Here is a 130,465-nt window from a genome sequence, read left to right as displayed (position 1 = left end):
AATGAGACGGTATGGGTTAGCATGACAGGCAGTGCTCTCAGCACACCAAGAGCCTAACCCTTGTCAATTGTTTTGTAGGCATCACATCGGAGGAGCGATTAGAAGGCAGATAATGAATGTAGCGTATGTTTGATGCAATAAAGAGGCAGCCAGTGGAGGGATTCAAAGAGAAGGGGGACACGGTCAGTGGCACAGGATAGGAAAACGATCCTTGTAGCATCAAACCGAATGGAGCTGAGCAGGGCGAGACTGTCAAGGCCACAAGAGTGTGTTGCAATAAGATGATGAAAGCCTGGATGACAGTTTTGGCTGGGGGGATGGATAGGAAAGGCCGTCCCTTAGAGACGTTGTGCAGAAGGATTCTGCAAGACTTCAATGCAGCCTGGAGGTGAGGACACGGTATAGAACAGGTTCTCCTCTGGCCTCTCGCAAGCTGTGAGATTCTTTACATGTGGCTGATTGCTCTCAACAGTGTGACATTCTGCCTAGTTTTTGAAAACAAAGAAAATCAAAGAACTCACTTCCCGTGAGTAGTATAGGCAAGGGGCAAACGACCCCTGTAAGCAGTGAGCCTTGAAACCAGCTTCCATTTGATACTGATCTGTTCACACGGTTCAAAAATATATGCAGACACTTCTCTGACTTCTGTTTGATGGCTGAATGTGAGAAAGCCAAGCTCTGAGGAATCCATAGGCTTGTGGACAGGGCTTGGGTCACTCTACAGACAGGACAAGTAATGGCCCGGAGAATGCAGCAGCCACTTACGTGTATGGCTCTGGGAAAGGAAGGAATTTTCCCAACATGTTTTGGGCAGTAAATACCCTAAACCGTGTACAGTGAAAACAGGCTGGGGCAAGGAATGCTTGGACTGGCTGAAATGTCTGCATTTCCCCACATAGCCACAGAGTGCCTCTCAGTCCTTGGTGAGCCTTGACGTGCTGGGTCCACGATCCCAGAGTGAGGCGCTTGAAGCGCTGGCCAAACTCGCATAGGGAGTTTTTTCGTTTTCCATGGCCCCAGCCTCTGTCTGGCACGTTCCTTTGTAATGCCAGGGAAACTTGCCGGTCCTGTTCAAACAGGATCACCCCAGTAGGCAGCTGCTGGTGCAGACTAACAAAGTCCGGTTAGGATTTTGTAACATATTGACTCAAGTACAGTGCACTCCATAGTCCCCTCAGGCTGGCGTGAAGCAGAGCTGTATGTTCGTGTAAGAGGTCCTGTTGCATAAAATTGTTAGTAACTCACCTTTGTACAGCACCTTCCACCCCAAAGGATCTCAAAGGCCTGCACTAATTGAAACTCTGAGTATAAACAGACAGATGACCACACCCACCACTGAGATGCAGCCACCTCCGGGGGTTGAACACAAGCCAGTTAATTATGTACAGCAACATTATACAAGTTTTGGACGGGAGGTAAATACTCCAATAAACAGCTGAAAATGCAGGTGGTTTGTGAGGGAGTAGCATGTAATTACCTTAACTGGAAGTTGACCAGGACACTTGTTAAAAACAGGTGTGTTAACTGAGTCACATGCAGACTGCATGCCAATGATCCAGAAGAGAATTTGGGAATTGGGACAGGGCGTGACTTACTTTAGGTAAATTTCTGAACCGACTTGCTTTTGCTGCTGTGCCCTCTCTGAACAGCTCATTTATAATTCTCGATACCAAGGTTACTCAAAATTCTCTCCAAAGTATCAGTTACTACACATTGTCAGATTTAGCATGGAAAATCCTACGTTAAGGAGATTAGCCCAGTTAGGACCTAAATAGCTTTGTTGATAAGGGCCCTAGACCAGGTCTACACCTACAAATTAGATTGTCCGACCTGCATTGCGCAGGGCTGTGAAAACTTTTGCGCCCTGTGCAATAGTTAGGTCATCCTAAGCCCAAGTGTAGAGGCAAGCAGGTCGATGGAAGACTTAGCTACTACCTTTCGGGGAGGTGGATTACCTCCACGGACAAGAAAAAATTGGCCGTGGTTGTAGCAAGCGTCTGCATGACACTGCTACAGCAGCCCAGCTGTGCTGCCGCAGTCTGGCCATACCCTTAGTGCCTCAAATGGGGCTTTAGGGGCAGAGACAGTTGTTGCCAACATGCCAGAGATCAATCCAAAACTAAAACCTAACAGGGCTGTAGCTTTGCTAGGGTTGTTGGGCCATGGAACCTGTGTCAGTCTTGCCCACTAGGTGGTGGTAGAGTGCTACAGGTTCTCCCACTGATCTCCTCACCACTGGCCCTAGTCAAGAGCAGCAGCCTAACCCCCAGCCAAGTTCTACAACTTTACTCCACCCTGGCTTTTGGCTTCCCCTGCCCACCTCCATCCCTCCAGGCTCAAAGGTACAGAACGTTTCCTCAGCTGGTTTGGTGGTGGTTTTTTTTTTTTTTTTGGGGGGGGGGAGGGAAGGGGGGAGAAGGACTGCAGAGGCAGGGAAGGGTTTTGTGTTTTTTGTTGTAGTGAGTACACCAAAAAGCACCTGGAGACTAGCTCTGACCACAGCAGACAAGCCACAGATCCTAGTAGCTCCGTTGCCTAAGCTCTCCATTCAGACGGTACCAGGCCCTTTTCCATGTTATGTGAGGCAAAGGGATCCCGGCTCAGTCTCACTCCACGCCACACACAGATCTGGAACAGGGAGCTTGCCAAGTCGGCTGCTTTCTGCCAACCCAGCAGGAGTCGTTACTTCTGCCCAGGCACCAGGCTCAGCTCATGAATCTGGCAGACTGGGGCTGTCTGCACATGAGCATTGCACAAGCCGTTGCGTAAATCCCAGTGGCAAAGAGTTTGGCGTGGGAAAGATTGACGGGAACAACTGCCAGCAGCTCTATGGGATGGGGAATCTGTAAGCCAAAGAAACGGCTTCCATGCTGCGATTTGCACTAGGAGGAACGGTCATTGAGCCAGGGCTGGGCTGGCTTTGAGAGAACTCCCTACAGGACTTCAGAGCGAAGATCTGAGTAGCGGAGTCTGTGGCTTCCATGGAAGTTTCACCTGAATAAAGATTACAGTATCAGACCTGTTGTAACCCACACATCCCCAGAGCACCATCACAAACTTCCCTCCCCAGGGAATTCAAGCACCTCAGTCTCAACAGATTGGAGGGAAATCAGACAAGGAACTAATTCTGCTGCAGGCAGAGCAAAAGTCTTTCCCATGCCAGGCAGACGATTATTATGGGGCTTTGGAGAAGGCCAGGTACGGTGCCCCTTTACAGTCAATGCTTCAGAGAGAGGGGATGGTGCAGTGGAAAAGGGAGTTTGTCTTTCATCTGTTTTTCCCAGTGTCTTGAACAAGCGCGTCTGTTCCTTGGAATATAACTGGCCCGTTAGCCCAGGCACTATTATTAACATTACATTAGTGCCTTGAGGCCCCTATGCTTGGCCCTGCGCACAGGCTGAGACACAAACTGAATGGACAGGACAGAGAAATGGTGGGAAGAGAAACAGAAAGGTGAAGAGAGAATTCAGGTCTCCTGACTCTCAGTCCAATGCCCTGTCTGCTAGACACCACACTAATGCTCTGCCATGCTTAAGGGACAGCTGGACTCAGTCACTGGTTTCCAGCAACTGGAATGCTAAAGAGGCAGCATGTTGAGTCCTTGGGGAAAGAGAAGGGCCCCCATGTCCTTCCCACTGACCCCTTGAGCTGTTAAAGCATCAGCGGCTGCCGATTATTGGGACGTGGATTTAGAAAGCATCCAGCATCTCTCGAGATCTGTGTAGCCCTCCTGGGGTGGCAGGCTGATTAGACAGACGTGTGATACAAGGAGAATGGGGGAATCCTTGAATCCGAACATGACAAGAACACATGCTGGCTTTTTGAGGGCTCGCCCATGGTAGTTTCTCACTGCTAGCAGCTTGGGGAATAATCTGTTTTTTACTCAGTCTCCAAGACACGAGGCAGAAGGGGTGTTTGTGGACAGGTAATTGAACTCCAGAGGAATCGTAAGGCAGGCAGTACTGGGGTGCCACTAGTCCCCAGTGATATAATTACGGCATCAGGTGACAGGTTTTATTGAGCAACTGAACTTAAGAGAAGCCCTCTTCCCCACCAGACTTTGTTCTGGCGTCTTCTCCCCTTGGACCAATTAGCAAGACCGTCATCTTCCATGCCCATAAATTACAGGCATGCACAGGGTTTGGAGAACAAACCTGTCTGTGTTGTTCTCTCTCCCCTTCCCAGATGCTGCTCGAGAGGGCTTGGCAAAGGAGCGGATGGCTCAGGAGTGTGGGAGCAGGGTACAGAGTCTTCTCCCATTGGCTCTCATCACACCATTAGCTTGGAGGGAGGTGGAGTTCTGAGCATCGTCTCTGCCACTGTTTGGGCGTACATCTCCTACACCTTCCATAGACAGAGACCGTTTGGCCTTTTCCGGGAGGAAGGAGAAAAGCAAGGAGAAAAAGAGCTCAAGTGCTGATGAGCTGGGAGGAAGGGAGCTGCAACCAATAGCAGTTGGAAGCAAAGGAACAAAGCACAATTGCAGCGAGCCGTGTCTCAGACTTAGGAGAGCCATAATAAGCAACGCATCCTGGGAAAGGCTCTTAGCAAAGGGTTAAGCCAAAACCACAGTCCAGCAATGGGCAGGAAGTCAATAAGCAGAGAAAGGGCAGGGATCTGCCTGAAAGACAGACCACATCTAGCACTGTGATGTAAATATGCAGATCCCTCTGGGGCATCAGTGTCTTCCTTTGCTTTAGGCTACATCATAACAGAACAAACATGAAATTTGTTTACAGTGGGAAATATTCAAGAGACAAGCACCGCCTGGGTGTAGGGCGTCCAGATGTCCCGATTTTATAGGGACAGTCCTGATTTTTGGGTCTTTTTCTTATATAGGCTCCTATTACCCCCCACCCCCGTCCCGATTTTTCACATTTGCTGTCTGGTCACCCTACCTGGGTGAGACACAAATACATTCTCACGGTCTGCTTGCAATTATTTCAACTATTCCCTCCGTGCAGTGACCCTCCACGAAGAAAAGGATTCTGTTCCCAAGGGGCTGGGCCAAGGCCAGCTGCATTGTATAGCGTTTTTTACAGCTTTTCCATTGTATTCCTACTATTCTTTTGAAAAGGGAGGTTTGCCTCCTTTCAAGTCCTCTTGCTGGAGGCAACACTTTATTTGCAGCTGCCTAAACACAGAGCAGTAGTAGTTTCTAATGGAACTTTTCCCTTTGCCGGGATGAAGTGGGTGGCAGTTGGATGTCAGCTCTGTACACATCACGTTTCTCCCCACAGCTCCAATTGCTTACCAGGCCTGGACTTGAACTTTGGCCCTTGCAAATACTCTGCTAGTTCACTGGCATTTTCTCACTCCGCATCATTGCCATGCTGCATGGGAGAAGAGCAGGAGGCTTTTCAGAGTGAAAAAGGAGGGTAAACAGTTTTTCTGTGGATTTTTATTCCAGCCTGCTGCCCCAGAGTGAAACAAATACAATAAAGGAAGCCTCCTCACTGGGGCTTGTGTTTGTGTTTGTGTTTGGCTGGTGAATTCGCTACCAGCAGGTTCAGTTTTGCCACAGACATTCACTGGTTATTTCTGTGGATAAACTTTTTGGGCCCAGCCACATTCTATAACCACTTCCCCATTCCCATAGTTTATCATGCTCATAGGAGATGCATTTCATTGTAGTTCCACGCTACTATATGCACTAGCTTCTGTCTATAGCTTTCTACTTATGGTGTTTAAAAACCGAGGTTTGACATGATCTGTCAGAGAATATTGTTGATAGCTGGTACTGGATGGATACAATGAACTCTGCTGGGATGGCTTAAAAACTACACTTGACTTGTGTCCAGCAACCCCCAAGGCTAAGCTGGAGTCACTCGACTGCCAGCTACTGCCTCCCTGGTATCACGTGATGTGAAGTGATAATTCCTTGGATCCATCAAGCATGTTCTTCCAGATACCTGTGGTGCCAAAACTTATCCAGAAGGGGCCAATATTTCCTTTCAGAGGCAGGACCTCACCCTGGAGTTCCACGCTGCTTTTGTCAGCAGCAGACAGGATTCACTCGTCATTGGGGCAAGAGCCGAAGATCACCCAACTTCCAGATTTCTCATATATTTTAACAAAACTCACTAGAAACGACACGGCGCAGATGCGGGAATGACACTCACCCCAGAATATAGTCGCACCCTGTTAAGCAGAGGTCTGATGACTGTATACACTGTCTCTTTAAATAAAAGCTCAGTGTTGTAAATGATGGTTTTGTTTCTGATATTTATATGGCAAGGATTTGTAAAGCTGTCAATACTTAGTAAATAAATAGTATAAGAAAGTTCTTATCCTGGTACAGGGTTAGTTCTGGGTCATCTACTTACGTCAGCCCTCCTTGGGCCCGGGGCCTGGTATGGCAAAGCTGAAAGTTTACAGGCCTCAGCCTTGCATTACAGCCTTACTTTGCCAATATACATTCATTATTCAAAGGCTCGTCAATCTTACACTCCTATCCTACATAAACCTATCCATCACATATTACTTTATTATACTTAGCTACAACAATAAGTCCTCTATTAAATGAAAACATTTGGTTACATATGGATCTTGTTACACTTATGCACCATGATCTGCACTGGCTTCCTACATATTTCTGGATGCAATCCAAGATGTTGATTTCAACCTACAAAACCTTACAGGGATTGGGTCCCAGCTACCCTAGTGAGCCTCTCTTCCTGGATGATCTCAATTGCTGTGAAATTGCATCAGCTATAGAATATGTCCAATTTTGGTTCACCAAATGTGTTCAATTTGAGATCACGGGGCAAATCCAATCTGCGTTCACAGCCTTTTCCTTGGGTTGGGGAGAGTGGGGGAGAGAACATGCTTTGGTTTTGGAGGGGTTTGGCAGGACCCTAGACAGTGATCCTCAATTTGTGTTTTTTATAAGTAGGGCCCTGCCAAATTAACGGCCATGAAAAACGCATCACTAACCATGAAATCTGGTCTCCCCCCCATGAAGTCTGGTCTTTTGTGTGCTTTTACCCTATACTGCATAGATTTAATGAGGGAGACCAGTGTTTCTCAAACCGGGGGTCCTGAGCCAAAAGGGGTTTGGACAAGGTTATTTTTTCGGGGGGGGGGGGGGGGGGGGGGTGTCACAGTATCGCCACCCTTACTACTGTGCTGTTTTCAGAGCTGGGTGGCTGGAGAACACTGACTGTTCGCCAGGGGCCCCACTCTGAAGGCAGAGCCTCACCAGCAGCAGTGCAGAAGGGTGGCAATACTATACCATGCCACCCTTACTTCTGCACTGCTGCCATCAGAGTTGGGTGGCCGGAGAGTGGTGGCTGCTGACCAAGGGCCAAGCTCTGCAGGCAGCAGCACAGAAGTAAGGGTGGCAGTACCATACCATTCCATCCTTACTTCTGCACTGCTGCTGGCAGCACCTCAGCCTTCAGAGCTGGGCTCCCGACAAGCAGCCACTGCTCTCCAGCCACCCAGCTCTGAAGGCATCACCACCAGCAGTAAGGGTAGCAGTACTGCAACCCCCCCCAATAACCTTGTGACCCCCCCACCCCACAACTCCTTTTTGAGTCAGGAACCCTACAATTACAATACCATGAAATTTCAGATTTAAATAGCTGAAATCATGAAATTGACGATTTTTAAAATCCCATGATCGTGAAATTGACCAAAATGGACCATGAATTTGGTAGGGCCCTATTTATAAGGGTGCATCCACAGTGCAAGAACTACACGTTGGCTGCCTGCTCAAGCTAACTTGTATCTAGCTAGCGTGAGCAAGAATAGGAGTGAAGACTGGGGAACCAAGTATGTACCCAGGTCTGTGCTGGGCTAGTGTGGAAGCCTGTGCTGTCTTCACTATCCTTGTTACCCATGCAGCTGGATTCAAGCTACCTTGGGTTGACTAGCCTGTGCCTAGCTTTTGCTGCACAGACCTACCCTTGGCATCCATTGTGTCTATAGACTTGTCTGGGTGCATTAAAAACAAGTCACAAAACCAGGCCAGAGAGGCACAAGATGGAAGAGATGTAGATACAGAAGGTACAAATCCAGGAAACTGGCCAGCATACACATGGAGATAAAGGAGAGTCAGAAATAGCTTCTGAAATTACTGTTAAAAAGAAAAAGGCTTTAAAGAGCCTAAATGAATAAAAGCCGCTCAGTTCATTTTATGGTGTCACTTGTTTTGAGGGCAGTGGCTGACCTCATGTTTGTGAGAGCAACATACAGTCGTACAAAGCAACGATCTATAGGCTGCATTGTAGACATAGCTGGAGCGATGGAAAATGTGAAAGCAAGCAAACAAAAGAAAAGCAATTGGCGCAAAGACTTGAACAAGACTCAGCAGCGACATTTGCATTCAATTAGCTTTCAGCTGAAGACGGGGAGGGTCTGCTGCCTACAAAAGGCAGTGCCAATGTTTAGCTAGACTGGGCTCCTACTGAATAAGAGATGTTCGTAAAGGGGATACTCAGATATGCCTCGCTGCTCTAGGGTGCGGAGTCGCTAAGCATATGCCCTCTGCATTTATTAGGTCAAGTAAAGGCCGAGGCATTAAAGAGGATGTTGTTTAGGATAAAAGGAGACTTGAAAACAGCCAAGGAAATTTTGGCCATTTGAGAAGATAGCGTCAAGCAGATTTCAGAGGAGAGGAAATTAAGAGTGAAGGAGGGAAAAGTGGAGATCAGGCTACAGAGGAATGAGGTCTCATGGCAGCTTGGCTGTCCGATGCTCAAAGCATCAACAGGCTCTGAAAACAGCAGCATCCAACTTTCCTTGTACTAGGGGAGGAGAAAAGCTGTCCCCCATTTTCTGTCCTGCTGGGCAAATGGAGTCTTGTCTTTACTCTTCCTCAATCTCCCCTCCTCTCTGAAATGCAAGTCAAAGAACTGGAAGATACTTTTCAAAATATCAATTGACTCAATAATTAGTGCCTCAGAGTTGACCTAACTTAAAATGGAGTACAGGAGGGGAAATATTCATAGAAAAGAGAATATTTTGAGATCTCACTGGTGGGTTAAAAGAATGTTTTGATGTGATCTACACAACGAATTTAACCAGAATTCATTGTCTGCACCAGAGGAAAAGAAGGGAATTCAGCTTTCCCACTGTAAAAAAAATAGCAAAGTCAGAATGTAAACGGGTTTTCAAGATGCTCAGTGGACATTATGCACTATAGAGAGGAGAAAAAAAAATGTAGGTACTACTAAACATGATCCTCTTAAGAGAAGATAAAATCCACTGCATCCGAATTAGAAATACAGTACTGAAGGGGTGAAATGTTTCCCCTTGATTTCTGTTTTTTTAAAAAGGGTAAGAAAACTTCTGGTAGAATCAGACACTTGCTGTTCAGTGGAGAGAGCTGGAGCTAGGAGACAACTTCAGAATCTGTGTTGAAAGTTTACACAGAAAGTCAGGCCATGTTCAACATTGGTAGTCTCCTCCTCCTGAAAACCAGCAAACAAGAATGGCCTTTTCTTCTCCCTCCTGTTTGTGCAGCTGTAGACTGTTGGCAGGAGCAGAGCGGGAGAGAGAGAGAGAGCGCCTGAATTCTGTGAAAGACAACGAGTTCTTGGGAAAAGCCCCCCGTTTCCCAGACCTTTGTATTAGGGCCAGATGCATGTTCAGCTATTCCAGCAGCACACCGTGCTCCTCCCTTTCCATTTTCTTTTATAATTAGGGTCCAGTTCTGAGCAGCTTTTTTCTTTTTCTGGCAAATGTTGGAAAATCTTGATGGTCTAGCAAAGAAAAAACAGCCCTTTCCCAGCTACTCTATCACACTCCACTGGGGAAGCAGCTTCAGCAGCACAATGGAAAGGATTAATTTTTGCGACTTTTAGCAGGCAGAAATGTCATTTAGAACCAGCCCGTCTATCAGGTGTATGTCATTACACGTGTTTCTAGCAGCTCGAACGCTGAGCCTCTTTGCTCAAGGCAATTAACAGGCATTTCACTGAAAGATTTCCAGCTCTTATCCAAAAATCTGTTTAGCATCTTGGTTTTCAAATCCATGACATTTAAAAAAAAAAATCAGGGTTAACAGGTTTTGCTTTAAGGAAAGACAACTTCAGTACATGTCGTGCTGGCGACCATTCTGTCACCCAAGAGGTTGAGCGCAAGCAGCAATGCAGCTCCATCACGCTGCTCTGCCAACATGCCTCAGCTGATTGCTGCCAGACACACCTCTTGGCCTGTGAAGCAAGTTTAATCTCCAGGGCCTGTTCAGTCCTTGATTTAAACACTAGCCAATACTGCAGTGTTTTTTTAATATAAGGGCCCCTAATCACAGTGCAAGATACAAACTAAGGTTGTACCATAGAAACACGTCTGGTGTCAGTCTTTATTTTACCTGAATATACATTTATACAGGCCATAATAAAAAGGCTATTATGCAACAGTTCAGTGAGTTATTACCTAGTTTCAAGAATAATGCATGCAGTTACAAAGGAGAGGTAGAAACACTGTATTAAAGACCTAAAAATACAAACATTATATAAATAAACACTTTCAAATTAACTGTTGGAATTTCATACAGATAAATAAGGGTAAAAGTACATTACTTTGTCAAAGTAAAGGAAACACATGGTTATCAGTACACTAAAACAATATTGATGTATGAGAACTGTACAACTTTGTAAAATAGTTCAGACCACGGTATCTAAAAGAGGATTAAAATGATTTTGTCCTGGACAATGGTTTATTCAAGTATTCAAGCAGTTGAGTAACCCCCCCCCCCCCCCCCAAAAAAAAAAAAAAAAACCCTTCCAAAAGTAAAATATAGGAACCATTTCCAGAGAAGATGATCTGCCTAAATACTTTGTGAATTGCTGTTCTGATGATCTGAAGGGATGCTTGAAATGATAAGTGCCTATGAGGCTATGGGAAGCTTCCCACCTCTCCCTAAAAATGCATACACAAGTACCCTGATTTTTCACGCACTATATGTAGAAATCCCACATCACTAAATCAGCATCCCGATTCCAAACCTTATTTCTAGTCTCACATGGCTCCTAACAGAGCCTCTCAGTTTACAGTATTTGTTTTAATACTGTCCAAGATACAGGATACAGAGAGCTGTTATACTTACAGAGACTGCAGGCAATAATGCACATACTGCATGCACAACAAAAGATGCAACCAAACCTATATAGAAAGCAAACAACCAGCAACTCAAAACATTTCCATTACTGAGAAAGTCTGTAGCAGTAGTTACTCAAGTATTAGATAAATAGGTATAAAATGGAAAGGTTCACATGAATACAAGTTTTTACAGGTTGTCTGAAAGTCTTCTAGAAGCTACATTTGAAATTCTGAAAAGGATTTTATATACACTGAAATAAAACTTTTTCAGCTAAGTCCATTGTGCCTTTCTCTTGTTTTTTTTTTAAATTAATAGTTCTTCAAAAATGAATGTACAGTTGCTTTAGTAAATTAGTGCAATACAAACTGTCTTGGAAGAAGAGCATCTAGTTGTATCCATATCAGCTGATAAAATTGTTTGAGTATTTTGAAGAGATGGAGCAAAATTTCTTCCAGTGACCTCTTCCTCCCCTTCTTTAAAAGGTACTTACTTCCCACCCTTCCTCTATTCACTGATGAACTGTATTTACAAGATGTAAGCTCGGATCCAGACAAGCTTAGCCACAAAAGCTTCAAACTGCAGGTTTATACATTTGGAATTTCATACCTTCATTCAACAGTCTGATACTGGCAATTAAAAAACAATCTTCCACAAACCTTTGAGTGGAATTTCCCTATGGAAACACAGCTTTGTATACTTTGTGAAGAAGGATCCATTCTGAATAGTCCTTAATAAGGAAAATAAAATTGATTGTTGTAGTTAAAAGTACATGTACAAAGTTCAGTTAGAAACGTGAAGACCTATTTCTTTTAAATTCTGCTGCTAGGAGGAAAAAGGGACGAGTGACTGTATCAGTAAGGCAGATTTTCTATAAATGTTGTACTTTTGGATTTTTTCCTCTTTGAATTTACTGCTGTTTCTTTGGTAGTCACCACAGAACTTTAAAAACTGTCTTCCACAGGGCAGTGGGACAATGACAACAATTAAGCTGTAGCAAAAAAAAGTACGTCACTGAGTGGTCCCTTCTGTTCACACCGCCTGGTCCTTGGGGTACTGCTACTGTTCATATACAGCCACTGTGCTATAGCAAAGTGCAGAGAGCCGTCGCTCAATACTAGATTTATCTGGAAAAAAAAAAAACCACAAATGTTAAAGTACCGTCAAGTTCTGAACACATCAAGTGCAAATTCATTTCAATGCAGAAAGAATAAAAGCATTGCATCCAAACGGACATGGCTCTTCAGGTTATATAGCAGCATCAGCTAAGGACGAGCACTTGAAAACCATCCAAACTGGCTGCTCCTCTCGTGCTTGCTGCTTTTATAGGCTATGCCTAATCACGAAATTACACATTTACATATATTTATAATAGATAATGCTCATCTTATACTCCAGGTGCCTCCCCCAGGAGTTAAATATACAAGGCAGGTAATAAATATCAGCCAAAGGAAGTTCATCTGCATTCAGAGGATTTTATTAAAAAGGTTAAACACAAAGCTCGGCACAGTGATTTTTGCGCACTGTTTGTGTTTAGTCTGGTTTCAGAAGTCCAGCATTTATCCTTTGGATTTACTTGTTAAATTGAATTTATTACAAATCTACTTTTGCCCTTCATTTGTCCAGTTTTCCACTTTTGGAACACAGATTTGTTCCTCTGAGTTCTTACATTTTAAAAACTCTTGTGTTAGTCATCAGGAATAGCTTCCGCTACAAGTGCAATACTGCGAAAGGCTTTGTACCCTGAGATGTAGCAGCATTTGCCTTGTGAAGAGGCTTGGTGTGGACTGCCATGGATCGACAAACAATACTAGAGGTGAAATCCTGGCTCTCCTGAAGTCAATGGCAAAACTCCCATTGACTTCAACTGGGCCAGGATTTCACCCAAAATATTAGACCCATTTATTCTGTTCTCCGCAGCCAGATGTTGCTATTTTTATAATAAAGAAACACTTTATGCATTTTGAAGAGAAGTAGAGGATCAAGTTTTTTACGCTCTCTGAAATTTTCAGTTACTACCAGGGTACACAAAATACACTCTCCAAAATAACTCACATTTGTGAACGTTTTCTATATCTGCAGGGTCCTGCAGTATCTTAGTCAGTCCTTCCAGCAGCATGGCTGCTTTGTGGTATCGATACGTAATATCTTCTGTCTGCTGAAACATCTCGTCTAGTGCTGCTGACTGAACCTGGAAGCATTCATTAGCATCAGCTATATGAATTGTTCTAAGCAAATACTATTAAAAAATGTATCTCAGAGAACTGACTGATAAATGAGTATCACTCTGTGGATGCTAATTAACAGTGCTTCTGTACCGTAAATATGCTGGTCTGGTTTTATAATTTTTAATATCATCTTATGGAGAAGTTACAGGCAAGTAAGTGTTCACCTAATGGCACACAGAAAGAGTCCTGCATGTAGAGACTGTGAAATGCTTTATGATCCTTTACTATTAAGCATGGTACAGTATATACTTACATTTCAAATTGTAACTACTCACATATACACACCTGTTATCAAGCTAATTTTATTTGTGAGAGAAACTAATTTGTATGTGGCTACCGAGTCATGGAGGTTAAATACAGTGGATACTTGCCAAGATCTTATGTCTAACACCACTATTTATCCAATTCCATTTCACCAGAACTTTCCCTTATCTGAAAGGTAAGTAAATCTCCTAATGTGATACAGTTGCTGTACCTTGTTCCCGGGTTTATCCAAACAGCTGTGTACTCAAAACTTGTCAGATACACAGATACCTTTTCCCCATGTTTCTTTATTAACATTTTTATTTTCTATAGACCTGCTGACACACTTCTTCAACCTAGGAGTCCCCCAACTCTAAACAACTCCCTAAACTAAAACCAGCTGATTGGGAAGCTGTGTGTGTTCTGTTTCTAGACTTCAGTAAGCTTTATTGTGTGATACTCCAGCGCACAGAAGCCCATCATGGACTGTATAGCTTAGCAGTGCATTTTGTAGTGTCTATATACAAAACCTGCTGATGTGTGGGAAAACCTCAGAGCAACTGTATCAGCCCTGGCACGAACAGGATTAAGGCCAAACATGCAGTGCTATCTGATTAGATTAGAGAGATGTGTGAGAGGAGGTCGTGCCCATCACAAGTGTTACTACTTTTACTGATCTCAATACCCTAAATGCAAGTGAAAGGAATGATTTACCATTTCCACAGCACAGTTGTAGATGAGTTTCTCTGCGGTCACACTGTTGATTTCGTCTACAAATCTTTGCTTGTCAGAGAAAAAACGATTCAGCTTTTCTGTCAGCTTCTTACACATGGTGATGCAGAATTTATATCGTTCATTCAGAGTTTTGACAACTGGAGAAAGTCAGTGTTAAGAAGAGGTTAAAACATTTCAATTCAACTTAACAGGATAGCTTTCTAATCAAGTGAGTGTTTCTCTTTGTAGTTTTATTTTACCATCTACTGTGTCATTTTTGCTGTCGGGAAAGTATATCAAATAATTTTCACTTCATATTAATAATTACCCATTCCCTAACCACTAACGTCGTCTTTTTGTCATAGTAATTAAGCAATTCTGTGTCTGCAGTTCTCTCTCTCCAGAAGTACAAGTAAGCATGGTCAGTTCTGGAAAGCGCTAAGATACCTCTTTGCCCAGCTGATTTAGTCGAAGTTTCCTTAGGGACTAGTACAGCTGCAGGCAGGAAAGGGAGTATGGTGTCTGGCCACAGTGAGATCCTGAATGTTTCAACTTAATTCTTTTCAGTGATGGGCCAAATAAAGGTCAATAATTCACAAGCAAAGGAAATGAAAAGATCAGTGTCCTAAAGCAATGGCTGCGTATACCTTGTTTAACAGCAGTGGATGGGTTCAGTTTTCCCGATTTGATCTGTGCTTTGGCCAGATGCAGAGAAGATGCTAGTAGCTGCGCTGCTTTCATATACAACACCAGCTGCTCTACTTGTCTGGAAAAAAATAATTTCAGCATTTCTGATTTTTAAAGATTTTCTTCTTTTTCAAATAGAGATATTCAACCCACAGCCAGATGCTCAGATATTAACCAGACACCCTCCCAATGGCTCTGCTCCCCACACTATGTGCTGGCAGGAAATAACTGTCGGGGAGTGAGGAAACAGGTGTCCAAAAATGACAAAGCACCCCGGCCCTCTGTGCAGCACTGGTTGGGAGAGAACCCGTCTCTCTGGCCGGGAGAGAGTGCACATATAACCTTTGCTTTCATGTACAAAATAGAACCCAATTTGTTGTTTGTAGGTTAATTACATGAGGCCAATGTCCTTCCAGAAAGCCCCTGCTTGCACTTTTCTCTTGAGTGTCCTTACAACCATCCCTCCCCCACCACCTAGGGGTTACTTGCAGAATTCCAACATTTGGGACCATCACACACGTTAGTTCTTTTTTTTGCAGGAAGGGAGAAATGACTGAGATTTCCACTCCCATCACCAGCATGTTCACCTTATTTCTCCTCCCTTCTAAAGGTTTCACATCAGGACTGAGCTGCTTCTCTGACAGAGGCTTAGATGTGACTCCCTTTGGAACTAGGTATTGCTGCTCCTGGTCAGCCAGAGATGGTTACTGACGGAGTCATGCAAAGAGCTCCCTTTTCCCCATACCTGGGGGTGTGAAGACTGGAGCTCAGATTCCCAGGCATGACAAAGCGTAACACTGCTTCAGGCAGCAGCCGCCAACCTTGCCCTCCACTCATCTGACAGTTCAGAGAAAAAGAACCCCCCTCCCCACCAAACACTTTCCCTCTCCCAGAATTCCTTGTTATTCATCTGCCAGCTCATTTCAGTCTTTCCTCTGCCACTCTATGGGCCTCTTTGCTTTTCAGTTGTTAAAGAACGTTCATACTACCACCAAACGTTCCCTAAAGCAGAAAGGTCACTTCTGACAAAGTCAAAACGAGGACTGTCATGCGCAGACATATAAATTCATCTGAAATTCACTAATTCTATAACAACTACTTAGCCAAATACCTACCCCCATTCTTTGCTTAGCTGGCTTATCTGATCAACAACCACACTCTCCTGAATCTGATACAATGACACTGCAGAGGTGCACAGTTCTGGGTTTCCTCCCCGTACTGCTGTCAGGTCCAGTACACATTCTATAAATGTCAGCATCATGTTCAGATGACGCAGTGTATCTGTATGTTCTCTCTGTCAGAAGGAAAAGAAGACAATTTAATCACAATAGGCCATGTGGCAAATACATGGCAGCTATCTGGGGAATAGTCAGCATCTCGGCAACACTGTGCAACACACACAGTATTAATACCAATAGCAGGAACTCAAGAACCCACTAGGTCAAAGGGAATCGAGATGAATTATCTTGCTTTTAAAACAAATCTAAACATATTGCAGATGTACGCTAAAACCTTGTAACAAATGCCCAAAGAGTAGGACACTGAGCTCTAAGTTTGTTGAAACCAATCTGTAGAGTGGCTAACGAACTCACAAGTGGCATGTATTATTTATTATTTTAATCAGCAACCACAAGGATGCTAGACACTTGTATAGGAGAAACCAAAAGAAGTGTTCAGCTTTTATTGTATAACATATTTGGTATCTAACAACATAGTTGATCTAAAGCTTCAGTATTTAACGTCTGCTTTACTCCAATTTAAATTCAGATCTACAATCACTAGGTTCATTATGATTAAAGTGCTGGCACAATTCCCTGTTTGCTGGCTTTGGACAAGCAGTAAGCTATGGCAGGGTGTGCACTGTCACTCAGCACACATGTGCATTGATTTGGCACTGAAATAGTGTCCTATCAGTGGAAAGCTTTGTTAAACCAAAGCAGACATGCTCATTTTGTCACCTATGAAAAGACAGGAGATACAAGGAATAACTGTCAGCGAGAAAAGGACAAACAGAGAGGGAACTTTTTTCAAGCTTTACAAAGGGATATTGTCTAGTAAAAAGGAAACTATTAAAAGCACTATTCAGGCAGATCCTCAGCCATATTTCCATCATTTCTAAGTAATCATTTATTGGCATTAAACATGACAAAACATTAATTTTTCTGTACCTCCATTAATGTTTCCTCGGGCAGTTCAGGAGCTTCAAAAGTGATAAAACCCTCTAAGCTGGGAGGTGAAGTACCATAAGACATGTACTTCAGACTTGGAGCTGCCTCTGCTCCAGGAGGAGAAGAACCCATATAAATACCGGGAGGGGAGCCCATATATACACGGCCACTAGTAGAGCAGAGAGACCCTCCAGAACTGTTTGATCCAACTATAGGAAAAATAAAACATGTTCAGTCCAACAGCTTGGTCTAACTGGCAACTCTGGGCTAAAGTTAATATAAAGCAGAAGTCACCACAAATTCACAAGTTTCTCGTTATGCTTTATATCGTCGGTCCAGCACCTAAGCAGCAGTCCTTATTGGACAGTAAAGATTTATAAAATGGGCATTGTGAGAAGAAAAAGTGATTGGCTGACAAGGATTCTGACTGCAGGTATCCGGTCAAATTCGACAGACAGAATCAAGTTCACAAAAACACCCTTATGCAGATATGCTGGACATCCACACTTCAAATGGAAAAAGGCATTTAGCCTGTTGGCTTCTATATTTCAAAGCACATACTAAGGTGTGCTAGAATCCAGTATGCTTGCAAACCTTGTGCATTATTCCTTGCATACTGTGTAACACCAAAGGGCAGAAACAGGTTTAAAAATCTACTTTTTTATATCTTGGAACAAACAACTGTGTATGCCATCTGAACCAACTTTAGATCCCATCACAGACATGGTGTAGACTGTCACAAATGTACACTGTAGAATGTTCAACTAGCAGCTCTACCCCTCTCTTAAGGAGAGAAAAAGTCAGAAGACTTAGACTGACATTCCTCTCTAGTCCTGATTATTGTTTAACACCTGCTACAGCATTGTCCCGAGGCCCTACTGTGCCATGCACCTTACAAACACGGGTGAAGAATCAGGTCCCAGTTCCAAAGAGCTTACAAATTTAGGCATTACATTTGCCAAAGATACATTGTTTGAAAGGGGTGTCTTACCTGAAGTTGTTCTAGTTCTGAGGACCATATGGGTGCAAGTAGGAGGGGTAGCACTGTTTGGAGGGGAACCCACAGTAAACATTACTGCCCTAGAACTTGCTCCAGTTCCCATGGAAGGAGGTGCCATTGCAATTCCACAGGCCCCTGCTGGAGCTGGAATAAAAGGTTTACATGGTATGATGATACAATACACAGCACTCTCTGAAACAGAACCAGACTTTGGACTAGACTGGGGAAAAATGAGGGCATCTTTGAAGTCTGACAGCAAATAATACCATATGCCACAAGTAGTGCTGGGCCACTTGGCTGAACACAAACAGAACTAAGATGCACCCTTAGCTTTCACATCCCCTTCCAAGTTCCACTTGAAACTAAATTTGCTCTTAGCTCTAAACTCTTCTCCTCGTGGAAGAGAACTAGAGATTACTTTTGAAAACCTGGAGACAGTGCTTAGACCCTATGGAAATAGATGCTATAGAAAATAAGATAGGCAGGAAGGAGGCTGAAAAAAGAGTCAGGCCTCCATGGATAGCACCCTGGTTTCAAAAAAACATTGGGAATTCTAGCCATTAGGTTGGTACAGCATTCTCTGTTGACTAGTTTATGGAAGGCACAATCACTAGTCTTAGAAGCCAGCATGATGGAAGACAAGCCAGCATGATGGAAGCTAACCTCCATGAGAAAACAAGCTGGAATAAGAAGATGGAGTTGCAACAGAGGTATTGAAAAAACAACCCCAAATGAGCATACCCAGTTCTGATATTTTTATCATTAGGGCAGTTCTGGGACGCTCCTATTTACAGACAGTGCCCAACTATACATGGTGCTTTATAAAGATATTCAACATACACATGCAGAAATCTTCTGAACAGTTTATGTTTGTGTCCAAGTATTTTCAGAACCAACATGAGTGTTGGTGACACAGCAACCACTTTAACCAGTGAGAATGTCCATAAAAACTCCTAATACTGATGGAATGATAATTGGGCTGTATGCGTTAAACTACAATAATATCTGAATTTACCTGTATCCATTGGTCGCTCAGCATTGAGGCTGTCTGTGCTGCCCTGATATAACTGGCCACCAAGGATAGTCTTCGCTTGCTGATCTGACAACTTCCCAGTACTGACAGATCTACACAGAAAAGCAAATGAAAATGGAAAAAATTCTCAATGTAGCCTCCTCTGCACCTCACAACTGAGGATGGCTTTGTGGTAGATGTTACACATCTGATTTCAAGAATTCTCTGTAGTATCAACACTGGACTTACTGAAATAAAACTGACTACAATCGTGCAAAGACCCCAAAGGTTAAGACAGTATTTCAAGTTTAGCCATATTAAGTTTATCAGAATTCTGAAGTAAAAACTAGAAGGAGGCTAATGGTGGGGACTAGAACTCCAAATTTAGACGATCAAAACAAATAAAAGGGAACTTAACAGCAATACGGTGAAGCAGTCCAGGATGTCAACACTATTTTTTTTACACTGCACGTGAGGTTTCTGTGGTACACACTAACCTCCAATGTCTCCATAGCAAGAAACATCTCAAAACAAACCATAGGCTATAAATTGCACGCAACAGCACTCTGGTTTCAGAACAGCATGGCAATTCTATAGACAAGTTATGCCTACACAATGTCTGCAGTTTGTAAACAGATATGATTTCTACCTGCCAAAGGGAGCCTTGCTGTGCTGTTCTACTGCCTGTTTTTCACTTCCTTGTGTCGTGTGGAAGTGCGTGAAATCCCTTGGGTCAGTCATGTCTTTAGACTGCAATGGGACATCCGCCGAACCCTGACGACTAACCAAGGCCAGCAAGTTTGAGGATGCTTGAGTCTTAGGTATCTTGAAAGGAGCAGTTGCCTAAACAAGCATTGAATCTGGTTAGCATACAAGTGAGTATTCTCAGATACTGAGATAGCTGTAAGTAAGTACTATATCGTAACAATTTTTTTCAGACAGAATTAAGTTTAACAAACCTTAGTGGGAGAGCCAATAATTGTTGGTAATGGAGTTTTAAACAGCCACTCTGAGCTCCTAGGTGATGATCCCATATGTTTTGTAGGTGATGTTCCCAGGCTGACTGGCCTACTTGGCTGTGGAGAGTAGCTATACCCATACCCTGCATATGATGGGCATACAGGGTCTGAATGTTGCTTTCGAAGCTTCTGTTTGTTCTGGTAGATATCTGTTAGAGTCGGGGTACTCTGCAGCCTGGCTCCCATCAAGAGGGACTGTGGTGACTGAGACTGTGGTATTGGAGAACCTGGGAAGAGGCACCAAGAAGAAAGTGTGATTCTGCTAGCAGTGACTTCAAAACAGTCCTACAAAATATGAACCATTAAGCGATTCTGAAGTTAATCTGAAAGGACAGAGTTTTATATTGTTGTGAGATATGTTTGTTCATCAGCTGGCAGGAGGAGTGGATTCAGAATGCCAACTGCCCGAACTAAAGGCTAGACGTACATCGAGGAGTGATACACAACATGGTCAATTGTCCAAAGGGACAGGATTTCAAGGTGACAGCTGTACTGGTTGCTTCAGAACCTCTGGAGAGTTGAGCCATAATTAATGAAATGGTCAGCTCCAACAGGTACAGCACAACACGTGGTTAACTCTCAATTAAACAGCCAAGAGCCCGGATAAAAGAAAGAGTAATGGAATTACACTGTTGTATATAGTATCTGAAGGGAACATTTTTTAGGACAGTATGACTGAGAAGTTACTTTAAACAATGACAGTAATTACTAAAGGAAAGCTTTTCAATCATAACATTACTAAAGGTAAGAACAGGAGTACTTGTGGCACCTTAGAGACTAACAAATTTATTAGAGCATAAGCTTTCGTGGACTACAGCCCACTTCTTCGGATGCATATAGAAGTGGGCTGTAGTCCACGAAAGCTTATGCTCTAATAAATTTGTTAGTCTCTAAGGTGCCACAAGTACTCCTGTTCTTCTTTTTGCGGATACAGACTAACACGGCTGTTACTCTGAAACTTGTCATTACTAAAGGTGGAAATGGGTAAGAAAAAAAGCATAGGAAGTGAGGAAGGGAGGAAGGGAACCCACCCTTCTGACTTTTTCCTATTCTGATAATCTTTTGATAATAAGTCACAAAAGGGATTTAAAGTTTTTTTGTTTTGTTTTTTTAAGTTTAATGAAACAGTCTCCAATCATAAAAGGCAACTCATCTCATGGCTTCTGCAAAGACTGCAGATACTAACAGAACAAGGTAATGCAAGGGGCCATTACTTGGATCATTTGTTTTCTACCCTCCACCAAAGGGAATGTTTCTTCAAAACCCTCTGTGCCCTAAACAAGTCCACTCCTTGTCACAAATGTCAGGTTTTTCTTGTGCAAACCCAGACCAAGGAGCTTTAGGACCCATTTGGTTAAATAATGAGCTTTGAGTAAGGAGTATGCTCTCAAAAGTTGCACCCACAAAGAGGTGCCCTTCCTAAGGGCAGTATTTTCTGTCTGTGCAGCTGAAGTTCCAGGTGGAGCATTAAAATGCGATGCTGTAAATTCCGTGTTCCTAATGGGAATGGAACTAGTTTGTTAATATCAAGCTTCAAACTCAAAATGGCCAGTTATCAATGCCATCAGTTATATAGATTGAAATTTGATGGCACCCTCTTATATTTCAGATGAGGTATTGCACCAAGTGAGGATTGTACAGAATACTGAAGTCTCATGGTCACAGCCTTGCTGATAACACGTACCTCTTCACAATCTTAAACAACTCTGACAGTGAAGTGCTAACAATTTCACTTATCTTTAAGTTAAATTGAAGAACTTTGAAAATACACCACAGTGGTTAATTTCTTTGCTTGTTTTCCATGCTATACTGTATAGTAACATGGCAATATATCTGTTTTTTAAGAGGAAGCCAAATCAACAGTTTTTTGAATTCAGGTTCTGTTTCATAAACCGGTGCTTCCAAAACCACTCATCTTAAACCTTCTTCCAAGTTCATTCAATGAAGTGCCTGTAACTATTTAGCCAAGTCTTTTAATTACCTTATGAGGCCTACATTTACTATAGTTAAAGTGACTGTGACCAACCTCACTTTGATTTGATTCCATTCCATTAAGCAATGACTGTTTTGGAAATAACCTGCTTGCCCACAATTCCAGAGTGCTCATGTCAGATTCTCCCTCTGAATTCTCAGCCAGCAGTTTTGATTGTTTGAAATCCCTTCACTCTTCTGCTGGAGAGTTTAGAAACTCATCATCTGTCACTTCAGAAATCCAAGTCTCAAAGAGACATTGGCTGATGTTTTTGAATTCAAAGTTTTTAGATTCTTTTGTAAATTGCTCTCTCTCCTTTGTTGGCCGAAACAACTACGTACAGGAGAACATTTTCAATTCCTCAGAAATGGTGATGGTATTTCACTATATCTCTGCGCAGCCATGATTTCAATGGGTTTTGAATTTGAATACCCATTTAAATGCTTAAGACAGATAACTGCAGTTTACGGTATTTTACAATTAAAAATACCAGAATCTTTTAATATTAAGAAGTGGTACAAGTCAAATATGAAAAGGACTTAAGCAGTTCATTAATAGGAGGTAAAATAATTTAAACACTCAAGAGGCTATAAAAAGAGAAGAACTGAGTTGTGGCAGGGTACATGTTTAAGTGAATTTGTTGCTGGTGCTAAATTAACAGTCCTATAAACCCCTATTTAAGTCAAGAATAGATACACGTACAACTTAGGAAGTGGCTTAATCATATTCTGGAGGGATCATCTTTTGAAGCAAGAGGATATTTCAGTCTGCAGACCTAGTCACATTCCTTGACCTCTGTGGAGACTGCTAATATGAATACTAACTGTGCCGGTTATTTTTGTGACATGGAACCACCGTGGACACAGAACTCATTTCACACAGGCTGAACAGTTGTCAGATATTAAACATGTTTGGCTACTAGCTACATTTGTCTTAGAAGTGAAAGATTTCTTTACCAGAGGGCAGTTTTGGGAAACAAGTTTCAAGTAAACAAAAAAAATTCAACAGCATATCTTAACATTTAAACATCTTACCTACCGCATAAGAGATTTAGATTAAATCTCAGGAAAAACTTCGTAACTCTAAGAACAGTAGGACAATGCAGCAGACTGCCTAGGGACGCTGTGGATGCTCCTTCACTGGAGGATTTCAAAAAGAGGCTGGATAGCCATCTTTCTTGGATGGTTTAGACACAACAAATCCTGCATATTGGCAGGGGGTTCGACTAGATCAGGGGTTCTCAACTTTTTTCTGAGGCCCACCCCAACATGCTATAAAAACTCCATGGCCCGCCTGTGTCACAACTACTGGTTTTCTGCATATAAAAGCCAGGGCAATTGCCTGGGGCCACAGGGGCCCACACAAAGCTACGTTGCTCAGGCTTCAGCTTCAGCCCCAGGTGGCTGGGCTCCGGGCCACAGGCTTCAGCCTATGCAGTGAGGCTTCGGCTCTCTGCCTCGGGCCCCAGCAAGTCTAACACTGGTCCTGCTTGGCAGACCCTCTGAAACCGGCTTGCGGCCCCTGAGGGGGCCACAGACCCCTGGTTGAGAACCGCTGGACTAGATAACCCTTGGAGTTCCTTCTAATCCTATGGTTCTATTTCAAAATAAGATACTTAACATTTTAGATAGTTCAGACATAAGTGCCCCTTGAGCAGGAGAGAAATGGACCAAGCCTGCTGGCAAAGTCACTATTTAAACCTCAGTTAGAAATGGTGTAGTGTGTCTTCTGAGCAATTCTTCTGTATCCCTTTTGGGTAGTCCTTCCAGTAGGACCCATCTTAAATAGTATCAAATAAAGCAGCATGAATCCCTATCTCCTCCTTCCTCAGTTTGCTGCCTGCATGCCTAGATGGTTTATGATGAACTAAGTTCATTGAATGCCTAGCAACATTAATGTCAGACACTAGTCAGTTCCCTGAGGGAATGAGGATGGGAATGTTGAACACAGACACTAATATTTCTTGCTGTCATTTCTCATGACACGCTGATCTATCACAACCACATTTCAAGAAGTACTTTACTGTTACTGATTATATTCCAAATTCATTTCCATCCTTGGTTAATAACTTGCAGGGGACCAGAATAAAGAGCGGTTCTTTAATATTGTGAACTACAGAGACGAGTCAATTTCTTACGGTCTTGCGGACGGACTACAGGGCTGGAGATTGGTGACGTAGGTCCTTGTTCTAAATACTACCAACTTACCCTGGAACCTTTGGTAAGCCACTTGGGGGTAATGGAGACACAGAAAGGCTGTCTATAAAGTGGGACTAAAACCCAACTTCATCCAGTGCTTTCAGGTGTATAGTGAAATGGAACTTGGCCTAATGCCACTCACCTGAGGCGTTTCTACTCCTTGATTCGTGCCCTTGAGGTTGACCACAGCAACAGTGCCCAAGCTGCTCGGGTATGGTTCCAACTAAGCAAATTAAAAGCAAGAATAGAAGTTTACATTTCTGCCTTTCTGAGGCAGGAAGGACAACAGCATGAGAACAACAGACTGCAGGCTTCCTTTCAACGGGCTTTCTTCAAACAATCACTTAACATGAGCCACTTTTGCAAATGAAATCTAAATGGACAAGATTTGAATTTACCAGATACTCTCATGTCAAAGGTATTATTCCTGAGATACCTCCCCTCGTTATCTACCGATTTGTAAGCTTACCTAAGGGCGAAGGAGAATACGGTCTCGAAGACCCTGTGGACAGCCTGCGTCCAACACCTTGCGCAGAGTCTGCTGGTACTGGTGAACAGGAGCCCATCTTCAGAAAGCCCATGGGGCTGGTATTAGACCGCCTCACCACTGCAGATCTAAAAAGATCAAACCCAAAACAAACTCTTGACGTTTTGGAGAAGCATATGAAATTAAAATCATATTTGGATAAGCATCAATGAGCCTTAAACTGAACCCTCCACACCAAACATAAGCAGCATTTTATATCCTTTGGTCACAAAGTGGAATCACAACTTTTGACGCTGCTGTAATATATGACAAATTAGAAGTCATTTACCACAACCTTTAGACAACTCATTTTACCAGTTCAGACACTAGTTGTAATAGCCTGCGCAATTAAGCCCACAACAGAGCATGGACCCCTGTGAACTCCCATTGCTGCATGCACAATTGAGTGGGAAAGCAGGCAACAGCAACAGACTCCAACACAAATGCTGATCATTAAGGCAGGAAAAGGGAGCTTAGAATATACTCATCAGAAGAGTTTGAAGTACTGGACCTGGTATGCGGATCAGCTGTTGGGAACAAGTTATTAAAAACAAAGTAAGGCCCTTGCCACACTGCAGCAGTATAGCCTCAAAATTAGAAATCATGAAAAATCCAGATAACTGTAAAAAGAAAAACTAGGTTGCAAGTTATCTGTCTCTTGAACCGAATGTTCTGGCTCCAGTGGGTACCGAAATAAGATAAATGGGCTGGGAGGTTGGAGAGCCCATCCTCACATTGCAAATAGTCCTTACGCAGGTGGTGGGGTTAGTCAGCCAACAAGAAGCAGGGCAATCTGTTGTCAGAGGACCAGAAAGGAAGACACTGAGAAGGGAAGGTCTCTGGCAGCATTTACCTTACTCAAAGAAAAGGAGTGTAGTAAACCTTTTGAAAGGGGGGGCAGTTTCTGTCCCACTCCCAAGGCTCTATAGAATACTGTACAGGACAAAGAGTGAAAGTTTGGGAGTGGACCAGGAAACAGCAAGTCTAGTTCGCAAGAAGAGCTTTTTATTATGATGAAGCGCCAATTAACAACTCACATACTATAATCTGTCCCCTGATGTACTAATAAAACAATGCATGCATTCATCCTATCATTAACGTGTGAAATAAGAACAGAAGAACTTATTACTGACATTTCAGTGCATGTCATAATGCTATAGCACATACAAAGAAGAGAGCAAGAACTCATCCTTTTACTTCTTTGGGCAACATTTTAGAGTGGAAAAAACAAGTATATTCTAGGGCTTCTCTACTTCTCTTTTACTGAAAAACTCACTACACTGCCAGCCATCTAACTGCAAATTGTGATGAACTAATACATTGTACTCATTCTAAAGTCTGTTTTGAATTATTCCGTGCAAAACATTTAAACTCTTCGTATAATTCAGCTTACACAAAATGTAACTCTGGCAGTAGTTTACTATGCAAGAAAGCAGGCCATCTTTCAGTGTATAAACACAAAGGAAGGCCATGAGAAAAAGGAATAACTCACCTCGGTGATCCATGGGGGTTTGACACAGGGCTGGCAGTAGATGTGAGATTCTGCTCTATACGCTGATAATTCCGCAACTGAGTGGGAACTGGAATAGGTGCCGTTTCGCTGCGTGGGGACACTGAAGGCTGACATTGTCTGAAGTTGGAAGGTATTGAGAGAGGAAATGACTGCTGGTAAGTGGGTCTCTTGCTAATTTGTACCATTGTCAGTATTTAAAGAAAATCCCAGAAACAGGCAAATAAACTCCAGTTTTGCAGAACATGTAGACAACACAGTCTGCAGTTTATCCAAGTTTGGCTCAATCACTTACAAAGCAAGATCAAGACCAGTTTGCCACTAATGAGCTTTTCTTACACTGGCCTTCTGAGTGCAGAGAACTGCAACACTAACTGGTAGAATCAATCATGCAACACAGTCTGCAGATCAGCAGAACTCCATTCCTCCCAGTCAGACTCCTCTGTTCACTATCTTTCAAAACAAAGTGGTTCTAGGAAAACCCACTGTGTAAAGAACAGGAAGTTCAAGAGCAAAATTGACTGACATGTTTACAAAAGCTACTAAGGCACAATCAGAGATTTCCCAAGAGACATTGTGAATTCATAAAAAGAAAACATGTTACGTAATCAACTCCTACGTGCACAAAGTGACCAAAACACACCTGAACACTAAACCATTTCATCAAGCTGTAGATGAGTTTTATGTACTTCAGTTAATAAGCGTCAGTGACTTATCTCTCAAAGTTAGTTTTGATAAGTGGATCAACTTTCTCCATGATAAGAATTTAACCAGCAATCACCACTTTCAAGTAAAAACATAACAAGCACATTTTCCAATTAACAGATTCCTCCAAGTAAGACAAGGTATTCTATCTGGTCCCTCAAACAAACTACCAACCTCAGAGAGAAAAAAATTATCGGAAGGATTGCAATCAAACCATTTTTACAAGCACTGTGTGATTGATATTTAATTTCAATCATTTTCTAATTTATAATGCATTAGTTTACATTAAAAATCGATTCATAGCTTTTCTTCTATCCAGGACAAAGGTAACTTGTGAATATACAATATAAAACCTGTTCAAGTTTGTTTTGTCTTTTTAAAGTAAGACCCAGTGAGATTTGTCTGTCCTTTTTAAGGTCTTTTTTTCTCTGTCTCAGATGCGGTCTCCCTCCTGTCCCGCATGGCTCTCTCATTCTTCCCCTTGGATAACTAGTGTGTAAAACATGCCAGCCTTTATTAGGTATTCTGCTTCAGCAGACGAAGACAAACTACCTAAATGCACCAAATTTTATGTAGCATCTTGAAGGATGTCCTCCATTCCCAAAAAAACCCAATGCTTTCATGCTGATGAAGGAAGCACTGGTGATTCTAGACTAATGACTCTCACACTTCACTGAATTTTACTAACAGCAAACCAAACAACAGTACAGGAGAAAAGCATAGGGTTATTCAGTTGTTGGGGAAATTGATACATATACGCCAGACATAACAGTATTTTTCTAGAATGTACTTCCTTTGGCTAACCCTATTGCCAAAGCAATACTCCTACTCTTTTCTGATATTGGTTTCTCACCTTTATAAACTGAAATCCCTCAGCAAGTTTTATATACCAAGAAACTGAAAGTCCAGCAGATTACTTCACATACTGGTACTAGTCCTGCGTCCCATACAGCTCATAACATTTCTTTCCAGAAGCCAGCTACAGACGACTGAATGACAAACTCCACACAGATACTGAAGATTGGGAGAAAGGACCACCTCAGTGTAATCGCAAAAAAGCACAGACTATAAGGACCAATTCTTCTAACCTTGGCTTTAACCCCAAGGGTACCTTCATGATGATGTGCCCAAAAATCCGCCTCAGCCTACCTCACCCCTAAAGAGGGGGAAGAGAACCCTTGCTGGTAATCTAGCCTAGGAACTGCGGTGGGAGCAACAGGGGCATAGTTGGGCCCACAAAGGAACTTTAGAGAAGGTAGTGAGAAGGGAAAGAACTCAACAGTGTGAAGCAAAAGGAAGGGGGAAGTAGCAAACAGAGGAACAGAATAGAAGGCAAACTGGAAGGAGGAAAGGACATCCGTGCACTCCTGTGTGGAAGCTAACTCTAATCAGACAGCCAGGGTCCTCCTGAAGTAGTCAATTTCAAAAGAATTTAGAACTATTTTCATCTTCCAGATGAACCTTCTGTTCCCTCCCTCCAGCTAGATTTGAGCTATTCCACCATGCATGTTCTGGTCTAATGAGATTCTCCTTCAAGGAGCTGCAGAAAACCACTGGAAGAAACACTCAGTGATAGAACAGAGGAGCAGCCAGTCAGCATAACAGAAAGCTGAGAGACACAAGCAGGCAGAAGTGCCAAGTCATCTATTATTCAGAAAGAAATTCACTCTCTCAGGGGAAGGAAGCGGCAGACAGAAGTAGACAAAAAGCAACAATTTTTCCTACCCACCTTGCTAAAGCTGAAGGAAATGAGCAGTCACCGCAACCACTGCCTGGCTTTGGTTCTATTGAAATCTGGATTCTTGATATTATTTTGAAACAGCTGCATTCATTACTTTGCCATTCCATTATATGAAATACTGCTTCCTTATACAGCACTGAATTCCCATTCACTAAACCTTTTAAGTTTCAGAGTAACAGCCGTGTTAGTCTGTATCCGCAAAAAGAAGAACAGGAGTACTTGTGGCACCTTAGAGACTAACAAATTTATTAGAGCATAAGCTTATATATGCATCCGAAGAAGTGGGCTGTAGTCCACGAAAGCTTATGCTCTAATAAATTTGTTAGTCTCTAAGGTGCCACAAGTACTCCTGTTCTTCTTTAAACCTTTTAAGGATCTCATGACTTGCTTTACTCAGAGGCTAGATCTACACTGGGGGGAGGGGGAGAAAATCAATTTAAGATACGCAAATTCAGCTTCGCGAATAGCGTAGCTGAATTCAACGTATCCGAGCCGACTTACCCAGCTGTGAGGATGGCGGCAAATCGACCGCCACGGCTCCCCCGTCGACGGGGGAGTACCTGAGCTGGTGGAGTATGTGCGTCGATTCGGGGATCGATTGTCGCGTCCCAACGAGATGCGATAATTCGATCCCCGAGAGATCGATTTCTACCCGCCAATCCAGGCGAGTAGTGAAGACAAGCCCAGTCTAACACAGTGAAGCAAAACAAATGGATAAAACTGTTGTGACAATATCTCCTAATATAACATGATCTACAACTCCCCTGGGGATGGTGCTTCCTTAATGATAGAAAGCAGTGCCTCTTCTTGCCTAGAAACTGTTGTTAATTCAGGAGTCATTGTGAGCACATTTGAGCAGATAATACTCTGTCAACAGTTTTCTGGCAGTCTCATTGGGCTGCAGAACTCCAGCTCATATTTATAGAAGTTTCTCAGCTTTGCAACAATTAAGATATTCTGCACCTCATCTGCCGCAGTGGTGAATCTGCCAAATGACAGTAATGAAACCACAGCTTTAAGGGCCACATGCTGAATGTAAGGGCCTAAAGCTTCCATGCATAGTGGGCAGGCTGTACACAGAATCTATACAAAGGCATCCAGTAGCATGATGGGGGAATGCCAAGAAGCAGATGCCCCACGTCTAAATTCCAAGCGCAGGGGGAGCAGCAGTTACCCTGTTTCCCCGAAAATAAGACAGTGTCTTATATTAATTTTTGCTCCCAAAGATGCGCTAGGTCTTATTTTCAGGGGATGTCTTATTTTTCAGAAATGAAAAATGCCTTATTATCGGTGGATGCCTTATTATCGGGGAGGTCTTATTATCGGGGGGATGCCTTATATTACAACGAGAGGCAAAACTGTAAGTAGGCCTTATTTTCGGAGGATGTCTTATTTTCGGGGAAACAGGGTACTATATCTGTAGCAGTAGCAGGGGGTGGTGGCTATGCAGACACTTCAGGTCATGCTGTTGGGTTGGGTGAAGTTCTCTCCCCACCTGACCTCACTCCCTCTTTGTTATGTGCAAAGCTCATTTACTTGGACTTTGTACAGCAAGTTCATTTCGCCCTAAAAAAAGTGAGCTGACCGTTTTTCATCTCCTGAATATTAACTACTAAGTAATTTAAAGTCAACGTTGTGACCTATTTCCCTGCTCGTTGTTTCATTGAAGAAACATACAGCTATTCTTGGGAGGGCAGTGGAAGCCTACACCCAAAGTCCAACCCTCGGTATGATTCATACAGTTACACAGTTTGGTAAAATTAATTTAACCAGTCAATCAGGAAAAAAAAATCATTTCTCCATAGGACTTAATTATACTTGGTGAAAAATTCGTAATTAACTTTAAACGAATATTTCCCAGCTTGAAAAACAAAATCGCCTTGTAGTTTGAACTGTATAAAACCAGAATATCATAACCATCAGTCATATACACACACTACTTTTTCAACAAACTACATCCAAAGCAGCTCAATATTCTTAACCAGTTTCGCTGTTAGGTCACCTGATACCAGGTCACCTATAGTAACTAGACCTAGTCATTCAAAATTTGATCAAGCAGTAATTAAAAAACCTGTAGTTGGAATACCAAACACCTGTTGCTAGCCAGCACAAATAAGTGGCTCTCTGACATCACCAATGTGGAAATGCACCTAAAATACTTTTCATAATTTCAATTAACATTAACTTTGACTTTAATTTAGAGTATAAAGAGGCTTTTAGAATATACTTACAATATTTTGCATACAAGGCAACTCAGACCTAAAAGTCATTAAAAAAAATCAGCTATTCTGTTTCTCTGCCCTTAATAGATATAAGCTCCACCTTTTATATTTAACAGCCCATATGTTAGCAAATTTTGCAAACTGCTTTGTGATCAGCACAAAGAGATAAACTTCTCTTCTTATGACAAGCATTTCTAACCCCCCCCCCCAAAAATGCAGTATCATCTTCCTGTAACATTAGCATAAGCCAAGGAAACAGTCAATATCTGCAGTCACTATTTGGATAATCATCCACTTTTTCTCTTGTATCAAAAATTGGGTTATGAAATGCATTATTTCATCAAATGACAAATTTAATTCTCCTGTTTAGATACTAATAGAAGCATGGGTACACATGATGTTTTCCAAATGTTACCAAGTTAAAAAAAAAAAATTAATAGCCGTTTGTCAACATCATCATCTGACAAGCTGTACCCAGAACTTTGTCTTCAGTTACAGTCGGAGGGAAGTGTTTTGAACATTTAAGTCAGGTATATTGCAAAGCAGAATTCCACATACAGAAAAAGGGATTGTAAACCATCTTCTCCTTACAGTTAGCTAATCAACACAGATTTCCAAGGTACTGAAGGATGTTGGTGGATCACTAACAATTAAAAACTAATGTACTCTAGTATGTCTGAAAAGCCAATGGCTATCAGCGTACCAGAGACACAAGGTGGATGAGGTAATACCTTTTATTGGACCAACTTCTGTTGGTGAAAGAGACAAGCTTTCAAGCTACAGAGTTCTTCTTCAGGTCTGTGTAGCTCAAAAGCTTGTCCCTTTCACCACCAGAAGTTGGTCCAATAAAATATATTACCTCACCCACCTTGTGTCTCTCATATCCTGGGACCAACACTGCACACATCAGTGTACCAGTTTATCAACATGTAACTGCAACAGCCTCCCTTTTTATAGCTCAATAGCTGCTTTTAATGTCCTGTATCCCTAACTGGAGATGGGTGTGGTTTACTACGTAATGCTAATCAGACACGTAGACCCCTTCTCTGGAGGGCTGTGCCTGGGCACCTACTGCTGCTGGGGACATTCAGAATTAATCAAAAAGCCAAACACAAATTCTCTCTTTCCTCAAGGAACTTAATTGGCTGCATCTGAGCCAGAAGCTAACTGAGCAACCTTCTACCGCTAAAACAGTTAACAGCAAATACTAAAGAAAGATCTTAGATAGTAGCACTATCCTAAATGAGTTTCCAGTAAGCAACAGAAGTAAAAAACAAACAAACTCTACACCAACAGAGAAATTAAAAAGATGGGAGAGCAACTCAATAACATACCTGTTAGCTGAACCAGAAGAACTACTTCGGGTGGAGCTTGAGGATGGTTTCTGTAAAGTTCCTGAGCTTCCAGAAATGGTTAATGGTGACTGCCTGTTAAAACAAGAAGCCACAAACACTGTCACAGAATATGAAGAACTATCTGTAAAAAGAAAAAAAAAAACATTTCTGTAGAACTTGCTGATTTCGAGCTATTTAAATAGTCATACTGTGTTCTACTGGGCATATTCATCTTCCAGTGGAAAGTCCACATTTAGCAATGTAAAATCCAACAACTGTAAAGCTGTGCTACAACATCAGTTTTAGACTATGAAACTTAGTTCGATAAAACCCAGCACATATACCCTCCACACATCATGAAGTCGCTTGAAGCCCGTCTGCCAGCTGCTCCCAATGGCATATCATCTACAGAAAAAGGCAGAGAACAAATTGAAACCAACGTAATTTAGTCAAGGCCTGAAGATGTATCTTCAATATTCTTGCTTATATGAAATCCTTTTAATATCTATTATACTTTACATACATGCAAACTAAGAAACTTTATTGCCATATTAGCAACAAAATAATATGAACTGCTTCACAGATGATTTCACAAAAGATATCCCAAATCTAACCCAAACTTAAGTTATTACACAGAAAGTGGTTCTGTAACAGACTGGTTTTGAAAAGTAATATCAGAAAGATTTTATTCCCAAATTATCCTAATATTTAAGGAAAAGTATAACTAGTTACGGTATAGCATATCAGCACTGCGAAACCTACACCACTGATCTCCAGAAACTCCTTGGAACACAAAACAACTTAACTGACCCAAAGATACTGCACAACATTTTTTAAAAACGGAGACATTTGCAGTGGCATGGGGAAAGCAGGTGATTAAAACAAAAACACTAAACATCCATGGCTTATGTTGCCACTATGCAAGTTTAACAAAAATGAAAACACTGAGTACCATGAAACACAATGTACACTATAAGCCTTGTGTGAAACTGTATGGTTGTGAAGTCTAGTCTTTCGTTGTTTCTTAGCTTGAGACAGTAAGTTGCTGCAGACGGAAGAAAGGCAAGAAACTGAACCTTATAAGCTTGACTGGCAATGTTTAGCTGGTCTATGAGTCACATGCTACAGCATGTCCACCCTCAACTGCTAGGACACTTAATGATTTTATGCATCCCTTATTCACAATGGGCTTTTTTTTTTTTCCAGTGTTAATAAATCAGAATTCTCTGTGAATTAAAGGACCCTTATTTCAACCACATACCATCATTGCCCTTAGGCACTCTGATAAGCAGCACAGAATAAAAGCTAAGATGCTGGGGTATGTACACAGAAACTAACCCTTCTACCTCTGGTGCACACCCAATCCTCACTCTTTCACAAATGATGAAATACATTCTCCAATAAACAGAAGGGTATTCGTTGGAAAGAAAGCACAATAAAATATCAAGATACAAGCTCCCAATATAAATTAAAATAGGTTTGGAGAAAATAAGAGCAACCAACAATAGGATACAAAAATATTTTTAAAAAAAGAGTGTGAAAAGTGTTCTTAAGCATCAAAATAAAGAAGATTCTTACATGAGTGATCTGAAGAGATGTTGTGTGGAACCAGAACAAAATCATCTGTGTCACAAGAAGAGTTCTTGCTACTGGTGCTGGCAGAATCTTTGGATACCTGAAGATAGTTAGGAGGACCCAATGGTGGGGAAGACAAGTTGTCTTCTTGAATATGCTGCATGTCTGGCAAGGACTGAAGAAAAAGTGAGAATCATAAGTCCAAATGGTTCACGATGCAGGATCTCCCTTTAGAGGGCAGGCTCACAATACAATAAGGTGAATGCTACCCTGCTTTAGCTAGCTGGAAAGAATATAGGGAACAAAAGTAAAGGTGAAAAATATATGCATTTAAATTATAAAAATTCTCCAAAGTCTTTTAAAAATACTAATTTTAATTTGAATTGTGAGACCCTTTTCAGATGGCAAGGAACCTTATTAAATATGTATGTAAAGAAAACCTTTTTTGAAAGATATATTGAAGCCAACTTAGGTGTCATTTCAGACGGACAATTTCACATTCAGATAGGTAATGGGTACTGACTCTGAAGTTATTCATTCGATCATCATTCTTCATGGACCTAGTAAGAGCCCAGAAAGAGGCTCTCCAAGGATTACCTGGGAAGCTCATTCACTGTGTTGGCATTCACACCAGCACAACTAATGATCTGGCACAGTCTTTTATAAAAAAGCATGAAGAATGGGAAAGGATTGAAAACCTTTATAAAACTGCTGCACTAAAAGACAGCCATACTGTTTGCTCTGCCTTTTTTTAAGGTAACTGTTTAGATGATCAGAGCTAAAATTAAAAAACAAGTTAGAGGAGATTTGACAATTTCTGCCCGCATATAACAGCAAACGGAGGAATATGTTTTTGACAAGGGTTATTCTTGAAGCAAAACAGAGAACTTACAGGAGGAGAAGCAAAACGACAAGGAGAACTACCACAGGAGCTGCCAGATATTGAGCCTGCATATGTGGGCACTGGCACAGGGCAAGCTGGAGGAAGAAGAGAGGATTGAGATTTTAGATGAATTTTCAAACAATTGAACTGACACAATGCAATGATTTCCTCACTGCTGGTTTTAATTTATAAACACTTCCAGAGCTTCAAGTACACAGCATGTCCTTGGAAAATGCATTCACACAATGCTACTTAAGACCAGCTGAAATGCCTAAGAAATGCATAAATGGCAACTACATTTCAACCAAACATGACACTCAAAGATTTTACAGGTTTTTTTTAAACACTGGAGCATGACTGCTGATCTGTGGAAGATGTTTCAGAAAGAATATGCTACTCAATAGTATAATTTTTTCTAATATGCCTCACTGATGAGAATAAGTGGAAAAATGCAACTACTTACACTTTTTGACTGTTGAAACCTGATCAAGGAAAGGGTGGTTGAAGAACGCTTCTGCAAAACAAAAGGTGAGAACAAATGTGCGTCAACCTACAAACCATATTAGAATCTGCATTATAGCATACAAGGAAATAAGTGGTTACCCTTCCACAGAATCAATACTTCACATCCAGAGGCTGAAGAACTTATAAAAGATTAAAATCTTCCAGGTTATTTGTTGCTATTACACTTGGAAAGGAAATACAGTCAATAGCTTTAAAGAAGTGGCTTGCACGAGAATCAGATTGGATGTTTAAGGGACATTTTATGACTCAATGTTAGGGTCATAAATAGGGTTACCATACGTCCGGATTTTTCTGGACACGTCCGGATTTTTGGTCCTCAAATCCCCGTCCGGAAGGAATTTCCAAAAAGTGGGACATGTCCGGGAAAATAGGGAGGCATGGTAAGGGGACCACCTTCTCTTCGGGCTCCAACTTTCCCGGCTCCCTCCGCTCTCCCCAGCGCAGCAGCAGCTGGAGCCCAGGAGGAGGCGGCTGCGAGCTCGGATGCTGCCGCCAGCCGGCACTGCTCAGCCGGAACCAGAGCCCGAGCCGAGCTGGGTCGAAGCCGCGGGGACCGGGGCTGGGGGTGCTCGGCCGCCGGCCAGGGCCAGGTTGGAGCCGCTCGGCTGGAACCGGAGCCCGAGCCGAGCCAGGCCGGAGCCGCTGGGACTGGGGGATGCTCGTCCGCCGGCCGGCACCGCTCGGCCAGGGCTGGGCCAGAGCCGCTCAGCTGGGGCCGGTGGGGCCGGGGGTGCTTGGCCGCCGGCAGGGCCGGAGCTGCTCGGCTGGAACCGGGGCCCGAGCCAGGCTGGAGCGACCAGGGCTGGGGGTGCTTGGCCGCTGGCTGGCGCCGCTCTGCCAGGACTGGGGCTGGGCCAGAGCCGAGCTGGAGTCGCTAGTGCCGGGGCCGGGGATGCTCGGCCGGGGCCGGGCCGGAGCCACTCAGCTGGAACCGGGGCCAGCGCCCCAGGGCCCGAGCCGAGCCAGGCTGGAGCCACCGGGCCAGAGCCTGATGGCCGGCCGCTGGAGGGGCCGGACTGGGCCGTGCCTCCTCGCGCTCCACCACTCCCCTGCCGCCCCAGCTTACCTGCTGCCTGCCTGCTTCAGGCATCCCGCGAACATTTGATTCGCGGGAAGCAGGGGAGGGGGAGGAACAGGGGGGCGGAGTGTTCAGGGAAGGGGGCGGAGTTGGGGCTGGGACTTTGGGGAAGGGTCGGAGTTGGGGCGGAGTCAGGGCAGGGAAGGGGCGGAGTTGGGGCAGGGCCGGGGCCCCTTGGAGCGTCCTCTTTTTCCAGGACTGCAATATGGTAACCCTAGTCATAAATAACTGATATGTACAAATGGGCAATGTTTGCACAGTCAGTCACTAGCAGATGGCGTTCAGTAACCCTACAATAATTCAGTTCCGTGTTGCTTATCAGAATGGGAAGCTCCCTTACCTTTGGCACCACTAAGTGCTCCCCCTTTTGCAAACCCTCATGTTGTGGCCAGCGACTGAATCAAATTAATTTTGAACTCATCAGTGCTACTGCACAACAGCATGAGGCATTCTCCCTTCCACTCCCCAAGGGGCAGAGCACGCTGCCTCTGTAGCTGGTTTCTTAGTTTAAAGGGGAATTAACTTAATTTTTCTCAACAATTTGTGCAATGAACTTGAGCAATTCATTGGTTATTGCTTCCAACAACAGAAATATTTGAATGTGTCATTAGAAACTGGGTACATCGAGATATGTTTAATTGCTTTGGCACATCTAGTTTGGTAGCACTTTATAGTTCCAGAAGAGACGGGCAACTAATTAGACAGGGAAAATGAATCAACTAAGCAAGACAGTCCTAGATCTTTGTGAGCTTACAATTTGCTTAGAACAATTAAGCAGAAAAAACACAACAATGCTGCTCATTAGACTTAAGCAAGTCTCTCTTTCTGCAGCAGCACTTTCTTCAAAAGCCCAATAGGAGGAAGTGAGCATAGTTGCTTAATACTGGCAATCTAATGATTAACTTTATCTGAGGATGAGGTGTTCCTGAAGTTGGGTACAACACCTGCTGTTCCAATCTGTTATGCTGTGATAGGCAGGATTTCAAATGCTGTTTATATTTTAGCAAAACACAAGCAATTCAAATTTAATGCACTCCCCTTTAAAGTCCTTTCTTGGCTGTCAGTGAGCTGAGAAAGACCCCACCCCTGCAGCAAAGGGACACATGGGACTCTCACCACAAACAGTTCAATGCTCCTTTAACAGCACCGGGGGAACAGCTCCGTGTTCCAGGTCCCCCAAATGTGTTTCAGCAATCACTGCCAGCCACTATTCCCAGATGGCAGTGCTGAAAAGTCAAGTGACAGGGCTTCCCTATCTGATATCAGATGCCCCCCCCAAAACCCAAATCAAAAGTAAGGCGTTAGGTGACAGCTAAGTTATATGCTCACTTTGGCTAGTACTGGTTGCATTTCATTAATCAATTCAATAACTCATCTGTATCAGAATATCTGATTGGGAAGAAGATTTATAACTTTGTGCTGTAGATTAGTTGTGAATTGTTACTTATTGGTATCATAAAAATCAGCATTTGTGATGTGTTGACTTCTCTTAATCCATGTAAATTTACAAATCAACTTCTTCTGAAACAGTCAATATAGTATGTGGTATTTTATCCAGATTTTGCTAAGGGCCAGATTCTGCAAAACTTCCTACTAGGTGCAGCACTTACTATAAATACTGTTACTGATTTCAACAAGACTAATCACTGTAGTAAAAAACTGCAGGATCAGGAACTTAGCTATTCTGTTATTAATTTTTTTGGTCTGAATTAGGTAAAATGCATTTTTGTTTTTTGAGATATCCTGCAAGAACTCCAACAGTGGAACACAGCAAGAATTAAAAATATTCTTATATGAAGAAAACCTTAAGAATCTAGTGAAGAATTCAAAAGCCTATTGTGAATATTCGCCTCCCCAGCCTCCTCATTGCATATACACAGGAACAACACAGGCCAAATTGTGACTCAATTTCTATATTTGCATAAATGATATACAATGCCTAAGCTTGCATGGGCAGTTAAGTTGTGATGGCACAGTTCCACAAGCAGAATCCACAAAGTTGTATTTATTGTGTAGGGAGCAAGCAGCACATAAAGCATTCAGATTTTACAAGCTCACAGCCATGTCTATTACATTTCTGACTGGACTATTTTCTGCTCTTCCTATGCTTTAACAGTCATTGTTAATTCTCTATTAGAACTAATTCTGAGCATAAGAAAAATATAGAAATCTGTAAACAAATCATCCCAGGCATAATAGATACTTGAACTCATTCTCTGCCGAATACGAACAAAGCTAGTGTTACATTAGTCCTTCATGCCCCTTCTACATATACACACAGATCATATAGGTGTGAGCTCAAACCAGACACGATCTATATACCACTGTTAAAACAGAGATGTGTTGACATACAGCATCATGTATATGCTTTACATGGGAAAGCAAAGGGAGAATCCAATTTTGTGTAAGCTGTATTTCTCTAATCAACGTGGTATGGAAAATGTTTTCAGCAAATCTAAAGCCAAACGAGCACTTTAAAAACAAATTATAAATCACTAACATGAAATTTAAGGTATCTCACAATGAAGGCAGCTGTATCCATTCGAAAACAGTATGCAAACCAAACCAGACAGAAAAACACAGCTCCTCTGCACACAGCTACCATGTGACAGCTGGTCAGTGAGAGATAGAAATCTGGCCTGGCAGAACAAGTGTTTAGTTGGAAACATTCCCCAACAATTACAGATGACAACTAGACATTAGAAAAGAAATGCTATAAATAGTACACCAGCTCACTATTTCAATGCTTTTCTTTAATTATTAACATTTAAATGCTTGCAGGTTGCATAAGGTTTGTTCATGTTTAGAATGACTATTTATGAAATTCCATTTCTTAGAAATAATCAAGGATTACGTAAGCAGAGTAGAAGTAGTTGTTTACCACCTAATAAAATATGACTGGCTGCTCCACACCAACTGTTCTTGGGCACGTACCCAACACTGAAGCAAGCAGCAAGAAGCAATTTAAAAACAGAAGTTGCCCACTCTCGGATGTTTGTTTTCTATCTACTGCCACTTTTCCCTTGACTGCAACAAATTAAGACTGAAGAAAAAGACCACAGTTGAAAGTGATCAGTGACACCAATCTACATTTAATAACTGGTCTTAAAAACAACACAATCAAAGTCACAGATATAGATTTACTTGATTTGTTTTCATATAGACATGAAGACATTCCTGCTAGGTGATTGTGATGTTAATTATCTAATGATTTGTGGATGAGTATCCTGTGTCCACTGAGATGAGTGAGGGGGAAAAAATTTCACCTGTGTCTACACCCAATTAAATTAGATGACTGGAAAATTATACTGAATCTGTACATAAACAACAGGGTTAACAGAGAAAGTAAAAAGCCCCTGGACATGTTTAAGAAAAAATTACATACCAAAGTCCATTCTATCTTTTTGGTTTCTCTGAAGTAAACCCAACAGCAGGTCAGCCAGATATGCTGATGTTTCCCTAGGAATACTGTATACAAAGAGAAAGAGAATCAAATATGCATTAATTTCTATTAATATTACATTCCTACCCAGGAAACTAACATCCTGGAACAATACTGCATCTTCACAATAAATGCTTGACTGTCTTACGCAGGACACACATTTGGACTCAGCGTGGGCAGTGAAAGGATGGTAGAATATGTGCCACAGGCATTACATTACTCCCAAGTCAACATAGCAACATTAAATGTCAATTCCTACTGGGTCCAGGCATCACAAAGGAAAGGAAAGTGGGGTGGCTAACTCATACAATTGTCAAGAGGGAAACAGTGGCCCGAGAACAAAGAACTCAGCTGGTCAACAATTAAAGCCAGACATAAGGGGAATTCATACTTGATAAGCCTGGAGTAAACCAACTAAGACTTCTAATTTCAATTTATCAAGGTAAACCCATTCCCCTCTCCCAGATATTCTCCTGATTATTCAGATTTCTGAGTGGAGTTTTCAATTCCACGACCATACTTGTGAAGAGACTCCCCCTGCAAATACAGATTTGGGAGAGGCTCTGCCTTTAGAAGTCTTTGGATGAGAACTATACAGTTAGGCCATGTTTTTTCAGAAATGACTAGTGATTTAGGGCACCTCACCTTGAGAGCCCAACTTGAGGCACTTGAAAGGGGGAAGTGCTCCAAACTTTCAGAAAAACAGGCCCCTTTAATACGTCTTCAGTTGGGCACCCAAGAACTGAGGCACCCAAAAATCACTAGTTACTTTTGGAACTCTTTGTCTTGATCTCTGGAAGGCTATCAAATATACACCAGTAGCTAATAAGTGCCTTATTGTAGGTTAGTAGAAGTGGGGAGACACCCTTTGATTTGGCATTTTGATGCCACAGGTCAGACTACAAAAACAAATGAAAAACAAAATAAAGCCAAGAATTTCACAATGTGTTATGCTCTGAAACAGTTCCCAAACCAGCACATAGTCCCTGTTTGTCTCCATGATTTATACACCAAACCTGCTTTTTAAAAAAAACAAAAAAACCAACTGTTGTCTGTCAACCCTGCAAACTGAAGCGGAGATCTGAGAGTCAAGCTGGGTGCTCTTTCTGGTTTGTTCATCAGTAAAAGACTCTGCAAATGGAACTTAATGAATAATTCTGCTGATAGACTACAACCAGAAGAATCTAACTCGCTCGCCCACAGTTGTATTGGCTCTGCAGAATTAACAGGAGTAGTACAAACATATTTGTCACTGAAGTCAGTAGATATGATTTGACAGGCACATACAGCAGATGTTTTGGGTGAGGTGGTTCCTTCTTTATATAGTCACTTTGGGAAATCATAACTGTATTTTAAAAGAGATGTAACCATCCAAATCACTTGATTTCCATAGATATAAAATTACTCTACAAAATATACATACCTAGGAATCAGATTCCTGTTTTTTTCATAAAACATTCTCAAGTCTTGAGGACTATTGGCCTGTCAAATAAAAATGTGAATTTGTTTAAAAACTCATTTCAGCAGTGAGAATTGCCTTCCCACATGTTTATGCACATGCACACAAAAAAGGAGACTTGGCCAATTCAAGTGCATAGGTGTAAAGAGCCTTACAGTATCATAAGGGAGATATGAGCTCAGAACTGACTTTACCGAGCATCCTTAGGCACATGCATCCCAGACTACACATTCAGATCTCAAAAGGACTGAGTGTGAACCCCCCTTCTCTTCTGAGAATCCACAGCCACCTGGTCCTTGAAGCAATATCAACAACAGACAAAGATGACATTATGAATCCTAATCCTCATGGCTGGCTGGCAGTACCACAGCTGCTTCTGTCAGACGAAAATGACCAATCAAAGGAGAGGTGGGAAAAATAAATCTTACCTGAAAAGGTGGCTTCCCAACAAGACACTGATAAATCACAGTTCCTATACTCCACAGATCTGCCTTGGCATCGTAGTGTTGCGACATAATAACCTCAGGAGCCTAGAAAATACAGGAAAGTTACAGAAGGAATTATGAAAAACTGGCAGCCACAATGGTACAAATCAAATCGTTAATATTTATCTCACGACAGCAGGATCAGCCCACAAATCAAACTGCAGTAATAGAATGTCCAGTTTACTGCAACAAGGTCAATATTTTGATAAGATAAAATGTAACATTTTAGTCTGTCCCATTGTATGACTTCAGACACCAGACTATTTACTTTTTAAACTCTGAACACCTGCATTCTTGGAGGAAAAAAAAAGTAAATCTTGGTGGTGTTAATATGGGAAAAGGAGGCATTTTGTATGCATGGAGATATGCCAAATGATTAATACCTCATTCTTATACAGTGCTTTTTTTATCAGCACATCTCAAGTGCTTTACAAAGAAAGTAGTATCACCGCCACTGTACAGATGGGGAAACTGAGGAACCTATAGGTGGAATGACTTCTCTAAGGTTACCCCACAGGCTAATGGGAGAGCCGAAAATAGAATTCAGGTCTCCTGAGTCCCAGTGCAGTACTTTGTCCACTAGGCCACACTGCCTCAGAAAGACAAAAGGCAATTAAAGTGAAATTGTTATCTGGAGTTATAAGTATGAAGAGAGACTACATAAATGCCATTTTCATTCCAACTACTGAAATAATTGTTTGTTTACTCCAAGTCTTCTTCCAATGTTTGCATTCTAGCCATTTTCGCTTTCTCCCACTCCATGACCCTTCTTATTCCACAGAAACTGGGAATCAGGCAATGCCCTACTTCAGAAGACAATGCCAACAAGTATAAAGGCAACTAGTATGCAAGCTTACGGATTAGTTTCTATTGCATCAAGACGTATGCAAGAACCAACATGTCTCATAATCCATAATATCAACACAGATACCATGGCCTATTTTAATTTACCAGAATATTTCTTCGCCGCACTGCTAAAGAAATGTTCAGTTTTCCCCTCATTCGCTCTCATTTTAACAATTATGACCTCCAGGCCTCAAAACAGCATATGCTGAAGAGATAGTAGAAAGGTAAACTGTATGCTCCTCCTCTTAACATCATCCTCATTAAATAGCATGCACTCGCCTGTCTCCAAATGGTAAACCCTATTTCTTTGATAACAATGTATCAAATACAGCATGGAGTTTAAAATACTGTCACTCACCATATACATAGGGGACCCACACAAAGTGGCAGCCATCATGTTACTATGCAGGTAACGAGCAAAACCAAAATCAGCTGTTTAAAGAAACACATGTGTCATTGAAAAGAAAAATAATGCTTAAACCTATGCAGTATAATGGATTTATCTTTCGTTATCTACTGTAATCACAAGTTAAGAGTGAAAAGTAAGTACAGTATTGTCATAAAATGCCAGCTTAGTGGAGTAGCAGAAGGCTGTGTATAAACTCGAAGAGAAGCAAACAGGAACAATGCACCAGCCTCCCTAGCAGCAAGCCAAGAAATAGCAGCAGCATCATTTGTACAAATTGCTACTCAGCCAACTCTCCAGCTGCAGAGTTCGCTGTTTGGCGTCAGCAGGAAAGGATTAAAGACAGAAGCTAAATATAAATGGTTCATTAAGAATGATGAATACACAGTCTGCTTAATTAAAATCGCATCAGGTAAAAGTTTGGAAATTTAAATTTCAGATGCCTGAATCTTTCTGCACAAACAAGAAATTTGAAGAATTGTCAAATATGGTGGCAAGGGGAGGAATTTTGCCTTTTCTGTACTGATTAGAAGACAGGAATTAATTTATTGGAATGGGTCATATCCTAAACAGATACCTCATTTTCAACAATAGAATGCATCATAAAAGAAACAAATAAAATACAACATGTCTGTTTCAATGGAAACTCACTGCCCTAATTCCTCGAGATAGAACATTTTCAGAAATTCAGTCAGGGTAAGGTCAGTACAGAACAGTTCATATCCCATGTCAATTACAATGCCAAACCCTTCCTACCAAATAGGCACCAAAAACTACATCTAGAACCTTTTTAAAAAGAAGTCTTAGGAGTCCTCCCACCACAAGCACATTCTGAATTATGAACAAACTGCTGATTCACACGCATTCTGAAATGGGCTAAAAATTAAGCCAGTTTTTAAAACTACAGCAAACCAAAGATCCATGGTCTTTCAATTAAAATAGTTTAATATTAGAACCATTAATCAGCATGATTTTATAACTGTTACTTCAGGATACCTGTTTGATCAAATTTAACCAAAAAGTTCATTATAATTCAAGTTTCTTAATACTGAGGACCCATCTGCTAGCATAGATTTCTATTCTCCAGGTTTGTGTGTGATTTGCAGCAATGTAATGAACATAAACTCTTAAGGCAGAACCTTTCATTCTACTGCACTATAAAGTCGCAATTGAGTGGATTTCACTGTATTTGAAGTTCAGCTTTTAAGTAAAAAAAGAATTTACCTATTTTGATTCGTATGCCACTGACGCTTGACTTCCTACGACTTGCGTAAGACAACAAGATGTTCTGTGGTTTAAGATCCCTATGAATTATTCCCTTACTATGCAGGATACGCATAGCAGCTGCAATCTGCCGGAGGAAAACTCGGATGGTGTCTTCACTAAGTGTTCCTTTAGCTGAAAATACATATATTTAAACACATGAGAAAGTAAACACCACCTGTATTTTTCTTGAGCAAAATAGAATAAATGTAACACCACCGAGCTGCACTGAAAGTCTGAAAGAAAGCCAAACAAGTCACATTCCTGCATTCAATTAATAACAATGGTATTTTAAAGCTTTTCTATAAATGCATAATCCCCAATTACACATTCAATATGCATTTCCACAGCTTTAGTACTAGTGATTTTTGAGTTATCTGTATTTACAGTAGTCTACTCAGCTTTGTGGCATTTTGATTGTAAAGCTTGTCATCGTCCCTGCAGAATGCTGTTCTGAGCCATCTAAAAACTATAGAACTACAGGAGGCAAGCAACAGGAAAACAGTTTACTAAACATTTACTTAGAACTGCACAAGTATAAAAGGGGTGCAAGACCATGCTGTCAATAGTAAACCCTAAATCTGTTCTCTCTTTTAATTAACTTACATTCCATACAAGCAGCTAAATTATGCTGGAAATAACATTAATATACGACAGCGTGCTTCAGAGAAAACAAACCAAAGTTTTTGTGTAGCTCTTAGAAAGGTGTTAAATGACTTGTGCAGGAACATACCATGCAGTATGAGAAAATATGTAGCTTTAAAAAAAAAAAAAAAAACTAAACTTATGGTCCGATCGAACTCCCCTTGAAGTCAATTGGAGTCTTTCCAGTGATTTCAATGGAAGCTAGATCAGGCCCTTAGTTTACACAGATGCAGTAACAGAAGCTGTTAGTAAACAAAAATCCATTCCACACAGAAAGATATAAAGAATGTGATAAGGATTATAAAAAAAAGTAACTTTCCAGGGAAGGATGATTTATTTCTCCCCAAGGAGAAGACTTTTTTAAAGAAGTTTTTAAAAAATGAACTCATATCATGATTCTGAAACTTGCGTCATCACCCTGGACAGAGGCACGCAGGAGGGTGAAATCTCTCCCTAGTAAAACAAAAGTGCCTTTTTTCACAAAGCCTCATTATCCAAGTAATTCAGCAAATTTCTAGAGGCAATTCCTAGAAAAGGGAGTGGGAAGAATCAAAACAAGGTCAGCAGCACCACAGACTCAGATTTAGAATATAATCTGACAAAAATTTGCACCATGTTACCAAAGTGTTAGATTAGAACTTTTCTTCTTTCAGCTCTACAAATAATGGAATGTTTTAAATTCAACTGTTTCAGGATAAGGACAAAGGCATGCCTTTGACCAGCTGTGCATGGACAGAACTCTTATAGATCGATCACTTATTTTATTAGCTTTTGGTAGAGTTAGCATTAAAAGAAACATTTATAATGGCTAAAGGACAACTTTGATACAAATGCAAAACCTGAAGCTGCAAGGAGAAATAAGAATTTGGTTTCCAAATTCTTGGAGAGGTGTGTTATAACATAACAAATATAGTAGTTGGAATACTTCTTCCATTAGTTTTAAGAACAGTTACTGAACATAAATACAGCCATACTGGGTTAAGATCAATGGTCCATCTAGCCCAGTATCCTGTCTTCTTACAGTGGCCAGTGCCAGGTGCCCCAGAGGGAATGAACAGAACAGGTAATCATCAAGTGATCCATCCCCCGTCGCTCATTTCCAGCTTCTGGCAAACAGAGACTAGGGACATCCCTGACCATCGTGGCTAATAGCCATTGACAGACCTATCCTCCATGAATTTATCTAATTCTTTTTTGAACCCTGTTATAGTTTTGGCCATCACAACATCCTCTGGCAATGAGTTCCACAGGTTGACTGTGTGTTCTGTGAAGAAGTACTTCCTTTTGTTTGTTTTAAACCTGCTGACTATTAATTTCATTGGGAAACTTCACTGGAAAGACTATACAGTAGAAACAGATGGAGACAGTGTAACTTTATATCAGAAAGTGGAGCAACTGATGGGATTTCGTTGGGTTTATACAGTGATCCATGTTGCTAACCAAAAAACCATAACCTCCTGACCTAACATTAATAGTAAGTTTCACCATCTTAAAGTATTTTCTCCTAATTCAGCCACATAGGAGCTCAAATCTCTGATTTCCTACGTGCTTGGGCATCACAAAATAACTTAAATATCCTGTTACTTAACCAGAAACAGTAAATTGTATTGCCCTCATATACAGGATTGTAACAGTTTTTCCCATTGCTTTCTGTTCTGGGGAGTCTTGAATGCTAAGAAATAGACCAAAAAGGAAAGTCAGTCCCCAAAACATAGCCTCATTAAATCCTCCTCGAGGCACAAGCACCTCCTTACACTTGGAAACTGAGTTAATTAAACTGGGTGCAACATATCTAGAGTTTGTTTAAAACAGAAATCACTTAAGATATTCAACATTAGCTGCTTTATTGTAACAGTGAAATTTGAAAAGCAAGACATTCAATGACCACATTCAGTGTCAACATTTATGAAATTACATTAGAGATATTACACAAATACATATAAAAATATTTACATCAGAAGCAAAAAAGAAATACTGATGAATTTTACAACTGTAGAATACGTTAAGCATAACAGTATACTAATAGAGAAACATGGTAATCAAATACCTTGTAAATAATCTGCCAAGTCTCCACCATTGCAATACTGTTGAAAAGAAAAGAGAGGCTGGTACTCAAAATGTAGATGTCTGAATGTTCACTCCATTCATTAGATGTTAATTTTCATTTCTTATATGTTTTTTCCTAATAAAATCTAGAAAATCTTTTGCATCTGTTTGACTTTAATATTATTTTTGTTAATTATTCATAGTTATTAATTCTGGTGTGTAATGGAAACATTCCATTAAGAATTATGGTATTGTGAACAGAAACACTGCATAATTTATAGAACACATACAATTATTGTTCTCTTTAACAGTGCATATGAAATTAATGATCCAGCTTTCAAATTTATAAATTTCAGCCGGCCAAAGTATATTGCAGCTATATCTGCATAGTCAATCCATTTTTATAGTCTTCATCTACAAAAGTGCTAATTCAAATCCAGTTAAACAGAAACATACACAAACACATACCTCCATTACCAAGAAGACAGAGTTGGACATTTCCTGAAAGAAAAGCACAATAAATCTCATTTAGGGAGATAACAAGATAGGGCCTTCAAAACAAAACCAACCAAACAAAAAACCCTTACACTAACCAAATGTAGTATTAGATTTTCAATTAACTGAAATGACCTTACTCAAAATCATTAAATTTTAATGCAATAACTGATGTTCCTAAGTCTTCATACAACAAGCATTAAAGATTTTACTTTTAAAAGTGTATATTAGTTCTCATGAAGATTGCCAGAATAATCAAAGGCTGAATCTCTAGCCATACAAAATGCACGGCAAAGAAAGCAACAGTGTGAGCGTCATTCACATATTGTCCCTTTAGCCTTCATACCTATTCAGTACCTCAGCCAACGCTACATTAATAAAGGACCAATTAGGTGTCCATCCCATATTTGGCCACCTCTTCAACTAGACACCAGTCCAACCAATCAGACATTAGATGGCATTTGTTGTTTTTTAACATCCTGGGTCAAATTTGATCTAGTGGCAAGGCAAAAGGCAGTTTAAGATTTTCCAGAGCCAGCCAATCCCCTGTAAGAGGGATTTCAAAGTAAGGTTTCCTGCTCCTTGGCCAAAAAAGCATTGGTCCTGCCACTTGAAAAAATGAAGGTCAATCAAGAATCACACATCAGTTTGCCAAATGCCTGGAATAAACTGGATACCCAAATGTACTATCAGACTTGCAAGGTACTTAATCCAGGCTCCTTGTATACTTCTGGAAATTATCTACCCAATGAGTCACTGGATGAGGCATGTTCCAGACATGGAGTTAAGCATCTCACCTCAAGGCTGCAATTTGATATGGCAGCCCTAGTGAGAGTGTCCGAGCTTCTGACCTCTTCCAACTCATTTGGAACTGAGACTCCCAGTCTGAATATAGGGTAAGAGTTATTCAAAGGCTGATTAGCTAACCCCCAACTGTAAACTGTGCGTACCCTTCACAAGCCTGACTGCAACCTTTCCTGCTTTTTAGTGTGGAAATAAGAACGTGGACTTTTTATGCACTGAAGATTCTTTTTTAACCTAAGAGAAAGTCTGCTCATCTGTACCAACAGCCAACACAAATTGTATGTATTGGTAACAGTGTGCTGCAGCACTCAGATTTCTATATTGATTCATTTTCAATTTTCTAACATATGGCTATAGCGCCACATGTGTTCCATGGCATTTATATACAGTCAAAACTCAGACCTTGTCTCAGAGTTTGCATTCTAACTGGGTAACAGCAGACAGAAGGCATGAGGAGTCAGAGGGAGCTAGGAGGAGGTAACAGGTGAGAGGGAGAAAAGCACACACAAAATAAAGTTATGGTTCTTCTTAAGTGGGATAATACATTCAATCCCTATATAATAGAACTCAAGTTAACATAAGAGTGGGGTGGGGTTTTTTTGAAAATTAGTTGGAAGAGGTGGTTTTTGAGGTGTTTGAAATAGGAGAGGGACGTAGCATACCATATAGGCTAAAGCACATTCGGAAGCAGAATTATACACAGTTTGCCTTTACGTGTACTAGTGACAAAAGAAGTCAGAAGGGGCACTATACAGCAAAATAGCAGCTGTGAAATTAGTCACTTTTCTGTGCTTATATTAAAATCTTCACACATTTTGAATCTGAGCAAACTGTCAAGAACTTCTATGAAACTATGAAGTGATTTGTCAGGTGTTCACAGACAACTGGTAAACATTTGATGGTACACTGAACTCTCAGCAAGAAAAAAGTATTTAAAAATTGTGCTTTGATGTGCTATGTCAGAGCCGGATCCAAAGCCCAATGCAGTCAGTGGAAGCCTTCCCAATGACTTCAATGAGCACTGGATCAGACCCAGACCAAGGGAGCTGACTTGCCTAAGTACGACAATCAAAAAGTACAGTACATAACCTCTTATGGGTTCGGACTTCTAAATTCTACAGGCATTACACAAATGAGAAAAAAATAAGATACTCAACTACTTATGTTTTTTTAATTACAATAATTTGTAATTGCTGGTTTGAAACTGCCAATTACTAAATTTTACCACATTTTAACCATTAAAAGCCAAACCAAGTTTGGGGTGAATTGCTTACTGGTGAAAATTTGTATTCCTGTGTTTGAGAACAAAATACAATAAAGCTATTCCTCAAAGACCCCAGACATTTCAGCTGATATCATGAACTACAAGACTGAAAAATGAAAGCTTACATAAGAGCGCAGAACACATCAAATTACTGTCAAGTAGTATTCGCATTCTAATTCCTGGAGTTTGTTTTCTAAAAGGATCGTAATTTCTATTCACTTGCAAGAACAATCAAGACGCTCTTTTCTCCAGCTCAGAACATTGAAAGCATTATAGATTTGTTTGCATCTTGAAGCAAGTTTCTTGGAAAGTTAATCGAGTCTGTTGCAACTAAGGGCTAACTCCCACCAACAAACAACCAATACTGAAGCAGCAGTAGATCAAATTACAGGAAGTTCCCGTTTGTTTTGTTGTCTTGGAGCATGTGTGTCCTCTACAAACCACAATGTTTTTTCCAGGAAGGCAATACACTAAGTCAGCTAAACATGTACGTTAGGGTTGCCAGACACGCAGTTTTCGACCGGGCGTTCGGCTGGAGCCCGCACCCCAAACATCCTCCAGGTCAGAACCCCCTCCTGCACCCTAACTCCCTCCCAGAGCCTGCATCCCAACCCCTGTCCCAGCACTGAGCCCTCTCCTGCACCCCATACCCCTCATCCCTAACCCCAGCTGAAGCGCACATCCCCTCCCATACCCCAATCCCTTGCCCCAGCCCTGAGTCCCCTCTCGCACGCCAAACCCCTTGGCCCAAGCCCAAAGCCCCCTCCTGCACTCCAACCCCCTCATCCGCAGCCACACCCCAGAGTCTGCACCCCCAGCCGGAGCCCTCACCTCCATCCCGCATCCCAACCGCCTGCCCCAGCCCAGTGAAAGTTAGTGAGGGTGGGGGAGAGTGAGGGAGTGAGGGGGGAATAGAGTGAACAGAGGCACAGCCTCGAAGAAGGAGCAAGACGAGGCAGGGCCTCAGGAAACAGGTGGGGCAGGGCAAGAGTGCTCCGTTTTGTGCGATTAGAAAGTTGGCAACCGTAACGTACATATTTTCTCTTTCTCTATTTAGATGACTGAAAATATTTCATGACAATACAAGCTGTCTTTAATTTGATTGTGGTTCTTGCTGTGTGTCTTCTTAATAAAGTCTTCCAACTAAACCAGTCATATTTTCTTCTAGAAGTCTTCCAGTTACACCAAATAACATTTCGAATATTCGGAGCACAATGCTTAAATTGCAAACTATCTGTGCTAATTAAAGTACTTTTGCATTCCAATTGATTTCCATCACTCTTACGGATGAAGAATGGGAAAATCCTTAAAGAAAGAGTACTGAGAGCCAGGAGACCTAGGTTCTATTCCTGGCCCTCACTGATCTGCTCTGCAACCTTCAACAAATCTTTTTTCCCCACCCATAAAAGGAGATCAATGTCACCTCACAGAGGCATGATGAGAACTAATTCATTGTTTGTAAAGTGCTTTGTGTTCTTTGGGTGGAAGACACTAAACAAGTGAAAGTTATAACAAGCTGTGGCACTGGCGGTAATTCCTCTCTTGTGCTTTCACAGGAGTGTAATGTACCTGATTTTCCATAAGATCTCAACTATATATTTCAGTCATCAGGTTGAGAGTTTAGGCAACCGAGGAGCCTGCCATCAGATCATACTGCACTTCAACTCTTGAAATTCTATTTCAATTGTCTTCCCCTGTTACATAGCAAGTTTTCTCAAGTTCTAATATCTACTCTCCATTGGCAAACAGAATGGTTGGTGCATGATATTCCACCCATAGAGCAAAAATATGAACAATTAGAACTGACGATTTCACAAAATTAGCAACTCAAACTATGCAGTTTTCTTTGTACAAAAATGGCAACTCATGACAGAATCCAACAATCAGCTAATGCCAGTTATTTATTCATCACAGAACTAAAGAGCAAATTTTCCAGAATTCCCTGTGAAGCAATATTCTTTTAACTGATATTGTTCCCTTCAGAAATAGGAAGCCCTTTAGTTGTCCCATGATAGTGACTGTTCCTTCTCCAAATAAGCAAGAGGAATCTAAAAAGCGGTTAGTTTAATATCACTTAAAAATCAAAGTAAACACTGCAATGCCACAGTTATTTGGACATTCCCCTCAGACAGTTGGGGAGGTGGCTGGTGCCAGAGAGCATTGGATCAGAAGCACACATTTTTTGTACATAGGAACTTGAGAAAACTGAGCTGTTTTTTGCAGTTTGCACGACCACTCTTTTCTTCTGCCAGTTGCCCACTCTGAAGGCAGCCCATGTGTCCCTTGTGGCTACTAATACAGTAAGGCCAAGGATTTCATTTACTTGTTTCTGAGAAACTGTGGCAAGTGGCAATGGATCAAGATTACAAACTCTGTACTATTTTCAATCCCCTCCCCTCCAACAACCCGTTGACCTTAACTCAAGCCCCTCACTCCATAGAACACCTATCCAAAAGTTTAAACACCTAGCTGAATTTCCCAATTTTGTCTAAGTTCATCCCTTAATATCACATAATGTTTAAATTTTTAAAACTATATATCTGAAACTGAAGTCTTAAATGAAACTTCAACCTGTCTGTGCTCTAGATTTCAGACAATTTATTTGGAGAGAATCTATATTATTTAAATTAGTGGTCATATTCCCCCACTTGCTCGCCTGATGGCTTTTTTTACCTTGCTTGTAAACATGCTTTCACTGTCTTTGGTCTCACCTTGCTTAATTTACTTTGGATATAGTCAAGTCCGCAAAACTTCTTTTGTCTACAACAGATTGGGCTTAGGTACTATCTGTCAACACGTTTTAGGAATGCATTTCCAGCATCGCCCATACATACATCACACAATAATATTAACGACTAGCATGTTACCAATTTGCACCTGACACCTTACACAACACCTTTTAAATTCAGATTATGACAACAGCAAGTTGGGGCAGTGACTGTGTCAGACCTGTGTCAGTTATGGTAGGAGGTTCCCTCTGCCAGTTGGTGCTGAGGGGTCCCTAGGTCACAATATTATTTTTACATTATATCTTTGTGGGGCAATATTGTTTATTAATACAGCACAATCAAGAGTCATCTTTAATTATGCTTTCCCCAGTGTATTTAAACTCTAACCATTTCAGCATAATCTAATACTTGGATCTTGCCCCTACACACTGCTGTTTGACAACACTAAGGCTCTAATCCTTCATATGCACCAACTTTTGCTCACACTGGTGACATGAGTTATTTTCCAAGTTTCTTCATAACTTGTATCCCTACTTCAGATACAAGTTTGGATGTGGTGCTAGAGCACAACAGTAAGATTTAAGATGGGGAAAATACACCAAGATTTTCCTTTTACAGGTACACCTGTGTTGTTTCCTATGGTTGTTTAACCTAGTTTAACTGTTTAAACTAGAGCTTTCTCCATAAACCAAGGCAGTTATGTAGCTTTTCCTTAACCACTATTCCTAGAAAAGGGTGTTTGATGTGTTTTGGCAGCCAAATAAGATAGCTAGTAAGAATAATTATTTCAGATTAACTTTATTAATCCTAGGTTGGTAGCCTTAATCTAGGACAGAGGAATCCTTTTCACCAATCAGATGAGTAGATTAAATGTTTCACAAGGAGATTTTTCCCATCTGGTCAAAAGTCATATCTAGTTTATGTCCTGTAAGGAATACTTTGCACAGTGCTGGCTTTAGGTTGACCAACCATGCCAAGTACTAAGTTTACCTCGAACCCAAACATCTTTCAACGTTCCACCAATACAAGCCCCTAATACAGAACAGCTGAATTAGCTCACATCCCCATCTACATTCACAATAAATTTCTCTAGTATACATCTGGTATCAACCATATTTTTGGATAGCATGAAGAATATAAACTCCATGTTGCGATACATGAAGAAACCTTTTGAATTATTTTGCTGAGGAGCAGAACTATTCACATCCTCCATCATTCCCTCAATTTGTGGTCTTTGGGTTGACCTGCTAAACAGAGCATAAGGTAAAGTATCAAAACCGAAAAGTATAGTGACCTAATGTGTTACAGACCTAACATTCAAGAATAAAACTGACCTAATAAAGCTGTTTTTGAAAACTTCATTTTTAAAATTTATAAAAGCTTTCACATTTTTAAAAACAGATCACAAAATCATTACAGTGCAATTGTTCCAGCCTATGCTTCTACTCGCTTTAGAGGAATAACATGCAAAACAAATTTACCCTATATTCTGCTAGAGTCACATGAACATCCATTCAAACATTTTTTTTTCACATGCCTTGCTTTACGGTCTCGTGTCTCTCTTTTTGCCGGTGATGCTTCTGAATCAACTGATTCAGGGTTTCCCCAGCAAGGACAAGTAGAAGACAGAAAACGCTAACAAAACATTCCAGGTCTTCTGAAAGCTAAACACATACATTTAGGAAGGGAGTATTAGGCATTAGGTCCATCAAAACTCACTGAGTTTTAACCCCTGATATTCAGGAGGTGTCTCAGGATGAAGATGTGGATGAAGTCCCAGCCCAAATCAAGGGTCTGGTACAGAACAAAATATTTCCATTTAGAACACATTCATTTTAAAAAAAGCAAATTGCAAGTCAGATATCCAATATTAACAACTGTGGCCATCAATAATCTATAGCTCTAGTTATATATCCTAGATTTTTTTTAGTTTATGAAATTGTTCTCTGTAATGAATTAACATCTGCAGAGAATAATCTTAATGGGTTGCCAATTATTTTAACACCCTGGAAGAACAATTTCAATAAGGACCCTGTGAACACTCCCCTTGCCTCCTAGAAATGGCAGCAAATCAAATGGATACTCTCTTGCTCTATGTCTACTAGTTCCATTTAAACACACATTTATGACCTGAGTCCCAGGTGTATGTACATCAGCATGACAGCTCATATACCTATCGTCTTCTGATTAACCCATCCGAAAATTAACTTGCCATACATTAGTTATAATTACTTGGCCAAGCATGCCTCTCACCTCTCTGGGACACTGAGATATTTGGCAAAAGCACTAATGATTTAGTTAATAGAAGTTTGCTCAATATAATTTTTAGCTATTTCTCACTGTACTCCAGTCATGGGTTAAGTTTTTTCCTATGTGCACACCACAGCAATAATCCTCCACACAGGACTGAACATTTGTTTAGTCCTGCCTAAATGTTAAGTCTCAGACGAAATGTCAGTTGACATCTGACTGTAGGATCAAATAGCATACATGCTGCCAATTATTCATATAAAAGAGCAATCAGCCATGGGAAATGTACTACAATAGCAAGGCCAGTCACTTTCTGGTACTTGAAATGCTGTACTTAACTAACAGCTATGGTAGGAATTAAACTGAATAGTCACTCTTAGAATGGCCTGCTACATAATACAAAAAGACAAAATTATGTTACTGTCACATCAAACATCTGCCTTTCACAAATTATTCTGTTGCACCTACGCGCTTGTAAGTGCTTGAAACAGTGCCATGACACACAAACTGTAATAACTAGGCACACCAGGGTAAGTTAAGGACAACATATTAACTTTGCTTCAAAAACTTTTAAAAGGTTGTTCCTATCCCTCAATTCCTTCTCATAACACACTAATTTTAGACACTAATTCTATCTCATTCTTCAAGGACAGCATTATGGCAGCCAACCTTCCAGCTACTACTAAGCACTATGTGATTTAGAAATTCAGATTCTTGAGTGAATTTTCTTTCGATATTTTTTTTTAAAATACATTATTTTTAGACTTCTGCAGCCTTCCTTTCAGAGGCTGATTGTATTTTCCACCACACAGATGCATTCCCAACAATAGGGAAGTCAAAGTAGTATAATATTTGGGGCCTGTCTGCCATGAGTGTCTTACTAAATAAGTAAGAAATTAACTATTTAAACAATGCCTAAAAGCATGATAGATATCTCCCAGTATAGAAGAGAAAATATCTTTACTCTAAGAAGTTTACCAACTAGTATTGGACACAGCACAACATACCACAGAACAAGAGAGTAAAGAGATGTAGGTGAGGAATGACCGATTATTCAGTTGCTCAGTGAGGTTAGTGCATAACATACTGGAGCAAAAATAATTTGTTTGTTGAGAAATGAACACAAGAGAATAAGTGGACTTTGGGAGTGATTTAAAAAAAAAGAGGAGGACAGTGGTTTTGTGGACAGCTCAGAAATGGTTTTCAATGTTTAAAGGGATGTATGGAATGGCTGTGCTGGAGCAACAGAGCAGGAACAGAATTTGCTGAGTTTAGAGGCCTTAGACAAGAACTTGAGAAAAATATGGCACTGCAAGACGTTGGTGTTCCAAGAAGAATGCTGTGCTGAAGTGCCAAATCAAAAAAAAAAAAAAAAGGGCAGACACATTGAAGTAGGTGCTGGAGCAAGCACCAAAGCCCCAGAACAAGCAAAGAACAAGAACATGCCAGAGTGATTGAAGCAACCACCTCAAAAAATTTAGGTAGCCACGCCAGACGGATGGAATGTTTGGGTAAATCGAACAAGGATACATAACTAATGATGGTAAAACAGAGTGATACAGAAATGCAGTCTCCAACAGGGACTTCCTTCCCTAACCATGGTCTAGAAGGAACTGATTGAAATGTTCTAATGTTAGTATTTATATTTAAATCAGGGGGTGATGCATGATGGCCAACAGGTTGTCTGACTTGTGCTCTATCTTGCTACCACTGCCCTCAAGGATAACAGGAAGCTAAGGGTATTCTGCCCAGCGGTAAGCTAAGCCCCAAAAAAAGAGAATCCTGCACAAGTAGTATCTTTAAAGAAAATTTATTTCTCTAACAGACCAGAAATCAGTGATCTCTGATCTACTATTCAAACAGCAAACTCCAATCTCCATATGGTGGAGACATTCATCCACACCATTATATCATTACTTCCAAGATGTATGTCCTACTTTTATTCAGATGTCTGATATTTTAAATAACTTTCTGAATGATAAATTATTTGCTAAAACAGGAGCAGTCTGGCTCCACGTAAAGGATAATCTCCATTCAACACACACAGTTGGGATCATCAACTTAAAAAAAAAGCATAAATTCACAGCCTAAATATAGTTCATTCTAAATAGCTATTTCCCATCACATTTTTGTATACAGATAACCAATATTTTCACTTAAGTAGCATCTTTATCCAAGGATCTCAATGCACTTTACAAAAGGTGGGTTAAAGTGTTGGGAGGGAGTTGTTTGTTTTGTTTTTCTAATTAACCTGTCAAGATCTGAGTCAAGGATTCTCTGTTCCTCCTATAAAAGCGAACGACATCCCAGACACCTAAAGCAAGGAAAGGAGATGGATTTCAGATGCTATTTAGGGGTTTGGGAGTAATCCACTCTTCAGTAAGACAAAGAATGCTGGACTCAAGCTCTAGAAGGCAAATACAAGAAGTTATTTTTAAATATTTTATTTTAAAACCCATCTTCACATCTTAAAGACTACCCATATATTTCATTAGTGATTTAGAATGTTAGAGAGCTCTGTGTTTATTTTTAAAGTTTTAATTTCGCCATTAAAATAACCTTTCAGAGTCCTGGGACCTCAAACTCACTCTTCCAACTGAGTAACTACTCATCCTTCATTCACAGATAAAGAAAAATATATTACTGGAGACATTTTTAAAAACTAAGAAACACCAGCTTAAACCGCTGCTTTGGGCATTTAACCTTCCCTACTGGTCCTTAATGGATTGATATGGGGACAGATATCTGCGGCCTTATCGGTTTTAAATATATTTATTATAGCATTCCAATACCATTTTGAGGAACTACTGTGCATGCTACCGATTTGCTCTAGATACCAGCTCTACTAAAAACTATCCTGCATACTCTCTAATACTATGGCTTGCTACAGTTATCTTGGCTCCCAATACAGCATAAATACAAGTATGTCTCTGCTTATATGAAATGCTTAACTACAGTTCAAACCTGCCAACACTGCATGTAGCCACCTTATGGAAATCAATGGCAATTATTGTGCTGGCTTCAGTACAACACAATATTAATGCCAAGCAATGCATACACATTAATGGCTCACCAATTCATTTGGGAACATTTCCAGATGAATGGGCACTTTTAGTATTATAATGGAGTGAAGGCTACACATGCTAAGTGATATATCAAACCTCTGAATTCAGAGAGAGTTGAAGCCAGAGCAATGTATGATGCTTCCAAATGCCCATGTGCTAATAGCAGGATTGTTCACAATCAAGATTTAATGAAAAGGTTTAGCGCGGTATGCTTTACATTACCGACTATGGGACAGCCGATAGGCAATGCAATACCAAGAAAAGTGGATCTGGACAGAGATAAGGGGAGAGGGAATCTGTGATAGAAACTATCTTACTTGAAATGCATCAAACATGAGAATTATTTCAAAATAAAGCAGAAGTTCACTGATTTTTTTTTCAAGTATCTACTATCCCATTAATTCACAGACTTGATATATTCCAGAGTAGAACATAAACAAATATACAGCTATAACTGCATTGTGTAAATAGATCACTTACCACTAAGTGGTACTGAAAATATTTATTCTGCATTAAAATACATTTATATTTCCCCCACATGGTTTTTAGCTACTTATAACCCACCAGCTTTTCACTCAGAAAACCTAGTAAAACAAAATGACAATTCTTTGATTATATAATAAACTGGTCTGTCAAACAGTGCTGTCTAAAACATGAGCATTTTCTGCTTCAAACTGCCTCAGGTTAACAAAAGCTACAGACTGACAGATCTATAAAAAACAGACTCCCCGTCACACTGAGAACTCCCTACTGTGATACAGACTTCACTGGCTCCAACATTCAGAGTCAAAGACTGTAGTTTCTGTGGTTTGATAACTACTTGATTTCCAAAAGTCTAATCTACTGTATTATATTCCCAAAATGTTATGGGAAACAAAAAGTGCAATACATGCTAGAACATGAAACACTAAAGCAAATGAGTAGGTACAATGGCTGCCAGATGTGTGATGCCTAGCATAGTGCCTTTCTTTCTGGGCTATAAATTAATGTAATCTCAAATTAATTATGTATAATATTTCACAAACAACACTATACAGAAATTGAAAGTCCTATTTGTGTGACTGTCATATTCTTTAGCACATATTTCATCAATAGACGCGACCTCAGCATGCCAAGTTTTACATTTTGCTATATATGTGTCTGAAATATATCCAAGGTCTGACATACAGTTTTCCCTTCTCCTACTTATAGCTGTGCCTTTTAATTAAGCACAAGGTTGAATGACAAGCAGAACCATCCCCATCTCAAACTGAGAATATAGGCCTGATCGTATGAGAAGTCTCATGACTAACATTTACTATATCGGCATCTTTCCAACCCTGACAGATCAGGAAAGTATGAGACTCATGTTTCCTAATAAACTTTACGTAAAGAAATGGCTTCCATAAACAAATGTAGGGTACTATTCTCCCTTCACTGCACACTAGTGGGAGTTTTGTGCATGAATCAGAAGGAGAATTAGACCCCCCTAGAGTTTATAATGGAAAGATAACAATTAGATCATCAAAACATGGAAAACCAAGACAACATGCCTTAAAGGTGAACTGTGAAGCTTTTTTTCATTTTATTTTATAAAGTAAAGGCTGGTGAGCTTAAACAGAACATGTGTAGACTTAAAAGTTCGAAGTTATAGGTTTTATGCAACGGGTTTTAAAGTCAGCTCCCCCCTTACTTCCCAATATCCAACACTCAGAATTCAGAATTTCTCTTGCAATGGTTGAGGAGGTCATTCAAGTCCAGATGCTGAGAGCCTGCTTTTCCCACTCAACAACGCTTAGCATCAGGCCCTACACTACTCAATAAGCAGGGCAGAGAATGCAGAAAAGTGATCACTACTCTGTCTAGGGTGGTCTTGATGTTATCAACTACTGTAAGAGAAGTCCACAATGATGAATATAAGAAACGCAGTGGAAAAAGTACTACAAGTCCACACATCCCAGTGTGTAGTTTGGAAGGGGATGGGGAGAGAAGGGATGTACGCGCGCCACCATCTTGCACCAAAAATGTAGAGTTTATTTTTGGCATGCTTATTCACAACCATGAGATATGAGGAAAGGTTGATTTTATGCCGGTTTAATTATATTTTAACTGTGCACTGCCCTAAGGATTGTTTACAGTAATTTTATTCACAAATATGCCTCTGTATTTAAGATTAGAATCAAGCCCAGGAGATAAATGTATAGTTCCTATTCAAATAGAAAGAATAACTGCATAATCTAAATATTTTCATACATAGCCGTACCCAACACTTGCAAGTCTCAGAATACAGCATCTCTCTCTAAGGAGACTTCATATGGACATGCACTCCCCATAATATGCTGGTCTAAACCATTTACAGGCAGATTCCTAGACATACAAGAAAGGGGGAAAATAGGGTCAAAGTGATTTGACACATTGTTTTCCCCTTCCAAGAGGCCCAGTAACACACCTGTGTTATACACATCATTGTATATCTATGTTCCACTAGCTACATCTGCAACATGTAAATGTCACATCACTATGTCTTCAATTGCTTTCAGTTTTGCCCCACTGACACAGGATTAAACAGCATATTTCCACACTACAGGGATCTCAAAACCACTGACCCTCTTCTACAGTTAGGATTCTAAATGATGTTAACTCCTTCATGCTGCCCACCTCAATGAAAGAATGATTTGCAGTTAAATCAACAACTGTTAGAAAAACGTCCTAACTGGTGAACACACCCATTCTCTGCCAGCTGCCACTTCCCAGTTAGCAGCATTTTCCTTGGCCCCATTTTCTAATTAGGAAAGGAGAATAGCTGCTACCACTAATGTAACTTCACCCAGTTACCTATAAGCACCAGCTGATGCTTTCCCTCTGGGCCAGACTACACAAACAGCCTCTGCAGAGATTCACAAGCTTCCACTTGCTCTTGGAACCTGCAGCCTACAGTACACTGTGCTCCTTACAAGCTTTGTATTTTGTTTTTGCTTTGTACAAGCTTTGTATTTAATAGCAAACACCCTTTTAGAAAGTGATTAAATCTTTCACCAGAATGATCTGAGCATTCAGAAAAAGCACAGTTGAAATCAATTTCAACATACCCATACAGTATATTTGAATACAGATTTTACAGCAGAAAATGAGATTGTTTACCTGGACATCATAGAGTGCCACAATATTCTCATGCTGAAGTTCCTATAAAACAAAATAATTACATCATGAAAATATAATCTGGCATAATGAACAGCTAAAGAATGACTTACTCTGCTAGGAAAAACTCATGGGATAGGTAAGTTTCTTTGAGTGTTTGTTTCCAGAATTTATTTTCCATGTTTTGTTTTAAGTATTGCATCATAAAATACCAAAACCTGACTGAATTTACTCTGTACTCTCACACAATATCTTGCTTAGGGGAAAATAAACTGATTAGACTATTATTCTCACCTCAACGATTCACCCTTTTGAAAGTGATTGGAAGGCAAGTTAAATGATATTAAACAAAACTTCCAGGACACTCAAGTGATTATAGCTTGTTTTAAAGAGGATGCCACAGGAACTAAAAAAGAGCCACAATAATGTACCTAACACTGGAGTTTCCAAATAGTAATGTGTCATGACATGTTTGAAAATATCAGAATAAAGCAATGCAGATAATGACTATCAAATAGCAGGAGAGATGACAGGTAGGGAAGCTTGCAGAGTTGTGGTACAGGATCACTACGGGCACTTTCTAAAGAGCACAGCCTTATGGAGGGTTTTCACATAATTCAGTACTGTCAAAATAAATTAGGTTTCTGTTAAGTTTCTTCCACAGAACATGTGCTGTGAATTTTGAGTTAACATTTTACTTAGAAGTGGTGCAGGTTGTCCTGAGAATCAAATCCCAGCACAAACTAATTTTCAAGTAACCACCCTGCCTTTGAGCAAAGAATTCAAGTAATCTTTACAAAGAAAAAAAAAAAACACTGATAACATGTTCTCTCCTCCGCTCCCCCATTATTTGCAGTAAATGTAGTGCTAGTGAAATGTGCCAGATACAGCCCTGCTGTATAAAATCTTCTACCCATACAGCGGTACAGAACAGAAGCTCATCCCCCTGTCCCGCCCAGCCCACTACCTTACACCTGTTCTGGGACCTTTTCTGGAGAGAAAAGGAAAATTCAGTCTCTTTTCTTGGCCCATTCATTTCTTGACCTCTGCTGCAACTAACAAGGCTATGAAAACTAGGACTACGGTGACTCTTATATGGCCACCCATCTCATAAGAACTGGACTGAAATTCCCATTTCCTTTCAAATAAAGCACAGTGAGAAGGCGTTAAAAATCACTGCAAATTAACATACCTTTAAGATTTTTATTTCTTTCCCAAGCAGGATTTGTGACTTTGACAAATTCTTTTTGTTAATGCTTTTTATGGCTACTTCCCAATCAGTTTTCTGCAAAGGAAAAGAGTCTTTTTAAAAACAAAAAGATGTTTACTTTCCCCATTAGTGACTGGCTAGTTAGCCCAATGAAACAATAAAAGGATCCCTAATCTGTCCCTTTTGTGATTATTTTTGTGATTTTAAAATAAGGCCACCAAAACCTCTAGTGTTATTTTCATTCAGTGACACTTTACACATCTTCCAAACCCATTATAAGCTGCAATGGTGAACTGTTTTGAGAAAGACAAAATTCCAGTTTAATAATAATAAAAAAAATCACATTAACACCTTAGATTGTTAAAACAGAAAGGACTGTATAAATCCAGTTTGCTTTTCACTAATGTTGCTGTTTGTTTGTTTCTTTCTTTTCCTCTTATCTTCCACAGCTAACATCAACAGTGTCAGTTTCACTGTTGTTTATACAATTTCACCTTCAGGCTCTTAATGCTACAATATCTGCATTGCACACAACCTGGGGGAATATTTGTTTAAAAACAAGTTATACATATTTATTTATGATGTTGTGGAATCATTTCTACTGACCTTAGATTTTGTAAGAACTTGTTTTTAGAAACAATCTAAATATTGGGCCTACTGCAAGTTGAGAGTGCTACTTGACTGTCCATGAAGAATAAAACTGATTGACGTGTTCCTTGACAGCACATAGATTTCTTTGGAAATCAGAATTGTGCCAGGATCTCTCTCCACCCCCTCCCCAACACACACAGGCCAAAATCTCATGATAAAAAGTGCGAAGGTGTAATGCAACTAATACTATTGGGCTAATGGGGAAACAATGCTGGGAAACGAGACACCTTTCAATTTAAGAAATCTTCAGCCAATCCAACAGGAGCCAATTTTCCATTAGGTCTCCAGTTATCAAGCAAGATAAACACTGGTGACTGCTGCAAAACAAAGAAACCAGTCTCCTATACAGATGAGCCCCCCCAAGCAGCAGCTGCATTTGGGAGCCACCAAATAGCAGTAAAAATAAAAGGCAAACTACCTGGGTGTTGACCTTTATCAAAGCTGGCTATTTCTCCCTACAGCTTTTTGTGAGATTAGAACTGAAAGGGGTAGGAGTCCAGATTCCCAGGCGGACAGGGAAAGCCCATCTCCCAGGCACCAGTCAGTAGAGGGAGCTCTGCTCTTAGGCAGGTCTGAGCCCTGACCAAGGAAGGACTCGGGGCTCGGAGGTGATACGAGCAGTGTAGTCACACACCGTCAATAAAGGCAGACAAACCCCCACCCGCACCGAAGTGGCACCGATCTGCGCCTCTCCCCGCCGCAGCCAGTCAATCTGCCGGACGCGGGGGTTCAAACCTTCCTGTTTGACAGGAGCCCGGCACCCCAAAGCCCCCGGAGCCGCTGAGAGGGGAGCCCCAGGCAGCGACTCCTACCCTGGCTGCCCGCGGCTCTCGGGAGGGGGCACAGCCCATCGCCGGGGGGCGGGCAGGGAAGCGGTTGTGTAACCAGGCGGGGAGCGGCTGGGGACGAGGCGCAGCTCCGGTTACCTTGCGGTGGCGGCCTTTGAAGACCACGGCGAAGGCTCCGTGCCCGATCAGGTCCTTCTTGCTGTACTCAAAGTCCCCCACCACCTCCATCCTCGTCCCGCGGGGGCATGGGGGGCCGGGCGGGCGGGCACGGGGGGCGAGCGCTCCGCTCACGGCAGCCCCCGGCGGGGCGGCAGGCGGTCTCTCCCCGGGCTGCCCCCGGGGGCGGGGGCAGCTGCTGTCATGCTGCTAGGGGCGGCGCAGACCCCCCCGGGCCTGGCGGGCGGGGGGCTGCGGGCGGGCGTCTCCAAGGCGACGGGCGCTTTCTGTCATGGGGAGGGGACGGGGGGAGTTAAGGATTCTGGGTAGGGGAGGGGCTCAGCCTCCGGGGGGGGTTCAGCCCCCTCAGGGGGAGAGCACCGGGGACGTCACTGTTCCCTGCTGCGGCTGCTCCTCATGCCCGCGGCCCCCCGGCCCCGAGCCCGGCAGCATCCGGCGGGCGGCAGGGAAAGGGGTGGCCCGGCCCCCCCGGGCTGTCGCCGCCGATCCCCGGCGTTGGGCGGGGGTCGCCTCAGGCCGCCACTGGCTCCTGCTGCAGGCCCGGCGAGCTCCGCGCTCCGCCAGCTTCGGCTGTCGGGGCCGCCGCGCCGCCTCACGGTATTTATAGGCCGCTTCGCGCCAATCCCAGCGCTCGGCTCCTTCCGCCACCGGCCAAGGAGTCCGCTAGGCACGTGCCTGCTCTCGTTCCCCCGCTGACCTCCCCTCGGGGTTACCTGACCCCCCCATTATCCCAGCACCCCCCACCCTTCTAGCAGGGTTACCTGACCACCCCTTCATTTCTCCACCGCTTCCTCCCCTTCCAGGGGTGTTACCTGACCCCCATAATCCCAGCACCCCCACCATCAGGGTTACCTGACCCCCTCCCCTACCCTTGGGGTTATCTGACACCCCCAACCTCCCTCATCCCATATTATGCAGCCTAGCTCAACCCCCCAGTACCCAACCAACACCCACTTCCCCCAACTCCAGTTTAGCCATCGTCATGAAGGAGGGGCAGGGGTAATGAGGTAACCCCTCTGCCTCCCTCAGCTCATGGCCACTTTCTGTGACACCCCTCAAAGACCGCAGTTACCCCAGCCAACACCCATCCTGCCTTCACTTGAATTTGCCTCCCCTGCCCCCTCCCCCCCTTCAGATCAGCAGGAAGTCACACTGAGCCAGAACACCTGCCCATCTGCTCCAAGGACAAACCCCTCTTGCTAAGGGAGAAGAGCGACCCTAATGACCTGAATGTGCCTGTTATCTACATAGTCCCATCCCTGGGCAGGGCCCTTGTCCAAACCAAAACACGGTCAAGGTCACATCCATCTCTCACCAAATCCCCAGTTAACCCCACTTAGTATCCAGGTCCCAGAGTGTTCAATTGGGTTTAATACAAAATACACTTTTACCCCACTTTCAGATCTAGCCCCGCTCCCATGAGTGTGAATCTCTCATCCAGGAATTGTTAGTGCCCAGCAGAGGCCATGGCAGGAGTCAGGCCCCCACTGTGCACATGTAACAAAACCCAGCTCCTGCCCCACAGAATTTAAACTCTAACGTTCCCCCTCACTCCATATTTACTCAGCTCCCTCTCTAAAGTGCCCTTGTAACAAATGCAGTTATGTCCTCTCAGTGCAGAGTGAAAATAAAATGCAGATACTTGTTGTATGTCTCCTCCTGGATAGTAAATCACCTACAAAGTCAGTTGTTCATGTTCACCTGCTCTTGGTCCCCTGAACTCTTGATGCTGGAAGGGTTGTGTAACAAACACTAGAGGGGAAATCTGACTTGTTTAAAGACAAAAATTAATATATTCATTGATTTCCACTGAGCTCAGGTTTATGAAAAGAAAGCTTTGACATCTATGTTTGAGACCCAAAACTGAGATGATTCCATCGCCCCTCCGTGATCTGAAATATTCTCCAAGATCTTGCTTCTGTGATCCAACCCATGCCAGCAGACCCTTCTTCCTGCATGAAGTACCACTGAAGTCAGTGGGATTCCCCCTCAAGCACAAGGATCTGACTACAGGATTTGGGGCCCAAAGTGACCCTACATTAATTTCAACTTCCTAACTCCCATGTGAATTCTGTCTCTCCTGCAACGCACCTCCACCAAGATTTTCTAGTATCGCCCAACACATTGCAGATAAATGGGTCTGCACTGCATTGTGATTTTTTGCATCTCTTAACATTTCTTTAGGCTTTTCTGTGCTAGGAAATTTACTTGGTGCTCCATTAGTAAGACCACACCGCAGCTCAAACCTAGCAGAGGACTTAATGCATGGAGCAACAATGGAGGCAACACACAAACACAGCTAGCATGTATAAATGTAATAAACCATGGGCAACGTTTTAAAATTACCTATGGCCAAACTCTATGAGCAGGGGCCCCTTCCACCTCCAGCCTGTGTCCTGGACACATTTGTAGATCAGCTTTAGGACTGTTACTTCAACAAATCCAAACATCAGGAAACATGCAAGTCACATGAAGCCTTTAACCTTCATCCCACTTCCATTTCCTCCCATTCCTCTTTGTCCCTTCATCTCTTTCCACCTGCCTCCTGTGGTTGGACCAGCATCCCTACGCCCCTGTGCCAAGTGCTTTCCCTGTACCTCAAATCCCTCCTTAAAGCCCATTTCTTCCACTGCTCTCTCTGTCCTCCCTCTGCACACTGTTAGCTGTAATGAATGATTAACTCCCTTACCGCTGCACCCCTTTGGAGTGCCAGCCTTTGTTCCAGCAAACAACTGATATACCTGGAATGGGAGGCACCAGCTGAGTTTTGCTTCTGGCATTTGGCAGCACTCAAGCAGTTATAAACATCAGGAGGTGCTCACAGCAAACAGCTATTGATGCTGCCAGTTAGGGTCAGTGCCCCGGGTCCCACACAGATCAGTACACGTTCTCTCATGTGATACATGGCTCCATCCCACTTTGGCATCTGCAAATAGTGACTGAACAGTATCCCACCAAGACATTCAGGGAAGCATTTTTGATTGGTGTGGGGTTTTGTTGTGGTTTTTTTTGCTGCTCTCCATAGTCTTACCTTAATGCACCACACTTACTACCTTGCTTTTTTTCATCTCTGTCAAAACCATTGAAGTTAAAATCTTTTTCAAAGATCTGAGCAGACAAAAGACATGCAGCAATAAATATAACTTAAAGGGACACAGTTAGCCTTATGTAGGACAACTTTTGGCTTTACAGATAAGTATGTGTGGTGGTGGGGTGGGTTACAGAACACCAATATTAATGCTTTTGTGTCAAACAGGACTAAAGGATATATTTTTTTAATTCAAACTTTTTTTCTGTATCATGACACCTGAGCCCTGAGCTAACAAACAAGAACCAGAATGTGAAACTGATCAGACTAATTTCATAGAGTCAGCAGAGTAAAAGCAAAAAGTAAAACAGATCAACGGTAAAAAATAAATTAGATTAAAAAATTCAGTTTCATCATAATCTAAGGTGTTGGTAATAACCCAAAGGCTTTGGGTTTTAATATATATTAACAGCACTGATTTAAAAATCAAGCCAAGAGAAAAACAAAACCAGTCTTAACAAGCTAGACATTCAGAAACTCATTTTCTTGAAAAATGACTCTGTTCTCCCATTCTGGCATGAGTCTATGTCTCCATGCTAGCATATGCCCTACACCCAAAAACTCTACTTCACGCAGCCTGCTTTGAAGAAAGACAACACCAAGGGGCCATAAGTCATATTTGTTGAGACAGACACTTTAGGAATTTCTAAGCCAGAAATTATCCCACCTCCGTTGAAAAACAATACATTCATTTCCCTTGACAGCACCAAGTGATCACACTGCTTTGTTAGCTGTTTGTCTTGCTTTCCTTGGCTGCTGGCCTTGGAATGGGTTAATTTCAGCAGAGAGGTGTACAGGAAGTTGGTGGTCCAGAATGAAACAGTGACCGGGAGAAGCTGGGAAATTTGATCAGCGTAACATTTACTGCTCATCACATGGGGATTTGTAACCGGCTACGGAGGATTTGAACTCTAGTGGCGATGTCAGAAAATAAATGGAAATGTTGCTCAGTGAAAGGACTGTGGAGTCTGGCTCTTAGATCTCAATGGGATTTTGAAATTTGGAGCCTAAATATCTGAGGAGTTGGCCTAGGCCACTGGTTTGAACTGGGGTCTTGGCTGGCCTCTCTGAAATGAGTTTCTGTGTGTGTCAGTCCAGTTCCAGGTGTCCACAAGTGTCACCTTTATTTGTACTCTCAGCAGAGCAAGACCAAAGCATAAGTGAACTGTATTCCTCCTCTCACCCTTAGGAGGTGGGCCCTGCAGATCACAGGGGTGAGGCATACTGACAGAAAAACAAGGAGAGGTATAAATGGGCAGATTACACTTCTGGTACCGCCACTGCTCCCCACACAGTGAGGATAAATAAAGGGCTCCAATCTCTAGCTCTGTATGGCATTTTGTACCAAAGTGACATTTTGAAAATTGGTCTTAAGAAAAGGGAGAAATCTAGCTCCATTCATAGCCCAGGAGGGAGGACAAGAAGCAATAGGAAAATGTACAAATAAAAGGATCCACTCATTCCCACAGTTGGGGCCCCCAAGATAGCAGGTATAGGTCATATGGCATGGGCAGGGAGCAGAAGGGCATAGGGAATAAACATCTCTGCAGGCCTGAGCCACATAACCTGACAAACACTACACCAAAAACATACAGCGCCCCTAGAAATTCCCTGAGTGCTGAAGTCATGCAACGTGTCACGGAATGTGATCTACTGGGTTAGAGAAGGCAGCTAGGAGGCAGGAGATCTATGTTTTATTCCTGGCTCTGCCACAGACACGCTGCATGTCCTTGGGCAAGTCAGTTCCTCTTTCTGCCTCAGAGATTCTCCAGCTGTAATATGAGGCTAATAATTCCAGGACCTTCCGGAGAGGGGGAAGGTTTTAGTTCCCTTTGGCATTTGTACGGCACATTTTCGTCCTGCTTCCATCTGCCTGGAATGAAGATGTTAATATTGTGTGTTTCCATAGCATCTTCTGCCACTGACACTTAGCCACCACCCAACCTGCACACAGTACCCCACACAAACAGCAGAGGGCCAAGGACCCCCAAACTCTGTTACGAAAAGCATCCGGAGACCTTTAACTTCCACACAGAGCAGGTAAGACACTAGGCTTTTAATGTCTCCACTGAAAGACTTCTTCCTCTCCCCAGCCAGTCAGCCCCAGGGGAGTCAAGTTATCGACCTGGGAAAAACCAAGCGATGAGCTGAGCTCCTGGGATTGGGATTTTGCAGTTTTGCAAAGATGACAGATAAACCACTAAGTGAGCCTTCTGCGCTGGTGAGAAGAGGCCAGAGCACTGATGCTGTACATCAGCCAGAAGTCAAGGCCCCACTCATTTAAATGTGACCTAAAGGATCATGATGAGGTCATCACACAACTGGCTTGTGAATCCCCACAGTACAGGGTCTGTTTGAGTCACGGTTGGGAGAAGTGATTGCACATCACTTCCCCCTTCTTAATTACTCCTGACCTTTCACTCGTAGCCCCAAAACTTTCCTCCAAGGAGCGGCACACCTCCTCATCCCCATCACAAAGTCCTCAGGAACCAGGGACAGTGCTAAGAGGTATTGCTTTAATGAGGGAGTTATAAGGAGTTTAATGGTGATGTAAACAGAGGCAGCATATAATTACATACCAGAAAGCGTGAGGAGAGATCCTGGTAATAGCAGGGCTGTGTTAGCTGGATACACTTACAAGCATTCTTGTGTTAGACAAGGAACACAAATACCTGTGCAATAGGCATACCTTTGTGGCACATTTCATTAATAATTCATCTGAAACTGGAATGAAAACACAGGAACATATACCAACATTTATGCCAAACGCTGGCTTTTGAAAACCTAAATATTTCAGTACGTGCATTTTTGTAAGGTTGCCAACACAGTAGGGATGCCAACCCTCCAGGATTGTCCTGGAGTCCCCAGGAATTAATCTTTAATTAAAGATTATGTGATTTGCTGAAGCCTCCAGGAATACGTCCAACCAAAATTGGCATCCCTACAACACAGCTGCTAGCCAGTCAGGAAGGGCTGTCTGAGTACTTTCCAGAGACAAACATTAGGGATTTTAGAAAGAGATATTTGATTATTAAAACACATCAAGGATCTTTGGTGAAAAATAAGATTCTTACCTCATATATTTTGATTTTATTACAAGTACACCTCTACCTCGATATAATGTGACCCGACATAACACGAATTTGGATATAACACGGTAAAGCAGTGCTCCGGGGAGGCGGGGATCTCCGCACTCCGGTGGATCAAAGCAAGTTCAATATAAAGCAGTTTCACCTATAATGCAGTAAGATTTTTTGGCTCCCGAGGACAGCGTTATATCGAGGTAGAGGTGTAATAATATTTTGAACATTTATAGCATCTTTTATCCAAGTTTTCATTTGTCTGGTCTCTCTAAATTGTGCAGTGTCAGGGGCCATCTCTGATTATGTACAGTACCTAGTTCAGTGGGGGCCCAAACCCAGCAGTACTGTAATATAACATATTTCAGGATAATTTTCCCAGCCACTAAAATGCAGGCACCTCTGAAGTGAAACATAGCAACTCATTAGCATGGCACAGCAAAACTACCTACCAGTTTAGGACAGAATGCGAAGAAGCTTACCTCATGCAACTGAAAAAGCCTTGCTCAGTTTGGAGATGCATGAGCTGATCTGGACAGACGAACTAAGCTGAAAGTGAAAATCATGAGTTCTAATCCTTGCTCTGACACCGACTAGCTGTGGGGTTGTCATCGCTCTGTACCTCAGTTTTCCCATCTGTAAAATGAGGATAATACCACCTACCTCCGAAACGTTGGAGGGTAGATTAGCTTCTTTGAACACACAAAGCCTTAAACAACAGCTAAGTCTCTTTGTTTTGGGTTTTTCCTCCTCCATCCTGAGCAGTTATCTTAAAAGTAAGGCTATAGATACTTTGGTGGGAGTTCCCTTTTCATTCACCTTTGTGCTGTTTTCCTCCCAAGGAGGAGAGCAACTGAAGGACAGCATTCTTAGCTGCAACTTAGAACCGCCCTGCCTTGTACCACAACCTTCACATCAATAAAGTGTGGGTTGCTTCCCTTGTGCAGATGGACGCACAGCCTTAAAATTCAGGAAGAGGCAAGCAGAGGAAGTGTATTAATAAAGCAGTGTGTGTACAGGATATTGCGTTCTTACCTAAAGATCTGGTGAAGATGTGCCAGATGAGCTGGTTTGCAAAGTGGGAGATATTAAAAGAGGAAGTGATTTGAGAGCAGTAACTTTCTGTTCCAACCTGGTGTTGTGCTTACCGTTTCTGAAGAGCCGACAGGCTGTGGTCATTTCTGGAACGATGAATCCTGGTCTCTATCTTCCATTCTACAGCTGAAATTAAGATTACCCAGACCATGCTGACCGTGCAGCACGCAGGGATGAGACGTATCCTGCTCGGGGAGTCTATAAAACTACAACGTTCTGAGTGGCATCAGCAAAAGAATAAATAGGCAATGAGAGAATCTCCTCATGACAAGCAAGGACTGAATGTTTTGCATTGGACTTGCTGTTCACAAACGCAGGCCCACAGCCCTGGGATGGAGCAAGCCACAAGAAGCAAATTCCAGCACTTCATAAGCCCAAGCAGGACCAATAAGCACTGTTACAAAGCCCCACGGCTCTAGCGAACCCAGCTTTGTGGCATCCTCACTCTCCACACCACTGGTGATTTGGGTTCTGTCAGTAACCAAAGGGAGACGCGCTATGACACGTGGAAACCACCTGTACGGAAAAGCCTCTTTGGACGTAGATATTTCACCTAGGTAAGTGCAAAGCAGTGTTGAATGGAGGCTGGGGACAAGGTGTGTAGGGGATAGCTGTTTTCAGGCATCTTTGTCACAGAATGCCTCAGGCTCCATTAGTTTCTGGGTCTCCTGATGTACTTCCCAGCTGAGCAATATTGGCCTTATTACCCCTTTACCTATAGATCTAGGTTGGTTATTTCCCGGGTTCTCACAACACATTTTTTGGTGACCTCAGAGTGCGGCCACCAGACAATTGCTCCTAAAATACTTAATGAACTTTAGGAAAAATAAATAAATATGCACATGTCCAAATCATAGTAATTTATTTATGTCATTTTTTTTTCCAGATTCAATAATACAAATAACAGATAGTTGTGTCTATTCTTTACTGGACCTATACAGAATAGAAACACAAACAAGGTGCTTTGCATTTTTGTCTTTTGTTGTTTCTTTTCCTTTTTTTTGCTTTTGGGTTTTTTTTTAAATTTGACAGCTAGTAAGTCTGCTTCTGTGAAAAGTGATATTTGTATGTTTGTTAACAACACTTTTCACAGCAGCAGACTTGCTGGCTAGCTGGGAGGCAGTGAAAAGTGATCTTAACAAACACACAAATATCACTTTTCACAGCAGACTTACGCAGGCCTGGCAAGCCAGGTTAAGCCTTGGTCGGATGGGGAAGTGGGTAGGGAGGCAGCATGGGCCCGGGGTGATAGGGTGGATGGGTGTGGGACCAGGGGATGGAGCCCGCTGGGCCCTGCGACTGGGGGACAGAGCCTGCGGCCGGAATCTGCTGCCGTTGCGTGGCTGGGAGTCTGAGCTCCACTACCCCTGGGAGGGTGGGAAACTCACACCAGCTGTCTGCTCCTCTGACATTTGTGCTTCCAGAGGGGCGGCAGAGGCAGCAGCGCTCTCCCAGCGCTGTAAAAAACCCACCTCCGCGAGGGGAATAGCTCCCAGCACAGCTCCCAGCGCTGTAGCACTATCTATACTGCCACTTTACAGCACTGAAACTTGCATCGCTCGGGGGGGCGGGATGTTTTTTCACACCCCTGAGCGAGGAAAGTTTCAGCGCTGTAAGTGGCACTGTAGACAAGCCCTAAATGACTTGCCCAACGTCAGAGGGAAAGCCTGTGGCAGATCAGGGATTTGAACTCATGTCTCCCAAGTCTGAGGCTATAGCCCTAATCGCTGGACCGTCTTCCTCTTCCTTTCCAAGCCCGTCGTTGGCATTCTCCACACTGTGTTAGGCTTGCACAGCAATTCCCAAGCCAGGATCAATCAACAACTCTAAAGTTTACTACAGAGATTGAATAAAAACCCCAAACAACTGTTTGCTGAACATCCAGCACAAACCACAACAAAGGAGCGCCAGAGAGAGAGCGAGTGCTTTGGTCTTTAATGTAAATTTATTGCAATTGTGACAGAGAACTCGACATTATTCTATCTGCTCCTTATTAATCATATCTGGACTTGCACTCTTCTTAAACTTCAAAGCTAAATCCAGGTTGACCTGCCTCCCAGAGTGATGGGCTGCATTAATTTAAAACCCGCTCCATGTGGGCTATGAACAACTGAACAAATATGAACACACTGGATTTTGAAATAGGACAAGTGACACAGCTCCCTGCACCCATCTGACAGAGGAAATGCACCAGATAAACTCAGTAAGGGACCAATTCTGCACCACGGAAGTCAAGGGGAGTTTTGCCATTGACTTCAAAGGCCCAGGAGCAGCCTTTAGAGACAATCTCAACCCTACGGACAACCCGCAACAGGACGCAAGAGACACAGTAGCAGCCTCCCAATGCACGGTGCACCCGAGCCAGGCAACATGCATGGAACAGGGAGGGGTCACGGATTCACTCAGGCACGCGCGCCCACTTCTCCGCAATTCAGGGAACAACTGAGACCTGGAAACTCGACACAGCATCTGCACCAGTTTTCATTTCACGCCTGCTCCCTCCTGCCCTGGTTCGGAACAGCCAAGCAGAAGTGGGTTCCTTAGACTAAGGTGGGTTGGGCTATTGCCAACAGAGTGAATGATACGTAAGGGGAAAGGTTTGACAGCCCAGGGGCAAAGCCACCTTGCTCCCCTCACCCTAATAATGAAGGCGGACAAGGCTCTCTTACTTACCGTTAAACAGCTCTTTGCCCCAGGCAAAACGGGTGAGTAGAATTTTGCAAGGTAACAGTGTGACGCTTTTCCCCATTCTCTCTCCGGGGGTCAGGAAAGGACGTGCTTTTCTGTCCCCACTAAAAACTTTAGCCCCTGCAGGCTCCATTTGCCAGGAAAGGAAACAGCATGACCAGACCCCCGCCCCCTCTTCACTCTCTCCTCCAGAGAGTATAGGCTGCAGAAGTTTCAACAGAAACCAGGCTGAATCGGAGCTAGCAGAGCTCCGGGTGTACTAATGGTTGCAGACAAAGTCACCTGGATGCAGAAGGGCAAGATCTTTGTGATTCAGATTTAATGCGAACCAATCTCCCTTCACAGAAATTAATCAGGCAGAGCTAGTACGGTGTGCAAGAGGCAGAACACCACAGTCCACGCTGAGCGGGTTAGCTGCCAGGCCCGGCCATACGGACAGGGCCAGTTAGAACCGGCAGGATCTTTTCACTGCTCCTATCGTCTCCATCTGCAAATGAAAGGGACATCGGGTGTCATCAGCCCAGCACCAGCTCCGGCTTTCGCACCATCCGCCACAGACAGCAGAGCGGCACAGCAAGGCCCTTTGCACTAGATTCATACGGTGAACGCAGTTAACTGGCCACTGGATCACGGGGGAATCCTGTATGCACAGGTCTGGAGGGGGGAGAACAAGGCTGGAAAGAGAGGACCTGAGACTGATTGCTCTGGTGTCCCTTCCCCAAGGTTGGCCAACTGCTAGCACTGCAGTGACAGCTGGTACAGAGAACAGGGGCTAAATTCTGCCGTCATATTGACTTCCATGCAGGTCTATCCCTCCACCTCGGGGAGTGCAGAAGGGCTCCTCGCTAGGGTAGCTAGGCACAGGTGCCAATCAATCTGGAATATGGCCCAGCAGCCCCGTTTCTCAAGGGAAATTCTCTTCCAAAGTGGGGGAAAAAGGGTTCTTGATGTTCTGCTCAGGTCAGCTTTCCCTTTGTGCCGTGAGAGGCTCAGCCTGGGGCGGAGACCAATGCAAGCGAGGGTCCCCAGGCATCAGAACTGAATGGAATGCAAGCTCAGCAAAAAGGCAGGAGTAGAGCCTAATGGTTTCGCTGTGCAGAATTAACTGAGAACCCGAAGACCTGACTGTATTCAGACTGTAACCTCTTTGGGGTAGGGGCTGTCCCTTACCATGTGTTTGTGCAGCACCTCACATGATGGTGCCCCAAACTCAGCTGGGCTCCTGGGGGCTCCTATAAGACTAATCATAACAAAAGCCCAGCTTGTTGGGTGAAGCGAGACGGTGACCATGGGCCCAGTGGTTCCATATACAGAATGCGCCCCTCAGTGCATTCCTTTGCACGCTGTGTTAATATACACAGAGTGCACAGACGCCATGCTCTGCTTCTTGGGGGCAGGCCCCAGGGGATACTTACATCCTTAAACACTTATCTTTCCCTCCGCTGGCTACTCGCTGTCCATCCGGGCTCCAATCCACTGCAAACACCTACCAACAAAGAGAGAGAGGCGCTCCCATCACTCCTTTAGGGCCACGCGGCCCCGGTGGCAGAGAAGAACCTCAGGCCCCTGGCAGAAGACACCCCCAGCTGTTCAGAGACACTGGTGGTGGCCACAGCGTTTGAGAGCCCTCTGCCCTCTCTAGGCGGGTTACTGTGAGCCCCTCGGCGAACGGCATCCTACCTCGTCTGCATGGCCGGGGAGATCGATGGCCAGCTTCCCCGTCTTGGCGTCCCACACCTTCAGCGTGCTGTCACTGCTCCCGCTCACCAGGAGGCGGCTGTCCGCAGACCAGGCGATCTGGTAAACAGCAGAGACGTGCCCTCTCAGGGAGGTGAGGTATCTGACAGAGATGGGAAGGGGTGGAGATGGGCTGTTAGACACACACGCATGCTCTGAATCAGCGATATAAGGGACATGCCCAAGGTCACAGTAAGTCAGTGGCACAGCAGGGAACCAGGAGCTCAGAGTCTGAGTGCCCTGCTCTAATCACTAGGTGCACGACCTCAAAAGCAAAAGGTGACTTTGTGTGTGTGTGCGCGTGCGTGCGCATGCATGCAAGGCTGCAGAGGGGAAGGTCCTGGCTCAGCCATGGCAGGGAGACAGGCGCATTTCCTTCTGTGTTACTGCATGGAGTGAACTGCAAACCTCGCGTCTGTAATAGAACGAGAGAACCTACTTTCCCGTCCTGCCATCCCAGAGCTTGATGGACTTGTCAAAGGAAGCACTGGCTATTATCCGGGTGTCTGGGGAGAAGAGCACTTGGTTGATCAATGCCTGGTGGCCTGTCATTCTCTCCAGCGCCTTCTTGTCCTCTGCTGGGGCCCACAGGAACAGCGTGAAGTCATCCGATCCAGACACTAGCCTTTCCGGTCCCTGCCCCTGCGATCAACAAACAATCAGCGCACCCCAGCACTGAGCCTCGGCTCACACAGACTGAGCCTCTCACAGCTCAGACGCAAACCCGACGCAGACATAAACTGGAGGAAATCTTTAACCAGTCACGTAGATTTAGTTATTCGTTTTTTTGTCAGCAGCAATGATAGGAAGCCTGGCATGGGGGAGCGGGGGGGGGGGATTTTTTAACGGAGACTTACCCTGACTTGGTCGTACCTGTGCTGCGCCTTCTCTTTCAGTTCTGCCACTGTGTGCCGGAGAGAAGGGAGATTAGCGATCGGGAGCTTAAAGGAAAAGTGTAACATCTCTAAAGCCAGGATCTAAGACGTCTTCTCCCTCCAGATTTGTGACTCAAGAAGGATTTTGACAGGGACATTGTGAGGGGTTTAGAACAACGTCCTCTTCAGAGGGTCACACTTTTAACAATGAAATGCAGTGCTTGTGAAGCATTCCCAATCTGCGGTGCTCATGGTTTTATTTTCTAGACAGAGAAACGGGGGGGACCCAGCTCCCCCATGTGACCTTGGAATAGAAGCCAGGTCTTCTGACTCCTAGTGCTGTGCCCTACCCACTGGGCCACGCTACCTCCTCCCCCGATTCCTCTCCAGCCTGCAATGTACTTAATGCTCTTACGGGTGCCACTCATGTCTTGCGGGTTGACAGAGGCTTCGGCGGGTTCAAAGGCCCCTGTGCGGAGAACGTAGTCGGTGCTCAGAGCCATGGTGTTCACCCAGTGCCCGTGGCCCTGCAGGGTGCGGCAGAGAATTCCCTGAAAGCAAAAAAGCCACCTGCTTAGCAAGGGACTCACAGGGAGACAGCGGCAGTGCAAGGATTAGTCCACAGGACCTCCCGGCTACACCTTCAATCAGCTATGGGCAGCGCCAGGGTCAGACCATGGGACATCCCAGCTTCCAAGGAGCAGACGAGATTCCAATTGGAAACAATCATCGCGGTTCCTTAAATCCGCCAGAGGGGGGTGCTGTTGAGCCATGGGTGGCATGTGCTGCCTCTGCCCAGAAAGCAAGCGAGCACATGCAGCCAAAGCCACGAGGCAATGCAGGGCCAGGATGGGCGACAACTTGGTTATTTCCAGCTTTTAGGAACAACAAAAAAGGTTTGATGCATCGTTTTATTTGCGCTACCTCCCCGCCCAGGCCCCTGGCGTCAAAGTCGACCCACGCCAGGCTGCCGCACTTACATCCTGGCCTCTCCAGACCTTGATGGTTCTGTCCTGGGAGGAGGAGAAGAGCAGGCCATCTCCGCCCCACTTCACGCACGTGACCGACTGCGTGTGCCCGGTGAGGATCTTATCGCACCGGCCCGTGACGGTGTCCCAGATGCGGATGCTGCAGTCCTTGGAGGCACTGGCCAAGTAGCGGCACTCGGGATTTCTAGAAGGAAAATTGGAAGCCAGTGAAGGCGCAGGACAGCAAATCTGGCCTCCTCTTCCCACGCATCGACTGGGTCTGCATCAGCTCCATGGCTGGGGAGAGTTAAGGGCATCCTTACAGAACGGCAACCCTCCCATTTGACCTCTGCTCTCAAGCTAAGAAGGGACAGGTCAGTTAACAGCTGGCACCAAGCCTGCAACATGACCACTGCACGCGCCAATCAAGGAGAGGACTGGCAGAGCCTGGAGTGCAAGGCAGTGGAAATGCTGCTCATCCCTCTCTGCAGGAATGGAGCAAGGAGCCTGCCTGGCTGGCTGGAGACACAGATCCTGAGTTCTCCAGAGCACAGGCAGGATCTTCGACCTCCTCCCCATCCCCCGCTCCTCCTTTTATAACCAGTTTTCGTTAATCCAGTTAATTATTTCCAAATCGCCAGGATTTCCTACTGAGGAATTCAATTTGCAAGGCTCTGCTCCATAGGGGCTATTTTTAATGTTGATAACCTCTTGGATCATCGTCTACAGCTCCCCCCACCCCCCGCCTCTCTTGGAGGTGGAGCTTTCTCAGATGGAGGGGATAAAGAGCTTGTGCGGTTAATCAGCCTGCGGGAGAAATTAACCAGATGGCAGAGGCGGCTGGGGCTGCAGGGGGCGCAGGCGGAGCAGTCAGCGTGGGCAGGGTGCATGAGGCATAGACACCATGGGCTAGTGATTGGCACACAGGACTGGGAGCCAGGACCACCCAGGTGCTAATCGCAGCTCTAACTACAACTCTCTGCGCAGCTCTGGGTAAGCCACCCCCAGCTCCCCGCGCTCTCCCCCATGTACAATGGAGGTAGCACAGCCTCACCTCCCAGGAACAAGGCTGGGGTAACATTTGCACAGCGCTTTGAAAACATAAAGCAAACGCTCCTGAAACTTACCCTAGCCTTTTATCCATCCATCTCAAAGCTTGTTAGAAAGGAGAGCTGGCATCACTATCTCCATTATACAGCAGGGGAAACTGAGGCACAAGAGAGCCATGCCAAGCCCAAGGTTGCATCACAGGTTGGGGGCAGAGCTGGGACTAGAGCCTGGATCTCCTGGCTCCCAGCCCAGTGCCCAATTCACTGGCTGCTTTTCAGCTTCACTCTGTACATACTTACTCTGCCATCACCAAGGCAAGGGGCAGGCCTCTCCTCGCTGGCAAAGCAAGGAGGCTGGCCTGAAGGTCACTTACATGTGGAGTGGTTCCCAACACAGCCACGTGATCCATTTGGAGTGTCCGGCGAGCACCCTGCCAATCTGATTCCCTGTGTCTGGGTCCCAGAGAAATATCTGTACAACAGAGCAAGCGAGGTGGCTAGATCACAGCTACCACCCAACGGGCATCCCGGGGAAAGTCCAGCTCCATTTGCCCTTCCAATCCAGCTACTCCAGGCCAAGAGTGCAAGGATGGACCTTGGCTCGGGCAGGGGGATGAAGAGTGGATTCCTTTCCTGACCTCGGCAGCCACCAGGTGACACCCTGAGGCAGGAGATTTTGTTCACCCCCATCTTAGCCCACACTGCTGCAAAACCATCAGCCATCAAATTATCCAGCTTTTTTCGCAGGCCCGCTCGAGCTGTCCACACCCCGTGCCAATGCCTGCCGAGCGCTGGGAGAGCCAGGACGTGCTAAACGGTGGTTATTATCGGACTCTGCAGGTGGGACACACGCTGGCTTTTTATTGGGTTTTTCTTGCCTTCTGAATAAATGCTCCTCCAAGGAGCTGAGGCATTAATCATTTGCCCAGGGGAGGCCAGGAACTGGAGCAGAACAGCTCACAGGGTTAGTTTAAACCAGAACGTCCCTGTGGTGGGAAGAACATCTCAACAACCCAACACTGTGGCATTTAATTTCAAAAGGGGGAACTATGCAAAAATGAGGGGGTTAGTTAAACAGAAGTTAAAAGGTACAGTGACTAAAGTGAAATCCCTGCAAGCTGCATGGGCGCTTTTTAAAGACACCATAATAGAGGCCCAACTTCAATGTATACCCCAAATTAAGAAACACAGTAAAAGAACGAAAAAAGAGCCACCGTGGCTTAACAACCATGTAAAAGAAGCAGTGAGAGATAAAAAGACTTCCTTTAAAAAGTGGAAGTCAAATCCTAGTGAGGCAAATAGAAAGGAGCATAAACGCTGCCAAATTAAGTGCAAGAATGTAATAAGAAAAGCCAAAGAGGAGTTCGAAGAACGGCTAGCCAAAAACACCAAAAGTAATAACAAAATGTTTTTTAAGTACATCAGAAGCAGGAAGCCTGCTAAACAACCAGTGGGGCCCCTTGATGATCGAGATACAAAAGGAGCGCTTAAAGACGATGAAGTCATTGCGGAGAAACTAAATGGATTCTTTGCTTCAGTCTTCACGGCTGAGGATGTTAGGGAGATTCCCAAACCTGAGCTGGCTTTTGTAGGTGACAAATCTGAGGAACTGTCACAGATTGAAGAGTCACGAGAGGAGGTTTTGGAATTAATTGATAAACTTAACATTAACAAGTCACCGGGACCAGATGGCATTCACCCAAGAGTTCTGAAAGAACTCAAATGTGAAGTTGCTGAACTGTTAACTAAGATTTGTAACCTGTCCTTTAAATCGGCTTCTGTACCCAATGACTGGAAGTTAGCTAATGTAACGCCAATATTTAAAAAGGGGTCTAGAGGTGATCCCGGCAATTACAGACTGGTAAGTCTAAGGTCTGTACCGGGCAAATTAGTCGAAACAATAGTTAAGAATAAAATTGTCTGACACATAGAAAAACAAACTGTTGAGCAATAGTCAACACGGTTTCTGTAAAGGGAAATCGTGTCTTACTAATCTATTAGAATTCTTTGAAGGGGTCAACAAACATGTGGACAAGGGGGATCCAGTGGACATAGTGTACTTAGAGTTCCAGAAAGCCTTTGACAAGGTCCCTCACCAAAGGCTCTTATGTAAATTAAGCTGCCATGGGATAAAAGGGAAGGTCCTTTCATGGATTGAGAACTGGTTAAAAGACAGGGAACAAAGGGTAGGAATAAATGGTAAATTCTCAGAATGGAGAGGGGTAATTAGTGGTGTTCCCCAAGGGTCAGTCCTCGGACTGATCCTATTCAACTTATTCATAAATGATCTGGAGAAAGGGGTAAACAGTGAGGTGTCAAAGTTTGCAGATGATACTAAACTGCTAAAGATAGTTAAGTCCAAAGCAGACTGTGAAGAACTTCAAAAAGATCTCACAAAACTAAGTGATTGGGCAACAAAATGGCAAATGAAATTTAATGTGGATAAATTTAAAGTAATGCACATTGGAAAAAATAACCCCAACTATACATACAATATGATGGGGGCTAATTTAGCTACAACAAGTCAGGAAAAAGATCTTGGAGTCATCGTGGATAGTTCTCCGAAAATGTCCACGCAGTGTGCAGAGACAGTCAAAAAAGCAAACAGGATGTTAGGAATCATTAAAAAGGGGATAGAGAATAAGACTGAGAATATATTATTGCCCTTATATAAATCGATGGTACGCCCTCATCTCGAATACTGCGTACAGATGTGATCTCCTCATCTCAAAAAAAAGATATACTGGCACTAGAAAAGGTTCAGAAAAGGGCAACTAAAATGATTAAGGGTTTGGAATGGGTCCCATATGAGGAGAGATTAAAGAGGCTAGGACTCTTCAGCTTGGAAAAGAGGAGACTAAGGGGGATATGATAGAGGTATATAAAATCATGAGTGATGTGGAGAAAGTGGATAAGGAAAAGTTATTTACTTATTCCCATAATACAAGAACTAGGGGGTCATCAAATGAAATTAATAGGCAGCAGGTTTAAAACAAATAAAAGGAAGTTCTTCTTCACGCAGCGCACAGTCAACTTGTGGAACTCCTTACCTGAGGAGGTTGTGAAGGCTAGGACTATAACAGAGTTTAAAAGAGAACTGGATAAATTCATGGTGGTTAAGTCCATTAATGGCTATTAGCCAGGACGAGTAAGGAATGGTGTCCCTAGCCTCTGTTTGTCAGAGGATAGAGATGGATGGCAGGAGAGAGATCACTTGATCATTGCCTGTTAGGTTCACTCCCTCTGGGGCACCTGGCATTGGCCACTGTCGGTAGACAGGATACTGGGCTAGATGGACCTTTGGTCTGACCCGGTACGGCCTTTCTTATGTTCTTATCTGCCTCCTGAGTGGCACCTAACTGCAGATGCTTGGCACCGAGTTAACGGGATAAATGGGCCGTCTCCAGGCTGACAGCAGGCCAGGCAGCTCAGGCTCCTCTGCTCTCATTTCTCTAACCGATCCCAGGGGAAGTCAGTCCCCCTCTTCTTAGCGGTGGTTCAATCCCAGCTGACTCGGAGCAGAGGCAAAGGAATGACGCTGTCGTTTCCCCAAGCGTGCCGGCGGCTGGGTTAGGAGTCGTTACTGTTAGCAGCGCTCCAGCAGTGCCTAGCGGTCCCAGCTGAGACTGGAGCCTCGTTGCGCTAGGTGCTGTATAAACACACAGCAAGAGACCCGAGAGGGAAAGGAAGGATTATCATCCTCATTTTACAGAAGGGAAACTGAGGCCCGGTGAGATGAAAGGACTTGCCCAAGATCACACAGGGAGGCTGCAGGAGAGCTGGGGACAGAACCCTCAGTCCCAGGCCCATGTCTCAACCACACCACCATCCCGCATGGCTGCTCACAATGGCTACCCGCAGGCAGGCCCAGCTTGCTACAGTGAGGAGAGAAGACCCAGGAGGGTGCCCGGCAGGCCCTGCACCCTGAAGGAGCAGGGACAGCTGAGCCTGGGATTCTGAAACAACAAAACCTCTCAGTAGTGGCAACAAGCACGTCCCACTGCGGCTCTCTAAGCAAAGAGCTACCTCCCCAGGGCCCATTCCCAGCAAGCAAGCAGCCTCCCAAACAAGGAGCTAACCCTTAAAGGTACAGCACCGGCTGCCCCGTGCTTCTGCCAGAATACAAGCCCCCGACCGAGCCACGGGGTCTCCAATGCGGCAAGAGCGGCACAGGAGTATGTCCAGCCTGTGGGGAGCGGCCCTGCTTCAATGCTGTTCACCCGGCTCCCGGGCTCGGAGACGGGAGCGTCAGAGCGCTGAGCCCGAATATTCCCGGCAATCTGTTCTCCCACGGGGACTGGCCAAGCCAGCGACACACAAAGAGAACAAGCCCTGGGGAGCGCTAAGCAGGGAGTTGGCTCTGACGGGTGCAGGTGAGGAGTCAATGCCACTGCTGCTTGCAGGGTTTAAACACACGCCCCCACCCTGGAGACCGACAGCACTTAGCCTGCAGCAGAGCCCGGCTCAGCATGGCCCAGTGCCTGGGATTCTGGAGCCCTGGGTTCTATCCCCAGCTCTGCCGGTGACCTCGGGCAAACCACCTGTCTCTGGGCTTGTTTCCCTTCCCCTCCCTTTGTCCCGCCTACTTTGGAGCAGTCTCTCCAGCCTCTAGCGCAGCGAGGCCCTGATCTCAGCCGGGCCCTTTAGGCGCTGCTGCCGTTCATAATAAACACCAGAATCCACAGCAGGACCTAGGCTGCATCAGCAGCTGCACTGGCGAGGGCGTGATGCCAGCCAGGCACCCGCCATCAGGCTCCAGAGAGATTCACCGCTCTGCAAGTGCCAGCCAAAGGCACAGCCCCTACAGCCTGTACGCACCCCGCAGCTAGACAGAGGGAATGTCCAGGAGCTGGTCTCCCAACCACGCAGCATGGAGAGCTGCCTGCAGGGGGCAGCACAGGACACAACGCACCAAACAACCAACCAGGGCTGCTCAAAGGGATCTTTGCAAACCCGTGTCAATGAACCCCAGCAGCGTGCAGATCTCCTGCTGGGGATGTGCCTTCGAGCCCCTCGTGGGAACGCCTGGGCGAGTAGCTAAAGTGCAGGTGTGTTCCATTGGCCTAGACGCGACGACTATCACAGGAGCAACCGGACACATCCATCATAACCCAGCCACAGCCGATTTCCCTCCAGGCCGCAGGGATTCCTGCTCTCCAGTTCCACGCCCGGGTTTGAACAAAGACCCAGCCGCGTTACTCCTTCCACGGCAGTCAGAGGGGCAGACTCATCACCCGGGAGGCTGGTGCTGGCCCAGTCTGGTTTCAGTCCATCGATGGGGGTGCGAGGGCTCCCCCAGAGAGGAAGAGAGCTCTCCATGAGATGTCTCCGGGGCAGATCTCCCCACCCCACGCCCAGGCCTGGCCCCGCACAGAGGAATCCAGCCCCTCGTTGAGCCAAAGCCGACACATACCTGACTGTTTTTGCACCCTGAGGCGAGCTTCCTGCCATCGGGAGACCAGGCGATGCTGAGGACCCAATGCCTGTGACCTGCCGACCGGAGAGAGTGCAGGGGTGAGGAGAGCCCCCCATCCTGGAGGTGGCCCTGTCTTCAAGGGGCAGCTGTGGTCTGGGGAGGGAACAGGACTCCCCTGCACTCGTTCCAGCCTGACTTCCTGCGCTTTGCCAGCTCAGTGAGCAGCTGCTCTTCTTGTTGAGCCGTGGCCTGGGCACTTGTAGAGCACGTCCGGGAGGGGAACAGCCGGGCCCAGGAATCGAGGCAGCTTGCACAACACGTGCAGTGCTCACTCGGTGATGTGCTTCTCACACCGAACCAGCACCAGGCCCAAAGCCCCGACCCCTGTATGCAAAGTGTCCCGGAACGGGACCGCGCTGCACACATGGGGGAACCGAGTCACTGCAACGAGCCCAGCTCAGCAGCCTCCCCACGAAGGGAAGCTGGGAGGGGGGGGGGGGGGGGGCGGGGGCAGAGGGAGCAGCGGCTGGGGCGACCCGGTGAACTCATCAGCATTGCAGAGCCACCGCTACCCTCTGGAGCATGAGCAACTCAGGGAACCCAGGGGCCATGCTCTGCTGCCCGGCGAGGCTATTGGGAGGGATAGGCACAGACTCAGAACACCCCATGGGGTCCCCCCTCACCCGCTGCACCCACCTTTGGCCGTGAAGTGTGGCGTCTCCGTGCTGAGGTCCCAGAAGCGCACGGTGGTGTCACCGGAGCCGCTCGCCAGGTACCTGAGATGGTGAGGAAGAGGCTGTCTGGGCTCAGGGTGGCAGGTGGTGCCGAGGCTCCTTCCCGGTCCGTTCCCTCCTCCCCACTACCAGGGGGTTATAACGTTTGGCAGCCCTGTTCCCCAGCCATTCGGCGCGGTCCTGCCTCCCGCCCGGCAATCCCCAGCCCTCCTGTCACGCCCCCCTTACTTTCCAGTGGGGCTGAAGGCTACGGAGATGACAGCCTCGGTGTGCCCCTCCAAAGAGCTGGTGCATCGCGTCACCGCCCGCACTTTGAATACAGCCTGGGGCTGGTAGATGATGTCGAGGACTCTCTCCGTCTCCACCACCTGCCCCGCCAGGGTCTTCTCCAGCGACGTGACGATTTCAGCATCGTGGACGTAGAAGGCCAAGGGCAGCGGCTCCTCCTGTGTGACAAGAGGCAGAGGCACTAGCCAGGGGCAGATTTCAGCAGGACTGGCTCATACAGCCGTCCTGTTCTCCCACCCCCCGGCCCGGAAAACAGTTTGGGACCGTGTGCTTCCCGTTACTCCTTCCCGGGGCAGCCCCAGGCTGGGGAGAGGCACTAGCTCAGAACTGAGGCAGTGGTTGACAAATCTGCCCTAGGGTGGATGGGAAAGACAGACAGACACCCCCCCACCCCCGTCTGTGCCAATCCCTCAGCATCTAGGGAGTCCTGGGGACAGTCCCTGGCAGGGCAGGCCCAGGCAGTGCTACGAATGGTGTCTATACAGCCAGGAGGAGCAGAGCCATGGGCATTGCAGCAGAGATCCCACTGCTCATCTCTCACTTTCCCACAACTGACTGACTGGGGGCTCTGGCTCTGGCCCAGCAGGAGTGGTTCTAAGCATCCCAACACCGAGAAAAGCCCCATCCCCCTGTGCAATCCCACTCCCCGGATGGGGCTGGGATGAAGCCTGTGGATACCAGCAGTTTGCTGCACCCCCATTAGAGCAGCTGGGGGTGCACAGAGGCCCCTTGGGAAGTACCTTCTGGAGCAGTGCGTTGCAGACCAGCTGCAGCTTCTCCGGCGTGATATCAATGGGCACATCAAAGGGGGACCCCAAGATCTCGCCAGCCTCATCTTTGAACAGGATCAGCAACCTCTCCACGTCCCCTTGCATCGTGGCGACCTGCAAGCGCATTCCTGCATCAGGGGAGTCAGCCCCACACCAGGCGCAGCGCGACTATAAATCAAACCCACCGCTGCCAAAGAGATTGGCACCAGCAAAACCCACACAGCGCTGAATATACTACAGACAGAGAACTGCTCCACAGCTCCCTGTGACCGGATGCTCTGCATCTCCGCAGGGACTGTCATCAGAGGATCTCTAGGTGCTTTCCTGCCATTAGCCCTCACATCTCTCCCCCCCCCGCCCCCCCGACCATTATCCCCATTTTACAGGCTGGGAAATGGGCACAAAAGCCCTGGGTCACCCAGCAGAGGCAGGTACAGAACCCGGGAAGCCTGACACCCAGAGCTCCACCATCTATCTGCTCCCCCGAGATACACTGTCAGCCTCCCCGATTCCGCTCAGCGCAATGCTCCAGAATCCAGACCCTTCCTCCAGGGGCACCATGTCAGCACCAGTGACCATCCCCACGTGTTCCTGGGATGCGCTGGCTTGGGCTCCTTTGCACTAGTAACCCCAAATTTTGGGCATAGGATTTAATCCTGTTAATTCTGGAGACATCTGAATAAAGCACATAGATTCTATGAATCTATGTCTTGAGAACATGACCTATGAAGGAAGGCTGAAAGAATTGGGTTTGTTTAGTTTGGAAAAGAGAAGACTGAGAGGGGACATGATAGCAGTTTTCAGGTATTTAAAAGGGTGTCATAAGGAGGAGGGAGAAAACTTGTTCACCTTAGCCTCTAAGGATAGAACAAGAAGCAATGGGTTTAAACTGCAGCAAGGGAGGTCTAGGTTGGACATTAGGAAAAAGTTCCTAATTGTCAGGGTGGTTAAACACTGTAATAAATTGACTAGGGAGGTTGTGGAATCTCCATCTCTGGAGATATTTAAGAGTAGGTTAGATAAATGTCTATCAGGGATGGTCTAGACAGTATTTGGTCCTGCCATGCGGGCAGGGGACTGGACTTGACCTCTCGAGGTCCCTTCCAGTCCTAGAATCTATGAAAGCCCAGATCATTCGGCCAACGCCTCCCATCTGCAGCACAAACCCCTCCTCCCCGCCACGAACTCTTTCCCTGGGGCTGGGGAGACTGGGGGGGGGGGTGATTCACTCCCGCGGCTCCTTGCTCTTGCCCAGGTAAATCTCTCAGCCCAGGCTGGGCCCCACCTGCTGCAGTGGGGTCTCTCCTACGCTCAGCAGCCCCCTCCTGGCAGCTGGGAGGGGGGGTTAAACACCACCCCAAGGTCCGGCTTTACAACGGGAGGGACGCCCTCCTTCAACCCCAGGAGGGGCTAGGTCTCCCCAAAGGAAGGAAGGGATGGGGCAGGGCCCCTCATCCCAGCTCCCTCGATGGGCTGCTCTGGCTTCGTTTGCAGCCACAGGGCTCTCCAGGGGGGCCAGAAGGCAGCTCTTGCCGGAAGGGTTTTGGTTAGGGACACCTCCTCTGCCCCCAAGCCCCAGCAAACCCCCCGCTCACCTGGGCAGCCCCAGCCATGTGTTTACTGCTGCCCTGCCCACGTGGAGAGGAAGTGGTGAGCTCATCTCTGTGCGCCCGGCCTGCAGCTCGGCCGGGAAGCTCTGCTTCCACCTGCTGGAGAAGAGAGGCTATAGCAAGCGATCCTTGGACAAAGGGAATTGCAGCCCGTGATGTAGGCACACAGCTGGGTCAAGCTGCCATAGGACAAAAAGATTCCCTGGGCAGATTTCTGCACGAACAGTGTGAGGGGGAGAGAAAATAACCAGCCTTAAAAACCCAGCATGTGGGGGCAAGGTGTCATGGAAAAGAGGGAATAGAGAAGAGAATGGGAGTATTTTAGTTATTTCACTCCAGACTGTAAAAGAAAGACACACCAAATGAGAGCACAAGGGTCTATCCAGGTTCTGGCAGTGGGGAAGTATCAAATGTTTTTCAGTTTCATGAATAGTACCTAGTGTGTTTAAAAGGATCCAGTTATGTTAGCAGGCATTAAACCACTCCACAAATGGCCTCACCTATGTTACCAAGATCACCGGAGCTTATTCACGTGCGCTGTGGTAAAAATGCAATGTACTTTTCTACAGCGACTCTGGTTGTTTGCTTTTTGCATCTCTTAGCTGGACAGGGAAAAGAGGTGACTCAGTTTCATTTCGTTCTCAGGCGGTCGTGGTTTAGACCCTCTGCCATGTTTGGGTTACAAACCTTGCCAAAGACTAGGTCACTGTAAACATACAGACAGAAACCTATTTCTTTTGGTAATTTTATGGAAACCTCTCTCAGACTTTGCCTCCTAGGGTTTGTAGATCTTAGACGTGGCTTTTACCAAACCTATTCTGGGGCCTAGTTCAATTTGGCAGCATCCCTCTAAAAGAGCAGGAGTCTTTAGGTCTCAACTCAGAGATTTATTGTGGTCATGTAGTCTGACCTCCTGCAGAACGCAGGCCCGAGAGCCTGCCCAGGAATTTCTGCATCAAGTCCGTAACTTCTGAGAGAGCTAAAGCATCTTTTAGAAAGACCTGCAGTCGTGATCCCACAACATCCCTCATTCTGCAACAAGCTCTATGCAGGCAGAAGCTGCGCCCATGTGGTCCCTCACGAGTCCATTCCCATGGAGCTCGTTACAGGATCAGGGCCTTAGACGGTACATACCATTAAGCGCTATACTGATTGTAATCACTTGTTACTCTTCAGCAAAGACTCAGCAGAAAGCTGCAGAAAATATTGGTACAGTCTGATATTCTAGTTCCAGATCATTTTGACAGATTAAAAAAAGAGAGGAACCATCCAAATCGTTTGGGAGGAAGCAGAGTCCGCTTTGATAAATTAATAATACCTAGTGCTTAGGTAGCATTTTTCATGTTGATCTCAAAGCACTTCACAAAGGAGATCAATATCATTCCCTCCCTGCCCACAACAAAGATCAGATCCTTTGTCAAACTCAGAAAAATCAAATTATTGTCAGGCCTTCCCACCGCTACTTCCATCCTCATCCCTGGCCTTTTTTGTCATTGATTTTGTCACTAAGCTACTGGTAATGTTTTCAAAAGCACCTAAGTGACTTAGGAACCTGTGGCTCATTTTCAAATGTGATGTAGCACTTTAAGTCAATGGGATTTAGGCTCCTAAGTGCCTAAATCACAGGCAAGTTTGAAAATTGTATCCACTCTCAAGATTTCACACTTAGTCACCCTCCCCCCCCCATTTCAGAATTGTAGGACTTCCGCCAGTGAAGGGACCGGGCATAATATGAGGGTGCTGGGAGGGTTTCCCCTACACATCTCACCAATGCCCCCCAAGCCTGACCTGTGCACCCTGCTATTCCAATCCCACACTCCCCACTATACAAGTCCCGCAACCCCTCACCCCCTTGTTATTTTCAGCCCTGGCTCCTTCCTGGCAGGAGAGACTACCATCCTGCTGAATCGTTTCCAAGTTTTGCAAAGCAGAGAGACCAGGAGACCACCCGACTTATTTTCACTTCTGAAGAGACAGAACTTAAGTCTCCAGAGGAAAAAGCCAAATGCATGAACACATTCTACTATCTAACTACCCAAGGGTGCTAATTACTGTGATTTAGGCACCACATCTACCCTCAGAATGCACTAGATCAGAATTCTCAGCCTTTTTCACAGCACACTCTACAACTCCTTACTAGCGAGACTGTCTCATGGACGATCCTCTCCCATTCATGATGCCACAACATCTCTGTGGCAACAAGAGCTGGTGCTCCCATGGAAAAGCAGTTTCACATAGTTTTTGTCCCTTTCAATGGAACAGAGCAGCTGGAAATAAGGAGGACCAGCCAGCTCTCCATCGATCCCCAGCAATTTCTCCAGGGATCACAGACTGAGAACCCCTGTCCTAGATTTCTCATTCTCAAGAGGCTTTGTACTGTACTTAAATGTCCAGCAAGTGGGATCCTTTACTTACATATTCCTCAGAAAAGTTACAAACCAGGGTAGGACTTGCTTGGATTCCCATCCCTCTTTCCCGACCTCTTTGAATTAGCCCACGTGTTGCATGATGCACCACTTTCTGGTGCGTCATGGTCCCTTTTTGATTCTTCTACATGGAGAAACAATAGGATTTCGTATTGTGAGGGCACCTGCTTGCAAGAAGTTGCCAGGTGTGTAAAACTGTTTGGGGATAGTAATCTAGATACTTAAATGGCCCCTACTATTACAGTATTGGAGCACCTCAATTTTTACTGTACCTATCCTCATCCCACCCTGCAAGGTAGGGAAATACTATTAGTCTCCCAGGTCCAGTCTATATAATGGGAATAAGTGACTTTCCCAAGGTCAAACAAGATGTCTGTGGCAGAGCAGGAACTGACGCCAGATCTCCCACAGTCCAGTCTAGTGCCCTAACCAGTAGGCCATCCTTCTCCTATGCATCCTCTTGAGAACATGGGTTCAATAATGCCTTGATGTAGAGCTTGATTTCAGGCTGTTTATCCCCAACAATTAGGCTTGTGAGCAAAAGCATCAGCATTTGTGGAAAAAGGAAACAGCATTCCAGGCAGGAAAGAGGTCATCGGCTCCAGCCAGGCACCATCCAGACTGCTGCTGTCTCTGCATAGCTAACTTTGCAACTCTCTGCTTATATGATAGGATCTGAAGAAGCGTCCTCCTGGAGTGTCTCCCCACCCAGACACACTGGAGCAAAGTCCCTGGCTGATGCAGCATTCTTCAGTGCGGGCTACAAGTTCTGTGGCAGCTCCATTTAATTTTTTTTTTAAATTGAGGTTCTAAAGAGAATTAAATATAACAACGAACAGTGCAAGCCGAGCCAGAGCCCTGCCATTATTTATTCTAATCTAAACATCCCATTAATTCATTATCATGCCCACAGTACCAGTTTTCAATAGGCAGATTTGTGCATACATAACAGTGGGGGAAGAGGAACCTAGGGCTTCCAGCAGCCCGGGAGGCAGTTTGAGATTGTGGGGTAAGTACCTTAACTGCTTCTGGTGCTAAAATGGACAGAAAAATAGACAGCTAAACTAGCATTGTTCCATTTGAGAACCAGCACCCCGTTATAACAGGGAGGAGTTCACAGTTCTCAGACACTGCAGCTCTTTATAATTACTCCACATTGATAAGCATTTCTGCGCAGCACAGGTGCTGAAGCACATTTCTACAGCAAGGAACAGTCAGGGCTCTGGCATCTATAGTCCCCGTTCCAGGGTTAAATTTAAAAACCTAGGAGCCACTTTACAGCAGAAAGGTGGTGCTTTCAAAGATGCCTCTCTACCACAGGCATGCTTGCTATGAATGAATGCAGGCTAGTTAGGTACAGGCCCACACAACAGGAAAGAGAACAGAAGAGGAATAGAATGAGCTTTGCCATGAAACCCAATAGAGAAAAAGGGCCTCATTGTCACCCCTGAAATCCAGGTGCAGAGGGAGGCAACATTTCAGGAGTTTAGGACACGAGCCTGCGTTCTGCATTTTGTCTACTTTGGTTTTGCGTTATGCCACAAGAAGGCAGTAGCAGTCTCCCACATCAAACACATGGTGAAGGAGTGCACAGTTAGAAGACTGGAGGGGGAACTGCAACAACCTTGCTACTCTCCATGATGTAACAGTTCGATGACTGAAAAAATCCACAAAAAACTAGATATTGACTTGCGATGCAAACAAAAGAAGATTTTGGGGAGCATTAATCAGACTAAGAGGCTACAGAAGCCAGCACCCAGGAAGAAAAATTACTCAGTTTAATTTGTTTCATCATAGTTTAGAGGTGGGCATTTTCTAAAATTGTGTAACAAAGACAAAGGTCCAATATCATATTTTCTAGAGCATCTCCTCGTATCTTATCTTCATTACAGACCCTGATTAAATGAGCAGCCAAACTGATCTGTAGGGAGATTTAATGGACCTGCAGTTCATTGACATTCACCATAAAGAATGAAATGGGCTGGGTGCCGATAACTTTCCCTTACAGCACAGCCCAACTGGAATACACCCACAGGAACAGAGGCTCATATTGCAACCTTAGAAGCCCGGGGGTAACAAAAGTTCTGAGTGCTTTATGGAGAGAAAAGAAAGGATTAATGTATGTAATACCCTGAACGAGGCAACACCCACTATTGCTTCCCTACTAGCTGAGAACAGCCTAATTCTTGAACAGTACTTAATATTTGCCAACTGCTGGAGCTAAGGAGCTTAGACAGGAATAGTCATATTACCTATAAGCATTAATTTGACAGACAGTCTAGACATAGTCCAGTGCTAAGGGTTAACAGCCCTCCGAGCTTTAGCTTTGCTCCTGAAGGCTGGTAGATAAGACTTGATGCCATTTCCATGTGTAGGTTGGGGCCTTTGCTTCCACGCTAGTCTTCCTTGAAGTATTTAGCTGAACCTGGTGATTTTACATTTCCTCTGAAGCTGGATAAATGGCTAATGTTGGTAGAGAGCAGTTTGGATTCAGTGATAAGCCTTGGCTTTCCCAGCAGGAAAAGATTAAATTCTGATGCAGCCAGACACAAAATACGGTGTTATTGCGTCTGTCTTCCAATGCCCCACCATGACTTTAAGGAAGCGTTTTCTCCTTCCCTGCCAACTTCCATGATCCTGCAGTGGAATCAGAATCCTGTGCTTGTGCCAAGTTGCCGTGATTTAAGTGCAGAACCCCTCAGAAGCTGGGCTGGGAAGGAAAACTTGTTGAAACAAATAACTCCAATGATAAAAAACACAAGGCTCCTCATTGCTAGTTTTCTACCATCTCAGAACTCAAGCAGAGTAACTGTATACTGATATACTCTAGTAGACAGCATAGATAGCTGAGTTTTCAGTAACTTACTGCGGTGTCCCAAGTGACTATTCTTTGGCATGTTCCATTCACTTGCTGTAACAGTACATAGCTTCTGCAACCTCAGTATAACTACAAATGTCACATGTCATCAGGGACTTCCACTGAAACGTATCCATAGGATGTAAGATACATCAAAGATGCTTTACCACTATTACAGTAAAGCTGTAACTGAGAATCTGTGAAGTCATGCATATGCGAAATCACAACAGACATGGGCATAAGGTGATCACAGACCTGCAGACAAATCTCTTATCACAATAGCACAAAGGAGCAATCGCCTGAGTTTTCCAAGTTGATGCATATGCATGTAGTATGGATTTGTCAGTGTTTGAGTATAGCTGTCATGGTTCTACAGAAGCCTTTTTGCTTCAGTCAGAGGCACTGCGTTACAGAAGGTAAGAGGAGAGAGAGAGAGAGACTTCATAAGCCTGAATTGTTAGGAGCTGTGCTCAATTTTCATATTGTATCCAGGACATTGCAACGGTTGTTGGCTCCCCACCCTGTATCATGGCATGGATAGTGTGATGCTGAGTGCTATTCTGGGGCAGCCCCACGGGTGTCAGTTCTCCCAGAAAATCTCACTGTGCGCACACACGGTAACTGAGTTACAACTTAAGTCTTTCTACTCTTCCAAAAGCTTGTTTTCCAAACCAGTGATCCCCTCGGGAGCATCACAGGTACTTATTCTATGCTTTTCTAAATTGATGCTTAATTTTCTTTGAAAAAAGACCAAGTTTATCATATTTAAAAACTTCATTTTGCTAAGCTTCTATGCATAATTTCCATCAGGAAAAATATTAAACTAGCCAATATATGAACATTTCCATTAAGGACACTATAAGTCTGGCCCACCATAACTAACCAGCCAAAAGAGGTATTTCAGGATTCCTTTTGTTCGTAAAAGCAAAGAGGAGACCCATGCATAAAAGATATGTAGGAAAAATCAAATGCCATCAAAACAGAAAATTGACACAATTTTTAATATTTATATATTTTAAATCAACACAATTAAATATAATATGTTTTAAGTACATGAATACTCGGGCATGAGAGAAATAAGAGGTGGTACATAGTACCAAAAACCTTATACACAGCCTTTTTGCTTCTTCTTAGACAATACACAGTGTGCCTCTATACAGTCAAATATTGCAACAGAATAATATTTGCTAGTCAATCAAGACTTTCTGAACATTGGAGATGATTGAGAATTTTTATAAAGTGATTTTTTGCACAATCTTGAGAAAACAAAGCAATCATAATAAAATAAACCCAAACCAGAAATGCTTCACAATAAAAATACAGCGATAATATAACGGAGTGACAACTCGAGTGCTTCAGATGCTCTGCAGAATCACCTCGCTGGTCTGGCGACCAAGAGAGAAGAAGTATAATAGACACTGTGGCTTTTTGTTTAAAACAAAGGCTATATAAGTTGCAAATGCTGAAAATAATGAAGGGGAAATAAAGGCGAAATGTCCTAAAACTGAATGATCTTTTTCCTTAAAAACAAACATCTGGGAATAGATATGGTCTCGGTCTGACGACAGCACATTATGGAGAATGGCAGCAACTCATAATGGCAGTTATTTTATACCTGCATGGTGGAGAAGTAAGAAAATGGAGCAGAGTCCACTGGGCACAGTCCGCTCAGCGGAGTGGGCTGGACTCAGAGCCATGAATCAGAAATGGAGGGCTGCAGAGGCGAGCGATTGGTTTGTAAGTCTTCTGCATTCTAGAAGCAAGGAATGCGTGTATGCAAGTGTAACAGCTTGACTAAGGGCAGAAAGAGTTACATTGTCCAGTCTTCATTCCTGGCCATTTTATGCTTCTTTCAAAATGAATGCAGTTATGAAGGAAGTAAAATGTATTTATTTATCTTACAGTTGAATACTCATCTAGTTCAAGTAAGGAAAAATATAACGGGTATAGCTCTTTCGATCACTCACTGCCAATGTATTCCTCATCTCAGGCTCACCTCTCCAATGGTTAAGGTCAGGGAAGCTGCCCTGTGGCCTTTACAGTTGTGTGTTTAAAAATTACAAGTAGTAGTAGAACTAGAAACTACAACAAAGCCTTTCCCCCTCCCCAGTGTGGCCCATGTCCCATTGCAGACATTGCGATTAACAGTCCTTCCGAGATGGGGTAAAGTATTTGTGACGCTGATCACAGTTTTCCAGTGACATGTTCATGAATCGCTTCTTCATCTCTTTAAAACCTTCATTATTGTGAATGCCACGTGCAATAGAAAAAAACCCCATTACTTTGTACTTTATGGAGGAGAGATAGGATTGCTCCTTTTCCTCCTCCCTGATGGATGAGGGAGTATCAGCTGTCTGAAGTAACAGTGTTTTGTTTTCATTGGCTGTGTTAAAGAAGACTCCACCAAAAGGAAAAAAGTTCACTCATCTTCAAAAGCAGAAAACCAGATTTCTTGCTCTGGCATTTCTAAAATCCTAGCTGGGAAAGGAAACACAGAATTAAAGTTCATGCTAGACAAGGTGGCTGAAAACTGTACAGATCAACCTCTAGTACAGGGACAGACAGTTGTGGTGTAGGCAAATGTTTGCACAAAGTTGGCTGGAAAGAGTTTTTGATGAGGAAGAAACTTCCAATTACTGCAACTGTACTTGCTTAATTTGAGTTCCAACTGTCTGCAGCCACTGATTTTTAAAGGCTCTTGTTTTTAAAATGTGAGTGTATTCCACGTGACCTTTTCATCTACTCAGAGGGGAATTAGATTAATTGTTTACAGACAAACTTAAGTAGAGGGACTTGTTGTATAAGTCACTCATATCACTGCCTCCACAAACTAGAGGTATAAACCTATGTTTTGAGTAGACATTTAACTCCTTGGTGATGATGGTACAGAGATGCAGGTAGATTTCATAGGTTACCCTTGGCCTTCAGAAATTTTGACTACCAATACCAAGAGATTAGTGAAGAGGAATACAGCAATCAACTATATTGTTTCATAATAAAACCGTTGCATTAGAGGTTGTTTCGTAACCTGGAATCCTGTGTGACTGCAGAAAACCAGAAATACTATTAAAAATTTTTTGAAACACTTAAACATAATGCTAAATCAAAGCCAAATCTATCGAGCTTCCCTATTTCTTCATACCATAAATGTAGCACAGTGATAAAGTTGGTATGACCAATAAGCAACAGCTTTCAAGCTTTTAAATGTTTTATTGGTACATTAGGCAAGTATTTTGGCACTCAATTTGAAATAGCAAGTGGGAACTTAACTAAGGCATTCCAGTATTGATCACCCATCGTAACAAGACAATCTCTTTAATTAAGATTGTTTACAAAGATCCCAAAGGAACAACAATGAACACGAGAGGACTTGTACAATTGTGCAACTATGGAGAGATGCTTTCTATCAAAGGTATCTATAAAGCACCTATTATCTTGGTGTCTCAGCCATGAAACTCTTCCACAAGCAAGCCAGTCATATAGTCTGAAAAGCTGATTTCATGTTAATGAGAACTCTCAAGAAATCTTGCACAGCGTAACACACTCTAGTTATCAAACTCACTAGGAAAAGTGTGCTAAAGTGCCATTCTTCCCAAGACAGACTGGAAAAGAATAAGACGGTTGAGGCTCCTGTATTTACCTTGGTAACTTTTTCCAAAGGCTGGTCATTTTGTGCCTGCTGCATAACATCATTGACTATCATCTTCGCTATCCTCCAAGCCATCTCTTCTTGGGCCTAAAACAAAGGAAACTGGTTTCTGAGTGTAAATTCTTAAAGTCACAGGTCCAAAAGTGCTTTTACTACAGTCACATTTTAAACCTTGTAAAATAGGAGTATTTCTAAACAGGGCTAATCTACCCATCTCAGTGACAGGCAGAGTCTTAGATTTACTTTATGGGGAGCTGATCAGTCCTGAAGAGGGGAATCTAGTCTTCAACCTAGATGCAGTGGTCATTTTACAGCATCACTATAGAACAATTATCACCACCTGTGCAAAAATGGATGTTACTATCTGTAGCTGGAGACTTTGAGATGTGTGGTTCCTCTCTGTATTCCACACCTGTGTACGCACGTGCCCCATGTGACTGAGTCTGGATTTTTTTTTTTTTTAAATGTGTTTTTTTGTTTTTTTACAAGCAGCGTCCATTGCCCTGCATGTGCGCCGGGCTCCTTGTGCTCTGAACCAATAGCATAAAGGGTGGTGTGGGACGGCACATCTCCAGTTCCTATTCTCACAGTCCAAACAATCGGCAACAGAGGGGATGGAAAGTGGAATACAGATTGGGACCACACATCTTGAAGAACCTCCAGTTACAGGTAAGTAACCTCCATTTCCTCCTCAGGAGATGGACCCTATGCATATTCCACACATGCAAGATTAACAAGCAGTAGTCAGACAGGAGATGGGAGTGAGGACACAGTAGAGATAGCTGACTGTAATACTGCAGTCCCCACAGTTGTATCCATAGTGGAAGACTCAACCAGAGCATAATGTCTTGTGAAGGTATGCAGAGATATCCAAGTAGCTGCCCTACATATCTCTATCAGGGTATATGTCTCAGAGCTGCCGCAGAGGCTGCTTGCCCTCTGGGGCAAGGAGCCCTCACCCCTTCCAGAGGAGGAATGTGAGCTAGTTGGTAAAGGGTAATACAACCAGAGATCCATTTTGAAAGTCTCTGCACCAATATAGTTTGACCCTTTGATCTCTCTGCTATGGAAACAAACAGTTAGGTCTAATGTCCATTGTTTTTTGTAGACAAAAGGCCAAACCCCCTTAGATGGCTAGAGAATGCAGCCACCTTTCTTCATCCAAGGCATGTGATTTAGGAAAAAATACTGGTAAACTGATTACCTGACTCACATGAAAATCAGAAACTACTTTAGGGATGACCCTGGGGTGGGGCTGTAACAAGACCTCTTCTTTATAAAAGGTAGCATATGGTGGGTCTTCCACGATTGTCTCCAGCTCAGAGAATCTTTTGGCTGATGTTTTAGCTGTCAGAAAGGCCACCTTCATAGGCAGATAGGCCATTGAGCACGCAGCTACAGGCTCACCGGGAGGTTTAGTGAGACGACAGAATAAACGGGAGGTTTAGTGAGATGACAGAATAAAAATTAATTAATTAATTAATAAAACCCACTGTGGTGTGAGCTTCACCAGCAGTGGAAAGGATCTGAGAAGTCCCTTCAGAAATCTAGTTGTGACAGGATGAGTGAAGATTGTACGGTTATTCACCGGAAGATGGAAAGCACAGATTGCTGCTAAATGCACTCAAAGAGAACTGAGCACGAGACCAAAGACTTAAGGGTAAGCAGATATTCAAGGATAGCAGGGATCTCAGCTGATTCTGGGGACAAGTGATTTTGCTGAGCCCAAAAGGAGAAATGCTTCCATTTTGTTGAGTAATAGCTCCTTGTAGAGTCCTTTTTGCTGTAGTTAAGGATGGACCCTTCTGGAACATGAGCACTTTACTTCCAATGCCCATCCAAATACCAGGCTCTGAGTTGCAAACGCTGCACTTGGCAGAGATGTGAGCCTCACACAGGCAATAGAGAGAGCACTGATGTTCACTGCTCACAAAAAAGGAGCAAGAGCAGAACAGTTTTTGAGCACCGGGACCCTGACCATAATCCCAGATTTCCTGAGGGGAAATTTTCCCACGGTGTGAGGCAGGGGAAAAACATTATATAACTGTACTATGCTAGACTACACTATAAATATTAAACACTGCTAAAAACTAACTACATGCAATATATTTACAGCAATGACATAGCAGAAAGGAGCTGAGGCCACTGAAGAGTCTGACTCAGACCACATAGCAGTCAGAAAGAACTGGAGAGGCACTGGCCTGCACCACCCTTTATGCGGAACATGAAAAGGGCTACAGCTTATGTTCAGGCCAACAGAAACCGCTTGTAAAAAAAAAATTCCAGACTCAGGTGAGTGGTGCGCACAAAATATACCTGGGGACCATCACTTGAAAAATGAATGAATGCTGCTTGGTTAACTGGAAATCCCAACCCCTTTCTTTTGCAGTTTGTTTCCCTCAGAGACAATAGAAAATCCCTGACCACAAACCTGTAGTTACCAATTACATTAGTTAAGCCAACCAGCTGGCAATGCCAAAAATCCAACTGTTCTCTCAACTGCACGGAGGTCATTTATGTTTTCTGAACATTTTGGCACAGGACAGTTAATGAGCTAGACTGCTGGAGGAATGTCAGACAAAGAAAGTGGTCAGGACTGAGAATATTCTTCATCTGTAATTGGAATGGTAAATCCAGATTTTTACATTCCAAAAATGTTGCTTGAAAAGAGGGCATACCTCGTCTGTGTTTCCTTGCACCCATTTCTTCATAGCTTGTGAAAACATGGACCCTTATTGTTGAGAAAAAAAAAAGGAAAAAGCATTCAAGGCAAATATTAGTAAACTCAGCCAAGTAGTCTCATCGGCCTATCCAGGCCAGGGACTGGGAGACTCTGCTGCTAATGCTGGGGAGAGCTGAGCCAGTGAAGCCCTTTTAAGTTCAAATGCATAGGAGGTTTTATCAGCTCAGCTCTTAGCCGCTTCCCACCCTCTGCCATTCTCTGCCGATAGTTCAAATCCCAGAAATTGCCCACAACACCCCTCCTGCTGCTGAGTCCCACTGGAGCAGAAAAGCAGGGCCTGGCTGGGGAACGAGCATGGGCTGAATGTGCAGGACGGTCCCTCAAGCACCTCCCTCTGCTTGACAAAAATATATGGAATGGCTCTGGAGACAGCAGAATCCTGCTCATCTTGGCTGTTGCAGGCAAGGAAGAGGGCAGCTGCTACTAAACATTTACAGACGCAAAGAAGGAAGGAGAAAGCAAACCTTTTGATTTCTTTACATCAGGTTCTGGTTCAGATTCTCTGATAAACTGTCCCAGGTCACTGACTCTTCCAAATGTCATCTTCCTGCAGCAAGAGGCAGTAGACAAAGCTATGCAGGTTAACTGGGGTGCAGTGTGAAAAACTGTCCAGTAGAAACAGAGCAAAGGCTCTCTACAATGGCTGAGAAGTGCTTGGGCCCAAAAGTCAGGGCTAGCATTTTACCATCCTGATATTTTCCCTCCTTCATCTAAATCCCAAGTTTATTTTATGGAATGCATTTCTAAAAACTCAATAGAGGTACAAACCTCAAAATGATTAGATTGTACCACATTAAAGTCTGTGTCAGTAAGTGCCCCAATCGCTGCCATCAAAATGAATTATTAGGGAACAACTGATTTAAGTTAAAGGTGACCTGAAAATGAAAGAAAGGGGGCTTGTGCTTTTTATGATTAAGTTGCCCCATGCCCCAAAAGTATTTACTTCTTTACATTAGAAATTTAGATCCTGTCTAGCCTGTAAGACACTGACAACACAAAAAGGAACCAGGACAGTGAAAGTTAAGCAGTTGAGATTGGAAGGGATTTTTAGTCAGATGTTTTAAACTTACTCCTGACACCTACATAATTTCCATGGCCAGTTAACATTTTGGAAAAAAGAAACCTTCGTAAAATATTTGACATTTCTGTCCCTTCAGTTAACACAAGATCTAATGACATGAATTCCCTGAGATCACCTACAACCAGATAGTTCTCAGGCAACACCAGGGAATACCAGAGTTGACATTCCTGATATTTCTAAAGGGGGCGGGGAGAAAGAGAGAGAGAGAGAGACATGGAAGGAGCAGAAAAAAACTAAGTTTCCAGGACATCTTCTTTCATGACCTCCTTATACATCATAAAGTAGCAAAAAAGGGGCAAGTCCAATTTAAAAAGTGCTATCATTTTTTGTTATATCTGCAAAGAGCAACTTCCTTACACTTGACCCCTTATTTTAAGGAATCCACATGTTCTTATTATATAAGCCATGGAAAAAGCATCTCTGTTTGAGAGATATGGGGAAAAAAAGGCAGAAAAACAAAAGCTTCCAGGACTCTGATGACTATCACAATAGGAAATTACTTAAGAGGCAGAAGAAAAGCACAATCCATTGGGTTTATGGACAGCAACAGTTTCTTCTCTATTTGGTGAGAGGGAGGAAGACAATCAAGGGTGCACACTGGGCTATTGAGATTTTCTGGGCTTGCTTCCTTCTAATCCAACACCTGTCAGTGAGCGATCAGGAAATACTAAATTTATTTCTGGAAATGGACCAGGGGAAACATCTTGGAACCAACACAGAGCAGTTTAAAATAATTTTTAAAGTAAGGGCTTTTATTATTAGTGTTCAAACTATCAACTGGTGATTTTTTTGGTCAGAGAGGCACAAACATGAAGACATGTCTATGTGCATCATACTATTTAAATAACCATTACTTTCAAGTAATAAAATAGAAAAAACACACAGAGTGAAACTATCCTGTAAGATATCAAGACTGAACCTGCCCTTGGGGAGAGGCAGGGGAAGGTGGAATGATTCCTTCAGCTTTGCAAGCTGGAGAGATTCAATATTCTAACCTGCTGAAGGTGTTGAGAGGCTCCTCACAGAATTACTGTTTGATGAGATTTACTTGAAAGGAAAAACTCAGGGCCTCTAATTCAGGAGTCTCAAGCCCAGCGTCTATGCCAGTACTGGCATTTCAGGCCTTGGGGCTGACACTCATATTCCCCTCCCCCTGAACTGGGTCATGGTTGACCACTATTGTTCAACTCCCAATTCAGTAGCGCTCCCATGGCTGAGAGACTAGGAGTCTGAAGCAGACCGAATTCCACTGTGAATTACAGCTTGCTTAATTCAAAAGGGAGGCAGGCAGACACTGGCTGATAGAGTTAACTGAAGACGTAGAATACTTTTCAGCTAACTAATGCACAACAACTATAATCATCTACTGGAACGAAACAAGAGTGCTACAGCTTGCAACTATCTGCACTGTTAATACAAAGAGACACAACAAGAATGAAACAAAGGTGAAGCACAGACATGAAAGAATGACAGACACTGAATAAACCTTACCCTGCATAAGTTCGTTGATATAGAGATTCTGGATCCAGACTTGCAGCATCTACAATTATTGCTTCATCAAAATTTTTCAGGATTTTAACATTAGCCTTTTTGACACTGGACTACAACAGAAATTCTAAATATTAGTGCCAAATGCAGAGAACTAATAGCCACTTAGCACACCAGGTCAAATGATATTTTAGCTTTCTTGCACACTATAAAATAGTTCAAAGTTTCTAAGTAGGCCCAAAAATATTCTACAGCCTCCACCCCACAAAATATGAATTTCAGAATAAGTGACATTGTACTTTATCACGGTCTAAAAACAGTTACATGAACAGAGCATAAAAAAAAGCAAACATAATACACAAGTCAGAATATGTCTATTTAAAGAGTGGTTGACTGAGTGGATTTGTGTGGACATGCATATATTTATTTGTTTCTGAATTTAAAATGGAGCTCTCTCAAAAGCTGCAGCTATTAAAAAATCTCCCTAATTCCAGCCATCTACTTGGTACATGTGTGGTTAATCCTCAATGGAAATATATGGTTCCTATGAAATGTAGTATGTTTTCCCATACACAGAACAAATCATGCATTTCCTAGGCTAGTTGCTTATTTCATCTTAAGGAAAACAAAGAAACGTGAGTGAGAGTGAGTGAACATATAAAATAACTCACTAACATGCTGTATTTAAATGGAAACATTAATGGCAGCTGCCTCAGAGCAGGCTAATGAGGCATGTAGGGAGACCCTGTTATATTTAAAGTGGAAGCACACAAAAAAGAATACTCTCTCCTTTCAGTTGCATAACTAGAGACACCATTAAACGCAGTGTTCTATTTTTTAACATATTCTGCCATTTATATTGCAAAATTCCTAGCAGTTTGTTCTACTTAGTCCATTCAGCGGCACAGCTTTTCCAGACCTGGCAGGTTACGCTGGTGACTTAATGCCCCAACCCCCTTATTTATCAGACAGGGTGTTGAAACCATGTCAGTATCTGCTTGCAGTTGATGTCATTGCTATTACTTTCGTTAGGCTGACAGGAAATGTGCTGTTGCAGGATTTCTGGAACTGTTCCGCCCTAAAGCCAAGCTCAATATCTGAAGAGAATTAAGTCTCTGGTAACTTGGAGCCCACTGCTATATGCTGCCCCTGTTCCATATCTGAATGTAATGTGAACAAAACTAAAATTTAATTTTCACTTGTGATAGACAATTCCAGGTTAAAAATGTGTTTGCCATTAGCCAAGAGCAAAGTTCCCAGATGTGCTTTGCTCTATTGGCCACTTCTCAGGCTGGACCCACTTATAAATGCAACACACAGGGGACAATCTTGAGAAAGCTGCATTCTAAGAGGGGAGAAATGGGTGAGGAACCAGAGAAGCCATTAATGAAGCACAGAAAAACCTGGAGTTGAGATAAAACAAGACTGTACTTCCACCAAGTCACTGAACAAAAGTAAATGTAATCTAATCTCTCATTTTTCAATGAAGTTAGAAAGCAATTGAGCATCAAAGGAAGCCAGTTGCAGTCTCACTTCCATATAGTTTACAGAAGAAGAGTCAAACTAGTTTTATTTAGTGTTTCATTAAAAAGCTCTCTGTCTTCCTCAGCAACAGATCTTTTAAGTCTTTATTCACAATGTAGTCATCTTCAACTGCACCATATACAAACAGGAGCACAAACTAGATACCACCACCATGTAGCTCAGCTAATTACAAGAGAGTTAGGCACAAGAGTTCTTTTCTAGGAGTCAAGAGAGACTCAATTTCTAACCAGTTAAACTGACTGGACATCTGGCTAGCTTGATGAATAAAGCACAACAGAATCTGCTGGATCTGTTCTGCTTTCATAGAAACCTAAATGCTAGATATTAACTGCTATTTCTCTCTACACCAATAGCTATCTCTATTTTATCCTGAAAAAGAAATGTTCTGCTTCTAGGTTAAATGTCTGACTGTCATTTACAAGAACAAAATTGTTGTAAAGTACTATTGTACTATTGTACATAAAACTATTGTAAATAAAACCTAAGATCCATAACTTGCATTGGTTTATACTTTAACCATACAGCAATTTATTCACAGTTGTCAACACTAAAAAAAAAAAATCAGCATTTTCCTGCAGATAAAACATAATATCATAGATACTGTTTGTTTGTTTGTTTTTTTAAGGTAAGACCTACAGTATTTCAGATTCCACTGTGTAGTACTGCAGTCACTTCTAATGACAACCATTGTCTAATAATGCAAATTGTAATAGGAAGTCTTCATTGCACATTAATAGTTTAATTTCTTCAATAATTATTTTTAAACAAACCAAAGATGATGTACACCTCTACCCCGATAGAACGCTGTCCTCGGGAGCCAAAAAAATCTTACCGCGTTATAGGTGAAACCGAGTTATATCAAACTTGCTTTGATCCGCCGGAGTGCGCAGCCGCCGGGCCCCCCCCCCCCCCGGAGCACTGCTTGACTGCGTTATATCCAATTTCGTGTTATATCGGGTCGCGTTATATCGGGGTAGAGGTGTACTTTCTGTATGTCTCACAGCAGTATTTGAATAGTATTATAGTAAGAGGTGCAACTTTGGTTAGGAATAGGAGCTATATTAAATATTGTGTTGTATTTTTCTATATCAATTACTTTTGATTGATTTAAGACAGACAATAAGGTGGAATAAAGATTTCCTACTATAATATAGAATTTAAAAGGAAAGCTAAATGTGAGACTTAAATTACATGAAAATGTACCCTTAACCAAAACTTCTTTACATGTCATTCTTCACATGTTTGGTGATGTCACTGTGGAATGACCACAGCTGCTATTAGGATGGAAGTAAAACAGATTTTTTTTTTTACCTGGGAAGCAGAGCCATCAGAACCAGTTGTTTGAGGCTCATTGTCAGGAGAGCTACTGGGTCCTTGAACAGTCAGTGCAATATTCCCCCCTGCAAATTCATCTCCTCGTACTGAATGGATGAGATCATTCAAGTATTTGTAATAAAGGTTGCTGGACAAAAAACCAGGTAAAAAAACCTAGGAAACAGAGGAATTGGTTTCGTTGATAAAAAGGCAGAGGATACGATCAGAATGAATGACTATTACAGTGGCACACACAGGACAGGAGAAGGGGTATCTGACCATACGTGGGAGCTAAGGGCTCATATACCCTTGGAGCTATTCCTGAACAAGAATGTCCATACATGGAGTTATTCAGGAACAGGTATTGTGCTTTAAATTCACACCCTACCTTAATCTAAATTAATTTTCTAGTGTAGACATGCCCTACGTGTTAATATTTAAACTCTCATTTCAGTCTCTGAAGGGTTTAAGCATTTGCCTTGTGCTTTTTGCTGCTAATCTGTCTCTCCCTATCCTTGTAGTCTGAAAATGTCCACTACATTGTTCAAGAGTTTTTACCAGTTACAGTTTTTACCAACCACTATCTTCTTGACTCAGATACTTCACTTAGTGGCATATTGTTATATGGCAGTTACAGAACCCTCAAGAGAATTGCAAAGCAAGTCCTAATGATCAGCTATCAGTATTTTTAACAAGTCTTTTTCTGCAAGGATGTGGGCTGAACAGAGACGTAATGAGGGAGGAAGTGTGTTTCAGAAGGAAACAAAAAATCAGCTGAGGTTAGCAGATGACCTCAGAAGAAAGTTTGAGCGATATTAGACTGCGCAATAGCCTCCACTTCACAAGAAAATTAACAGAAATGTCTTTGCTTGGAAGATTTAAAAACAGACTGGACAAAGAACACTGGAAAATATATCATAGAGAACAATTCTACATTACCTAGGCAGCAAGAGGGTGAACGACTAAGAACTGATAAAATTAGAGGGGGGGGGGGGAATTCTATTATTGATCATCTTTTTTCTCTACTAGTTTTCAAGAATGTTTTCAAAAAGCTCTCTCTCACCTTCTCCATGGTGGTCCAGGCCTGCCGTAATGGAGTAGTAAAACAGTTAGGGAGTGGACCTCCTTCCCTGCAGATATTGGATTCAATTTCTAATCGCACAAAGTCATCAAACCCAAGAGGATGTGTGGCTTGAAGGGAGAAGTACCTGCAGCACAGGGCAGTGGAAGAAAACTATATATAAGACAAGTTTCAAAATGTTCACAGGTGGGCAAAATAACTATCACTAGGTGGCCACTAGCCTCAAAATGAATGTACAACTTATATCCAAAGGTTAGGAAAAAAACCCTGAACTGAGGAAATAAACATTTTTTATAAATATCTCCTCAAATGAGGGAAGAGTAAATGGAATAAAGTACATTATGTGACTGCTTACGGGCAGTGTTGCACACACAATACTATGTTGTAAAGCAAGGAAGCGGCAAGCACTAAGAACCTAAAGCATGTTCTGCACTATTAAACAACTGATTTTAGGGAATTGTGGTGAGATGGTTAGTTTGAAATAGGTCAGGGACTGTTCCCAGCTCCTAACACAGCGATAAATGAATTCAACACAGCTTGTGGCCCTGGGTACTCAAACTTCAGCTTTAGAACAAGCTTTCTGAGAAGCAGTTTAGGAAATCATTATTGTTTTAACATGATTAAAGGCCACCTGCAAGGGTTGGGGTGGCAGTTACATTATTGGTGCCCTTTCTTGTTTCTTTATGAGAGCTAAAGGGAAGTCAAAGGTTGTCCCCCCCCCCACCAAAAAAAGTGGTAATTAAAAAAAGAGTAACTTCTACATATCAAAAATATCAAGTGTTTTCTTACCTGTTTTTCCTGGAGGACTCCTAGGAAGACTAGAGAACTAAAGTGGGAAGCTCTCTCAGCCTTCTGTTGAAGGCATAAGGGTGTCTGAATATTGAAGAGTGAGCTTCGCTCTCAATTGTACATCTGAAGTTTGAATTAAAAACCTATTTAACTCAAAATCCAGAGTTGTACACAGTGAAACAAATCCTTCCCCTCCCAACTGCCCAGGTCTTGTGATGACATAAGGCCATTAGTTCTCCAGCCACCCATAGAGTCCTCTAGCATAAATAGGCTAGACAAGATTCAATATTTCTCATGTAAGAGCATGCAAGATGACTGTCAAAGCTCTTGACTTCTTTGTACACAAGGAATTTTAAAAAGTCAATTTTCCACACATTTACATTGGAGGTCACCTTTAATAAACACGTTCTTCAGCATGTGCCCCTCGGTCCCATACACCAAGCACACAGAAAGCCAAGAATGAAAGATGTTTACTGAACAAGAGAATATCCCTGTGTGCAATGCCACATATGCAAGTACTAGATTTTTCAAACTGGAGCTGTGAAGGCAAATTGTTAGAACAACTCACCTATCATATAAAATCATGGCATCATTCTGTGCCTCCTGCCCATCATACTGGCCCTTTTTGGCAGCAAGCTGAGACTGGAAGTTATCTGCTGCCAACCAGAACTGTAATATATTAACTGCATCTTCCTTTTCCATGTACTGTGAGGGAAATTAAGAAATATGAAATATATTCTTTAAAAGAAGAGAACAGCTTTTAGCTAAGAAGTGGAAGGCGAACATAGGCAGACCTGGTCCCTTTTCAGATACCACTTTTTTTTTCCCTCTCCAAAAAACCTGAATCACATATCGATACACAAGAATTATCTGGGCAGATACCATATAGGACTTCTGGATGCTCAGATGTATTGTTACACAAAGCAGGGATTAACAGTCTATCTTCACTCACAAATACAATAAAAAAATCACTAACAATAAAGGCCAATATTTCAGTCTCAGATGATGCTTGGGTAATTACATGTACCTGTACTGTATGAAAACACACAGGAACACAGAAAAATCATTTTCACATTGTGTGGACTTTATCTTAATGCAACACTATACATGGTGTGGGTGTTTGAGCTTCTTAATCTGTTTCAAGACATATGGGCCAGTGTAGTTTGCAACACTGCTAGGCCATTAAAACAGTTTTGCCCCGCTGACCAGCCCATTTCCCCAAACCTAGAGAGCACTGCTACTGTGAAGATGTTTCAGATTCAAAACATTCACCATGTTCTGGTCTGAAGTCATGCTGGTGAAGCCAACGGAGTTACTCTGGATTTATACCAGCATGACCCAAGTCAGAATCTTGCCCAGTACTTCTTGTCAATGCTTCTTTTGGCAAGATTATAAAATAGCTAAAAGCTAAGGCAAGATTAAACAAGTCTATCTGCTAGCAGTTTACTTTGCAAGAGATTAAGTTGTTGTGCCCATCACTTTGCTACAAAAATTTCTGGTACTTCAGTAGGGCTTTTCAAGATTCTCAAAAAGCTTTACAGATATTAAACCTCCTAGCAGCCCTGTAGGGGTAGGTTAATGAACTGTTTCAATCACAGGATCATAGAACTGGAAGGAACCTCGAAAGGTCATCTAGCCCAATCCCATGCACTCATGGCAGGACTGAGTATTATCTAGACCATTCCTGACAGGTGTTTGTCTAACATGCTCTTAAAAATCTCCAATGATGGAGATTCCACAACCTCCCTAGGCAATTTATTCCAGTGCTTAACAATATCTTGCTACAGAGCAAAAAGAGTGCTATTAAGAAACAGGAGAAGAGATGTGTGAAAGCTCAGCCTAAAATACAACACAGAAATTAGAACATTTGCCGTGATTCTACGCAGAGACAGGAAAAAATAGTTTAATGCATTTTTCCCTAGCACTACATAGATCTGATATTTTCAAGTTATATAAAGGGCTCCTAAAATAAAGCTTTTATGGCATACATGGTTTTATTACACTACACTGAGGGGGTGTAGTGGGGGGATAAACTTACTTCAGAAAAATAGAACAGTGCTGATTCACAGAAGAGTATATCAGCCAGGTAAACAGTCCCACTGGTCAGCACCTCAATCTGGTATTTACAGAAATGGTGACTTCTCAAAAATTCACTAAAGTGCCTGCACATGGACAAAACAATATTAAATATTATTAGCTATCAAGTGCCAACAGCAAAAATGGCATTTTACAAATAAAACCTAGTCCCTACCCCAAGATTCTTAATAATCTAGTCAAATAAAGGCAAAATAGATAAGAAACAATAGTGTGTGGTACGTTCGTATGAACTGGAAGTGGTGTAATTATCTAGCAGTAGCATTTATAAATGACGTCAGGGAAGCAATCATGATCACAGATTTGGAGTAGAAGGGGTTTGGAGCATGAAGACAGATGGTTCCAAGTATAATGGGTGGCACAAAGTGCTTATTACAGTTACTATTCACTTATCAACTGTATAAATATGTTTATTCTTAGATCTATGAAACTGTTTTTGAGCGCAAGAGAAAAGAACACACAACATGATAAAGCCAAACCATGGAATCAACTTACTCTTGTTCCATTGCATTAAACACTATTGACTGTGCAGTAACGAAACAGTTAGGATCCACCTGTCCATCCTCCCCACAAATCTTTGCTGTAAAAGAGACCAGACCAACTTTAATGGGGAGTTGGGTTTATTTAGCTAAAAGAAATCACTGGTGATAAGTCTAATGAAAAAAAAATCAACAGTTCAAGACAACTGGGATTAACCAGTTCTGACTGCTCAAAGAACTTCTTTAAAAGTTTGTTACTTCAAATGTCTATAAAATTAGAAGGATATTCTCATGGTTACGATACTGAACTGGGACTCAGGAGACCTGGGTTCTATTCCTGACTCTCCCAAACATTCCTGTATTAACTTAAGCAAGGTCATTTCTCCTCTATGCTTCAGTTTCCCATCTGCATAATGTGGATTATAAAACTTCCATACTAGAGAGGAGTTTTGAGAAGGTAAATCCCTTAATGTAGTGGCTCTCAACCTTTCCAGATTACTATTCCCTTTTCAGGAGTCTGATTTGTCTTGCGTACCCCCAAGTTTCACCTCACTTATAAACTACTTGTTTACAAAATCAGTGCCACAGCACACAATACAAAAAATACGAAAGTGTCACAGCACACTATTACTGAAAAATTGCTTACTCTCTTATTTTTACCATATATTATAAAATAAATCGATTGGAATATAAATATTGTACTTACATTTCTGTGTATAGTCTATAGAGCAGTATAAACAAGTCATTGTCTGTATGAAATTTTAGTTTTTACTGACTTTGCTAGGCTTTTTATGTAGCCTGTTGTAAAACTAGGCAAATATCTAGATGAGTTGATGTACCCCCGGGAAGACATCTGCATACCCCCCAAGGGTACACATACCCCTGGTTGAGAACCACTGCCTTAACGTATGTGAGGTGCTCAAATGCTACAGAAATAAGCACCATAGAAAAATCTCATAAATAATTGGAGATATCTGAAATAATTAAGTGTATATTTTACAATCTATTTACTGCTGATGTTATAAACTCATAAAAAGTGAACACAATTCTGTTGCATACCAATGCTATTGCTTTTGGGAGATGCAATGGGTCTAGTCAATTGTATCAAATACAGCATGTTCTTACCCACTATGTCATTCCTCATTGCCTCTGTAATAGGTATTGGTTTAGCAGCATCTGGAGAAATATATTTGGTAAAAGTATTAACTGCATCCCGTTCTATACCTAAAAGAAGAAAACACATGTTGAACTTTAGATCCATTGATGTATAGCTATAAAATGAGTAAATGATGTGCATTTTCACCTAGGAACAGGAAGCATCTACTCAAATAGCTCTTCTTTCCTCCAACCTTTTAACTTCCTATTCTACTCTCCGGACAGCAATTCCTATCATGACAGCCTTGTCTCTAGGCACACTCCAGGCTACTGAAAGACCACCATGCACCAGCCAATAGGACTGAATAAGAGGGTTGCAGCTCTCCAATCCCTCACGTCCACCATATGGGCTGAATATACTATCTCCCAAGCCCCCCCAAACCTCAGTAAAGCAAGAATCCTAAGAAAGCTCCCAAACTCTGGCCCTCTTTATAGTTGTGCAGAAAGCTGCCACCTTACAGTGGAATTCTGGTATTTTTTTAAACGGAGGTATCGGAAGTACTACAAGGTCCCATGCACCTATTTTCTGTCATTCATCCATGTTGTCCTAACACCTACTGACAGACACCATCCTTAAATACAGAAAATATGTTATAAGTACAACCCCCTGAAAGAATTAATCAATGAAAAAATAAGTTGCACTACCAGGCTGTGCAACATCAGACACCTATCTTTAGCTTGGCATTACTAATACACAAACTGCATTTGCTTTTAGCCTCAAACACAAAGCTTGCTTAAAGGGTTGTTTCTCTTACCTCCGCTTTCAAGTAATCAAGTCCATAAATGTAATAGATGGAAACCAGAAACTATTTGAATAACACACAATCTAAATGTCACTTCTTAGTATAAAATTCCATTTAATTATATTATATTTCATTAAGACACACTGTTGGAAAACTAATTTGTTTATGACAAACCCTTAATGGGTAATACACTTTCACTTTACTTCTGGAAATTCAGTTGTAAGTTCAGTTTCTTCAGATCAAATGAGTTTGGTAAACATACAAAACTTAATTTATGCTCTTTTGACAAGCTTGTCTTTGGTAACTGGAAATTGTTAATACAGATGAATAGGGAAAGAAAGATAATTTTACGATTACTATTCTGAGTCAGATACTATGCAGAGGGCTTACATTACAACTAGAAACGGTTCCTCTCCTCTTATACACAAGAACATCCAATCAGCAACAACAGAACTAAACATCTTTGTTCCAATTTAAATAAAAATAAAAATTGCCACTAGCTAATTTTAATTTCCATTTAGCAAAAACGTCAAGAACCCCCCAAAATTTGAATGAACTCTGCAGCAAACTCAGTGACAATGTCTAGTATTTCAGACATCTATGCCCAAAACCCTTTAGATTCCTTTAAAAAAAAAAAAGAAAAGAATCTCAGTTCCTGCAAACACCCCCCCACCTTTTTTTTTTTAAATCGTAATAGCAACTAGAGGCCCCAAATAGAACTGGAGTTTCATTGTGCTAGATGCTGTACGAGAGAAATAGTCGCAGTCCTAAAGAGCTTACAATCTAAATACACACGATAGACAAAGGTCAGAGGAAAGGGATGCAACACTCAAGCAGACAATGTGTTGTGAAAGGGATGTTTCATTTTTTGTTTTTGTTTAGACAGACACACATAACTGGGCAGGTCCAGGGTGACGAGAAATGCAGAAGGGGATTACAGGCATGCCACTTACTAACCTACTACCATAAATGATCAAATTACTTTCTGTGCTCCTGCTCACGGTAATAAGTACTACTCCCAGCAGTAAGTGTGTGAAGGATTGAGCCCCAAATTAGAACAAATCAATTATGAGAAGCTTGATCAAATAAATCCAAGACAAAAACATTTTCCGTACACATTCTTGAGAGGATTTGTAATTAGCTATGTTATTTTACAAGATACCATCTATACAGCTTCCAGACCGAGGCAACTATCACCCCCACTTCCCTGTTGTCATTCAAGTTTTGCTACAATTTTTTTAAATAGAAAAGCCATTACAGAGATTGCCTTGATTTCACAAGATTACTCATGTAGGTACAGTTACAATGCCAGAGTATGTAATGGTTTTGAAATCTGTTTGACAGCATAATATTTAACACAAATCTTCAAAAGAGACTTATTCCCATGATACAAAGGGGTTCAGCCTAAACATTGGCCTACACAGTATCTTGACAGTTCCTGCTTTCAGAATTCAATTCTTCCTTTTTTTAAACCCATGCTGCTACTGAGAATTTTTTTTATATTATTATATATAGGGCGAAGGGGGGCATCATTATGAGTCTGATGTTTATTTATCTTAAAGAAAGTTACATGGGATAAATCTAAGGTTAGAGCTCCATCATGGCTCTGTGGTCTAAGCAGGTCTGTTTGTTAGGGTATCAATGCTGAGAGTTCCTTTAGTGACTCAGTTAATAGAACACGAGGTGGTTTTCAAAGTGATCATTTAGCTTCATCCCCCAACCCCTGCCCATCCACCTTTCCAACCCACAAACATTTTCTTTTCTCAGTGAAGCAGAATATCTGTTCTGTTACACCCGTCTAATCTCATTGACTTCAGTGGTCTGATGGAAGTACACGGTATACATCCCTGAATGTTCAGCAGAGGTCGTTTCCAAAGTAACCCATCTACCTTAGTTCACAAATATTTTATGCTGCTGCAAATGCCATTATTTTCTGTGGTACAGATACAAAATTGTTAAAATAGAGAAAGCGTGCACCACTGCTAGTTCTCTGATAGGACAAAATGTTTCAGAGCAATTGCCCTTTTTACCCAGGCCCAGGAATGATTTTGCCCATAACCTTTTAGGGGTTCCACTTCAGTGTCCACTGGTATTAATGTGACCAATATTAACACATTAAACCTATCCCAATTGTAATAAGCCCACATCTTTTGTTTCTCTTTAGGGGAGTGTGTCCATTAAACTATCAATAGTTAGTATGAAGTCTTTAAAATGGAAATTGATAAGATCTAGAGCAACTGCAGATTCGTAAGAGTTTTCCTAGGATTTCAGGATAAGGGAAGCTGCTTGAGGTAGCTATTGTCAGAATCAGACATGAATCTAGCCCAATTAGTCCTCTTAACATGATGATTCTTCATCTCTCCATTTATGCCTTCCCTTGGGAATAGGATTGCTTCTGCAAGAAAATCCACCTACATTGTAAAAAATCTGATTTAATGAGTCTACTTTGAGAATCCTAAAATTCGATTAAGGATTATGTAGCACCATTACGCTGAGCTATTATACTAGCAATAAATTAGCCATTTTCTTTGAAAAAATGTTACATATGTCAGTCAGGTGCACCCATACATTAGGAGTAAAATGTATTTTTAAAAAGGTTTTTATTTACTCTCCCACACTCCTCCACTTGCAGACAAGAGGCAGAGGAACTGGCCATGTAAGAGAACCGCTGATGCACTTACTTTTCATTAGTTTTCCTGACAAGTCCTTTAGTGCAGAAGAGGGGCTGTTTCTGTTTGATACTGTAAGCTTGGAAGAGTCTTGCTGTTCAGCTTGAACAGAATGGGTCCCTGCCTCAGATTTCCCAAGACGAAGTACCCTGGCATTATTGCTATCGTGGCTTGACAGCAAGTGGTTCTGAATGTTGCTAATTCTATCATTCAGGTTTGTTGGTACTGTCTTGGTCATGAGCAGATGGACTGTGCTGGAATCCTCCAACCTCTCATCAAGCAATCCAGTTGGAGAAGATACTGTGGTTTCACGCTGTTTTACTGAGGGAGACACTGGCTCTGCCAATGAGCTCTGTTTGACTGTGTTCAGGCTGTGTGCTCTTATGCGGGACCATGTTGTGGAGTGAAAGCTTTCAGCCTCTAACCAGAATTTAACCAAATGTTCCATTCTACGCAGTGCCATAAACTGGATAAAATAAGGTAGGGCAACACTGTCCTGCAGGACTTGTTCAAGGGTCTTTGAAAGGCTTGATTTGGTCTCTTGAGCCTGATAATTCAGACACGATCGGCCTAAAGAAAAAGCATCAGAGAGTTTACACAATATTCTACATTTAGGCATCTGATATACAATTACCAAAATGCAACTGGTAGAGAGAAAGAAAGGATTCTGAAGTACTCATACAAGTTTGGTGTAAAATGCATTTCCTACCCAACAAGTATTTGGAAAGTGGAAATGCCTACCATTTAAATATATATATATTATTTATATTTGATCAGTCCAGTAAAGTTCTCATCCTATTGTCAAAAAGACAGAAAAATTTGATTATTCAACCAATGTATCAAATATCTAGGCATAAAGAAGCCTTAAGCGACTAATCCTTACAGCCATTTGCTAATGCATGCCTAGATCATGTGAGGTGGGAGTGCATGAAGACCAACCTACTCACACAGACTTTGCTTACTCCACTTTCTGCTACCTATGCTCTATACTTTCACATACTAAATCCATGACATTATAACTGCTACCTTAACTTTCCTCAAACTCTGAATGCATTTTAAAAAACTCTGAAGATAAGCCATAAGAATGCACTGATAACACTTTAGCAACATTGAACGCCCAAGCCTTCCTCTGCTCACAAGCTGCACCATCATCCATGAGTGAAATCAATCTGTGACAGTCAGTGGATGGTACAGTGAGCAGTGCCAAAAGGGCTTTTGAACAGCATGTTTGTTGAGCATTCCGACGTACAATGAGGAAGTTAAATATAAAAAACGCGTTCTCAGTAGTGGTTACTATTTCAAAAGTGTCTAGCCTACAAAATATTGGTAAATAGTCTATTGATTTGTTGGGTCAATCTAAATGGCATTTTGCCTGCTCTGTATAAATAGCTTGTGTGGTTCAGAGAGATCAACTATAAGAACTCTGCAAGATTTACGTTACTTAGCTTGGGCTTGTTTAGATTAAAATAAACAAAATAGACTTTATAATGGATGCCTTCTACCCTTTAGCAAACCTGGTTGTCCTTTCTGACCCAGAGGATGAGGCAGGTGGAATGCACAAGGCACACACCTTTCCTTCTGCACTCTCTGGCAGGGATACAGAGTAGGAGGAACACAGCCTTGGTCTCCTGTTCGGACTTCTCTCTACCATCCTTGTAGCCTGTTACCTAATCAGTTGGCGGGGGCTGCTGTTGTAATTCCAGGTAGGAGACACCACCTGGGCTTTTTAGTGTTTATTTTTTTTAAATTCTCTCTTGCAGTAGGTGTTAGATTCCACCCTGCCAGCAGCTACACGAGGCACAACAAAAATGAGGGGGTCTTGGGAAGCTGGGGGCTAGTCCCTCATCAGCCTTCCAGTCAGTTTTGATTCTTCCCCCTTCAGTTACAGGCTGCTGACTACCAACATTGAGGATCTATGGCCCTAGAGAATGGCAAATTCAAGCCTCTATGTAAGATACCACAATGAATACAATTTAAGAACCTAGGTATTTAAGCTTGTGGCTACTCTGGGGTTAGCCCAATGAAATTTTCCAGTGCCTTAATAAAAAACAAACCGACACCGTCAGAGTAGCCTTAGAGGTCTAGTACAAAGGTACTGCATGCAGCACAAATGGCCACAACGTTTAGTTTGAAGAAAAAGGACGACTCAAAAAAAATATATATTAAGTATAATCGGAATTCACCATAGCCAACCCAAAAATCCATTTATAGAGAGCCCATTGGTGATGAAAAGAGCTCTAAACAGAAAACAAAAAGTGAGAGATCAGAAATCTAATATTTACAGATGTACTAAGCCTAGAGATAAATTAACACCTACCCATGGAGGAACCTGTAATGAAGGAACACAGGAGGGGCCACAGTGGAACAGGCCCATAGCCCATCTAGGGTGCTATCCTCTTTGACAGTGTCATCAATAGTGTTTTATAGGAAGGTACAAGACTTTCATAATATACTTTACTGTAAATAGCTACAGGGCACGGCACATTTCTTTTTGATCCCAACTGGTAACAAGTACGCTTTATACTGAATGGATAGCCCATGTTATTTTACTCTTTGTAGTGTAACTTAGATACTATTCTTGTGTCTAATTTTCTTAACCTTACTATGCTACTTGCCTCAATGCTAACTTGTCCTAGTGATCAGCACATATAATATTCATAGGATATGAAAAGATATGGCTCACTAATATTAGAGAACAGCAAAGTCTTACCTAGGTCTCCAAAATGTGCAGCCTCCATGTGACTTGGCTGCTTCTTAAGAGCAGCTGTCCGACTGCTAGAAAAAGAGTCCATGTTGGCGGAGATGGCATTAATTGCCACATGGCTTGGTCCTGCAGCCTCCAGCAAGGCATGATTTCTAGTGCTTCTTTGAGGGGAATGTACTGGTATTGCAGCTGGAATCAAGACAACAATGATTAAAAGAAAAAAACTTGTAACCTTTTCTACACAGTATCCCATGCTAAGTACCATGAGATGACTTACAGTGTTAGCTCACCTGCATCCTTATTACAACACCATTTGTAGTACAGCATGTCAGTCTCTGCTTAATAATCTGACCAGAGCAGGGGTACTAGAAATAAGTGGGTTCTCCACGCCAAAGATAAGATCACTTTAGCCCGTTTATAGTGTTGCCCATTCTCCTTTATCACATTTGTTCAGCAGATAATAAGGACTCTATGTTTAAGTTTACATTTAGATTTGATCTTGTTCACGTAATTATCAATTACCTGTTGAGGATTTGTGGTCTGTTTTCTATACTTTTAATCTATGGCTGTATGGTTTTGTTTTGCTAAATTAGCTATGTAGAGAATACAATCTAATCTACAACTCTGGGTAAGTATAGTCTCCCTCTCCACTTGTTTGAATGTACATGACTGAATAAACATGAACACAGGCCTGATTCTGGCAAGTAGTCACTGGAAATAATTTGTAAGATATGTGGAGGTTTTCCTTGAATTGAAATATTTGGTACTGAAATTCTGCTTGCTATTCTCCAAGAAGCCTTTGGTATGTATTGCAGACAGGAATGGGAAAACACATGTTCTTCCAAGCCTGTGGGAAGCAGCTAGTTGCTTGGCTGACCACAGCAATTGAAGATTACTTGCTGGAGGACACTGTGTAGAAAAAGAGACCCATCTGATAATGGTTTAACCTTTCTGATTTAGATTTAAGGCTCCTAGCTTTATTATAAGCAGAATTTAAGTTTAATAAACTCTAAGGATGAAATACCTATTCTAAAACTTCTAGATAGTGTTAAATCTCTAACCTCATATGATGCAGATCACTGAAGAGTGCTCTGCCAAACAAGGAAGCTGCTCCCATTTTGCTCAACATCTGCAGTTCTTGTTCTGTAATAAACTGAATTGTATTTGAAGTTTTATTTTACTTTACACAGTGGCCATGTCATAGCCTTTCCTTAGCAATCTGCTTGAACTAATAAGTAGTCATGACTAATAATTGCTAACTTGGTTAGGATCCCTTTGCTTCTTGTACTGCTTCAAAGATAAATCAACATGCTCAAAGATGCTTGTACACTTTTCTGAAAGCCCAGGGAACACTTTAAAAAGCGAAATAAAGTTATATTTGAGGCACATAAAAGCAGCTTAATTATTGTAGCCAGGGCCGGTTCTACTGTTTTTGCCCCCCCAAGCAGCGCGCCGAATTGCCGCCACGAACGGCGGGGGCAGTCCGTGTGCCGTTAGGGCAGCATGCGCATTTCCTCAGCGGCGGCAATTTGGCGGCAGCTTCTGTCTTCAGCCGGAAGACAGAAGCCGCCGAATTGCCCCTGTGGGCAGCTGAACATAGAAGCCGCCGCCGCGGAAACATGAGTGCCGCCCTAACGGCGCACCGACTGCCCCCGCCGTCCACGGCGGTAATTCGGCGCGCTGCTTGAAGCAGCAAAAAACACACATACTGCTGCCCCTTGTAGATTGCCACCCCAAGCACCTGCTTGGAATGCTGGTGCCTGGAGCTGGCCCTGATTGTAGCAATACTCAAGGGAAGCTGAACTAAAAAGTGAACATGTATAAAAATGAAAGAACTGATAAATTAGATGTGTTGTTTTCCCATGTGTTGTTTTCCCAGAGTGTTACCAACAAATCAGGAAAATTTTCTACATTAAGTCATGTAACGACTACAACATTTCTATACTATTTAGTGTAGTATTAGGGTAGCTGCTCTTTCTGAAAAAGATTTGGATCTCCACTCCACTGGTGTAAGTCTGAAGGCACTCCTGACTTCAACTGAGTTACTCCATATTTACATTAGTAAAAGCAAAATCAGAACCTAGCCTCCTGTTCTGTAAGTTAGGCAATGCAAAGTCACATTATCAAAATTGCAAAATAAATTACATACCAGAAAAAGCTCCCAAAAACCTCAGAAAGCAAACTACTGCAGATAAGGAATAATCATTATTTGCAAGGTGATAATTTTGGAATAAAACGCGAGAAAGAATAACTTTCCATGCATCCAGATCTGGTAAGATGATAGTTATCAGGAAAGATTAGTTTTCAATTTACTATAGGCCACCTGGAGACAGATTAACTATTTACTTTTTCTAGTACAAGGTGTGCTCCTCTTCAGTGATAAGGAAATGAACAACTGGTTACAAAAATATGGCAGTGTTGTGGATCTTACTGTCTTTCCATAGAGTTCAGTAAATCTTGAGCTTACTTTTAATTGCTTTTACATCTGTGGTCTTCTCTTGTTCTTTGCCTTTCACTGTAAAATATAAAGGAAGGAATAAAAAGCTATTTCAGGTTTGTGATGGCATGGACTGTTGAAGGAGAATATAAAAATCTCAAACTCAGGACTTGGTGGGTAATGAAAGTAGCAAATAAGCACCTCTTTGTTTTAAAATATATTTGCTATTTTCAACTCTACACATACATCCAGTAGCTGGATGGGGATGTTAAGCTTTTTACACAAAACCTGGTAGTTCATTCTTACGGATTAAATTTCACAAAAATTAAAAGATTTGTATTAATACACGAGCTTTGCGGGATGTTTGTATTATGTAATTTAAACCAACTTAACCAATCTTGTAGGTTGCCTATCTGATTTCTTATTTAAAGTAAATTCAAAATGTAAACTGTTTTCAAAACAAAATTAAAGGATGAACTAGTTGCATTTTAAAACAAAATATTGGCAGATGTTTTCAGTGAACCACACACAGCACACAATTTTGGAAAAGTTATATCCCCACAGTATTATCTGAATACCAGTAGCTGTAGAGACATAAATGGAGCTTGTCCTTGCTCCTGACTTTACACAGCAGTAGGCGATATAGAAATTTACAATAAGTATAATACTGACACAAACAATATTGATCAAATATAAATAATACAATGGTTGACTGAACTTGAAGCACAACAGATGTAAAGGAAAAATGTGGAAGTTTTTAGGAAGAATCTGAAAGAAGAGAACGAGGAAGCCCCAACATAAGGAACAGTATAGAACAAAGCATAAAGACTGAAAGAGGACATAAAGAAGATGACTGAAAAAATAATAAATTTATCAGTGATAATCAAAAAAAGTACACTGGCATGTGTAAAAGGAAAGTCTAATCTCATAATACAGAAGTGCGGGGGGGAAACAGGTTACTATTTTAGGATAATATCAATACAACCAAATAAACTGTTCTATGTAGCATTATGACAGGTGTTTTTGGACGCAGCTTGATTCTTTGTCAAAGACAGACACATACATGTCTACCTACTTACCAGTCCATTCACAGCAAAACTAAAAAACACCAGCAAAACTAAAACCAGCAAACATTTCCATTGGCTAAGAAAGCAAGTAATATGCTCAATTACCGAGGGACAATCTACACTCATTCCTATATTTGCTTTCTACAATCAACTCTGTATAACTTTTCATGAGTGATGTACCCGAGTATTCGGATTCACCTTAATTTGGGTTATTGCTAATTAAGCATTATATGTATTTTATGACTGTAAAAACAAACTTTGTATTTGTGGATAATCTAAACACTATACCCAGATGTGCAGACACTCTTTTCTTAACCTGTATATTATATAATTTAACATTAGCTTTAATAATTTTTTTAAATTTGGATTTTCGTTTGATTCAGCAATGAACAGGTGCAGATTACTTCTGTCTATCTACACTTACACTAGTGACTACATTAGATCATGTAAAATCGATTTCATCTGAGATATTTATGATGACTCAAGTTTTAATTCGTTACGGATTTTCAAGTTTGGCCAATTCTGCATTAGGACCCAGGACCTCTAATGACCCTAAAGGTCTTTTATCAGATCAAGTCCCTAAACTGTATATACTTAAATTAGTGTGAGAGTGGGACCCACTTGTCTAAAACTTCAAGGTTTTGAGAATTATTCCAACTCCTGACACCTGCACTCCCTGACCTCAAAAAAATTAAATTTAGAAGATGTAACTTTCAATGACAAAAAGCAATATGTTCATGACTCCCCAAAACTCTATCATTACATATCCTGGAGAGCAAAAGAGGGCTTATTTATGGATGATTTATCTTTAGATTCAAACAACTGGGACATAAACAATAACAGAAGCCTCGTTACTGAACATTAGACCACAGAGGAGTTAAATAAATAAATAAATATATATATATATATTTTTAAAAAATGTCTAAGATCATTAGTAAATTGACTAAATAGATCACAATTTCACAAGTATATCTGCACTTTTCTTGCTGTGTCATGTTATGTATCTTGCTGCACATTTGCAAATATAGAATCTTACCAGGGACCAGAGATAAAAAGGTAATTTAGCAAGCCAAAAGTCTTACATATTAACAAAGTGCACTGTGTTTGAGCAATGGCTTGCACCATAGAAGACAGCAAAAAAAGGGCAATGTGCCACAGCCTATTTGCTCCAAGATGCATTTCTGCTTGACATGTTTTCTTTCAACTGGTAGCTTTAAAGGCCTGTCCTCAAAACAGTCTCTGACCAATTTACTAGGCAGAAGGTGCTATTGAGCTTTGGCATGGCAGTTGCAACTTCCAGCATTCCCAAGATCAAGCACTTTGCGCCACTGCAAAAAACACAAGTAGTAATTACTTATGCTTTGTGCATGCATCCCATTCACAAACTCTGCATGCTACACATGTTGCACAAGAGGAAAATTTACAAGCTCTTATGCAAAAATAATCTCAAAGTTAGTTGTGGTGGTAACAGTGTAAAACGGGTCCATGCAAGAATTCCATTCTTCAGTCCTTTGTGGCCCTATTCAGCAAGAGACCCCATCAATTAAGAATGGCAAACCTGAGTCTCCCTTCCCACTGTTGAGGAACAAGAAACATTTCACAGAGGAACAATACCAAGAACATGATTGTTGTTAGATTTCTGAACAGCAATCTTAACAGAATTATTTGGTTACTAAGGCTATATTTAATCTCTTTAGTAAAGCAACAGAGGTCAATCTACCAGCAGAGACGGAACCACTCATGACTGAAATGAAAGCCTCTCATGCCAAAGGCAGAAAAACCTGCATTTTACACTACCATAAGGACCCAGTGCATTTGCTAAGATATGTTAGAGCTCTGTTGATTATATTTAACCATCCACGTAGGGGGCCATATCCTGCCACTGATGTATAGACAGAGATCACCACTACCTGTTAATTTTTAAGCTTAACCAAGAAACAAACAAACAGAAAGTGATGACTTGAGTTTATTTAGATGGAATGAATAATTTACCCCCCTCCCGATTATGGTGATTTAAAAAAAAAAATACTAGAAACTTAGTGCATCTTCACTTAAGAGACGATCACCAATTTTAATTTGGCCCCTGCATCCATACATGGGACAATGGCATTGTCCTAGGAAGGGTGATCACTATCTGCAGAATACAAAAACCCTAGATGAAGAAAAGGAACCTGTATTCTGCTTCACCTACAGCACATGCAAGGTCAGCTTCCTCATCTATTCAAGTCATTTCTTCACATATTTACTTCCTGCAGTTTGCATTACTGCCCAAAAGAATATTCAGTTTCTAACAACACAGTACTGTTAATTGAAGTGTATGGCAAATTTGTGGGAATTCAGAGACCTCACAGAGCACCGGATGTGAAGGTCAAACATGTCTCCTCCTCCCCATGCCCTGACATAACTCACAGATAGTATTATCTAAATAATCTAACATTTGGATATTTGCACATCCATCACCTGCAGCCTTATTACAAACTTGACTTATCAGCATAGTTAAGATATATATGCTTTAATTGTGGTGGATGACAGGTTTGACAGATGCTTTCTATCAAGCTGTGAACTTTGTATAGATGATTCCTAAGTAATTGGTGTGGTTAGCTAGAAAAAAAGATTGGTTTAAATCTAGGTGGTACAATTTCTAGTATATATTATCATTCTACCATGGAATTTAAAACATGCTTTGGTATTTATGGTGAACATTTTAGGTTGTATGCTGTTTGGGGCAGGAACTGTCTCGCTCTGTGTGCAAAATGCCTACAAGGGGCAGGAACTGTCTCTCTATGTTTGCCAAGTGCCTACAAAATAAGTACTGTAGGGAGATATCTTAGTCGAAAAAAATCTGCATCTTATGGCTGTAAAAAAATTATTTTTGTCAATTACAAAAAAAAAAACCCTAAAGATCAATTAGGCAAAAAATTATGAAGTCACCAAAATATTTAGGACTCAAGAGTTAAAAATGAAAGTGATATTGAAAACATGCTTGTAACTTCCAGTTACATCTAAATAAATATTTAAGTGCATAAGCTACTAGTGAAAATTTCTTTGGCCTCTACAGGCTGAAAAGGTTACTTACAAATAGCTCATTCATGGAACTCTGGCCTTGAAAATCTTCCAAGTACACTCTATACAAATTATAACTACTAGAATCAAGTCTTTACATTGCAAAATATGACCACATTTTAAAAAAGCTCTTACCCCAATTTAAATATTTTAAATCTTTTAGAGAGGCATTTCAATCTCCAGTTATAGAATTGTTCTGCACAATAGTCAATGCAGCAGCATCAGTCTGACAGCCATTAGAATGGGAAGTATAAATGATGCAGACCCATGAATTGGCAACTCAGCATTTTACATTTATACTAGAGGTTAGCACTTTCATTTTGGAATAGAGTCATTCAAACCTTGATTAAGCAACTTGGGATTCTTGTTTTCCACTTTTTTTTATGTAGACCTTCAATTTATACATGACTGTAGACATTAAAATATTTAAGATGACTAGGTTTTACATAGATTATTGAACACTATTGTCCAGATGAAAATTGTCTGGGAAAATCAGCACATATCCCTTCTAGCACAATAATATTTAACAAATGTAATTTGTTACACTGCATCAGAATAGCATCATTCTCCCTGGGGGGAGGGATAGCTCAGTGGTTTGAGCATTGGCCTGCTAAACCCAGGGTTGTGAGTTCAATCCTTGAGGGGGCCACTTAGGGATCTGGGGAAAATCAGTACTTGGTCCTGCTAGTGAAGGCAGGGGGCTTGACTCGATGACCTCTCGGGGTCCCTTCCAGCTCTATGAGATAGGTATAGGTATATCTCCCTAAAACATTCTCAATACCTGATCCATCAAGTCCAGTCTTAGCTACCTTTAGTGACAGCGATTACTCACTTTCCCTTGTCTTTCATTGTCTAATCGCTTTAGCTAAAGACTGTTAATTGTTCTTTCATGCTAACTTCTCTGTAAAGATAAGTTGTTACTCTTTAACTAGTTATTACCTTACTACCTGTAACATGGCGTAGTTCAAATAGTCACCTTCTACTTAAGTGGTAAGATGGGATGCTTAAGTATTCTAGCATCACTGTCAGCAGCAAGCAGAACAAATTTACAAAGCAATAGTTATAGATATAGGAATGATAGTACATGCATATAGGCTACATTTCAAGGAGTAAAATATCACTACATGAATTCTGCTTTCACCCTGCTGCAGCCAATCTAGCTGGTGTCATATCATGCACTTGAAGCCAATTCTGAACAACAACAATAGCCATGTACATTAGGGTTATAGGTCTGATAGAATTTCCACAGGCAGCCTTCATTTTCAGAGGACTAAGAGGCAGGCTGAGGTGCAGCCTGCCATACAAGGTCTAAGATTTTAATATATTTAGTGAGAAAAATCAGTTTGCCAAGAAGGATGAGCAAATGTAAGCTGTCTTGTATCATTTTATATGTGCATCAGTTAACCCTTCTTCTTACATCATGGCAGGACTGTTTATATTATTTCTAAGATAATAGATGGTGTGTAATTTGGCCTTGAATATCCTCACTAATGAGAATTCCCTAACCACCTATAACCTCCTTTGGCTGCTGGGTCAGATGCCTAACAAATCTTATAGTTACTTTTTTTCCTTCTACTATGCAACCCTAAATTTCCCTAGCCCCTTGCCTTACGGCCCATCTTCATCAACTAAAGATGTAGTTTATTATTTCCCCATGTATAAGATCTCTAGATATTTATAGAAAGTTCTCTCCCTCCTCAGTTTTCACCAAATACACCCCGTTCTCTTCATCTTTCCCAACTTAGTCCCTTATAAAAATACTATAGCAATTTGCTCCAACTATACTGATTTTGGACAGAGTACTTTGGTTTTCAAATGAGGATGTTGGGGGTTATTCAAAACCTTTTATTTGTTTTCTCCAACACCTCCAATTTACACCTTCCCTAAAATGCAGTATCCAAAACTGAAAGCAGCTCTCTCAGGCCTAATCAGTTCTCAGGGCAGCAGACCAACAATCTTCCTTATGTTATATGTAAGGCTACATTTTTACTCACGGGTATTTTTTAGTAAAAGACATGAACAGGTCACGGGCAGTAAACAAAAATTCAAGGTCCATGACCTGTCCATGACTTGTACTATATACCCCTGACTAAATCTTGGGGGATGGTCAGGGGTGCCGCAGGTGCTTGGGGCAGGGCCCAGGGGAAGCTGTGGGTGCTCGGGGCTGGTGCTGGGGGGAGACACCTGCTGGTGCAGATGGGGTGAGGGGGGGTTGGCAGGGCTGGCAGGCTCCTTAACTGCCTCCTTGTGGCTCCCTGGAAGTGGTGACATGTCCCTCCCTCAGCTCCTAGCTCCGTGCGCTGCCCCCAACCCAAGCGCCGGCTCCACAGCTCCCACTGGCCAGGAACCACAGCCAATGGGAGCTGTGGGGGCAGTATCTGCGGGCGGAAGCAGTACGCAGAGCTAGGAGCTGAGGGAAGGACATGTCACCGCTTCTGGGGGAGTCCCCCAAGGTAAGAACCACCCAGAGCCCTCACTCCCTCCTGCGCCCCAACCCCCAACCCTAAGCCCCCTCCCACACCCAAACTCCTGCTGCTGGGGGGGACGGAGGGCAGGAGCCCGAGCCCCGGGCCAGCCACAGCAGCTGCTGAAGTTGCGGTGGTCCCGGAAAGTCACACAATCTGTGACTTCCATGACAAACTCACAGCCTTAGTTATATGATATTTCTATTCATGCAACCTAGAAGAACTGGGTTTTGTTTGCAATAATGTTGCACTATAACATTTAGTTTCAGCCACTTCTGCTAAAACCAATAATCTCAGATCCCTTTAGTCACAGTACTATCAAAATCAGTATCCCTCTATTTTACATTTGACTATTCCTTCCTATAAGAATCTCTTTGCACTTGTCTCTGATGGATTTCACTTTGTTTCCATACCAGTTTATCAAGACAGGGTACCTGTTCCACAATTCACTTTATTATCTACTCTGGGGAAGGTTATTTCATACAAGAGCCTATATAAAAATAACTGCATACAAAAATACTTCAGTGTACAGAGTTGAGGAACATTTTGTATCTGACCATTAGTTCACAGCTGGATCTATATTAGGATTTCATGCTGCTGCCCATCACTATGGTATCTGAGCACCTTCCACGTAATAATTGATGACAACAGCAAAGTCTGTGGTGGACTTCATGGCATCTCTGGAACTTCTCCCATGAAAAGTGGGGGGTTAAAACTGTTTTTCCAGGACTACTGCACTAATCCCCACGCATAAGAGAATTTGTGCTGCTACTTTGGCCTTGAAATCTTGTAATAACGTGTAAAGTACTTCCAGTCATATGTGAAAAATATGAGCCTGGCCAATGAACACTGCTATCTAAACTTATCAAATCTTCTCACCCTCCCAAAACAAAAAATGCAGTTTGGATCCATTTTTCTGTAACAAGACACTTTACAAGAGACTCATATCAGCCACTTAATTGTTGTAGGTTTCAGAGTAGCAGCCGTGTTAGTCTGTATCCGCAAAAAGAACAGGAGTACTTGTGGCACCTTAGAGACTAACAAATTTATTAGAGCATAAGGGCTGTAGTCCACGAAAGCTTATGCTCTAATAAATTTGTTAGTCTCTAAGGTGCCACAAGTACTCCTGTTCTTAATTGTTGTAGAAGCTCTTGAAGGAATGATAGTTTTACTACTTGAACTACAGTATTATCACAGGTTGACAAGACTGATTTTTACACAGACTGCCTAACACACAATAAAACACCTGGATTACCCTTCAAATGTGGAAGTGATTTCCATTTAAAAAAACATTGAGCCTGTGCAAATTAGAGGTGTTGTTATACAACATTCATTTTCTAATGATTCAGACCACTAATACCAACAGGCTTATTTTATTTTCAAAGAACAAGGAAGTAGTAAGACTATAAAATCGACTTGAAAAATGTCAAACATATTTGGCTTTAAAATCTTATATTTTAAGTCATATTGTTACCTTCTGTCTATTAGCCATTTTCAGTTATTATCCAGATACCCCCATTTTCTGTGTCAGATACTGGACACACTTACTGACTAATCAACCATAATCAGAAGAATAGTTAAACATGGAAAATTCTGCTGATTGAAAAATAGCTGTTATAGAAAGCTGTTGAACACCAGGAATTCTAGGAAGTACCTACTGAGCTCCCATAGGACTTGAGAGTTCTTGGCAGCTTTCAGGATCAGACTTTAGTCCCCAAACACTAATAGCAGGCTGAAAATATTTTTCCCCAATCAAAATGTAAGCACCTCTGATTGTATATTTTGAACTGAAAGTACAACAGACTTACTCCAGGTAAAAGTAAGGTTCTACTATTTGTCTTAAAGGGATTCATCTTTTGTAAATTAAATTATATAGAATAGCTCAAACTGTAAAACCCAGAATGCATGTCATTTATTTCAAGTAATGAAAATAATGGTTAGTTTCTTTACGTCATTTTCTTATCACAGGAAGGTTTAGTTACATTTATTGGGGGATGTAACTTCTCTAGAGACTGATTATGAACTGAGGAATTTAGCACCCATATGTTAAAAAAACAAAACACCCTCTATGTTTCAACTGACTGCTTTTAGACCAATTCAGCAACAAAATCTAAACCAGCGGTTCTCAAACTGTGGGTTGGGACCACAAAATGGGTCGCAACCTGTTTTAATGGGGTTGACAGGGCTGGCTTGGACTTGCTGGGGCCCGGGGCCAAAGCCCAAGGGCTTCAGCACTGGGCAGCAAGGGTCGAGGTTACACCCTGCCAGTCCTGGCCTAAAGCCCTTGGCCTTCCACCTTGGCCCCCACACCCAGTGTGGTGGGGCTTGGGCTTTGGCACTCCCACCCAGGGCTCAGGCTTGGGTTCCCCCACCTGGGGTTGTGCAGTAATTTTTGTTGTCAGAAGGGGCTCGCAGTGCAATGAAGTTTGAGAAACCCTGATCTAAACCATTAACTCAATGATTACTCGTACACATTGCACAAAAATAGGAATCAGGAAAATAGGATACTTAAAATATTAATATATTGAGTTATGCTACATAACTTCTGTATAATAAGCTCGTTGGGGCAAGGACTGTATCATCTGTGCTTTTGTCCAGCATTAAGCACAATGGGTGCTTGGGGGCTTTAGGATACTATCACAATACAAATAGCTAATCCGCTGTGTTTTACTATATCATGCAAGTGTTATTTTAATTTGGTAAAATTTAACAAGATAGAGTGGGTTAATGCAAAATTTTATTTGTATTAGTCTACCTAACGAGGAAACAAGAAGTATACAACATGTAATAGTTATCTTTTTTACAGCTGTTAAACCATGCTTTCCTTAAGAAAATGCAAACTCTGACCTTGCTAGTTACAACTATTCTGAGAACCATCCCAGTGAATGAAGCTGCTAGCTGCATCACCAAGGTTTAAAATCAGGATCTATTTCAAAATATGCTTAGATTTCCTGAGGTCACAGCAAGATCCTTGTTACAAGGCAAGGAGAAACTGCAGCAGCCATCTCACTCTGAGATGCAGCAGCCAGGATAAAACAAAGGAGTTGAAACCCATCATAACACCCCAAACCATGCCCTTTTTTTTTTATTTTGGTGAGGTGGAGGGTGGGAAGGAGTCAGGGTTATTTACTGAAAGCAGAGCTGACAGATCCCACTCATTTGGAGCGAGATTCAGTCATTTCAGATTATTTTTTAAACTCTCTTGTTTGAGGATTGTTTGCACTGCAAGCTTCAATCAAATGCTTAATAGTTTTGAAGTCTTCATCAGAGACATCATCATATCTTGGACATCCCTGGAAACATGGAAGGGGAAGCACTTATTGACAGCAGAGAAGGGGAGAGAAAATGAGTGTCCAGAGGGGAAAGAATGTGCAGACCCCTGGCAGGCTGGCTCTCTGGGAGAAGGGAAGGGAGGCTCCTACAATCCCCTGTCCAAGGTCCTGCCTCCTCCTCTGTACCCCAGAGAGCAAAAAGGCCTGGGTCCCACAGCTCAGCCTCTCTACGTGCCCCCAAGAAAGAGCAGTTCCCTCCCTGTCACCTACAGCCGCCCATATCGCCAGGCCACCTGCCCCCCATGTTCCCACCCCCTACCGTTCCCTCTCCTCAGGCCTCCTGCCCCTCAAAGTCCCGTCCCCAGCCCTCCTGCCCCCATGTTATGTTACCTCCCCGTTCTCCCACCTCAGGCCTGCTGCCCCGCCTTCCCCGCAGCCTCCATCCCCATGGCCCTGCCAGCCCGGCGGCCCCCTCACCTTTCCGCCTGAAGAAGGACATGGTGCCGGGGCGGGGAAGGGGGGAGAGCAGCGGGCCGGGCTCCCTATGAATGAGACTCCTTCCTCCTCCTGCCGGCTCCTCTCCCTCCGCCTCTTCCTCCCGCGGAGCAGCCAGCAGCCGCCATATTGTCAACAACCGCCACCGCCAAGCTCCCTCTTCCGGGGGGAACGGAGGAGAGAGGAGAGCGGAGCTCGTGAGGCATCACGGGAAACAGCGGCGCGGCAATACCCGCGGCCTCTTGCCTTCCCTCAAGATGGCTGCCTGGGCGTCAGGCCGCCATGCTAAGTGCGGGAAGCCCGCTTAGATAAGGGCAAAGGGACCCAGAGCCGGTAGCCATCTTGGATAATGGCAAAATGCCCCAGGGCAGGCAGCTATTTTGGATAAGGGCAGAAGGCTCCAGAGAGAGTTAGGCCCAGGCAGCCATCTTGGATAAGGGCAAAAGGCGCCAGAGAGAGTTAGGCCCAGGCAGCCATCTTGGATAAGGGCAGAAGGCGCCAGAGAGAGTTAGGCCCAGTCAGACATCTTGGATAAGGGCAGAAGGCGCCAGAGAGAGTTAGGCCCAGTCAGACATCTTGGATAAGGGCAGAAGGCGCCAGAGAGAGTTAGGCCCAGGCAGCCATCTTGGATAAGGGCAGAAGGCGCCAGAGAGAGTTAGGCCCAGTCAGACATCTTGGATAAGGGCAGAAGGCGCCAGAGAGAGTTAGGCCCAGTCAGACATCTTGGATAAGGGCAAGAAGCCCCAGACGCGGGAAATTGGGGCTTAGGCCTCATGTTTAAGGCTGGGGGTGGAGAAGGAAAATGTCAGTTTCTGCTATGGGGTTAACTCCGCTTTTATGATGTGGCAGTGGTGTGATGTCATCAGGCTTTGATGTAACAGCATCATGCTGCGTCAGGGCGTCCTGGTGCCATGATGCAATGTCCCATTGGGTCAAAATGTCATCATGCTGAGATGTGATGTCATCACGCTGTATTATAACAGCATCACCTGGTCTCAAAACACCACTGACACGGGCCATGGTGCCATGTCAACACATCATCACGGCCATGTAGGGTTGCCAATTGTGGTTGGACATATTCCTGGAGGTTTCATCACATGACATAATCTTTCATTAAAGATAAATCTTTATATCCTGGAGACTCCAGGACAATCCTGGAGGGCTGGCAACCCTACTGCCATGTGCCGTCACAATGGATCAAATCCTTGTTCTTGCCACACTACACCATCACACTGAAGTAGCATCATTGTGGCATTCACAGTGCTTCCATGCTGTGTCAAAATGTCATCAGAGCACAACATGGCTTCATCATTTTGTCTCAAAACGCCCACATACTGGTGTTGTATAGCCAGCAAGAGTTCCCACCCTACTTAGTCTTAGCCAGAACTTAGAGATACTTTGACTTGTGACATTAGGCCGCACAGACTGTGTCAGTTAGTAAGGGTTCACCTGTCTCCAGAACCCTCTTTGTATTCAGACAAGCAAATCTTATTTCTTCTCTACCACAAAGGACATTAGAGTTACGACACAACATTGCCATGATTATTTCTAAAGAGCTGTATAGGTACCAAGTCCTTTACAAACAGTTGAGACAACAGAATGAAATTCTCTGCTCTGAGAAGTATAGAGTCTAATTCTGACCACACGGGAACATAAAAATTGCCATTCTGGATCAAATAAATCGTCCATCTAGCTCAACAGATTCTTTCTGACAGTGGCTTGTATCAGTTGCTTCAGAGGAAAGTATAAAACCCCCCTAATGGACAATTATGGAATAGCCTGCCTCTGGATAAGATTCTGCCAAGCCCCCAATGTAGGTGTAATAATAGCTTCTGGATTCAGTTGATGCTAATATCTTTCACCGATATTGCTACACTATCCTTACAAAGTACCCATCCTGCAAAGACATACAGTATGTACTT

The 130,465-nt window shown here is 42.8% G+C and overlaps 3 protein-coding genes across 5 annotated transcripts; all 3 read right to left on the bottom strand.

The window, feature by feature from the left end:
• Positions 1 to 10,291: 10,291 nt before the first annotated feature.
• On the bottom strand, positions 10,292 to 63,908 carry ULK2 (unc-51 like autophagy activating kinase 2). Of its 2 annotated transcripts, XM_054008012.1 has the most exons (28): positions 63,491 to 63,908; positions 61,896 to 61,988; positions 60,707 to 60,748; positions 47,448 to 47,480; positions 46,981 to 47,017; positions 44,250 to 44,423; positions 42,978 to 43,051; positions 41,717 to 41,818; positions 41,253 to 41,311; positions 39,773 to 39,855; positions 35,248 to 35,298; positions 34,794 to 34,879; positions 33,905 to 34,076; positions 32,671 to 32,731; positions 32,327 to 32,419; positions 26,307 to 26,444; positions 24,758 to 24,903; positions 24,431 to 24,511; positions 20,059 to 20,345; positions 19,749 to 19,942; positions 19,103 to 19,212; positions 18,079 to 18,231; positions 17,088 to 17,296; positions 16,035 to 16,213; positions 14,880 to 14,998; positions 14,233 to 14,390; positions 13,103 to 13,238; positions 10,292 to 12,174 (listed from the first exon to the last, which is right to left on the bottom strand). In XM_054008012.1, the coding sequence occupies exons 1-28, from the start codon at positions 63,578 to 63,580 to the stop codon at positions 12,107 to 12,109; spliced, it is 3,228 nt and encodes a 1,075-aa protein (XP_053863987.1). In that variant the 5' UTR covers positions 63,581 to 63,908; the 3' UTR covers positions 10,292 to 12,106. The 2 variants fall into 2 exon arrangements, with proteins under 2 accessions (XP_053863987.1, XP_053863988.1); XM_054008013.1 differs by lacking the exon at positions 61,896 to 61,988.
• Positions 63,909 to 73,777: 9,869 nt separating this feature from the next.
• On the bottom strand, positions 73,778 to 87,016 carry NLE1 (notchless homolog 1). Its single transcript, XM_054008629.1, has 13 exons — positions 86,913 to 87,016; positions 85,288 to 85,431; positions 84,488 to 84,705; positions 84,222 to 84,301; positions 83,523 to 83,599; positions 78,484 to 78,581; positions 77,073 to 77,265; positions 76,508 to 76,643; positions 76,075 to 76,121; positions 75,657 to 75,859; positions 75,161 to 75,320; positions 74,896 to 74,966; positions 73,778 to 73,967 (listed from the first exon to the last, which is right to left on the bottom strand). The coding sequence occupies exons 1-13, from the start codon at positions 86,928 to 86,930 to the stop codon at positions 73,955 to 73,957; spliced, it is 1,458 nt and encodes a 485-aa protein (XP_053864604.1). The 5' UTR covers positions 86,931 to 87,016; the 3' UTR covers positions 73,778 to 73,954.
• Positions 87,017 to 93,192: 6,176 nt separating this feature from the next.
• Positions 93,193 to 128,737, bottom strand: AKAP10 (A-kinase anchoring protein 10). 2 transcript variants are annotated; one of them, XM_054008348.1, is made up of 16 exons: positions 128,526 to 128,566; positions 118,212 to 118,259; positions 116,806 to 116,897; positions 115,751 to 115,933; positions 113,053 to 113,610; positions 109,599 to 109,697; positions 108,490 to 108,574; positions 107,939 to 108,062; positions 106,469 to 106,605; positions 105,094 to 105,238; positions 104,028 to 104,204; positions 101,175 to 101,284; positions 99,067 to 99,149; positions 98,538 to 98,590; positions 95,851 to 95,946; positions 93,193 to 94,688 (listed from the first exon to the last, which is right to left on the bottom strand). In XM_054008348.1, exons 4-16 carry the CDS (start codon positions 115,830 to 115,832, stop codon positions 94,677 to 94,679), a joined length of 1,761 nt encoding a protein of 586 aa, XP_053864323.1. In that variant the 5' UTR covers positions 115,833 to 115,933; positions 116,806 to 116,897; positions 118,212 to 118,259; positions 128,526 to 128,566; the 3' UTR covers positions 93,193 to 94,676. The 2 variants fall into 2 exon arrangements, with proteins under 2 accessions (XP_053864323.1, XP_053864322.1); XM_054008347.1 differs by lacking the exon at positions 116,806 to 116,897 and having other exon boundaries at positions 128,526 to 128,737.
• Between the last annotated feature and the right edge of the window lie 1,728 nt (positions 128,738 to 130,465).

Source organism: Malaclemys terrapin, chromosome 18 (assembly GCF_027887155.1).
Source record: "Malaclemys terrapin pileata isolate rMalTer1 chromosome 18, rMalTer1.hap1, whole genome shotgun sequence".
NCBI lineage: Eukaryota > Metazoa > Chordata > Testudines > Emydidae > Malaclemys > Malaclemys terrapin.
This window is presented reverse-complemented; position numbering and strand designations above follow the sequence as displayed.

What these genes read in the sequence shown, in the direction of transcription:
- ULK2 (XM_054008012.1), bottom strand. Translation starts at nt 63,580, where the DNA reads ATGGAGGTGGTGGGGGACTTTGAGTACAGCAAGAAGGACCTGATCGGG. An exon ending in TGGCATACGAATCAAAATAG is followed by an intron (nt 43,052 to 44,249) that starts GTAAATTCTTTT and finishes TTCTTTAAACAG; the next exon opens with CTGATTTTGGTTTTGCTCGT. An exon ending in GTATTCTCCTTCGCCCTTAG is followed by an intron (nt 24,512 to 24,757) that starts GTAAGCTTACAA and finishes TAATTTGCTTAG; the next exon opens with TTGGAACCATACCCGAGCAG.
- NLE1 (XM_054008629.1), bottom strand. An exon ending in GCCACACTTCACGGCCAAAG is followed by an intron (nt 83,600 to 84,221) that starts GTGGGTGCAGCG and finishes TCCGGTCGGCAG; the next exon opens with GTCACAGGCATTGGGTCCTC. An exon ending in ACAGGTACGACCAAGTCAGG is followed by an intron (nt 75,860 to 76,074) that starts GTAAGTCTCCGT and finishes TGTTGATCGCAG; the next exon opens with GGGCAGGGACCGGAAAGGCT.
- AKAP10 (XM_054008347.1), bottom strand. Translation starts at nt 128,547, where the DNA reads ATGTCCTTCTTCAGGCGGAAAG. An exon ending in CACTGTTCTATTTTTCTGAA is followed by an intron (nt 106,606 to 107,938) that starts GTAAGTTTATCC and finishes TTTCCCTCACAG; the next exon opens with TACATGGAAAAGGAAGATGC. An exon ending in TGATGTAAAGAAATCAAAAG is followed by an intron (nt 98,591 to 99,066) that starts GTTTGCTTTCTC and finishes CTCAACAATAAG; the next exon opens with GGTCCATGTTTTCACAAGCT.